This window comes from Stenella coeruleoalba, assembly GCF_951394435.1.
Source record: "Stenella coeruleoalba genome assembly, chromosome: 3".
NCBI lineage: Eukaryota > Metazoa > Chordata > Mammalia > Artiodactyla > Delphinidae > Stenella > Stenella coeruleoalba.
Window position 1 is genome coordinate 162,116,595 of NC_137148.1, and position 139,397 is coordinate 162,255,991.

Genomic DNA, 139,397 nt, shown 5'->3' on the forward strand with positions numbered 1-139,397 from the left:
ACAGGATCCTGGGACAGAAAAAGGACATTAGGGGAAACTGAGGAAATCTGAATAATGTATGTATTTTAGTTAATAATAATGTCTCAATATGGATTCACTCATTGTGAAAAATGTACCATATTAATGTAAGATGTTAATAACAGGGGAAATTGGGTGTAGGACACACAGGAACTCTCTGTATTAGCTTCACAATAATTCTGTAAATCAAAAACTGCTCTAAAATTTAAAGTTTATTAAGAAAAAAACCCTATAGTTGCCATGGGGAACAGGGATTGTCGGGGGAAGAGGTGGAGGCAACAAGAGGCCCAAGTAGAAGCCCAGGCAGCAACCAGGCTGGAGATGACTGGGCCCAGGCCACTGCAGGGTACAGGAAAGTTAGCAAATTGGGGGTGTTTCAGAGACACAGGGCCAGCAGGACCAGTGTGGATGATGAAGGGAAGAGAAGGCTCTCAGGATCTCCCAGGCCTCTGGCCAGCCTCCTGAGCGGCCTTTCTAAGCTGGGGAGGCTGGTGGAGGAGCGGGCCTGTGGGCAGGCAGATCAACCAGGAGTGGAGGTTTGAATGGAGGACTGGCAGCTGCTGTATAAATCTCATTTTATGAGGACTCACTTGAGGGCGACCGGACCCTTTCAGACTTGTGACATGACAACATTCTTAAGGATGGTTCTCCCCACCTCTGGGACCAGATCCTGAGGCTGCCCTTATAAGGCTGTGGACTTGCTCTGTGGCCTGCAGGAGCCTTCTCTGAGCCTCAGTTTCCCCATCTGTAAAATGAGGATCAATAATGTCCCGCTCACAGGCTTGTAGAGGGAATCAAATGAGTCCTTCTCAATGCTTGGCACACATTGGGAGCTCAATAAACTATAGTCACCCTTCCCACCCAATCTCAGGTGAAAGGAGCGGGACCTGTCGCTTTAAATTATGGAGATTTTTAAAAAAAGGAGCCGCTTCTCCGACTCAGCCAATCAGCGCGCTGGGCTGGCGGAGCTGGCCTCCTAAATGGTCCAATGGCTCGCCGCGCGCTCTCAGAGCCCGCCCCTGCCTCCAGGCCGCCGCGGAGGTGGGGACTCTCCAGGCCACGCCCCAAAGGCGGAGCCAGCTGGCGGCCGCGCCGCACCGCGGAGGGAGGGAGGGAGGGAGGGGAGGGGAGGGGAGGGGCGGGGCGGGCTCGCGTGTCAGCGACCGAGCCGCAGGTGGCGGCGGGCGCGGGGCTCGGCCCGAGCTCGGGAGGTAAGTGCTGTCCACCGAGACACCCCCGAAACCCCCTGGCCCACGCAGCCCCCCATGCGCACCGCGCCTGGCAGCCCGGCGGTCCCGGGGGTCAAAGGCGCGGCGGGGTGTGAGGGATGGAGAACAGGGGGTGGGGGGGCTGCGCAGTGGGCTCCCCGTCCTTCCCCCCGCTCCCTCGTGATAACTGGGGATCCGCGGAGGGAGCTAGAGACCCCTCCCAAATCCTCCATCTCCTGGCCTAGAACTGGAGCGTACAGCGGGGCAGCTATGAAGCGAGACCCCTCCCCAGATCCCTTTATTCTAAGCCTGGATCTGGGTCTAGGTTCCGGGGCAGAGATGGGGACGCCACTCTCCCTCCGGCCTGGGACCCAGGACAGCCGAAATGGGTCCCAATTTCCCTTTTCCCAGCTCTGGCCTGTAGACCCCTGGGGACCAATATGAGGAACCCCTTTTCTCTGCTATGAACCCCGATCTAGGCCTGGCCGAGGAGCTGGGGGTCCCCTGGTCCCTCCTCTAGAGTGTCCTTTTCCAGCCCCCCCGAGCACAAGGATGGGCGGTGGAGGGGCCTTTCACTGGCGTCCTCTGCAGGGACCCCAAGTTTGGAATTCTAGCGAGGGGTCAGTGTGGGGTCCCTTGCCTGCCGGGCCAGGCTTAGAGAGACTTGGAGCATGGACTTGGTGGTGGTCCCTGCTTCAGTGGGGTTGGGCAGCGAGCATCTGTTCCCAGGGATTAAAATAAATCGTAAATTAGGATCTTGCTGGAGGCTGGCTGCAAGTGAAGTGCGGAGGAGTGTTGGGGGGTGGGTGGCCCCTCCATCTGCCTCAGATCCCAGAATTTGCCTGCCCCAGCCGCAGTGGGGACCTGGAGGTGGCTTTGGATGGACCTGACTCACTGTTGACCTTGGGCAGGTGACAGACCTCCCTGAGCCTTGATTTTTTTTTTTTTTTTTGAAAGTGGGCTTTGGAACCTGTATTCTACAGATTCTGAAACCCACCCACCCCATCTTTTGCCAAATGTAACTCCACCCTTTTGCTAAAGATGTTGGTGGTTGGAGGAGAGAGAGCAATAGGTTTGGAGATCTCCCCATATGCCTTGCTGGCCTCTGAGCCTCAGTTTACTACACTGCAAAATGGGTTGATGTCACATTCTGGCATTGCTGGAAGGGTTGCTCTGCCAGACAGTAAAACATATTGCCAAGCTGCCATCATCAGAACAGGGGCTCCTCCACTCTGGTCGCACCCACTGGACTGCCCGGGGCACAGCCTGACCCACATACCTTCACCCACACCAGGGGCAAAGCCGGTACCTGGGCAGGATCCTGGGCAGGAGGAGGTGGGAGGCACTGGGCCAGTCTAACCCCTATCCCTTGGGGCTCTTTCCCTGTGGTGGGACTGGGAGTCCAACGCTCCCAGGTTCAAACCCAGCTCTCCTGTGCATGGCTTTGCCCCTCTGCACCTTGATGTGTTCTTCTGTGAAATGGGCTGAATCGCCCTTGGAAGATCAGAGCAGACTGTGAGAATGGGAGTGCTGCAAGTGCAGACATGATCATTATAATACTACAATCATTATCATACAATATTATAATTATTATAATATTGTAATTATAATACTAAATACATAAATGTAATTATAATACTAAATACTAAATACATAAATGGGGTCAACAGCTGACTCGGGTTGGGGCAGGGGTAGGAGAGAGGGAAGTCTGCAAGAGTATTGCCTGCTGTGTCTCCAGAGCTCGGTAGTCAGGTACACAGTTGGTGCTCAATAAGTGTTTTCCAAGTGAAGTGATGGAGAGGGAGGAGACCAGGGCGGGAGGACTGAAAAATTCCTGAGCATAAGCTCAGATGCCGTTCACAGCCCAGTCTGTGTGACATGGGGCCGGTGCCTCAGTTGTCTCATTGGGGTAATGGCTGAGATGAGACACTGCTTCCAAGTGCCATTGTGAGAATCAAGCCAGATTGTGTAAATGGGCACAGCCCTGGTGGTCAGCCTTAGAGGGGAGGAAGCACATGACAGAGCTGGTCCTTGAAACAGCATAGCCAAGCGGCCAATCACAGGAAAGGAAGAGAAAAACCCCAAACTGGCCCTACTGTGAGCAAATTAGAGTCCAAGGGGGAGCAAAATGATATCCTGTTTCGCAGAACCTTAGAGGCCCAGAGAGGTCAGGGGCAGCCCAGGGCCACCAAGTGAGAGGTCAGGAGCTCCAGACAACCCATCAGGAACAGGAGCCCTGCGTTCTTTGCTGACTTGGTTCCTGTCTTGTTTTATCTGCTCCGAGACCTGCTCTAATTCTGAACCGGCAAGAAGCCCCAAGGTTTTGGGAATTGGTGCTGGGGAGGGTAGATCTCTGGGCAGCACCCAGAGCCTGTGTCAGCCACCTCCCGGAAGGACTCTTCCCCAATTCCAGCAGCCAGAGGATGGGGACATCCAGGTCCACTGACAACCTGCTGTGTGACCTTGGGCAAGTCCCTGTCCATCTCTGGACTTTGCCCTGGCTCTCTGGAGGCTGGGAGACCTGGGTTCACGCAGGGCTGACTTCATCAGACACAGTGACCACCGTGTCTCAGGCACAATATTTTAGGGGTCTGTAAAGGTGTTTTAACTTCTTTTAAAATCAGAAGGGGAAAAAAAAACAAGCTTTGGGGTCAAAGCAAACATTTAATATATGGTATTAATATATTCGTCTCTATGCCAAATGTAATTGTAAAATATAGTTTAAATTCTCTTTTTTTATTGGAGGAAGGGGCCCATGAAAGCAAAAGTGCCTCTGGCCTATGAACGTCCTCAGGCGGCCCTAGGTTCGAGTTTTGGTGCTCCCATTCATGGGCTGTGCAACCTTGGGCAGGTGGACTCCCCTCTCTGAGTCTTGGGTCCTCCCCCAGTGAAGCAGGCATCATTGGTCCCCCTCAGAATGGTGAGGTGTGGAATGTTTAGCCCAGGGTTGGTGCTCAATTTGTGGGTACTATTATTTCACAATTGTTGTCAAGATTATTTGCTTGGTAATAATAGCCCCGGCTAGGGGCCTCAGTTTATCCGCCCAGGACCTGCACGGTGCCAGGGAGGTCCCATGGGTGCTGTCTGGAGGGGGAGGGGAGGTGGCTGTTGGGCCGTGGGCGGGGCAGGGTGAGCTTCCTGTCCCCCAGGCACAGGGGCCTCTGCTTGGTGCTAACGGAAGTGGCAGGGGCCACGTGGCTCTCTCCTGGTGCCTGCCCCAGCTGACAGGGGCTCTGGCCCCATTCACTGTCTGGTGAGTTTGAGCCCAGGCCAGGAGGCCCCCACTGCCCCTCCTTGCCCCGCTCAGGAGCAGAAGGGATACCGTTCTACCTGGCCCGGGTTTCAGGAGAAACAGTAGGTGTCACTTCCTGGGCTGGGCTGGGGCCTGCGCAGGGCCACCCTTTGCTCTGCCACCCCGACCCCCATTACGACTCTTGAGTGGCGGGAGGGATGGCAGGGTGGTCGGGGGAAGATGGAGATCCAGAGCCATGTGTGGAAGTTTCGAACAGGAGTTCTTTTGCAGACAGGTCAGGGACAAAATCATAGTGACCTGGGGCCAGTGAGTGACCTCTCTGTGGCTCAATTTCCTCATCTGTAAAGTTGGGATTGAGCCTTGCGGTGTGGTTGTGAAGGCTGAATGAATGTGTGGTACCTGTGAAGAGCTGGGCACAGCGCCACACACACACTCGTGCTCAGTGTATGTTGGGGGAGGGGCAATCTAATGGGAGTTGTGAAAACAGTAGCAAGATGCTTGGTTTCTGGGGAACTTGGGCCCGGTGGCTCCTAGGATCCTCCAGAGCAGCACTGTCTAGCAGAACTTTATCTGCGCTTTCCAGTTGGGTGGCCACCAGCCCCATGTGGCTCCTGAGCCCTGGGAACAAGACTGGCACAACTGAGGAACTAGGGGTTTAACTGTATATAATTTTATTTAGTTTAAAATTAAGTTGCCACATGGGACTAGTGGTTCCCTTATCAGTTAGCATAACTCTAAGGGATTTGGAGATGCTCAGGGTCTAGGTCATGGCCAGGAACTAAGAAATGAGATGGGAATTTAGGGCTTTTCCCCCTTGGGATGTCAGCTTAGCATATCCCCAGCTGGACTGGGTTTCCTCAGGGGCTACACTAGGAGCTAGAGTTTCTCAGGGGCCCCAGCATCACCCAGCACAGGGTGGTGGTCGGGAATGTTTGTTGAATCAAATAATTGTTTGCCTGGTGAACACCTATTCATGCTTTAAAACCCCAACTTCCACGCCCCCTCCTTTAGTCCAGGTCCCCCAGTCCTTGTTCCTCCATTTGGTTCAGCTTTGACCCTGCAGGACTGGGGTATCTGTGTTCAGCTCTGTTTTCCTAGACTGAGGGCTCCTCAGGAAGCAGGCCCAGGGCTGAATCATCTCATGGACCCTGGTATTGTCCTGGCCAGGTAGGCACATGGTGGGTGCTGGGTGACTTACAGAAGTCAAGTGACCAGGGACTAGCTGATAATGGGTCGAATTAATCTCACTTTCAAGATTAGAAAACTGAGGCTCAGAAAGGGGCAGCCTTGTCCAAGGTCCTTGCTCAGTCCTTTCCTGGTGAGGCCCAGGGAGCTTTCCCATCCTGCAGTCACCAGCCCCGTCCCTGCTGCTACTGTGCCTCCTGGGCTCCCAGCTGCTGCTGAGCTGCCTGCGGGGTCATGAATTATGGATGAGGCTTGCGGGCTCCAGTGACAAGCCCAACCTCAAGTACATGCCAAGGACACCAAGTGTCCCTCCCTCTTCTGGTGGCTTGGCCCTGCCCCCTCTGCAGGGAGGCCTGGGGTCCTCCAGCAAGACCCCTTCTAGGCATTCCCTCTTGTTTTGCAGATGGGGAAACTGAGGCACGGAGCTGGACAGTGACTCAGATACCAGGTGAACATATTGGCTTCCAGGGGGTAGGGTTGGGACTCATAGGGGCACCAGTGTCAGCTGGGTCACCATGGCGAGGGATGAGCTGTCCATTACAGGAGTGTGCATGACATGGAGACTGTTGTAGAGGGATTCAGGAGACCCCGAGGGAACCTTAGGGGCACTTCAAGGACCCCGAGTGCCATGTGGCCGATCACAGTCCCAGTGTCCACCTCTCACCAGACCCTCTTCCCACAGGAGCTGCCCAGCGTGGGGCTGAGTGCTCAGGTTGGGACTCAGCTGGCACGAGTGCAAATCCACTGTCATTTCCTGGCTGTGTGACCTTGGCAAGTAGCTTCCCCTCTGGGCAGGGCTCAGTTTTTCCATATGTGAAATGGCCTAGAGCTTTTCTACCCATCCCTGACCATGAACTCCTATTCATGCTTTAAAACCCCAACCCCTATGCCCCTTCCTCTAGTCTAGGCTCCCCTAGCCCGTATCTCTTCATTTAGTCTGACCCAACAGGGCTTGGGCATCTGTATCCAGCTCTGTCCCCCTAGGCTGGGGGCTACTTGAGGACCATGCCCAGAGCTGTATCATTTCAGGGGCCCTGGCATACTCCCAGCCTTGGGGTTTTTGGTTCCTTCTCCATCCTCTTTCTCCCTCCTCCACAAGGAGAGCAGTTGGAATTTCCCTTCCTCAGGCCCGAGCTGGCTATGACTACAGCTCAAACTTGCCTCTCTCTTCAGACAGGCACCAGACGGGAGCCTTCGGGGGTCTCCATAGAGGCCATCAGAATGTCATATTTTGGGGAGTATTTTTGGGTAAGTAAGATCCGCTGTTACTTTGGTGGGGGCTCCTGGAAGGGCTGTGGGGGCTTTTATGGAGATGGAGGGACCTGGGGGCTTGTGGGCAGAGTCTTGGGCAGATGGAGGATCTGCAGGGGATAGAAGTTAAAGTGGGAAAAGTCAGGCTGGGTTTGAATCTATACCCCCAGATGTCATAGGCCTTGTGATCTTGGGCAAGTCACAGGTTGAACAGGGAGACTGAGGCCCAGAGTAGGAATCTCTCACCCGAAGTTGCCCAGTGAGAAAGTGCAGAGTCAGGGCTCAAACCCAGGGCCAGACTGAACTTTCAGGATCCAGGATCATTCCAGCCAGGGAATTTCCACATCTTCCCCATCCTGGAGAGTTGGGGGGTTTTCTTCACTTGACCCCTAGGGACCCGCTCACCTGTCTGCCCTCCAAGCTGGGGACCACATACTGTGACTCAAGGAGCCAAGTGAGACAGACTTGTTTTTATTCATTCACTCCCTCCCTCCCTCCCTGTCACCACCACCCCACACCCAGCCAACTCTGGGAGATGCTGGACCTCCCAAGAGATTCCATCCAAGCCCTGACCCTGAGAAGCCTCCAGTCTGGGGGACACAGAGCCAGTAAGATACACCCAGCCCTGTAGGGTCAGAGGTGAACCCAGTCTTGGGTATGCCCAGAGGAGGAGCAAGGACACAGAGCTGTGTTTGCCATGGGCTTTGAAGGCTGATTTTCCAGGATGTCAGAAAGGCATTCTGGGCAGGGGGAGCAGCCTGGGCAGAAATCCAGAGATGTGACACTGGGTGGCCAGTTGAGGGCACAAGGACTCCTCCCGCAGAGCTAGGCTAATGGGGAGCCACAGAGGATGTGTGAACAGGAGAATCAGGCAAGGACCAGGGCAGAAAGCCCCTTCCTCAGTTGCAAGCCCAGAGCTTGCAGAGGAAGCTCAGTTGCTAGGCAACCCGTTGCCCATGGCAACAGGCCTTTCTCCCTCCCCAGCTGGGGCTCCTCTTACTAGCACTTGCTTTCTTAAAGGGGCTGCATCCCCTTGCCAATTGCGGAGTGGTGGCGGGGGAACGGACCTCCATCTCCTTCCCAAGGGTCAGAGTCCCTGGATTTGCCTCTGAATGGCTGTGTGACCCCATCAAAGTGCTGCCACTCTCAGAGGCCCTGGTGGTGATCTGTGTAAGGGGTGGGGGTTGACCGTTTTGAGGATCGGTGGTCGCCCAAGTATTGGAGCCCTGACAGCGGCACCTACATTTCTTTTAAATTTCTCTTAATGGCATGCGGCACCTACATTTCTTTTAAATTCTTTTTCATTGTATGAGGCATGCAAGTTCGCTGCAGAAAATTCAGACCAGTAAAGAGAAAATAGAAGCCACCCCCAAATCCTCCTTCCAAAGATAGCCTGGTACACAGTGGATAAGAGCTTTGACTTTGGGATTTGAATTGGGCTCTTCTGGGAGCCCTTGGGCAGGTGACTTTGCATCTCAAAGCCTCAGGTTCTGCATCTGGGAAAGAGGGATGAAACTCCTGCTTCCCCAGGCCTAAGGTAGTACCCCTGGAATGTCTGTTTCTTTTAATTAATGTTTCTTTTTTAATCTATTGTTAGTATTGGTGACTCTTTGCTGGGTGACGCTGGGGCCCTGACTGGCCTGAAGGGGGCTCCAGTCAGGGGAAATCAAGCCACACAGGGATGCCCCAGTCTTGTTGGACCAAGTCAGGTCTGGAGGCATGGACGGCACTGGGGAGCCACGGGGGAAGTGTGAGCAGGAGAGGGACATGATCAAGCTGTATTAGAAAGATCTCTCTGGGGCTGGCGTGGGAGCAAGATTGGAGTCCAGAAGTTCTGAAAGAAGACACAGGCCCGAGACAGCCCCTCCCAGGACCCTCGGCTGCCAGCCCAGCCTGGGGGAGCCAGACACTGCTGGGGGCTTTGCCAGGTCTGGGAAACGGGCCAGCAGTTGGCTCTGAGTCAGCTCCAGATGCTGGCCTGGGCGGCGGTGCCTGGTGCAGCCTCACCCGAGGATCCCCTGGGCAGGGTGGGCGGAGGCCTGCTGGGGCTGTTTGCTGAGCCCTCAGCACTGTGCAGGAGGCCCTGTGTCTTGTACCAGCCTCATCTCACCAAGTCCTTTGGGAGGTGAGTGCTGTCATTGTCCCCATTTGTCAGATGAGGAAACTGAGACCCAGAGAGGTGAAGTCACTGGCTCAGAGTGACCCAGTGCATAAGAGGAGGATTTGACACTTGGGCCTTGAAAGTATGTTTCTAGGGAATTCCCAGTGGTGAGGACTGTGTGCTTTCACTGCTGAGGGTGCAGGTTCAATCCCTGGTCAGGGAACTAAGATCCCGTAAGCCGAGGCCAAAGATAAAATTAAATTAAAAAAGAAAAGAAGTATAAGAGAAAATATATTCCTGGGGAGCTGGAGGGATCAACAATGCATGTTGGGAAGTGGGGGTCTGAGGAGGGTCTAAGAATGTTCCTGAAGGAGGAGGGCCTGGCAGTGATCCTTGAGAGGTGGAAGAATTTGGATGGGTTGAGAAAGTTGCAGGCTAGTGAGCCAGGTGACAGTAACAGCCCCAGCAAGGATACCGTGGTGGGAAAGAGCAGCATGTCTGCACCATTTGCTATTTGCTGGCGAGGCCAAGAGGCTGTCCTGGGTCTTCCCCAGTCTTGGCCTCCATTTTTCCATTTGCACAGCAAGAGGGATCATCTGGTGGTGACTTCTGGCTTTATCCTTCAAGCTTCCAGGTAACTGGGAGGGTGAACCCCTCAGGTTGGAGGAGGATGAAGGAAACCATCATTTCCAGAGGGTCTGTGAAGTGCTCCCAAAGGGATCACTTTAGAGATTTGTGTCGGGAATTAAATAACATTGGATCCCTCCATGAGCTTCCTCTTTCAGTCTAATTACAAGGCCCCATTTGGTGCTAAAATATCTCGACTTCCCTCCGACCACAGCTGATCACCCTTTTTAACTGACAGCTCAGTGTTCAGACATGTTGCCTTTCACGTGTGACAGGATCAGGCTGGCATTAAAACATAGTCGTTGCCTTATTTTTTCCCGTCCCCTTCATTATGGCAAGGGGTCCTGGCTTTCCACTTAGAATAGTGGTAGGGACTTCCCTGACAGTCCAGTGGTTAAGACTCCACACTTCCACTGCAGGGGGCATGGATTCGATCCCTGGTCGGGGAGCTAAGATCCCACATGTCGTGTGATGTGGCCTAAACATAAGAAAAAAATTTTTTAAAAAAAGAAAAAAGAGAATAGTGGTAAGCATTGCCCTTTTAAATCAATATATTTGGAGAAGAAACAAGAGCCACCTTAAAGCAATGATAACTAAGTAATACCATGAATCAGCAGAAACTAGGGTTGCCTTTGGGGCTTTAGGGGACCGTGATGTGGATCATCTTGTATTTACTTCATCCCCATATGAGAGGTAGGTGACTCCCTGCCCCCATCTTAATGAGGAGCCACTACAGGTTCAGAGAGAGACAGTGACTGATCTGGATCACACAGCACAGGCCTGGCCTCTCCCACCATGGTGACCCCAGAACTAGGAGGAAAGAGGTTTGGTGCAAGGCATCAGCAGGCACCAGGGTAGAGGCTCTGTTCCCACCAGTCCCAGGTAAGAGCAAAATAGCTTTGTCCATCTGTTCGACAAACTGAAATGCCCTTTCTGTGCCCCACCCTGTACTGGATATTGCTGGGTCCTGAGAGAGGTGTCAGACCTGCATCCTGCTTTGTGGGGTTCTCAGAGAGGGAGTTTTCATGTTGAAGGGAACAGAAAACACAACTACAGTGACTTAAGCAACAGGGGTCATATTAGTTCATAAAATGGAAAAGTTGTGCAGTAGTGTGGCTTTCAGGGTTGGTTTGATCCAGCAACTCTACTCAACACACTTTTTATTCAGACCCTCTCAGGTTCAGCTTCTTTCCAAAGTTCATGGTTTCCACTTGGTTTCCAGTACCTCCTGTGACCACACAATCATTTCTGGAAAGAGAGAGAGAAAAACAGGGGAAGAGACTGTTAGAGAAAGGAACAAACAGAGGCAGAGGTACACACACACACAAAGACAGAAAGATAGTGACAGAGAGAGACAACCAGTGAGTGAGAATGTCTCTCCCTCAACTGTGGGAGAAAAATCCCAGGATTCTTTCTTTTTTTGAATTTTTATTTTATTTATTTTTAAATTTTGTTATTTATGTATTTATTCGTCACGCCTCGTGGCTTGTGGGATCTTAGTTCCTTGACCAGGGTTGGAACCCGGGCCCCCTGACGTGGAAGCGCAGAGTCCTAACCACTGGACCACCAGGGAATTCTCCCAGGCTTCTTTCTGATTGGACCAAATTAAGGCCCATGAACAATCCTTGTGATGAGGGGGAAATGCAACAGGTTGACTGGCTCAGGCCTGAACCAATCCCTACAACCAAGAGGATGGACTTCTTCTGGTTAGCTCCTCAGCCCAGCCCCTGTTGCTAGGTAACCTTGATGTCCTCTCCATCCCCTTTCTCAATCTCCACCCCCATTCCCTGCAGGGAGAGAAGAACCATGGCTTTGAGGTCCTGTACCACAGCGTGAAGCAGGGGCCCATCTCCACCAAGGAGCTGGCTGACTTCATCCGGGAGAGGTGAGGTCCCCAAGCCCCACCCACCCCATGGCCATGTCCCACAGTCCACACAGCCATGCTCATCTTGTGCCCCAACCCTGGTGCCCCCCTTTTCCCTTGCCCATTCCATCCTTCCACCACACCACACCCTGCCAGAAAGGATCCAGGCCCCTGGGGTCTCCAGGAAGCAAATGGGCTTGAAGACCCTCCGAACCAATGGTTCTCAACACTATCAGCCCCATACCCCATCTTAAATGACGATCACCAGGTTCTAACGCCTCCCCCTGAAGAGACGCTAATATGACCTACTTACAAGGAGAATTTTGAAAACTCAGTCTCGGGGCCCTGAGTATGATAAAAGAAAAATCATGTATAATGAAATAATCTGCATCTCAGCATGTCAATGCTCCGACGTCTGAGAAAACATAATAAACTCAAATGGCAAGGCAGCCTCTGCTCCCCAGCTTCTCAGCAGCTGAACGCCCGTTAAATCTGGGCAGAAAGTCCAAAGGATTATTAACCAGGTTTTTCTCTTTGTGGCTGTCACGTGGGACCTGTCGCAGCCATACAGGACAGGGGCCACTCTTTATTTCATGGGCCTTCAGACCCTGGATCCATCCACTGTTGCTTATGCTACCCCACGGGTGCCTCTCTCAGAAAATACCCCAATGGGTAACTGGTTTTAACTGGGCACACTGCTACCCCAAACAAAACTGAGGTTCTATTAGGATGAAAATGTGAGTGGATATTAGGTAGGCATTTAGCAGTGTCTAGAGGGAAAGAGGAAATACGAGTTTGTCTTCTGCAATTAAAGGAGACAAAGCATATAAAACATTTATATTATGTGCTTAAAAATTTGTTTATCTGCTGTTGCTACTGCTGCTACTACTACTGATGTTTTTACTTAAGGATTAAAACCTCTCCCATGAATTTCCAGAACACCTCCCCCTGTCAGGGGACTGTATCATTCTCCTGGAGAGACACTGCTTAGATGCTTGAGATGGGGAAACTGAGGCCCAGGGGTGTGGGGCCTTTCCCAAGTGTGCTCAGAACCTTCCCCATCCTTGCCTTGTCCTCCTACCCAGGGCCACCATCGAAGAGACCTACTCGAAGGCAATGGCAAAACTTTCCAAGCTGGCCAGCAACGGGACCTCGGTGGGGTGAGTGGGCTCTGGGTGGGGCAGGAGTGGCCAAGGGTGTGGTGCGCTGGCGGGGGGCAACAGGAGCCTGCCCTTGGGTGGACATCTCTTCACGCTTGTGATATGTGGAACAGGGAGTCATCCCCCTGCTTATGGGGCTGATTGGACAGAGGAATATAGTTCATTCATTCACTAGTTCATTCATTCATTCACTGGATATTGACTGAGCACCTACTGTGTGCCAGGCATTGTTCAAGGCACCAGGGGGCCCGGGGCAATCAAGACAGATAAAGCCTCCAGTCACCTTCATGCCCTGTTCATAGGTGTACATCTGGGATGTGTGACGAGATGGTTGTTAACCACAAACATGAACAAAGTCCTTTCCCAGGGAGAAAAGTGCTAGGAAGAGAACAGGAGCAGTAGAGGCTGGCCGCTATCTCTGGAGCCGAGACCTCAGTAATGCGAAGGAATCAGCCATGGGGGTGTCTGCAGGACAGAGACCCGGGCAGGTGGCTCAGCTAGTGCAAAGGCCCTGAGGCAGCAACGCACCGTACATGTTCAAGGAAGAGCAAAGAGGCTGGCATGGCTGCAGGGCCTGGACAAAGTGGAGATGAAGTAGGGGAGAAATAGAGGGAAGGGGCCACAGGGCCCCAACGCACAGGTGACTTTTAAACCAGGATGTGATGTGGTTCCATTGGCATTGCAAAGTTCCCTGCGGCTCCCGTGGGGCAAAGGTTCTGTCGGGGGCCGAAATGGCGGCAGCAGAGAGCAAAGGCAGGGGGGAGGCCAGAGGGGTCTTCTGTCGAGGTAGGAAAGCCCCTCAAACTTGATTTGGGCAGGTTGAGTCTCAGCTGCCTGTGAGTATCAGGCGGGGCCTGGAGTCCAGACAGAGGACTGCGGGGCCTCGGCCTGGGTTTAAATTCCAGCTCTGATATTCATTTGCTGAGGGCCCTTGGGTGAGTTATGGAGCCTCCCATGCCTCAGTTTCCCCATCTGCCACAGGCCCACCTCACACAACTGCAGTGGGGATTAAATGAATTCATATGTGTTCATGCTTAGCAGGGCCCGGCACACATTAGATACCTGAGCCAATGCCAGCCATGCTGTATGAGGGGTCCCTGGGGGGCTGGGCCTGCTGGGCCCGGGATGTGTGACCCCACCTGTTTCCAGGACCTTCGCCCCACTCTGGGAGGTCTTCCGAGTCTCCTCAGACAAGCTGGCGCTCTGCCACCTGGAGCTGACACGGAAGCTGCAGGACCTCATCAAGGACGTGCTCCGCTACGGCGAGGAACAGCTTAAGGCACACAAGAAGGTGTGTGCTGTGGGTACCACAAGGCTGGTGGATGCGGGATGCCAGCGGCTCCCAGGATCCCAGGACTTCTGGGGCCTTGGAACCTCCAGCCCCTGGTGTGTGCCTCTGAGAATTCTGTTAATTCCACGACATCAAACTCAGAATCTCACAGACCTGAGCATTGGTGAATTTCAGTCTCAAAATTCAAGAGCAGGGATCTGCAAACTACGGCCCGCGGGCCACAACCAGCCCACCACCTGTTTTGTGCAGCCCTCGAGCTAAGCATAGTTTTTCCATTTTTAAGTGGTTGAAAAAAAAACCAAAAGAAGAATATTTTGTGATGTGTGAAAATGACCCCTGATCTAGAGCATCAGGGGCTACAGATCTTGTTATTTGACGTTTCTAGACTCTGGAAGAGCCAGACCTTAGACTCTCAGGATCCCAAAATATTTGAAGCTTAGAATTCTAGAGTCATAAAGGCTTTGCATTTACAGATCCCTAGAATCTGCAGGGGTTTTTTTTGTTGTTTTGTTTTGTTTCGTTTTCTGGCCGTACCGTGTGGCATTCGGGATCCTAGTTCCCTGACCAGGGATCGAACCTGCGCTCCCTGCAGTGGAAGTGCAGAGTCTTGACCGCTGGACCGCCAGGGAAGTCTTGAGTCTGTGGTTTTTAACCCCCGTTAAAAAAGGGAGTTGGGGGCTTCCCTGGTGGCGCAGTGGTTGAGAGTCCGCCTGCCGATGCACGGGACACGGGTCCGTGCCCCGGTCCGGGATCCCACATGCCACGGAGCGGCTGGGCCCGTGAGCCATGGCCGCTGAGCCTGCGCGTCCGGAGCCTGTGCTCCGCAATGGGAGAGGCCACAACAGGGAGAGGCCTGCGTACCGCAAAAAAAAAAAAAAAAAAGGGAGTTGGTAGTACTTCATACTGTACAGTTAAAAATGGTTAAGATGGCCGCTTTTATTGTATATGTATTTTACCACAGTTTTTAAAAAATTGAGGAACAAGGAAGTTTTCTACAGGCTGATATGGAACAATCTTGGGAATGAATTATTAAGTGGAAAAAACTGAGTTTAACAGTACAGACTGTTGCCATTTGTCATAAAAAATGGGCACATTTGATGGTCCATGTGCCAGTTATTTCTGGAGAAGTATCATGGTAATAATGGGAGTTTTTTACCTGAACTCATCCCTTAAAACTTTCTGAAATGTGAATTATGTGTAAATATTACCTATTTAAAGAGTTAACATTTTTGAAATTCATAGAATACTCAGAAAAAGTATTCTCTAGGACCTGGAATCCCACAGAGTTTGGGAAGCTAGGAATTTCATGGCATACACCTGGGGTCTGCTCAGGTCCTGTACCCCAGCAGGGGCTTCAGGTGGAAGCCCCGCATGCTCTTCTCCGCTCCCACAGTGCAAAGAGGAAGCAGTGGGCACCCTGGACGCTGTGCAGGTCCTTGCAGGCGTCAGCCAGCTCCTGCCCAAGTCCCGCGAGAACTATCTGAACCGTTGCATGGACCAGGAGCGGCTGCGGAGGGAGAGCACCAGCCAGAAGGAGATGGACAAGGTGGGCACACAGCTGCAGGTCCCCAGCCACCGCTGGCCCACACAGGTCAGAGGAATTTGCCGGGGGTGACGGAGCTGCCTGCTGGGAGAGTGAAAACATATCACAGAGCGATGGTCATTGAACCTGCATGAACCACATACATGCTGGGCACCCCAAGGAGTCTACCTGCTGGGGGATGGGGCCGGGGGAAGTGCCCTGAGTGTCACCCTCTCAACTCTGTCCCCTCCCTGTGCCTCCTAGGCAGAGACCAAGACCAAGAAGGCAGCAGAGAGCCTGCGGCGTTCAGTGGAGAAGTACAACTCAGCCCGTGCCGACTTCGAGCAGAAGATGCTGGACTCAGCTCTGGTAAGAACCAGGCATCTGTACCTTAGAGACCTACACATTCCTGGGCCCAGGATGCTCTGGCCCTAGAAGTCCAGAACCTTCCAAACCCTCGACTCCAGAAACCTTAGAATCACAGGCTTAAAGCCGTAGAATTCTAGAGCCACTTAGCTATTGTTACTGTTATTATTATTTCAAAAACCAAGTCAGTTTTGTGCCTTAGTTTCCCCACCTGTAAAATCGGGGCAGTAATAGTACCTGCCTCATAGAATTGTTGTGAAGATTAAATGAGTCACCATATGTGAAGTTTTCAGACAGTACCAGGTGCATAGAAACCACTCTATGAAGTATTAGTATTATTATTTTTATTATCACTGATGAGGTTTTTGAAGAAGACAGTGCAGAGTTTAGAAGCCAAGAGTCTCCTGACATGTCATGGTAGCTGAAAAGCCTGGATTCCTGGTCCAGCCTCCATCTCTCCCCAGCTCTGCCACCTTTGGCAAGGCACTGCACCTCTCTGGGTCTCTGTCTACCCAAATGTTTGAAAAGCAGATTGGGATCTCAGGATTAAGAATCAGATTTTTTTTTCTGATTTTGCAGTGATAGAAAGTTGCAAGTGATAGAAATCTTCATTCAAACTGACAAGGAGACGTATAGGCTCAGGGAACTGAAAAGTTCAGGGGGCAGAGCTTCAGGTACGGCTGGATCCAGGTGCTCCAATGGCATTGACAGGAAGTTGTGCCTCTCTGCTTCTCAAGTCTGTTTTTCTCCCTGAGGGCTTTACTCCCAGGCAGACATACCCTCCCGGATGTGTGTGTGTGTGTGTGTGTGTGTGTGTGTGTGTGTGTGTGTTGCAAAGTAGCCACCAGCAGCCCCCACATGCATCCACCAACACATTGACTTAGGGTATGAAAGTGTTTTCTTCCATGGTTCCAGCAGAAGTCCCAGAGCTCTTCCCCAAACCAGTCACTGAGGCCAGGGGATTGGAACATCCTTATTGGTCAGGCTGGGTCACATAGCCACTCCTTGTGGCCCCACCTTCCCATTTGCCCCTCCTCTCCTGCCTCAGCGCTTCCAAGCCATGGAGGAGACCCACCTGCGGCAAATGAAGGCCCTGCTCGGCTCTTATGCTCACTCAGTGGAGGACACCCATGTGCAGATTGGGCAGGTGAGTGGGGCCAGGGGTGGGGAATGAAGCTGGGGTTCTGGGAAAGAGGGCCTTGGCCCTGCCTGATTACACACTTCTTCCGCCTGGCCCAGGTACATGAGGAGTTTAAGCAGAACATAGAAAACATCAGCGTGGAGATGCTGCTGAGGAAGTTTGCAGAGAGCAAGGGCACAGGCCAGGAGAAGCCTGGTGAGTCTGGGTATCTGTGGGGGTTGGGCTGTGGAGCTGTAGGGAAGGAACAGGACTCAAGAGGGAAGAGAATGAACCTCTCTGGGCTTCGTTTTCCTCATCAGAAAAATGGGCTGATGACAAATCTAACTCAGTAGCCCACAGAGGAAGAGGATCTGCTGCCTGATCTTATGTGTAAATCTCTTACAACTGGATACCAGAGGGACCTTGAATGCCAAGCTCAGCCTTTCAGATTTTTCCCTGAGGGCCCAAGGGAGCCATTGAGGGTTGTTGAGCAAAAGACCAATTTGAAAATGTCCAGATACAGAGTTGAGGAGGAATTGAGAGCAAAAGTTTTGGGGTCACATCTGGATTTGTGTCTTTTCTTTGTTGCTCATTGTGTGACCTTGGACGTCTGTCTTGCCTTCTCTGAGTCTCAGTTTCCTCACCTGTAAAGTGGGGATGATAATAACCGCCACCTAATGGTGTTGTGAATGTTCAGTAATTTGATGCAGATAAAGGGCAAAATGTGTACCTGGCACATAGTAGGCACTCAGTAGATGCTGGTACACAGTTTACGTCCCTAGCTCTAGTCAACCACTAGGGTCTGTCTTTTCTCCCTCCTGTCTCTATAGCCCAGCACCAGCTCAGGTCACCTCTCCTTGTGTGGGCCCCCACTCTTGCCCTTCACTGGCTCCAGGTTTGTCATGCCCTGCTCCTGCTTGCATACCCTCTATGGCTCCCCATCACCCTTGAGAGAGAGTCCCAGGTCATCATCCTGGCACCTGAGGCCCAGCCCATCTCATAGACTTATGGTCCATCCCCTGAACCACCCAACGCAGAAATGCTGGAGGTAGAAGAAGTAACTCAGGCAGTGCCCCCTCCGGTCCATCCCAAGGTGGCAACCATCCAAGGCAGGACCAGAACACTTGGCCCATCCCACTCATGACCATCTCTGGGGCTGATTCAGCATCTTGGCTCAGGCCCTGGACCCTGACTGGTCTTGAGCTCAAATCCAGGTGCCATTGTGTGGCCAGAGGTATACTGCTACCCTTGCCAGGCCCAGTCTCCCCGCCCAGCTGAGTTTCTCAATCTTTTCTGTCTCAGGGCCTTTGGACTTTGAGGCGTACAGTGCGGCTGCCCTGCAGGAAGGCAAGTACGTCTGGGCCTGGATGCCCAGGCTGGACGACAAGGATGAGGGAGACAGAGCTGAATGGGAAGGGAACCCCCCCAGGGCTCAGCTGCATCCCCCTCATCTGTCCTCAGCAATGAAACGTTTGCGGGGAGCCAAGGCCTTTCGTCTCCCAGGACTGAGCCGGCGGGAGCGGGAGCCACCTGCAGCTGTGTGAGGAAGCACCCCAACCCAGCCCTGGCCCAGGCTAACCCAAGATCCCTCCCCCTGCCCAGGGTATCCCAGAAGGCCCCTGCTTAGGGTAGCCCAGGAGAATCGTATTCCAAGCTAGCCCAGGAGTCCCTCTACCCAGGCTAGGCCAGGAGCTCCTCTGTCCCAGACTGGCTCAATATTACCACTGCCCAAGCTAGTCCAGGATCCTCCTTTTGCCAAGACTAGACCAGGGCCTGCCTGTTCCCCCTTCCCGGCTGGCCCAGGATTTCTCCCTCTGTCAAGGCTAGGCTTACTGTTTCCCCACCTAATCTAGCCTGGCAATTCTTGCTCTGTTAAGATGAGCCCAAGAGTCTCCCTGCCCAGATGGGTATCACATTCCTCCCTATGCCCATGGTTTCCCTGGCTAGCCCAGGATTACCCTTGCCCGGGCTAGCCCAGGATTCTTTGCCAAGGCTAGCCCCATTATTTCCCTGCCAAGGTGAGCCCTACATTCAGACTAACTCCAGGGTTCCTCCGCTTCCAAGCTGACTGAGAACACCCCGTGCTCAGCTAACTCCAGATTCACTGCCCCGGCCCCAAGCAAGCCCCAAGTTCCCACCACCTGCAGGGCTAGTTCAGGACAACATAGCAGCCCAGGGGCTGGCCCCAGGTTCCGTGTCTGGTGTTGGGGGCGGAGGGGAGGGCCAGAGGAGGTGGGGGAGCTGACACTGACACCTCCTTCTGCATTCCCAGAGATTCCCTGGAGCCCGATTCAGGGGTGAGTGCCATGGGAGGGGCCAGGCCGGGCTGCAAGTGGGAGGGGTCCATCCCACCTTGGCCCCCCTGCCCAGACCTGGAAGCCAAGCCTGGAGCTCAAGGGGCAAGAGGTAGCACAGCTTAGGGACCAAGTTCAAATTCCACCGTGGCTGCAAACTCCCATGGACCACGTGGGAGGGACCAATGTCCCCTCTTAGCCTCGATTTGCCCCTCAGGACAGGTTGCGGCATGTTCTGTTCCTCCAAGAACCTGCCCACGAACTGCGAGAAGATCGTTATTGCCATTGGGGTTGTTTCTCGGTCTGAGTCAGGGCCCACAGGTGGAGGGGGGCATGGCAGGGTGAGATGGGAGGTTTGGTGCCAGAGAGACTAACTCACCACTTGTCCCCCCAGACATGTCCAGAGGTGGATGAAGAAGGTTTCACTGTCCGGCCTGATGTGACCCAGAACAATATCCTCCTGGCGCCTTCTGGGGGCAGTTGTTGGCACAGCAAGGACAGAGCTCTGTCCACAGTGATCCGCCCACCATTAGCAACCCTCTCTGTGTACATCCTGAGGGGAGCCTCCAGCTGTGAACCAAGCAGATTCAAATGCAGACACTCGCCCCTGTGGGGTCAGGGCTGAACAAGAGGGAGAGAGGGGAGCTTGGTTACCCCAGAGGGGGAGCCAAGGGGACTTCCTGGAGGAGGGGGTCACCGGTGTTGGGGTTTAGCAGCTGAATAGGAGTTTACTAGTTAGGACAGGGCATGCTTGTATGAAGGCTTGTGGGGGGAGGAGAATGGCAAATACATGGTGTCAAGGCAAGGGTGGCAAGTGGTGAGAGATGGAATTGTGCAGTGCCTCGAAGGGATGTGAGCAGGAAGAGATGGATCTGAGGGCTGACTGGAGGGAAACCCCGTGTTAGAATCCGCTTGGCCCCTTGACTGCAGTGCACGCACAGCGGAGCCCTCCCGCTTCTCATCCAGCGACTCCGATTTCGATGATGACGAGCCCCGCAAATTCTACGTGCACATCAAGCCCGCCCCGGCCCGGGCCCCAACCTGCAGCCCCGAGGCAGCCGCAGCACAGCTTAGGGCCACAGCTGGCAGCCTCATCCTCCCTCCTGGCCCAGGGGTGAGGCGTGGGGAGGTGCTGTGTGTGGGGCAGGTGGGGCTGGCTGGATGCCACCGACCTGATGCCACCCCTTTGTCCACAGGGCACCATGAAACGCCATTCTTCACGTGAGTAGCCTGTTAAGCGGTCTTCAGTTTGACGAGGAGCACGTGGAAGGGAGACTGGGCCTGGAGTGTGGGTGTGGGTTTGAATTCCAGCTCTGCTGTGTAACTTGGGGCAGGCTGCTTACCCACTCTGATCTCCTTTTATAAAATGGGGTCATTGTGAGAATTAAATGAGAGCCAAAAGGGATCGCTGGGGCTGGGAAAGAAGCCAGAAACTGGAGACAAGTTGGCTCAGGTTCGAACCCCTCTCTGCCTGATTTGCTGGTCACCTTGGGCCGCTGACTAGACAGCTCCAAACCTTGGTCTCCTTGGTGTGTGGAGTGAGAAGCAGTGCAGGCCTGGCGACAGAAGGGCTCAAGGAGGTGCATCTCTTGCAGGGGACACCGCTGGGAAACTACAGAGGCCTCGATCTGCCCCAAGGGCTGGCAGGTGGGTTCCATGGGAGGTGGGGCACTGGGCCCACGTGAGTGGGCAGGTGAGGGCCATCCCTGCCTCTCTCCTCCTCCCCTGCTGCCTCCCCATGTCTCCGACTCCCCTTCTCTTATCCTGGCAGGGAGTTAAGGGCGTGCCGTCTTTGAGGGACCACTCAGTCATTCACTTGATGAACATTTATTGAGCACCTTATGTGTACTTGTGCTATGCTGGGTTCTGGAGATAAATGACCAAGACAGGTGCTCCTCAGAGTCCCACTCTAGAGGCTCAGATTTTTTAAATACTAAATAAGTTAGGGCATATTCGATGCTTCCAAGTGCTGTGAAGAAACTGAAGCAGGCAATGTGATGGAAAACAGGAGTGGGTGGCTTTAGTTGGGGCCGTGGTGGAGGGGTAGCAGGGGAGGTGCGAGGACTCTGAGCTGAGCCCTGAAAAGGAGCAGGAGGTGGCCGCAGGGAGATCGTGGGGGACAGAGCTCAAGACCAAGAACAGCAAGTACAAAGGTCCCGAAGTGGGAGGAGGCGTGGAAACGCCCCTCTTGTCCATTCCCTGTCCCCAGCTGTGCAGAGAAGCTGCCATCGGACGAGCAGGTTTCCAAGAACCTCTTTGGGCCTCCCCTAGAGTCCGCCTTTGACCATGAAGATTTTACAGGTGATGGGGGTGGGGCTTCGGGGACGCGGGCGGCCAGCAGGAGGAAGGGTGGGGCCACTGCAAGGATAGGAGGCTCAGGACCGTGGGCCAGGCCGGAGGGAGGACTGTGGGGGTCCTTTGTGGGTCAAAGTGAGGGTGGGCGGGGCCATGGCACGAATGGGCGGAGCCGGCGAGAAGGTGTGGCCTTCGTGGGAGTGAGGATGACAGTGAGTGGATAGGCAGGCATCAGTGGAGGTGAAAGTAGCCAGACGGCATGGCCTGGGGTGGAGGGGGGGTGGGGGAGACATCGAATGGGGGCGGACCTTCCTCGACATGGGCGTGGCCTGCGGGAGGATGGACGGGACTCCGTGTGAGTGGGGTCTGGAGCTGGCTGCCCCCTTCCCTCCCCCAGGCTCTAGCAGTCTCGGCTTCACCTCCAGCCCCTCGCCTTTCTCTTCCTCGTCGCCCGAGAACGTGGAGGACTCTGGCCTGGACTCACCGTCCCACGTGGCACCCGGCCCCTCCCCGGATTCCTGGGTTCCCCGTCCAGGCACCCCACAGAGCCCACCTACCTGTAGGGTGCCGCCCCCAGAGTCGAGGGGGACGCAGCCCCTGCTGCCATCAGACTCACCACAGCCCCTCGCACCATCCCCGGGTCCCTGGGGGGTGGAGGCTGTGGCTGGAGGAGGTGAGTTCCTCCACCCCTAGTCTGAGAGTTATCTGAGTCCTGGGGGAGGATTGAGCACCTAATGTGGCCAGGGTCTGAACAGGATGCTGGGGACACAGCCGGGACCCAGGCAGGCAGAAACCCTCACTCTTGCAGGGACAATAGTGATACGGATATTTAACAAGGCAGGAGGTGGCAGGTGCCTGGTGAGGACTCAGAAGGGTAGGGCCTCCCTGAGGAGGGAACATCTGAGCTGGGATTTGATGGAGGTGAGGACGCAGCCATATGGACATGGCGGGGGAAGGGCATTCCCAGCAGAGGGCACAGCCTGTGCAAAGGTCCTGGGGTGGAAGCAGGCAAGACCCTTTGAGGAACAGTTAGGAGGCCAGTGCGGGTGGAGCAGAGTGATGAAGGGAGAAGGAGGGAGTGGAGGGGGAGATGTCGGCAGGGAGATGGGATCAGGTGGGGGCTGGTGGTCCCAGGGAGGAATGTGAGTTTTACCCCTAGCAGGGTCAGAGCCACAGGAGGGAGGGCCGTGAGCAAAGAAGGGGTGGGACCTGCTCGGATTGCAGGCTCTCTCTGACCGCTTGGTAGGCAAGGATGAGAGCCAGAGACGAGGGAGGTGAGTCCAGGTAAGTGGTGATGGGGTAACAGTGGGGAGAAGGCCAGAAGACAGTCACCGGACCCGGAGAACAGAGGAATCAGGGCAGAGGGCCTGAGGGCAGCTGAAAGGAGAGGGAAGGGCAGAAAGAGCAGGGAAGATGGGGCGGAAGAAGCTGGGGTGGGGGCGTGTCAAGGCTGGGCCTTTAGACGGCAGGTGGATGGGGGAGGCCAGGCTGGAGCACCCTGTGGACAGCTGTACGAAGACATCAGCAAGCTGAAGTGGGATGGAAGGCTGCCCAGGGAGAGGGTAGGAGAGCGCCCAGGCTGGAGCAGGGGCAGGGCTAGAGGGGGGGAGGAAGGAGGGGATTGGCTACTGGTTGGCTCCTGGGGGCCTGAGTCAGAGGGACTGTGGGCTGTGACCACATGAGGTCCCCAGCAGTGGTGACGGGGTGGCGGGGGGTGGGGTGGGGGGCTTGGTACCATCCTTGGTTAAAGAAAGAGCCTGGTTGGAGCTGGTTCAAGGGAGGGCTCAGGGGAGTGAGTGTAGACCGTGAGTGTAGACAGATGAAGTTGTCTGCGCTTTACTGTAGAACTAAGGTTCTCAACTGGGCCAGTTATGCCCCTCAGGGGACACTTGGCAATGTCACCACTGTTACTTGATTGTCACCACTTGGGGGCGGGGTATACCTGACGTCTGAGGGGTGGAGGCCAGGGAGGCTGTTCATCACCCTACAGTATGCAGGGCGGCCCCAGCATCATGAAGGATCCAACCCTGTTGAGAACCTTGGCACAGCCTGGGGTGTAGGTAGGAGGGGAGATGGGCGAGTAAGCGTTTGTAGATGGAGCAAAGCAGGGACACTAGTGAAGCAAGTGAGCGAGGGGAACCTAGGTGTTACACCATGATTAGTTAATTTAGAAGGGTGTGACTCAGACGCAAGCCAGGGTGGGAGACTACCCTTGGAACTGCCGAATGTTGGGTAAAATGCCTCTGCCAAATCCTCACCGCCCCCCCCCGTAGAGTGCCTACCTCCTGAGCATCCAGCCCTTGCTTGCATACCCCCAGCAATGGGGAGCTCACCCCTTGTTGAGCCACCAGTGTAGTGTCTGGGAGACTCAGGGTTGCAGATGGTGTCTACAGTCCTGTCCAGCACCTTCTCTGTAGCCCTAGGACTCCCAACCATCAGGGAGTCTCCTCCTATAAGCCCAACTCCCAGTTTGGGGCTGAGTTCCTCCCCTGGGGAGGTTGGAGAGGCCCAGGCAGCAGCTCAGCCATGTCTGTTCTTATGCTCATTCCCCAGACTTGATGCCTGTACCTGCTGACCTTGCAGCCAGGGAGGGCCTGGCAGCCCCACCCCGGAGACCTCGCTCCAGGAAAGCATCCTGTCCCCTCATGCGCAGCAACGGGGACCTGGTAGGGTGAGGGGGGGTGGCAGGAGCCGGGCTGGGGGTCGCCTCCAGGGTCAGCATCGGGGCACTACTGCTAGGGTGTTCACAGGCTGGCCTATCTTCTTCCCTTCCAGTCTCGTTCCCTGAGCCCCTCCCCACTGGGCTCTTCAGCCCCCAGCACCATCCCAGAACGGCCCAGCTTCTCATCCCAGACAGGACATGGTACGTGGGTCCTCTCTGGGCCTCAGTTTCACCTCTGATCCGGGTGTGTGGCTTAGTGATACAATGGAGGCCGTGTCGGCAGAGGGCGGGTTCTGGAGCCTGGGACCTGTGCTCACTCTGCCTGTCCCTCGTTCCCTCCCTGCCACCCCCAGGAGTCTCCCGGGGCCCAAGCCCTGTGGTCCTGGGCTCCCAGGATGCCCTGCCCGTGGCCACTGCCTTCACTGAGTATGTCCACGCCTACTTCCGTGGCCACAACCCCAGGTACACAGTGGTGGGGCACAGTGCAGATGGTGACAGGCAAACATAGGGCTCCCTGGGGGCTGTGCATCTAGGTTCCGGCAGGGACAGCTTTCAAATGGGTTTCATGATCTGCTTTACCGTGGAACACTGAGCTAAACAACCAGACCCATCCTGAGGGCTGTAGGAACCATGGAAGGCATTTGAGCAGGGCTAGGCATTGATGTAGCCACGGTTTAGAGGAACTCCTCTGAGGCTGCTGTGGGCGTCAAACTGAAGGGAGCAAGACCAGAGGCCAGGCCCGTGGAGGGGGCAGGTTAAGGGTGAGTTGAGGGACCAGGGATAATCTGGGGGCGGTGCCCAGCCGAAAAGACCTTAAGATCAAGCCACAAAGAGGAGGAGAGTATTGGACCGGAAACCTAAGCTGAGGACAGTTACAAAACTGAATGTTTTGCTTTGAGCTTCCTGGTGGCCTGGGGAAAAGAGAACTGGAGAAGGGGGTGTTCCTGTCTCCTTCAGCCCAGTGTGGATTCTTCCTGGTGTCTGGATTGCTGTCCAGGCAGGGACACAAGAGGTGGAGGCTGGGGCTGGGAGGCTGGCCATGGTCAGAGCCTTGCTGATTCTGAGGGACCTGGTGAACCACAGGCTACAGTGAAACTAGGAGAGAGGGGAGCGTGAGGTGCCAGGCACAGCCCTGAGCCAACGCCCAGTGCCTTCACCACCCGCCCCCACCAGCTGCCTGGCTCGAGTAACTGGGGAGCTGACCATGACCTTCCCTGCTGGTATCGTGCGCGTGTTCAGCGGAACCCCACCCCCACCGGTCCTCAGCTTCCGCCTCGTGCACACGGCCCCCATTGAGCACTTCCACCCCAATGCTGACCTGCTCTTCAGGTACTGTTGAGGAAAGGGAGAAAAGTTAGGGGGTTCCAGGGACTGGTGGGGGCCAGGAGCACCCCGGCTCTGAATTCCTGTTCTGCCTCCCGGGATTTGCTGTGTGACCCTGGGCAAGCTGCTCTCCCTCTCTGAAACTCACTCTCCTTCTGTCTTTTGCTTCCCACCCTTGCCCTTCCCTGGGAGTTATGCTTTATTGGTCCCAAGGTTAGCCTGGGAATCTGCATCTTTAGGAAGCCCTTGGTGTAGGTTGGATGCTGGAGGCCCTTGGGACGGCATCTCCCGAGGGTTGGGGTGATTATTCCCGGTCTCTGCAGTGACCCCTCCCAGAGCGACCCTGAGACCAAAGACTTCTGGCTCAACATGGCGGCTCTGACTGAGGCCCTGCAGCGTCAGGCAGAACAGAATCCAGCTGCCTCCTACTACAACGTAGTGCTGCTGCGGTACCAGGTGGGCCAGGTGGATGGCGGGGGGCAGAGGGGGCAGGGAGGGGATGGTGGATGGGGACAGGGTGAGCAGGCAGCAGAAATGGAGGCTGATAGCAATGACCGTGGGGCGAGCTGTAGGCGGGGTGGGCAGTGTAGGGGGGCCTGGCCTCCACTAGTGCAGATGGCCCCATCGTGCAGATTAGAAGAGGTCCGATCCCAGGACCTGGCAGCTGGCACCTGTCCCCAAGACTTTGTTAGAATGGGGCACTCGTCTGCCCTCTGCTGGAGACATGTTGTAACACAGCCTCTCATCAACAAAGAGCCCCTGGGGTGTCCTAGGCAGTGCAGTCAGGTCAGTTGAATGGCGGGTGGCATGGCAGGGGCAGTGTGGCTGAATAGTATGCGGTGTGGCAGGACAGGATGGCTCAAGCCGTGTCTTCTCTCCTGTTCTCCCTTCCCCTAGTTCTCCCGCCCCGGTCCCCAGTCCGTGCCTCTGCAGCTGAGCACCCACTGGCAGTGCGGGGCGACCCTCACTCAGGTCTCGGTGGAGTACTGCTACCGGCCTGGTGTCACAGCCGTGTCCACGCCACTCACCAATGTCCAGATCCTGCTGCCCATAGGGGAGCCTGTGACCAACGTCCGCCTGCAGCCGGCTGCCACCTGGTGAGGGCATGTGGGAGGCCTGGGGAAGCTCAGCAGTGCCCCCAGAACCTAGCAGAGCTCCCTTTGATACACCAACTGAAGGGTCCACCCTAGGCCTGACCATTCCCTGTGGGCTCACCTTGCTTGGAGCTAAGGGTGATATTACTAGCAATAATAATGTCTGACACCGAGAGCTTCCTACATGTCAGGCTTGTTCCCTGTTTTCTGCACACACTGACAGGCTTGGGGCTCTTAGCAATCCCTCAAGGGGTTGGCCACCATCATCCCCACTTATGGAGGGGGAGCTGAGGCACACAGAGACTAAGTCACTTACCTAGGTTCCACCAGGATTTCAACCCAGCCACCCACTGGTGGTCCCTGGCTTTCAGTCACTGCACAATGTTGCCTTTGTTTTGTACAAAAGGTAGAACCTGCCACCAAGAAGCCAAACTTATAGGGCCAAACGCATCATCTAAAAGTGCTGCAAGGCTGTAGAGCCTTCAGGAACCAGCTGCTCCACACCCCACCCCCATTTCACACATGGGAAAACTGAGGCCAGGAAGGAGACCCGGCTTTCTCGGGTCATGTAGCCAAGGGGCAACTGAGCTGGGACCCTGGGCTCCCCATGTCCTTTCTGGTGGAGACCGGACCAAGCTTCTCTTGATGCCAGGAACCTGGAGGAGAAGAGGCTCCTATGGAAGCTTCCGGATGTGTCCGAGACAGGGGGTGAGTTATGATTGTGCTTAAGGTCGTGGGGGTCTCAAGTGGGAGAGGCTTATTTCAGCTAGGGGAGAGGGAATTCCCTGGCAATCCAGTGGTTAGGACTCCACTTTCACTGCTGAGGGCGCAGGTTCGATCCCTGGTCGGTTAACTAAGTTCCCGCAAGCTGCGCGACACAGCTAAAAAAATTTTAAAAACGAACTAGGGGAGGATTGGGGATGTGCTAGGAGCAGGGCAGTGTAGCCATCAAGGAAAGCTTGAAAGGGCTTTGACGAAGCTGGAGGAGAGGGCATCCCAAGGGGTGGGCACAAGAGGTGCAAAGGCCCTGAGGCAGGATTCCTTTGCAAACCACACACAGCCCCGTGGGGCCAAAGGAAAAGGGTGCAGGACACAAGAGGAAGTCAAACGGGACAGAGCCACAGATCAAAGGGCTCGGGTGCAGGGCTGAGGAGGAGCCCAGGTCACAGCAGGACTAGGGTCGGGGAACAGGACACAGCTGACCTCAGACCTCCCCAGGCTCTGGCCGCCTGTCTGCCAGCTGGGAGCCACGCTCGGGGCCCAGCACACCCAGCCCTGTGGCTGCTCAGTTCACCAGCGAGGGGGCCACTCTGTCCGGCGTGGACCTGGAGCTGGTGGGGAGTGGCTACCGCATGTCACTGGTAAAGAGAAGGTTCGCCACAGGTACGCCCTCGCCCTGCCGCTGCGCGTCTCCGGAGCCAAGACCAGGCCGGGCTCTGAGCCCCACTCCCTGCTTCTGCCAGGGTGCGGGGGTGGGGGAGGCATTTGGGGTGTTTGGAAAGGATAGGTGGGTGTTGGGGCCTGGAGACCCAAGATGGGGGGCACAGGTGGAGAGGGGTGGTCAGGGCCCCAATGAGAGGGATCAAGAAGTGTCCCCTACAGGACTTCCCTGGCGGTCCAGTGGTTAAGACTCCGAGCTTCCACTGCCGGGGGCACGGGTTCGATCCCTGGTCGGGGAGCTAAGTTCCCATATGCCGCGGGTGCAGCCAATAAAAGAAGAAGTGTCCCCTGGCCGGCATCCTTGCAAGAACCCAAGGCAGGGAGCCAGCAGCCCCTCTGGTGCACCCATCCCCACCCCCATTCTCCCGTCCCCACAAGGGGCTGCTGGGGTCCATGGGGCAGTGGGAACAGTGAGTTACAGGGGGGTGTTTTGAAGAGGATTGGGGGATCCCAGGGTAGGGGCAAGGGCCCCCCCCGCACCCCTCACAACCCTGCCTCCACAGGGATGTACTTGGTGAGCTGCTGAGCCTGCAGAGGCCGACCAGCACCACTGGCCCCAGCTCTGCACTGCGTCCTGGTGCTCACTGACTGCTCCCTGGCCCTCCTGCTAGACCCGAGGGTCCCCCACCCTGGCCTCCCTTGAGGCCCTGACTCCATGGAGAGGATCCCAACACTCACTCTGGCTGAGCCTGAGATCCACTCCTGCTCATGCCAACTCTCATGCAGGTCCTTGGCCTTTTAATGTTCTTTAAATAAACACTCTATTTTCTAATAAAATAAATAACAAGCCTTTTCCTGCTCCAGGAAGTTTCCTTCACATCGCCAGAGAGGAGAGGAAGAAAAGACGGATGGGTGGGAGAAATCTAATCTCCTTAATAATCCTTAGCCCTGCCCCTCCACCCCCACCTAGCCCGTGCGGGGCGATACTGGGGGAGAAAAAGCCAGACGTGAACACCCCCAGCCCCATGGACCCCTCCAGTCCCGTGGGCTGGTGGAAGAGAACAAGGGCCAGAGGAACCTAGAGGGGGATGCCAGAAAGACTTCCTAAGCAGAAGGCATTATAAATGGGGCTTTGAAGTTTGAGTAGGAGTTTGCAGGCTGGATATGGGCATGCCAGGCAGAAGGATGGTGAGTTGTGAGTTCTGTGAGAAAGCAATTAGTCCACAAACACTGATGAGCACCTACTGTATGCCAGGCTGTAGAGACACAGCTGTGAGCAGGAGAAAGCTCTTAGAAGCCGTGAGGCTGCAAAGTCAAAAGGTGTGGGTTTAGAGCCTGCCTGGCCCCCAGTGGCTGCGTGTCTGAATCAGTGACTTGACCTCCCCAGGCCTCATTTGTAACCCACCTCACCGGGTGGTTGTGAAGAGCTCACATACTTTGAAGAGTACCTGGTACAGAATAAGCACCCCAGAAGTGCTGGTATTCTTTTATTTATTGGGGGTCCTGGGGTGGAGGGTGGTCCTAAGCGCAAGTGTGCAAGGGGTAGCCCGAGGTGGGCCCAGGACAGGTGTGGTAATCAGCATGCTGTGGTGGAGAGCAGGTCTGAACTTGATGGAAAGTCCTGGGTCCCAGTGGACATGTGGGTATGCTGGGTGCCTGACCCTGAAGACCATGCAGATTCCAGGGACCAAGCCAGGGCCAGATGGAGCTCAGGAAGCAGAAAGCAGGATTTGGCCTGTGTGCTCTGATCCTCCCACCCTGTCCTCCAAAGTCAGGGTGTGTGTGTGGGGGGGAGGGGCCCGGCTGTACCTCAGTTTCCTCCTCTGTAAAATGGGGGGAAATTCTCTAGTTGGGAGAGGTCTGGGGAGCATCCTCCATTCAGAGCAAGTACACGATCAACACCGTCTGTATGAAGGGCAATTACACTGGTCTCTGCAGCAAATGGGGGCATTTCAGGCAGTGATGTCACCAGCACACACACTTCACTGCCTCCAACAGCTAGGACTTTGGAGCCACTGGAGGTGGGGCCTTTCCCTTTCCGGCCCTCAGCTCCTCAGCTGCAAGTTCATAGTCCACGCTCGCCCTATGGGGCTCTGCGGTTCCCTGAGCTCATGGGCCCCATAAAGGAGCTAGAATCAAACATCTGAGCCTGTGGGGTTGCCCCCTCCATCCAGGTCTTTGCACACACGGGTGCATGAGTGCGTGCACGCTCAGTGGCTTCGAGCCCTCTAAGACGGTCCCTTTGCTGGTCCTGAGGCTGAGTGGCTAGGGTGCCGTATCCATGCGGTGGGCCACTGAGTGAGGAGACACTTTGCCACGCCTCTGAGCATTACCTGGGTTTGGGTTCTGGCCCATCTGATGAGAGACGGGAAAATGGCACCTCCTGGTGGCTTTCATTTGCTTCCTTTGGGTCACCAGCGAGGCCGGGCAACCTTTAAAACACGGAAGGCCTTTCTGGGTGCGGCCTCTTATGTGCCCGGACATGCAGAGCTGGTGTGACATGTGCCTACCTGGGAGGGTGAGTCCCAGGAGGGAAGGTGGTATCCCCATTTAACTGGCCAACCCCAGGCAGGTGGGTTGTCATTTGGTGGTTTACAACGCCCTGGTCTCCTACACCTGGGATGCCCCAAAACTTCGGTTTGGGGCACAAAGCAATTAGGTGACCAGCCAGAGGCCACCCCCAGTAGGTGAATGACCTAATTGAGATAATTTTTTAATTGAGGTGACATTCACATAATAGAAAATTAATTATTTGAAGTAAACAATTCAGTGGCCCAATCACAATGTTGTCAACCATCCCCTCTATCTAGTTCCAGAACATTCCCATCACCCCAAAAGGAAACCCATTCTCATTAGCTGTCACTCCCCATTCCCCACCTCCCTCCAGCCCGCGGGCCTCTCACTGTTGTGGCCTCTCCCGTTGCGGAGCACAGGCTCCGGATGCGCAGGCTCAGCGGCCACGGCTCACGGGTGGCATGTGGGATCTTCCCGGACCGGGGCACGCACCCGCGTCCCCTGCATCGGCAGGCGGACTCTCAGCCACTGAGCCACCAGGGAAGCCCTCCTGACGCTTTTGAAGCCACTCTGGCAGTATAGCAGACTCAAACTTCTAACCGGGCGGATCTCAGTTTCCACGTTGCAAGCAGGGCTGGGTGTGACCCAGCTCCCAGGGCCCTCACGTTCCCCGGGAGATGACACAGGAAGGGGCCCTTGCCTGATGTGGCGGTAGATGGGCGGAGCCACGCCCACCAGATCCGGTGTTTGATTCTGGCCCTTTTATGGGGCTCATGAACGCAGGAAACCCAAGGGGACCCCGTAGGATAGGAGAAGACCTTAAGCCCAGGAAACGTCAATGGGCTCCAAAGTTCAAGGGTTTGCCACCGCAAGAAAGTGTATGAGCCAGAGCCTCTGAGGCCTGAATGCCCCCATTTGATGCAGACATTTAATGTAATCGCCCTTCAACCGCTGTAGTGTACATCATGTAGTTGCTCTGTGCTGACCTTGTCCCCCAGACCTGTCCCAGCTAGAGGAACCGGGGTTTAGTTCCTCCACTTTACAGACGAGGAAACTGAGGCACAGCCAGAACCTGCCCCTTTTCCTCCACGGGAAGAAATCGCGATGGGAGAGGAAACAGGGGATGACTTGAACCATCACCTGGCTCACACCTGTGGACCTGGATCTTCCCCCTCCCCAGAGCTCCCAACTCTAACGTGTCAACACCAGAAACTTCTAGAGACTCACGCAGCACACAGCAGGCTTCGAATCTTCACCAGCCCCCATCCCAAGAATCTTCCAATCTGACTTCTGAAAATGCCAGCTCGCGGCATCCGGACGTCTGGGGTCTCAGGATAGCTCATCGGGTTCTGAAACATTCTAACCTCTTGAAGAGCCACTGGGTTCAACTTGCCTCCCTGCCGCTCTTTTTTTTTTCCTGCCCCTCTTTTAATCATTTCTTCATCGAACACACGTTGGACCAACCCTGCCCGGGGCCCTGTGCCGAAAAAGGCGCTGTTTGCACACCTCCAGCCGCGGGGAGCTCACTTCCTGACTGTGGGCAGGACTCAAGTGGGGTCACGAGCCGGAATAGGCGCGGGGGAGGCTAGAAGCGGCCTGGGTGGTGCCCTGCGGTCAGTGGAGGGGAAGGGGCGGGGCCGGGGAGGGAAGAAGGGAGGGGCCGGCAGGAGAACTTGTACTGGGCCCTGCAGAAACGGCCCAGCTGGGAGTGGGGGCTCCGGCGGAAGGCAGGCAGGAAGCAGCGAAGCCGGGAAGGGCGAGGGCGAGCCAAGAGGAGCAGGGATAGAGGTCGGAGGCTGGACGGCTGTCTGGGGGTGAGTACTGGGGGCCCCAGAGGATCTAACGGAACCCTGGTGGGGGGCGGAGTTGGGGCTCTAGGGAAGCCCCTGCAGGTCCCTGGGGTCGGGTATCTGCCGTGTTTACCCTGAAGAGGCGGGGAGATCCTGGAGCCCCGGGTCTCAATAACCCCGTTGCCTTCACCCATCGGTAATAGTATTCTCCTGCGGCCCAAGGCCGGCTCAGTCTTGGCCGGGAAGGAAGCCTCACCCACGCCTGGGGAATGGGGGGAGACCGAAGCCATGTGGACCTGTGGCATCCCTGATCCTGGACAATGTCCCGTTGCAGTCGTGGACACAGTGAAGCAACCCTGGACCCCCATCTCCCATCCTCCTCCTAGGATAGGGTGGGGTCCGAACCCAGGAGTGGAGGGTACTTTGTATGCGCTGGCCGTTACTGTTACTGTTATCGTTATTGTTGAGGTTGTTAGCATACTGATTGAGAGCGTAGAGGCAGGAGCAGCACCCGGGGTCCCAGGTTGGGTTTATTATTGTTGCTTGAGGGAACCACTGCTGAACCCCAGCGCTGCCAGGCGCCGGACCAGGTTCCAGCCTGGGCACCCCAGTTCACAGTTTCCTCTGGGATCCATTCCGGTCCCTGCTCAGCCAGTGCCTGGCTGTGTTGTTTGCTTTTGGTTGCTCCTGGTCTCTGAATGCACCTCAGTGTCCCCTCTGGGAGGTAGCAAAATGACCTGGCTTCCATGAGGATGCCTGAGGTGTTAGGCAGTGGAAGCTCTTATGGTTGGGGGCGCTTCTGGTCACTGAAAGACCCCAAGTGAGTGATTGTAGGTCTCTGAGCCTCAGTTTTGCTGTGTCCACTGGGGCTCATGATACGGAACTGTGGTGAAGCTGAAATAAGTCAGTAAGTGCAATGGCCACTCAGTGGGGCCCACAGAATGTCCGCCATCACCGTAAGTATATTACAGTTACGTCATTAGCCACCTTTCCAGGTTCTCGACCAACTTTCCCTCTGGGTCAGATTTTTTTATCATGGCCACTTTTCAGATGGGGAAACTGAGGACCCATCCCCCTCCCCCCAAACCCTCTATGCCAGCCCTCCCGTCCCCCCTCTCCCTCCCCTCCCCCCTCCCCCTCCCCCCCTCCCCTCGCCTCCCACCCCCTGGGGCCAGGGCCTCCCTGTTGTCCAGATCTGGAATTCAGGGCCCAGAGGAAGTTTGCTGGATTTGGGGCTGGCCCTGGGGCTACCACTTTCTCCCACTGCCCTTTCAGTTCCCAAGGTGGCCACCATGACAGACAGGGCTGAAGAGTCCAGAGGAAGAGGTGTGGCCCCTGCATCAGGTCACTGGGCCCCCACCTCTTAGCAGCCTAGGTGAGGAGTTCATGTTTGCCCAGCCCAGCCTGGACACGCTCCCTTCCCCTCTCCCTCGCCCCCAGGGTGCAGAGAGTGATTCCTGCCAGGTACTCTGGGTGTGGGGGAACTGAGAAGGGGCCTTAGAGCTTCTCTGCTCCAGGCCAGAGCTTGGGGAATCCAGACAAGCCTGTTGGCCCAGGGACCCTGGGGCTGGGCTGGGTTAGCCCAGGAGGAGGAGATAAGACGTCACTGAGCGTCTTCTCTTCCTGCCAACAGCCTCTGAGGCCCAGAGTGGGGCAATAACTTGCCCCCCACCCCCCATGAGCCAGGGAGGATGCCCATTGTGGTCCCTCCACCTGATGGGAGTCTGGCTCAGCTTGATTGCCCCCCATGATAGGGGAGCTCACTACCAAGATAGCAGACTACAGGAGGTCCCACCGGGTGGTGGTTAAAGGCAGGGATTGGGCTACCACTTGACCTCCCTTGAATGGGTTCCTTGACCTCTCTGTGTCTCAGTTTCCCCATCAATAAAAATAAGGCTAACATAGCCCTACCTCCCAGCACAAGTGTGGAGTGTCGATGAGCTGATGGTGGAAAGGCTGCATGCAGGATATCGCATGTTAACTCTAACCCTGATTATGTGGCTCATTGGTGATATTTATCTTTGCATGAAAGAAATTGTCTGACAAAGCCTGGATGAGGGCCCTGACCAGGTGTGGAGGTCCTCCAGAAGGTTCCCAGAGGTTCAATTTGCACATCAGCCCTGGATCATGGGAAGATTCTGAGGTTGAACTGCGATGCACAGCCTGCCTCCCTAGCCTCAGTTTCCCCATCTAGGAAATGAGCCCAGAGATGCCGTTTGAGGCTCAGCTGGGGGCAGGGCTGGCATTTAATCAGGGGCCTATGTCCAGCCTCAGAATCCTTCCTGGACCCATCCTAGGTACCCCGGGCAGTTCCTGCAGTGGGGGAGGGCAGGCTTATCCAATGAGTCATCCATTAGGAGCCCTGGGACCTGGAAACAGAGGACTCAAGGGTCTAAAGTGTGTGTGTGTCACCCTGCCCCCTCCCACCCTTTCTTCCACGCCCAGGGGTTCACCAGAGTGAATGTTGGACGTATATTTGCATAAAACCCACTTACACACATGGTAAACAGAGTTGGCCCATAATGAGGCTCTCTTACGAATTATCTTTACTGGGCTTTCTCTTCTTTTTTTGTCCTGTTTACAAAAGCAACTCATGGTCCTTGTAAAAAGGGACCAGCCCGTCATTACTGGAAGGCCAAACTGGTATGAACCGGAGAGGGATCGCCCACAGGTCCAGCTCGTCAGTGTTCAAATTCCAGCAACCTGGTCTCTGGTAGGTGGGTGCCTTCTCTGTGCCTACCTTGCCCCCCTTGGGGACTGGAACAGGGGACCTCCACGGGGGCCCATCCACAGGCCAGTGGTTGGCACCCTCTCCTGCAAGCACCCCTGGCTCCCGTCCTTGGGTCTTCATTCCTGGGACTTACCCTTTTCTGGAAAATTGTCTCCTTCGCTGCCTCTGTTCCCCATTAGCCCATTGGCTCCCCACACATGGTGGTTTGTCTCCATCAACTTGGTTGGGTGCCCAGAACCTAGACCAGGGCGTTCAGCTCAGAGCGGTGACCAGCGTGCAAGTGATAGCGGTAGCTGCTGCCGCCGATACTGATAGCGTCCTTGTTGGTACTTCATATATGTGTGACTTGCAGAAAAGGTGACCGCTGAGTCCTCTAGCCTTTCCCAGGGCTCAGGGGGTTATACACACAAATGGGGTTCTCCTGTCACCGCCCCCCACCCCTCACGTCTCCTTGTGGCAGCCCCAGAATGTTCCAGGCCCCCATCCCTATCCAGATCCCAGCGGAGCGTCGGTGGGGAGCGAAGGAGCAACTTAAGCCCCGGTGGAGCTCGTATTTATTTAGCACCTGCGGGGGGTGAACCGTGAGCGGGCAGCTGACGCCAGGCAGCCTCGCAGATGAGGCTGCTGAGGCCTGGAGCGGGCGGGGGGCAGCTACCTCCCTCGAGTCCACAGATGACCAGTAGCCGGGTCGGGCCTTCCTTCCCCGGGGGCCACGGTGGCTGTCTTAGGAGCATCGGCTCTCTTGGTCCTCACGGCTGCTGGGTGAGGGCGGGGAACGAGCCGCCCTCACGTTCCTGCTTCAAGAACTGAGCCCCAGTGACTGGGCTGTTTGGGAGCACCCAGGCCTGGGGGGTCCCCGGAGCTGGGGTAAGGAGGGGGTCGCATGGGTGTGTGTCTGACAGGCCTGGAGAGGGACCCAAGATTCACCCTCTCCAAGCCTCAGTTTCCTCATCTGGAAATTGGGAGCATCGTGTGGGGAATCGCCTTGATGTGATGGAGGCCTCCAAGTCAGTGTCAGGCAAGCCCCCACTGTCCGTGAAATAATGCAGGGTGGGGACGGGGCGGGGGCTGGTCCAGGCCCCCCAAGGGTGCTAACGGGTAGGGCCTCGCCACCTGGATTGTGTGACATTCTCACTTCCCCATGTGTCTCAGCTTCTCTGCCTTCCTGGCCTCCCCAGGGGAGGTGAGGGGGACAGAGGTGCCTGGAGCCATACGTGCCTGGGTCCTTGACAGACCTTGACTGTCGCTTGGGGGTGTAGGCAGAGGCTGGGGGACTAGAGCCCTGTCACCAGCGGGGGTCCCTAATTAATTCTGCCAAGGGGTCAGCCCCTTCCGTACATCTAGTGTCTCATTAATATTCAGCGGGTTATTAATATTTAGTACTGTGTATATATATGCAACGAATCATGACTATTCAGTGACGGTGTCTCTTCAGGGCTGTTTAGTGCCTCATTCATATCGTATTCATTGTGATAATATGCATATTCATTCATGCGTCACAAACGTGCCTTGCCACTATTCATTGTTGCCTTATAAGTATTTCATATATTATAAATGCTGGGTGCCTCCTGCATATTTAACAGGTCATGAATATTCAGCACTTCATTAATATTCAGTGCTTCTTGCTCATTAAATGCATCCTGAATATTTTAGTGCCGTGAATATCTGGCCCTTTGAGCACATTAGGAGTGTTCGGAGTCAGGAATATTCAGTGCCTCTTGGTCCTGCCCCCTTGGCTCCGAGGATGCGCTTGCTGACTCCTCAGGACTGAATCATCTGCATCCCCAAGGTCCCGGGTAGGGGACGGCGGCAGCTGCTGCCTAGAACGGGGTTAGCCTGAAGTGAGGCACAAGGAAATAACCAATATGTGAGTCATCGTTAGCATTTTTCCTGATGCAACAAACAGCAGTGAGCACCAACTGGGGACACAGCTGTGAGGGCCAAGATGCTGGGCCCCACCTCTGGAGCTCCAGGCAGGCTGGGGAGATGGACAGGAGGGAAGTGAGCAGTTTTGTCTAAGGGTGGTGAGAGCAGCAGAGGAAAGCAGAGCCGGGGTGGGGTGTTTTAGCTGGGAGGTTGGGGCGTCTCTAAGGAGATGATGTTGGGCGGAAACCTGAAGATCAAGGAGAACCAGGGGGAAGAGCGGGAGAGAGGGGCGTCCGAGGTGGAAGGAAAGGCAGGTGCAAAGGTCCTGTGGCAGGGCTGAGCCCGGGTGTCTGAAGGAGCTGTGAAGAGGCTGGGGTGGCAAGAGTGGAGGAAAGGGGGCAGTGGACATGGGGCGGGAGGAGAAGGAGATTGAGAGCACCCCGGGGGGAGGCTTTGGGGTTGCAGCCAACGAAAACTAGTGGTTTTGCTGTGTGCGCTGCAGGAAGCAGGCTCTGAGTGATGGTGAAGTTGCAACAGTGCATGGAGGGCAGACAGCCCCGAGCAGGATTGGCCGGTATTGCAGTGGGGGGACTGGGTGATGGGCCCTGAGAGTCAGCCCGGACATCACTGCTGTGACTCTGTACGCCGTGGCACTACTGTCTGTAGGGAGGAGCATGGACGGGGCCCTGCCACATGCAAGCAATATATGGATGTGTTCATCCGTCACATGCCTGATGGATCTTCCTGGTTTACATGGCATCGTGTCCCGAAGGCTCTCGCCCAGACACCACACCTGGGTCACCTGCTGCCCCATAACGGCCCCTTGTGAAAGGCTCAGAGACTTCTCACATTTTGTTCTCCCTGGTCCATCCTTCTCTGTCCCCCACATCCGGGCTCTAAATGTTTTTTCTCTTTTTTTGGCCACGCCACACTGCATATGGGATCTTAGTTCCCCAACCAGGGGTCGAACCCGTGCTGCCTGCAGTGGAAGTGTGGAGTCTTAACCACTGGACCGCCAGGGAAGTCCCAGGCTCTAAATATTGATGACTCCCTTCACCTTATTTGCTGAACTCACCCACGTCCCTGTACCCCGCCAGCCAGCCCCTATCCAGGTCCCCAAATTCTTCTTCTTGGTTGCTGCCCTGGCCTCTAACTCCTGCCCTGATCGCGTTTTCCCCTTCAGTGGCCCCACGGGGGACTTCTTCAAAGCGTAACTCAATCTTGTCCTTCCCCTGCTCACACACCGTCCATGGCTCCCCATTGCGCCTCACCTGCAACATAAGAGCTGCTTTGTGGTCTGCCCCATTTCCTGTTCCTCCCCCACCATCATCTGGCAACCCTGCCTGTATCTCCCTCCTCCTCCACTTCTCCAACCACACCGCCTCCTCTCTCTCCCTTTGATAACCTAAATTTGTGCCCACCTCAGGGCCTTTGCACTTGCTGTGCCCTCTGCCTAGAATGCCTGTCCCCTGGGGCTCTGCCCAGGTGATTTCCCTTCATCCTTCAGGATGTCCCCAGGCTGGTCAGGTCCCTCCCCTGCCAGGGATCCCTCCTTCTTCAACAGCATTTGTCGCAGCTGCGACTAAACAAATCACTTCCTCATGTATTAATATCATAAAAGAAGGGCTGGCTTGGCCATGGCTATGTCCCCTGCACCCTGCATACAGTAGGTGCTTAGTAAATACTCTATGGCCCACAAGTCAGTGCAACAAGTAAAACGGTTGGATTCGTACATGTTCATAGACACTCCTGCTTTATGCTGAGCCTCAATGTCCCCATCTGTAAGTGGGGGCACTTAAAGGAGCCAGGACAATGAACCAAGGTCACTGAGGTTGTCATCGCATAGTCAACGTATGCCAAGCCCTTTAATACTCAATACAGAGTGACCCATTTTGTGTCTGTGGGGCAGGGAGTATTCTCAGCACTTCCATGTGCTAATGAGGAAATAGACTCCCAAGGGGAAGTGACTCACCAAGGTCAACTCAGAGCAAAAAGGTACCATTCAACAAGGAATCTGACCTCTCTGCTCCCTGGTCACACACCTCCATGGCTCGCCCATGCCCCCAGGAAACAGCCCCACTTCTCAGCCTGGCGTTCAAGGTCTTTACAGGGTCTGGCCCCACCTCTTAGCCTCAGAAATCAACCCCTCTCCAAATTCTGCTTTTCAGCAAAATAAACTACACATGATTCCTTCAGTAGGCTTTGTTTTCTTTCCCTTCCTTGCTTTTGCATTTGCTCTCTTTGCTACCTGAACTCCCCTTGGTGAACTCATATGCATCCTTCAAAACCTCAGCTTCAATATCCTGATCCATTCTTCTGGCCCATCCCTGATCCCACAGGTGTCTGGACTTGTCTCCCCCAGATTGAGGGCTTCTGGGGGCCAGGCCCAGGGTTGAGGCTTCTCAATTCCTCCAGAACCTATTTGTTGAACGAATGAATAGTTTTCATATATGTGTTTTGAGATAAGAGCCACTGAGACCCTTCTCAGAGCTGAAGGACTTGGAGATAATGTGGATTTCTGTGGTAATGTGAGTCACCCACTGGGCCACCTTGGGACGACTCTCTGAGCTTCACTTCTCCAGCTATGAAATGGGGGTGGGGATTCCTCCAGAGTTATTCAGACCCCACAAACTTCAGAGTGAGCAGCTATTTGGGCTTCCACAAGCCCAATCCTTCCAGAACTGGAGAGGGTAGACAGGAGAGTCTTGTGTGGGGTCAGGGAATCGAAAGCAGACCTGAGAGGAACTTCTCACCAGCCATACAGCCCCACCAGCAAAGTCCCCAGAGCTGCCGCACAGTCGCTTAGGAGGAAGTAATACCAAGAGGCTTCCCCATCCTTGGCTCAGTGGAGCCCGTAAGCCTCAGCTTTTCCCACGGTAGGTGTGGGGTCCCAGCCCATTTAGAAAGTAAGGCCTGTAAGGAGAGGCTGGGGACTACCTGGGATACAGCCCACTGAGACACCCAGCAAGGTATCCTGGACCAGTAAATCCCCAGCACTTTCAGCCTGGCTGAAAGCGGGGCCTGGAGTTTCTTTTTTATGCCAGTCTGGATGTGGGATGTCGTGAGTTTGGAAACATTTGCTGCTTGAAGTTCTAAGGGGCCATCAGTTAGGGGTGGAGGTAGCCTTGGTGGCTGGAAAAGGGAAGGGGATCTGGGATGCATTAATAGAGGTCTAGTGTAGGGGGAAGGGGACGTGAGCTTCCATCCCCTCCACCCCCAACTTGAGCTCTCAGACCCCAGTCAGGAGCCTTATGGGGGTTGGGAGGGTGAAGTCGCTGTAAGATCCCTCCATTTAAAGAAACCAGAGACCTGGCAAGAAAAAGTTGGGAATGCAGGTAGCCAACAAAGATTAAGTGTTTCATATGCAAAGGACTCTTACAAATAAACAAGAAAGAAAATGCAAGGAAAAGAACAGGCGTTAATGGATTTAATTAAAACCAAATGGCCACCCCCAAGAGCTTCTGTTTCGCCCAGATACCCTGATCCCAGTGATATGACCCATTTAGTCATTTTACCTCTTCTCACACCTTCCTCCTCCCCAATGTCCAGGTTTGGCTGAGTTGTAAATATTCCTATTTGTTGAGGTATCTTTCTTAGTTTTGGAGCTCTTGTTTGGCACTAAACACATTCCCAGCCAACAGATCCTTGGCCATTTAGGTTTGATTTTCTATTTAAATAGTAATAAACACTCCGTCTGATGAACTTAACTAAACCTATATCAGGCTTCTTTGCTCAGTCCCTCATTCTCCTCTCTGGATCCTTCCTCCTTTTGAGTTCTCTGTTCTGGTTTCTGTGTTTATTTAGACCAGGATTTCTCAATCTTGAAAATGCTGGATCATCTTCTGTCATGGGGCCGTCCTGTGCCCTATAGGATGTTAATTTAAGCAGCATCTCTGGCCTCCACCTGCTCGATGCCATTAGCAGTCCCATATCTCCACCCTGCCCCAATCATGATAACCAGAAATGTCTCTAGACATTGCCCGGTAAGTATCCCGTGGGAGCAGAATAACCCCTGATTGAAAACTGATTTAGACTCTAAACTGCAGATGGGGTAGGGGGTGAATCACCCTCTAAATTTTCATGGGATTCTGAATGAGCGTGTCTCTTAGCCAGAAGTTAGGGTCCCAGGCACACCCTTGTCTTCCAGCATCTGTGGGTCTCTGGCCACCAGTGTCACCGAAGAGAATGTTGTGACATCTCTGGTCTTATTTTTGGTGACTTGGGCTTTCTACTGCAGCTCTTGAGGTTTTTCCTGTCCTCGGAGCTCAGGGATCTGCCAGGTTCACCTGGGAACGCTCCTTTCTTGTGGTCCACTCTGGACTCGGGCCCCTCTTCAGCTCAGGAAAATGTCCTTGTAGGATTCTGTTCATTCTTGCATCATTTTTCAGTTCACAGTCTCCTCTCAAGATGATGATTTGCCTTTTTGGGTCTCCAAAAACCCTCCAGATGGTGAACCACCTGCTGAGGCTGGCAGCTAACCCAGGGACGCCATGGAAACAAGACAGGCTCTGTGCCACCCGCAGACAGGGTCCCCAGCTGCTCGGACTCCACCAGCTCATTCCCACCTCAGGGTTTTTGCACCTGCTGTTCCCTCCCTGGGGATCTTTCCCTCAGACCCTCAGCCATGATGGCTCCTCTGTGCCATTCACGTCGCAGCTTAAGTGTCATCCAGACCTCAAAATCCATACCCGCCACCCAACCTCGTTTCCTCCCGTGGCATTCATCCCCTTGTATCTCTTCACCGAGGTTTTTATTTAGTGTTTGTTCCCCCTCAAGCATGTGGGTCCCAGAGTGGCAGAGACATTGAGGTATCCCGTGCCTGTTCACCACTGTGTCCCCGCTCCCGGGAGGTGCCTGGCACACAGGAGAAGCACAGTAAATATTGGCTCGAATGAATGAATGTATAAATTCATTCTGAGAGTCAATATATATATATTTTGGCCACGCCATGCAACTTCCGGGATCTTAGTTCCCCGACCAGGGATCGAACCCGTGCCCCCTGCAATGGAAGCACGGAGTCCTAACCACCAGACCTCCAGGGAAGTCCCAAGAGTCAATATTTTTTCAGATGCTGTGGCATCCCAGCATTCGTTTGTTCATTCATTCATTCAACACACATTTACTGAGCGCCTACTTCGCACCAAGCACAGTTCTAGGGGCTGGGGATAAAATGATGAATAAGACTTACTGCATGGAAGCCTGCATTCTGGTGAGGAAGATAGATGAGAAGCAGTACATTTTTTAAAATTTATTTATTTATTTATTTTTGGCTGCGTTGAGTCTTCGTTGCTGCGCGCGGGCTTTCTCTAGTTGCGGCGAGCGGGGGCTACTCTTTGCTGCGGTGTGCCGGCTTCTCACTGCGGTGGCTTCTCTTATTGTGGAGCACGGGCTCTAGGCGCGCGGGCTTCAGTAGTTGTGGCACACAGGCTCAGTACCTGTGGCTCGTGGGCTCTAGAGCGCAGGCTCAGCGGTTGTGGCACACGGGCTTAGTTGTTCCGCAACATGTGGGATCTCCCCAGACCAAGGCTCGAACTCGTGTCCGCTGCACGGGCAGGTGGGTTCCTAACCACTGTGCCACCAGGGAAGCCCCAGTTTTTAAGTTTTTATTTTAGGAGGTGAAAAGTGCTGTGGAAGAAAGAAGAAGTAGGCTAGGGTGGGGGATCAGGGCTGCCAGTGCGATGGTGTGTCCTGAGGAGGTGTTCCTGAGAAGGGGACATTTGAGCAAAGACAAGAAGGAGGGGGAGGAGGGAGTTGTGTAGAAATCTGGAGAATCAAGCAGAGGAAACAACCTGTGCAAAGGTCCTGAGGCAGGACCGTGCTCAGCATGTTTGAGGTTAAAATCCCAACCACACTTTTACATAGGGTTAATTCCCATTTTACTTTGAAGCTCAGAGAGGTCAAGCTTCTTTCCCAAGGTCACACAGCAGAACCTGTGGAGTGGGATCTGATCCCCATTTTGGGGAGACACCTGGCTGGAGAGACCTTGGCCAGGCAGTGTGCAAAGACAGTGATGGGCACATTGGGGAAATGGCCTCATGGATCAGGGAAGGAGCCTCTGTCCCCAGCACCAGCACCCATTTGTGGATCTAGATAAAATGGGAAACTACTCTCTTCTTGCTCCCAGGCAATTGCTGGGTGGGGTTGCTTGGAGCTCGAGGGGCCTAATAGAATCCACTGACTACCCCACAGTGTTTCAGGTACCAGAGGGGAGAGCGAGGAGACCCCAGACGAGCACAGACATCCTGAGGCAATCTTAGGTAAGTGCTGGGGTTCACATATTCATTCAACAAATACTTGTTGAATACCCACTAGGTACCAGGTGCCGAGAACTCCCTTCACACCTGCACAACCTAGTGAGTTGCTCAGACGCCCCCTTTATAACTGAGGAAACTGAGACGTTAGGTATGGAGGGCACACAGCCAGGGAGTGATGGAGTTGGGATTTAAACCCAGGAGTTGGACTCCAGAGGGCGCCTCTCTGAGGTGAGACAATAAGTGTTTACTGAATTGGTAAATTCTGCCTTGGGTCTAATCTGGCATTTTCATGCTGCGCTGGAAGATAGATCTTCAAATTTAGGGCTGGAACACAGCACAGTTACCACCTTTCCAGACAAAATGACATTGAGGGAGTCCAGGGAAGCCTGGGAAAGGGATCTGGACAGGAGACCAAAGTCTCTGCCTACATATGGGAAAGGAAATCTTCAGGCGGGGTGGGGGGGGGTTGATGGATAAATTAGAGTGTGCCAGGCTGCTCTCACCTTCTGAGATGGCCCACACTCTGTCGAGTGTGTTTCTGTCTAACTAAATCCACTTCTTACCTATCACTTTGTCTCTCACTGAATTCTTTGTGACGAGACATCAAGAACCTGAGCTTTGTTAAATCCTGAGACCAGAACTAAAACCCCCAACAAATGGAAAATGTTAGCATTCTTCACTCCAGGAAAGACCACCTGAGACCAGATTAAAGGAGTGCAGGCCCTGCACACACCCTAATCCTTATCAGCAACCCTGCCCTTGAACCATTGCCAAATCCTCCTGGGTTGGGACACACAGTTTTGAGGGGCACGAGCCTGCTGCTTCCCCCTTTTCCCTGGCAAAGCAATAAAGCTCTTCTTTTCTACTTCACACCCCCCCACACACCCAAAACAAGTGTGCCAGAGAGAAACTTAATGAATTTACTTTTATTCATAAATTCATTCATTCAGGCACTCTCTGCTTCCCCCATGTGTTTGCCTCATGCTGGGCAATGCCAGGACCCTCAAGAAGCCCCCAGTCTTGGGACGAAAAAGTTAGAGATCATGATGAAACCGTACACCTCAGATTGGGACTTGAAACCACGTGCTGGGACTCGAACCCAGCCTAAACACAGACTGACACTTGGACTCGAACCTGGCCAAAACCCACAGTCTTCCTACTGAGATCACACACCATATCAGGTGAGAAAGGCACCAGGGTATGGGGTTATCAGTTTTTATAGGGGTGGGTAATTTTATAGGCTAATGAGTGGGAGGAGTATTCAGCTATTAGAGGAAAGGGCGGAGCTTTCCAAGAATTGGGCCACCGCCCACTTTTTGATCCTTATGGTAGGTCTTGGAACTGTCATGGCGCCTATAGTGTCATTTAGCTTGCTGATGTGTTAACAGTGAGTGTATACTGAGGCTCAAGGTCTAGTGGAAGTTGACTTGTCTGCCATCCTGGATCCATCTGGTTCTAGTCAGTTTATGTCATGTCTGTGGGCTATGTCATTCTTTCAAAGGTTGTGCCCTGCCCCCTTCCCTCCTGTTTCAATGACTTAGCCAGAGAGGGAGACAGGGCTAAATAGGAGACCAGGACTCTTCCTGAGAGGTCCAAGAGGACTACCCAGAGAATGGATCATTTGAGATGGGTTTTAAAGGAGGAAGAGGAGTTTGCCAAGGAAGATAGCTTTGTTTGAGACATGCTGGGCCTGAGGGTTCTGTGAAGAGCCAGGGCCCACGCTCAGCTCACAGGACCATTAAAAATAGTCAAGAAGAATGAGTGACGGTTATATCAGAATCCCAGAAGCTCAGAGCTTCCTGGAGGAGCAAGTGAAAAGGGAAGCAGGAAGGATCCCAGCAGCTCTCAACTGCTAAAAAGGGAGTTCTCTGCCTCTCTCGGGGAGGCTCCTGGGCCATCTCTGAGAGAGGGACATAAAGAGGACCAGCTTGGATGGGGGGGTGGGATTCTGGGCACACTGAATCTGGGAGGCTCACCTTGGCATCTCCATGCCTGTTTTCTCTGTAACTATTGATCCCCGGTGGGACCTGGGCAACAGTCAGAGCCAACATGGGGTGCTGGAGGAGGTGGGAGCCGGGGGAATCTCTGGGGGTGAATTTCAGTATTTTTCCAACTTGAGCAACCGTAGGGCTGCAACCAGGTGTCGAGGTCCACAGGTAGCTCTGGAAAAGTGCTTGGCCCATCTGGCATCTTCAGGCATCTTCAGTGAGTGTTATTGTCTGCAGGAGCTGCCCAGGGGTCTCTTCGGACCAATCCCAAACTCAGGCGGACCAGAATGAGGTGTTCTCGGCACCTGCGGACAGAGTTGGGCCTGGCTGTGGCTCTGGGCACCTTCACCCTCCTCCTTCTCTTCAATCTGCAGGTCACCACCCACCTGCCCAGGCCTGAAGGAGCCACCGGGCACCCCCGTGGCTCTGGTCTGGCCCTCCCGCCCACCGCCCACCGCCCACCCCCCGCCTGGCCAACTCCTCCATGGCCGCCCTGCCGGACTTCACCAGGCAGCCGCCGCACATCCGCAACTTCCTGCTGTACAAACACTGCCGCGACGTCGTGCTGCTCCAGGACGTGCCGCCTGACAAGTGCGTGCAGCCAGTCTTTCTGCTGCTGGTGATCAAGTCCTCGCCCAGCAATTACGAGCACCGGGAGCTGGTGTGGCTCAGGTGGGGCCGTAAGCGCCAGGTGCACGGCGTCTAGCTGCGCCGCCTCTTCCTCGTGGGCACGGACCCCAACCCGCCGGAGACGCGCAAGGTCAACCGGCTGTAAGCCATGGAGGCGCGGATGCACGGTGACATCCTGCAGTGGGATTTCTACGACTCATTCTTCAACCTCACGCTCAAACAGGTGGGCTGGGGGAGGGAGGGTGTCACGTGATTGGGGCCACCTCTCCTTCCTGTCCAAAGTTGCTACCACCTCCTCTGAGGAGCTCTGGGGACCAGAAACTCCCATCAACCTCGCCCCAACCTCGCTCCTGTCCTCACGGTGATCCGAAGTCTTCTTTGGCCAAGGGAGGCAGGGAGAAAGGACTTCCAAGCCTGGCTTTCCAAGCCTTGTTGACCTGGGCTCAAATCCAGACTCTGCTGCTTATCTGCTGTTTGCCATGGACGATCACTCACCTCTCTGGGCGTCAGTTTGCTCATCAGGGAAACGGGATATTAATTGAACTCACCCACCTCTGAGGGCTGCTGTGAGGATTACATGAGATGATATTCATAAGGCATCTGGACCAGTGCCAGGTGCTCAGATAACATTGGCAATGGTCATGGGGAGAGCTGGACAGAACACATCTTATTTCTTTGTTCTGGTTCTGTCTCCCCATGAGGCCCAGGTCTGTGTGGAATATACTCAACAAAGACCTTTCTGATGGAAAAGAAACCATGAGAGGTAGACAGAAACCTGCACATGCTCAGAGGAGGAATTGAAGGCTCCAAGGACCTACCCAGGATGTGGAGGGTGGGGATGGAGTAAGCTGAGTAGAGACACAAGTTGAAAGGGGCCCAGTGCAGGTTCCTGCTCATAGTAAGTACAGACAGGTCTGGGTTCAAGACTTTGAACAACAGACCTTCTCTGTTGTATGACCTTGCTCAAGGCACTTTCTCTGGAGAGCCTCTATTTCCTCATCTGTAAATGGGACTGAAGACCACACCTGCCTCTTAAAACTGTATGAAGGATTCCAGGTAGAGCAGGCACTGAGTACAGTGCCTAGCATGCAGCCAAAGTTATGGAGGTAGCTGAAGCCGAGGTGGGTAGAGGGCCCAGAACCTCTTAACATGCCACGTTCTTTGGGTTTTTTTTTGGTTTTGTTTTGGTTTTTTTTGCCATACGCCTCTCACTGTTGTGGCCTCTCCCGTTGCGGAGCACAGGCTCCAGACGCGCAGGCTCAGCGGCCATGGCTCACGGGCCCAGCCGCTCCACGACATGTGGGATCTTCCCAGACCGGGGCACGAACCCGTGTCCCCTGAATCGGCAGGCGGACTCTCAACCACGGTGCCACCAGGGAAGCCCACATGCCACATTCTTAACGCAGAGCACAAAAGCATGTGATAAACATCGACTTGACAAACATGAATCCAGTGCCTACAAAGTATTGACCCCATAATGGGTGCCGAAGAGATGGCACATAGGAGAGACACAGCTCCCACCCAGGGGGACCCCAGAGTCTGGTGGGGGAGGTAGATGTTATATAACAGTCATACAAGTAATTATTTAATGGTAGTGCTTGGCAAGGCAGAGTCAGAAGGAATAGCAATAAAGGTAAATGTGACAATTTTCAAGCACTTCTTGGTGCTTTACGGAGCATCATCTCTGTAGATCCCCAACACTCCTGGAGGCAGTTCCCATGATGTGTCCTGTCTGGAAAGTTGGAAACTGAGGCACAGAGAGGGGCAGTTGGTTGCAAAGGACCACAGAGTGAGTCCTTTAACCCAGAATAGCCTGACTGGAAAACACATCCTTGCCTGGCCTCACTGGGCTGGGGTGGCCGACAGGGACCCAAAGCTGATGGCCCCAGGCATCAAGCCCGTGTGCCCTGTCCACCCCCCCCTTGCAGGTGCTCTTCCTACAGTGGCAGAAGACAAGGTGCACATGCCAGTTTTATGCTCAACTGGGATGATGACGTCTTTGCCCACCCAGACAACGTGGTCACCTACCTTCAGGGCGACAACCCTGACCACCACCTCTCTGTGGGGCAGTTGACCCACAGTGTGTGCCCCGTCCGCCTTCCCTGGAGCAAGTACTATGTGCCAAAGGTGGTGACAGAGGAGGAACACTACCCGCCCTACTGCAGGGGTGGTGGCTTCCTACTGTCCCGCTTCACCGCCACCGCCCTGTGCCACACACCCCCGCCCTGGACCTCTTCCCCATTGATGATGTCTTCCTGGGCATGTGCCAAAAGCAGGAGGGCCTCACACAGTGGTATCCTCACGGCCGGTGTTCAGGCCCCCTCCAGCCGCCTGTCCTCCTTCGACCCCTGCTTCTACCAAGAGCTGCCGCTGGTGCACCGCTTCCTGCCCTACGAGATGCTGCTCATGTGGGACGTGCTGAACCAGCCCAACCTCACCTGTGACAAGCGGACACAGATCTACTGAGGTGGAGTCAGGGCCCCCAGCCTCGAGGCTACTGTCTCCATCCCCATAGAAAGGGCAGCAGCTTCCTCCCCGGAAGCTGAGACCTTTGTCCTCCTAAGTGGGAAGGACCTAGGAGAGTACCAGGGAGGTTGGATGAGTCTGGCTGGTGAATTCCTACACATCCTTCAAAACTCACCTAGTACTGCCTAGACCGTGTTCCATCATCCTCCCTAGACTCTCAGCTGGAAGGACCATCTCTTTCCATATCAGCTAATGGCAGAAGCACTTCTGCTAGGGCCCCAGCTGCTGCTGCTGCTGCATCCATCCCTTTTCCATGTCCCACTTCCTAGCCCTGACCTTGATCATGGGCTGAAGCCTAAGCAGTGACCAGCCTCTCCTTGGTTGTGAACCTGCGACGGTGGGTGAATTCCTGCAATGGTTCAAGGCCAATTGAGGACACCTGGGTCCACATGCAGCCGAAGCAAGAAGGATTTCTCAGCTGGGAAGAGAGGGTTTCTGTTCTCCACCCCTCCCTGGATCTTGGACCCCTCAGATGGTGGGAGGGGCCAGAGAGCCTGGGAATGGGACCGCCCCCTCCCTGCTCGTGGCTTCAAGCGCTCTAATGGTGGAAACATTGGGCAGAGGAGGGAGGGAGCTATCTGTCTCAGGCTATGGGAGCTCAGAGTTTCTGGAGTCCCTGACAGGACCCAGCCCCACACTGGTGCTCCCCAACAATACAGGAGAGAGTATTGGGGCAAGAGGGGTCTTCCCTGGGCCCAAGGCCAGCACACACACCTTAGTGCCCAGAGAAGGGCGATATTCAGGTCCTTGGGAAACCCTAAGTTCTCAGGACCCAGGACTGGCCCCCGCCCCTGTGTGTCTCTCAGACTGGGGAGATCCAAGTGAACTGGTGGCCCCCCCCAGCCCTGCCACCCTCGGACAGGTGTCTGAGACAGGCTTCACAGGGATTGGGGCAGTGGCAAAGGGGGCTTCACACAGCAGAGTGAGGACTGGAGACCAGGTCCTCAGGGAATAAAATGTTTTGCAAAGACTTAGAGGTCTTTTTTTTTGTTTTTTTAAGTGATTTACAAGTTTTAACTCAGATCAGTCTGCATTCATCCTTAAAATCTCACTTCCAGAAGAAAATATACACCAGTAAAACAGGGCAAGGATGAAGTAGAGGCTATGGAAGCTTCTCTCAGGCAGATCTCACATCATCCTCCCCTGCCCCCCCCACACCCTCCATGGCTCCCTATTGCCCTCAGCTTACATTCCCCCCTGCAGACTGATTCTCACTGCCAGCTTGATGGCAGGCTCCGGAGAGAGAGGCACAGTGGTGATACTGCTCCTAGCTGCATGGGATGCCGGACCCACCTGCTCTGGCAAGGCTCCTTCTGAATCCCGCCCCGCCACCACACAGCCTCCCCTCTCTTCCCCGGGCTCACCTCCTCTCACTGGGACTACAGCTCTACTGTCCTCTGTCCCACTCCTTGTGTCCCCTCTTTAAGTATTTATTGTGCACCTACTGTGTGCTACACACCTTGCCCTGTACTCCTCCTCCCAGCCCCATGGGAAAGGTCAGTGGGCACTCACCCACCTTATAGTGAGGACACAAACCTGTGAACAGTGAAACAGGAAGTTACCAGAAGTGGTAAGAACTTTGAGGAGAATTAAAATGAGGTAATTGGACACACGGTGTTGGGGACGGGGCTAGCCAGGAAGGAAGTCGGGGTTGGGACTGCAGAGATGGGGCCTGAAGGAAGAATTGGGAGGAGGATGTTCCAGGCAGAGGATACAGCATATGCAAAGGCCCTGAGGTGAGCCGATCTGAGAGCATTTAAATTGCAGCCAGGAAGCTGTGACTGGAGGTGGGTAAGGAGGAGATGGAGGGAGAGGGGACAGGAGATCACAGGGACTAGTCACATGGGGCCTTGTGGGTTTGGGTGAGGAGAGAGGGTGTTGTTTTGAGGGTTACGGCATCTTTGGAGCAAGGAAATGACATGATTAATTTTATTTATTTATTTATTTATTTATGGCTGCGTTGGGTCTTCTTTGCTGCACACGGGCTTTCTCTAGTTGCGGTGAGCAGGGGCTACTCTTGGTTGTGGTGCGCGGGCTTCTCATAGTGGTGGCTTCTCTTGCTGCAGAGCATGGGCTCTAGGCTCACGGGCTTCAGTAGTTGTGGCACGCGAGCTCAGTAGGTGTGGTGCACCGGCTTTGTTGCTCCACGGCATGTGGGATCTTCCCGGACCAGGGCTCAAACCCATGTCCCCTGCATTGGCAGGCAGATTCTTAACCGCTGAGCCACCAGGGGAGTCCCGACATGATTGATTTTTAAGTTTTAAGAAGCCCTGCAGCTGCCATGGAGACTGTTGAAAGGGAAGGTGGAGGCTGAGGCAGCCTCCAAGCCAGAGGAGGCAGGCCTGGATGAGGCAGGGGCTGCAGGGGTTTCTACCAGGTAGATGTGATCTCATCCTGCCCCTGCTCTAACACCTTCTGTGTCTCCCCATTGCCCTCAGGAAAGAGTGCTACTCCCCTGCTGCACCGGGTTGAATAGCGTCTCACAAAAGTTCCCATCCACCTGGCACCTCAGAATATGGCCTTATTTGGAAATAGAGTCTTTGCAGATGTAATTAAGGTAAGGATCAAGCTCAGATCATCCTGGATTAGGGTGGGCTCTGAATCCAATGAGAGTGCTTTTAGAAGAGACAGAAATGAACACACAGAAAGACATGGAAAAGGAGACGATGTGAAAATGGGGGCAGAGCTTGGAGTGACGCACCTACAAGCCAAGAATTGCCAGTAGCCCCCCAGAGTTGAGAGAGGCAGGGGGACAGAATCTTCCTCAGAGCCCTTCAAAAAGAATCAACCGTGCCAACACCTTGATTTCTGACTTCTGACCTCTAAAACCGGGAGGGAATAAGTTTCTACTATTTTAAGTCACCCAGTCTGTGGCTGTTCCAGCAGCCTTAGGAAACTAATACACATGTGAACAGATCACATAGTCAAATGCCCGAGCATTTTTTTCAAGAGGGTCAAATCATACAGTTCCTATCTCAGGATGAAAGGAGGATGCAAGTGAAAAGAATGGTGAGAGTTGGATCACTAAATATCCACTGTGAGGGGAATTCCCCGGCAGTCCAGTGGTTAGGACTCCACGCTTCCATTGCAGGTGGCACGGGTTCAATCCCCGGTCAGGGAACCACAAGCCCCACAGCACCACCAAAAAAAAAAAAAAAAAAAAAAATTCCACTGTGACTCATTCAGACATTCATGTGTTGTGTTGGACGTTCAGTGAGGTTAAGGCCCCCCGTGAGCCATGACAGAGACCTGGATTCGAATCCTGAACTTGACCATTCCCTCCCTGTCTGACCTTGGCAAACAGCCAGCTCCCTTGGCCTCAGTTTCCCCACTTTTTATTGTGATGATTCTCCAATTGTTATTAAGTTTCTGGAAGTGTTGTGGGTCCACGGCTGCCAGAGGACAATTCCACACAAAGGCTGACCCAGGCTTGTACCTTTTTCTTGAGAAAATGCAAAAAGTTTCTTCAGATTCTGTAGGCATCTTATTTATTTACTATTGATAACACAGCAAGAGGGGTGTCAAATGCAGGGAGCGGGGTAACTGGGGCTCCTCTGAGGTGAGAACGTTTGAGAACAGGTGTCTGGCATCTCCATGAAACCAAGGATCCTCCAAGCCAGGTTTGGGATCTGGTGTTTTCCTCAGTTGGCCCCCCAGAGGACAGGTGGCCTTGGTGAGGTGGTGAGCGCCTTGTCCTAGGAGGTAATCAACAAAGTCCCCCCCAGACATGGGGCTTCATGGTGCTGTGTGGCATTAGGAGTTCACCAGACCGGACCCCTGTGGGTCTCGGGCTTCCCCAAGGCCACACCCCAGGAGGGTTCAGTGGGGACAGAGGGTCAGCAGGTCTTGCCGGGTGCAGCCACTGAGGCAGCAGTGACGGACAGGGTTGGTGGCAGCTGCCCGGTGGCGGCGGTGGTGGTGATGGCGAGAGGCCTGGGGCAGGGGCTGTGGGGCGAGTACCAGCACGGGGTCCTCACTAGCCATCAGCCCATGGAGAAGATGTTGTCCTTCCAGCCACTGTAGCAGCTCACCTGGGGACAGGGAGGAATTCAGCATAGAGGGGGGACCCCAGAGGACCCCACTCACACTGCACACACAGCCTCCACTCATCATGCACAGAAACAGAAAGTAAACATTTATTGAGTGCCCAGTGTATACCAGGCACAGATTGAATCCCCCATCCGGATGTGTGCAGTCTCGACCCACACCACACTTAAGTCCCCAGCTATGCACACTCCCACGTGTCACCTATGGTAAGAAGGCACAGACACTTCACAGAGCAGATGACAGAAGGGGTGACATACGACGTATACATGTACACACAGATGCAGGCGCACAGCCTCCTAGCCCCTCCCACTTCCCTGCGCACCTCTGCACACCCATCTGTACCCGTGTCACACACACAGGACACACACGCATGTGACAGACGTTGTACACAAAGCTGTTTGATACTCCCTGCACCGGGGCCGGGACTAGGGTGAAGAGAGCCAGACTCGGGCCTGGAGCCCACGATTTTAAGGGGGCGCCAAAAACCCTCAACAACCAAGATCAAACATACTGTCACGGAATATTTTAAAATTAAAATGCATGCAGAAATTCCTGAAGATCAAAATATTGACACTGTAAATAAAGACAGGATCTGATCTGGCTACGCACTTGTTCAGACTCGCTCACGTCGCTCGCCGCGCACTGATTCCCGCTCCTGGCAGGGGGCGCATCCCCCGTGGACTTGCACACACCCGCGCAGCCGGCAGGTGGACCCCAGAACATGCATGCAAACCCGTCTGCATGCACCTGCCCCACGCCCGGCCCCAGAGACCTCACAGCACAGTCCTCGCCCGCCCCTACTCACGGTCGCCGCCGGCCACAGGTCGCCCATCCTCGGAGGACCAGCGCGGGCCCCCGCACAGCCGCACCAGCGCGCGCACGATGTGGTGGCCGCACAGCTTCTCGGGTGATTCCTGGGCGAGGGCAGGGCCTAGGGCGAGCGCCAAGGCCGGGCCCAGCAGCACCAGCGCCCAGGTGAGCCGACGGGGGTCCATGGCTGCGGGAGGCACCGGGCCCCAGCGGGGATCCCCCTTATAGGCGCTGGCCCGCCCCAGCTGGGAGCCTTGGAGGGGGAAAGAGCATTCCTGCAGGATGGTGCAGGGAGAAGGTCAAGGGCAGGGTCAGGGCAAGCATACTGGAACGCCTGATAGTTGGGTTTCCTTTTTTTTAATGATATGAGTGCCTGACAACGTTTAATTGCGGAGGCATTGGCTTCATAGATGGTTCCCCAATAAATGTGACTAGGTAAAGGGCCAGGCCACCTCCTCCCGCTGAGGCACCTTTGTTTTACACATCTCAGCTGACTGCAGTCACTGACCACTTGGGCCACTTGGTTGCTTGTTTTGTTTTCTCTTCTTATGCTTTATATTCCAACCTATGTTAAATTCACCAATAAAGAGTGAGCCCACGAACTCTTAGGCTCCCACCCTTGACCCCAGTGAAAGCAGGACCCCAGACCCACACTGCTCTCTCTACCCAGGACCTTGCTCTGTGGCCCCGGGAGTGCTGTGTAATTTCCGGGTGTGCTGTGTAATTTATAAGTAATAAACCTTTATTTTCTCAAAGTTTCCTGATGGTTGTTGCTGAATGGCATCTTTCAGTCATAATAAGAACTCAAGGGCCGGTCCAGCCACAACATTGATTTTTTTTAATTAATTAATTTTTAAATTTTATTTTATTTTTTGGCTGCATTGGGTCTCCGTTGCTGTGCGCGGGCTTTCTCTAGTTGCGGTGAGCGGCAGCTTTCTCTTCATTGCGGTGCGCGAGCTTCTCACTGCAGTGGCTTCTCTTGTTGCAGAACACGGGCTCTAGGCACGCGGGCTTCAGTAGTTGTGGCGCATGGACTCAGTAGTTGTGGCTCGCGAGCTGTAGAGGGCAGGCTCAGTAGCTGTGGCGCACGGGCTCAGTAGTTGTGGCGTGCGGGCTCTAGAGCACAGGCTCAGTAGTTGTGGCGCACAGGCTTAGTTGCTCCGCGGCATGTGGGATCTTCCCGGACCAGGGCTCGAACCCGTGTCCCCTGCATTGGCAGGCGGATTCTTAACCACTGTGCCACCAGGGAAGCCCAACATTGATTACTGATAGGCCGAGATCCATACAAAACAGCCATGGTCTCTCTCCCTGGGCCAGGGCCTTGGGCGTATCTCTCCCAGGGGGACCACTGGTTGAGGAGTCTTTATTTTTTAACCATTTTAAAGAGGAGAAATAGATAAACTGAGAAATAATAATTCCATGGGATGGTGGCAGTGGGCATCCAACCAACTGAGACCAGGGCCATTCAGAACCTTGTTGTCCTTATTAGTGGACAAATAAGGAAACTGAGGCTCAGAGAGGGGACCCCCACACTTGCCCAAGGTCACAAGAGGATGGGCCCTGGGGCTACGAGTCTTGGTCGGTTCTGCCTCTCCCACACCAGGGTCTCCTTGGGTTGGGCAGGGGATGGAGGGCCTCTACCAGGTGCCAGTCTGGATGCCAGTTTTACCAAGGAGGGAAACTGGCAGAGAGGGAGGTTACTCAACCCAACGCGGGTGAGACCCTGAGCTGAAAACCCTGCCTTGCAGCCCCTCCCCCTTTTCACCAAAGCAGGCTACGACAGTAGGCATAGAGATCTCTGTCTCTGTCTCTCCCCTGCTCCCTCTGTCTCTCTCTTGAGTCTCTCTTGGCCTTTCTCTCTCTGTCTCTGTCACTCTCCAAATCTTTCCAGCAGTGCTGAGCAAACGAGGGACTGGTTTGGCCCCCACTAATGTTGGACCCCTCCCCATAGCCTAACCCTCCCAACCAGGCCTTGCTCTCTGGCCCCCACTAGAGCAGCCTGTTCCCCCCACCCACCAAGAGCCTGTAATCAGTTCCACAGGACAGTGCCAAGGCCAGCAGCTGGGGCTGGGGGGAGGGCTTCTGTCCTCGAGGGCCCCATCCTCCTGTCCCTCCTCCCCCAGCCTGCCCTGAGGCTCCCATTGTGGCCCCCAGGGGTCTCTATCCCCCAGCCCTAAGCACATTCCTCCCCAGCTCACACCCCCACAAGGATCCCCATTGCCCAAGTCCAGCAACAAACCATCCTTTTCACTGAACTTCTTTATTCATTCAACAAACACTCCCAGAGTCCCCTCTGTGCCCAGCCCAGCCCCCAAGGAGCCTCCACGTCAGAAGAGATGGAGCTGGACGCAGACACCACCCCAGCCCTAGGGTCAGAAGTACAGGGCTGACTGGGAGTGGTGGGAGAACGTTCACTAGGGAACGCTGCAAGGAGGTGATAGCTGGGGTTCTGAGAGATGAATACGAGTTTTCCAGGGAGGCAAAAAGTAGCAGTAAAACCTTGCAGACTGGTGTGAAGGAGTGGTGGGGTAAGCTTAACCTGCACAAGATGCCTTCTCACAAGCCTCCAGAAGTTGATTCTGTATAGCCAAAGGGCCAACACTATTGCCCATCATACAGAGGATGGGACTGAGGCCCAGAGAGAGGAAGCAACTCTCCCACCATCACACAGCAAATAAGTGGCAGAACCATCGGCTCCAACACCTGCGCTCTTAACCTCTGTACTCTGAGCCTCCTTCTTTCACCATGCTGTTCCCTCTGCCAAGAATGCCTTTCCTTCCTTCACCCACTGAAAAACTCCTGTTAGGCTCCATTGTCATCAGTTGTGTGATCCTCTGGTCCAGACTGAAAGGGCCCCAGCGTACAGGGAGGAAAACTGAAGCCCTGGGACACTCAGGTTCAGTTAGGGTGGAGTGGGCCATCAGCTTCTCCTGGTCTCTTACACAATTCTAAACAGTCACACAGGCTCCCCCCAAAAAGTGAATTTTCAGCCAGGGCAGCTCTCTTGTCCTTGGCTTCCTCCAGCTAAAGAGGGAGGGGGGAATAGAAGCCTGAGATCACATATTTAAAGCTATATAATGTCTCCTCTGGAAATGAGAGACAGGAAGCTCCAGGCCAGGCCCTGAGAGGTTGGGAAGAACTCTGGTCCCTCAATTCTGGGGGTGGGGGCTCAGTAGACCCCACCCTTGTATCTGTCTTGAATCTTTACAAGTTCCCAATGCTACGAGGCTGCTGTTGCTCTACAAGCCAGGGGTGCTCCCCCAAGTGCAATGTCATTTGCCCCATGAGGGGGTCTCTGAAGCGGGAGGCCCAGAGAGGGGTAGGTCCCTGATCAAGGTCACACAGCCAGTCCATGGAGACCAGAACCCAGAGGTCTGTGTGCAGGAGATATAAAAAAGACAAGAGAATGGGGTTCTCCCTCTAGACAAGCAGGTGAGGGTCTCATGCCTCTGGACACTATCCCTGGCTTCCACTCCACAGTGCATCCAGCTGGGGGCCCAGGGCGCTGAATGGTGGCCGGTCTTGTGGGCTAGGGGCCCAGCACAGCTTCATGAGCTCATGAACCTGAGGGGTGGGAAGAGACAACAGGGTCACATGTGAGTGGTAGGAAGGACATGACTCCTGTTCGCAGTTTTAGAATAGAAATTAGACTCCATCCCTCCCTTGCTCCAAAGCCTCCCATGGCTCCCTATGGATCTTAGAACAAAATTTCATCACCTCCCCTGCCTCCCTCCCTCTACCATCACCTCCATCACCTCCTCTGTTGTTCCATGCAGCCACATCTGCCCCCATCTCATTTTGTAAATACACCAAACTCATTCCCACCTCAGGGCCTGTGCACCTGCTGTGTGCTCCGCTGAGAATGCCCTCTCCCAGCTTTCCCCATGGGTAAGATCCTCTTCCTCCTTCACCCCCTCTAAGAGGCCATCCCTGACCACACCGCCCCATCTCTTTCCAGACATTGATCACCACCAGAATGTTCTTGTTAGCTTCTGCCGGTTACAGGGAGGAGGGGTAGTATCTCTTCTGTCCCCTGCTGGGTCCCCAGCACCCAGCACAGAGCCAGCACACAGTCAGCGCTCAATAAATGTTTGTGGCCTGAACAGATTAATTTGTGAATGACCAACCACACGTCAGACACTTCCACAAAAGCTGTGATGAGAAACTGTAAGAGTCACCATCATTTATTGAGCACCGACTGTATGCCAGGCTCAGAGCTGAGCAATGGAGAGATGTTAGCTAATCTGATCCTCTCCCACCCTATAAGGCATTGTTATTCCCATTTTGGAGACAGGTAAACTGAGGCTCTGAAAGTGTTTGTGACTTGCCATACAGTGAGAGAGCAGCAAAGTAGAGGCCAGAAATCCCCTTCAGCCTCATGCTCTGGTCCCTGCTCTCAATCAAGAGATGTCTGTGGTGGAGAGACCCAGAGGGACAAGCAGGCTTGCCCAGGCCCCCTGGTGAACCTACAAAGTGGGAAACTGAGGCAGGCCCTCCAGTGCTCACCTCACCAGGACAGGCAGGAGGTGCGGGCAGCCTCTGGCCGTCGGCCAGCAGCTCCAGGAGGCGGCAGAGGGCTGGCACATCTCTCTCACATCCCATCATCCGCAGGAACTCCTGGAGCCAAGGGGGAGGGCCCGAGGTGGGGGAGGAGCCATCCATGATGGAAGGGGGAGTGGCCGCCCGTGATGTGGGGGTCAGCCACAGTGAAGGGAAGAAGGGAATCACCCACCCGTGGTGGGGGAAGGGGCCCTCCTTAATGGAGGAGGAGGAATTGTCTGTGATGCATGGGGGAGGGGCTGCCTGTGGTGGTGTGGGAGGTGGGGGTCTGCCATAGTGAAAAGGGGTCTTACTGGAGCCTCTAATGCTGGGACCAGGGGACCCTGAGCAAGAGAGGGACGCGGGTATAAACAGGACGGGTGTTGGCCAGGAAGGGGTTGGTGGGGAGGAGGGTCTTGGGGGTCCAGGGGTGCCGACTCACGGCTGAGGGGCTACAGCTCTTGTCACTGTAGGTGAAGAGCTCGTACAGGACGACCCCGAAGCTCCAGACATCCGACTGGCGCGAGAAGATGTTGTCCGAGAGGGACTCTGGGGCGTACCTGGAGGGGAACAGGGAGGCCTTGGGGGACGACAGTAAGGCATAGGACGGGAAAGGACGCAGCCTCGGACTGGGGTAGCTGGTCACGGCAGGTGGGAGTTATGAGAAAGTCTCCAACCCTGTGGCGCCCCAGGGCGGGGCCTGGGCGGGGTCAGGGCGGAGCCAGAACAAGAAAAGGAGTGTGGTCCGGAAGGGGCCGGGGCCGTGGGGGCGCGGCCAGGGCGGGCCCCAGACCCTGGGGAGGAGGGGCGGGGCCAGGAAGGTGGGAGCAGGGGAGGGGCCTGGGTAGTGGGGAGGAAGGGTGGGGCAGGGGCGAGGTCTCTACCAGAAGATGGGGCTCTGGCCTGGCTCGCGGACCACGTAGTAGTCTTTGTCGAGCGGCAGCAGCTTGGCGAGGCCGAAGTCAGCGATTTTGACATGCGTCTCGCTCTCCACCAGGATGTTACGGGCTGCCAGGTCGCGGTGCACGCAGCGGCGGGAGCCCAGGTACTCCATGCCCTGCGGGAGGGCATGGAATATGGACCCCAGGATGACTCCGCAGGGGCCCCAGTCTGACATGGAATCCAACACCAGCCCCAACCCAGACCCCGAGCCTAACCCTACCTCTGACCCATCCTGCACTCCAGTCCTGACCTTAGCCCTAACTCAACCCCGCTTCCAGCCTGACCTGGATCCCAAACTTCAACCCTCAGCCTTCCTGGCGAATCCACGCAGACCTTGCCCAGGTCGAGCCAGGTCAGTTCCCGCAGGTCTGACGGGCGCCCCGCCCTCTTCCGACCCGCACCTTGCAGATTTGCGAGGCGTAGAGGAGCAGGCGGCCAGCGTCAAGGCGCGCGCGGTGCCGCTGCAGGAAGTCGCGCAGGCAGCCGCTGGGCAGGTACTCCATGACCAGCCGCAGGCTCAGGCGGCCTAGGGGAGGCGGGGGAGGCAGGGAGGAGTCACCACAGGGCCTAACTTTGTCTACTCCCTCTCCCCACTGTCCTTCCCGGTTCAGAGTAGGACCTCGTGTCCCTCCTGGCCTCAATATTGCTTTCTGTAAAATGGGAACGGCAACAGTGACGCTTATCGCTAATGTCTTTTTGAGTACTTTCAACAATATTCATTGATTCTCTTAAACCTCATAATGACCCATTTTTTCCGGTGGGGAAATTGTCGATCCCAAGGCAGTCTAGATCAGTAAACAAGACCAGTCAGGGGGATATATGTATGTGTATAACTGATACACTTTGCTGTACAGTAGAAACTAACACAACATTGTAAAGCAACTCTGCTCCGATAAAAATTAATTAAAAGAAAAAGACCAGTGAGTAGCACCCGCACTGGCATTCTCAGGCCACCCTAAAATGGTACTGCAGAAGGATGAGGATGTGTGATTTGAAGAGCATCCACTTGGGAGGTGGCTCACCTGGGCCATAGCTGACACCCCGGTACTTGACAATGAAGTCACTGTGCAGGGCTTTGAGGATCTGGATCTCCCGCTGGAAGTCCCTCTGCTGTTCTGGCCCGCTGTGCTGCAACTGCTTCACGGCCACCAGGGCGCCTGTGTTGTCGCCCAGCGGGTCATAGCGGCACAGTTCCACGCTGCCAAAGTTGCCCTGGGGGACAGCAGGGCTGGTGTCCACGTGCATGGGTGCTACCCCACCCACCCCAGCCTAACCCTCCTCACCTTGCCCAGCTGTGAGATGTACTTGAGGTGTCTCTCCTCAAAGATGGTAGGGTCCTGGCAGGCATAGAGCTGGGCACCATTCCAAAGCCCATCATGGGGAGCCAGGGCACCAGGTGTGGGGTCTGAGAGGAGCTCATAATCTGGGGGGCACAGGCAGTGAGTGAGCAGTGCATTGGGCCCTAAGCCCCCACTCCTAACTGACTTGCTGTGTGACCTCCATCTGAAGGCTTAGCTTCTCTGTGCATTATGGCAGGGCCTCTGCAAGCCAAGAAGTACTTTGTGGGGCTGGAAAAAGGTGCTCCTGGGCAAAGGCAGCCCTCTTATGCAGTGCACATGCTGTACACAGACCGAAGGGCATTTCTCAGACTCCACTGCCGTGGGGTATGGTCAAATGACTGAGCTCAGGCTGATAGGGGACAGAGACATGCTGAATGCCCCCTTAGGCCCGGCCCATGGAAACCTAGGTGGGACCTTCTACACTCTCTCTCTTTTTTGCAGAGGATCCAGCAGGGGCCTGAGGCCATGGGATGGGGGGAAGCACAAAGGGAGAGTTTCTTGTTGACCTGGACACCCTCATTGAATGAGAACTAAACATCCATCATGTTCAACCTTGAATTGAGGGGCCTGTTTGTTACAGCAGCTGTTGAAACTCGTGCTGACTGTCACAGTCACCAACCATTCCAACATTGCCAGGCACACAGGGAAACTTCTACATGCAAACTTTGCTCTCCTACTGGGCCCAATATGACATGCCGGCCCTGCCCACCCTGCCTGGCCCAGTGGGCACCTGAAGTGATGAGGCTGTTCAGGTCACGGATGACAGCGCGGAAAGAGGGCCTCTGGCCTGGCTCGTAGGCCATGCACTGTTGGATCAGCAGGGCCAGCTCCATCCACTTGGGTGCAGGCAGTTGCTGCCGTTCCTGGTAAAACTGGAGCTTCTGAGGGCAGGAGGAGGGGCTGGTCACCCCCAGTGTACCTCAGAAGGCACCCCCAGACACCCCCATCCTCCCCAAGCTGGACTTCAGTCTACCCTTCTGTCCAATGAGAGCTCTAGAGGCCAATATGCGTGCTCTGACCTTGGCAGGATCCAGGGTGCTGATGGGCATTGTGACACCGCTGAACACCTCCCAGACTGTGGCACCAAATCCCCACTTGTCAGCTTCCAAGCCAAGTGTTCGGGCCTCCTGGAGACACTCAGGGGCCACCCAGGGGATCCTGTCAGTGAGCACTGGTGGAGGGGCAAGGATGGGATCAGGGATCTGCTTCCTTGCCTCACTAGGCCCCTCCCTCCTCCACCCCTCAGCACTCACTCTCCAGGCTTAGCACAGTGGGGCTGACACCGGGGTCACTCAGCTTGATGAAAGGCAGGTTCCCGTCAGCCCCCTCCCGAGCCAGGAGCACCTTCCGGGCTGAGACATTGCCGTGAGGGAGACCTTTGTCTTCCTAAGTGGACCAAGCATAGGAAAATGCCAAGCATGATGAATGAATATTCTGGCTGGCGAACTCCTGCACATCCTTCAAATCCCACCTGGTACTGCTCAGGCCGTACTTCAGCATGCTCCCTAGACTATTGGCAGTCCACCCCCCATGTCCCACCCTCTTCTCAAACACTGCTCCCCCATCCCATGGCTCCCCACTCCCTTCAGGATAAAGTCAAAGGTCCTCAGCCCGGCACTCAAGGCCCTTTGAGATCCAGCTCTTGTTCATTCTTCCCATGAGCTTCTCTCTCCCACATCTCCTGCCAGGCAACCTGCCTGGTGCACCCCAGGACAGACAACACACCTTCTAAGCTGCAGCCTTTGCCCAGGCTGTTCCCTCAGCCTGACATGCCCTCCTTCCTTTCTCCTCTTAATGAACTTCTACTTAATCTTCAAGGTCCCAACTCTAATGTTCTTTCTTCTGGAAAGCCCCCTGCCCTGGGCAGCCTCATTGCTCACTACTCCCCTCAATTTCCATGAATTACAAGCTGTTCCCTTCTGCTCTTACACCTCTGAACCTGTTTATATGCTGTTCCCTCAGTCTAAAATGCCCTCCCCTTGCACCCTTGCCAAACTCCTGTCCACACGACAGAGCCCACTCTCAAAGCCCCGTATACTCTGTGAATGGAGGGTGGAGCAGCAGAGGAGCACTCACCAGATAGTTGAGGGCATAAGCCAGCTGTTTGATCACCTGTAGTTTCCAGCTGGCCGGCACCAGCTGGCCACACTTGCGCAGATATGTGTCCAGCGCTCCCAGGTATACAAATTCCTGCACCATTATGCCTGGTGGCAGTAGGGAGGGGCACGGTTGGGAGGTAGGACTGCACTTGTGTTCAACAGGCTGTGCCCCAGCTCCACCTTCAAGGGTCCCTTGAACTCTCAGCTCTGACTTCTCCCTCCCCTATTCCTCCATCCTTACCCTACTCACCTCTCTTCCTCCCCATCTCCCATCTCAGAACACTTTGTCTGAAATGCCTGGAAGGTGCCAAGCTCTCTCCATGACTCACTTCCAGCCCTTTGCATGTTCTGTGTTTCTGCCTGGAACATCCCTCTTCCTTCACTTCCCTAATGCCTATTTATCCTTGCCTTTCCAGCTTAGAACTTATCCTTGCCTACCCAGAATCATTGCTTGACCTCCAAGCTGGGTTAGCAGCCTCTGATCACCCACAATGCCCTGCGCTGCCCCCATCACACAAAATCATTTATCATCCTGATCAGCTTATCGTGTTCTACGCTAGGCACCCAGCTCCTGGCACATACTCGGCTCCCAATAAATAGCTGATGAGCTGAACTGATGGAACCGAGGCTTGGAGAGGTAGCGTGGACCTTGCAAAGCTGCAACAGAGTGAGAGTGGAACCCAGGTCTGCCTGACTTGAGATAATTTTGGGGGGCTGGTATTGGTGGGAGCCTGGAGTTGCTTGCCCAAGGAGTAATGATTCAGGGAGATGGGTATAGGCTTGGAGATTTGAGGGGGAGGGTGATAGACCCTGGTGGAACAGAGCCCCAGCCAGGGCAGGCTCTGGATGTGTACGGCTATTGCTGCTATAGATGGGCTCAGTGAGGCAGGGCAGGGGTGGGGCGGGGAATGTCTCTCACTGTCTCCAGCCATGCACACGCCATGGAGCAACACGAGATGCTGGTACGACACTTGGCTCATCAAGGACGCTGCTTCCAGGAATGACTGGGGAGGAAAGAAGGGAGAGAAGATGCATGGGTTTCTTCCACTTCAGGGTCAGACCAAGGACCCCAAACTTGCTGCTCTCACACCTGCTTAGGAGACCTGGCCGCCAGCATCCTTTGGCCCTGGAGTCCGCCATTAGTGCACACAGCACTCTGTATCATGATTTTCTGATGGAGGCAGGAAGTCCCCACTGTATTCTACCTTGAATCTCTCACACAAGTGGGAGATCTGGGGTTTGAGAAGGGCTCAAACCTTCCTCTGTGTTGCCCAGCCCCTGCTGATGCCTCCATCCGCATCATTCCTCTCTTCTACTTTGCTCGTTTCTCTCTGACCCACTGGCCTCCTTGCTGTTCCTTAAACATGCCAGGCTTGGCCCTGCCTCAGGACCTTTGCACTGGCTGTTCCCTCTGTCTGGTGTACTCTTTCTGTTTGCATCTAACTTCCCCAACCCTTCTATATTTCATGGAGATGCTGTGGCTACATTTCTGTTGTTTTAAGACCCTGTGTGTCTCAAATTTCTCTGAATCCATGACTCTCTCTCCACCCAGGCCCTAACCCAGGAGGCCTGGTCCCACCCTGCTCACCTCCATGCAGTTCTTGTGCTTGGCATCCATCACTTTGAGCAGCACCTCTGTCTCTCGGGCCTCCCCATCCACAACCTCATGGCGACAGCCCCGGTAAATCTTGGTAAAGGACCCGTGACCCAGGTTCTCATGCTGGAGAGTGAGGGGGCAACATGAGAGGCCAGTAAGGGGGCTCCCATGGATCCAGTCCCCTAGCCCTGGTCCAAGCAAGGCACAGGACTCATTTTACAGATGATGAAACAGAGGCATGAGGAGGTTACATCACATGCCTGAGGCCACACAGAAGAGACGGATGTAGACCTGGTCTCTCTGGATCTCAACTGAGGCATCCCCCCCATTTCCTGGGGCCCCTTACCCACTCCAGGCTGTCAGCAGGGATCTTGTGAAATGTCATCTGACTCAGCTGGCATTGGGATTGGGGCTGAACAGGGGATGATGTGGGTGGGTTGCAATCTCTCCGGACCACAATCAGGTTGGACTTTTCTATGGGGAGTGGATGGAGGAAGAAAACCAGAGGTCAGAGGTGAAAGGTCCTCAAAGGTTTGCTCACTCCCTGTCTCAGTGTGGGGTCTTCTTCAGAAGCCAATACTAAGAGGAGGACTCGAGGGCACATAATTTATTTGAAAGGAGACTCCAGGAAGTCCCAGTGAGGGGTGGGAGAGTGAGACAGAGAGGGAAGGAACCCTGCAGTGGGTGCAAATGAGCAGGTGATGCTGTGGGCAGCCTGGTCTCAGTCCTGCTAGGGATTCTGGGAGACTCTGGAGAACTCACACCTCAAAGCTGTCCCATCGAAGGGGTTTGTCTGAGAGCAAAATTCACCCAGAGGAAGAGGCAAGAGATGGACAGAGGCTAAGTGCTAGTGACATCACTCAGGTCCAGCTGTGCCCGGATCTAACCATGCCTGAAAGCACCCTCTGTCCCACGAGTCCCGAATCACCGTTTTTTCCCTCCTAAACTACCTTGATCTGCAGTCTCTGCCACTTGCCATACAAGAGCTGGAACAGACACAGAAAGGCAGGGACCCAGACTGATCACTCAGCTCAGGGGAGAAAGCAGGCTCACCTTTGGGTCTGGGGGTGCAGCAGAAGGTGAGGTTCAGCTCAACCCCATCCACGTGCAACCCACCACCCCAATAGGCTGCCAGGAGCTCTCGAAGACTGCTGTGGGGCTGGCCAAGGCCAGCCAGGGAGAAGGTTCCTGTGGGGTCGCACCGGATGAGGCAGCCCTTGTAATCAGGGCCCAGGGGGGTCTGCAAAGAGGAGTGGTCCCTGAGTGGGAGTGGGCGGCACCCTCCCCCTCAAATCTCCAAGCCTTTGCCTATGCTGTTCCCTCCACTGGGAATGCCTTTTCCCTCCCCTTCTTCAGGAAGTAATGCTGACTCATCTTTCAGTTCTCAGCTCAAATATCATCTCCTCCAGGAAGCCCTCCTTGCCCTCCTGGCCCCTATGGTAGACTGACCGGGACACAGACAGTTAGGAGGTAGCTGTCGAAATCCTGGGGACTGCGGCGGAGAACGTAGGAGCCGGGAAGTGAACCCCCAGTCTTGAGTTTGTTGATGGCAAAATCCAAGCTGTGGGGAAAGGTGGGAGGGAACTGAGATTCGAAGATGGAGAGAAACAGAGAGATAGAGGCACAGAAACCAAACTAAACCTGAGTTCTAATTCTGATTTCTCTGAAGCCCTGGGAAGGTCACCAGGCAACATTCCCTCACTCTCTCCCATTTATAAATTGAGCCAGAAGTTGGGCTTCTGCCTCAGGGATTAAAGAGGAGGCTGCAGGTGAAGCCGGGCACTGCGAGCATCCCCAGAAAATGGCTCTGGGGCCTCGAGGAGGGAAGCGGCTGCCCTGGCAGCAGAAAGGAGACCCCAGACTCGTTCAGCGCCAACTATGCACCTGGCGCTGTTCAAGCACTTGATCCCTTGTCCAGGGCTCCTGAAAGGCGAGGACACAGAGGCTCCAAGAAGGGGAGTGACCGAGATTCGGTCCCGGTGAGTCTGGCCACATGGGGGCGGGTCCTTACGTGATGGGGCCATGGCACTGCTCAGCCACCTGCTCCAGCAGCCGCGGCGGCGCCACCTCCTTGCAGAAGTAGTGCCCGGAGTCAGTGGTCAGCCGGAAGTAGCCATCCACGAGCGCCACGAAGGACAACGCTGCGGGCAGCCCCGGGAACTCGGCCTCCTGTGAGGATCCGCGTCAGCGCACGCTGCGGCCCGAGGGTGACAGTCCCGCATCCCTGCCCTCGGGTAAGGCAGGAGGGGAACGGGGTCCAGCACCCACCAGGATCTGGTTGTCTGTCCTGGTGATGGTGACCAGGCGGTGCTCCCCGGCGGGGCCAAAGCGTGGGGCCTGCTTGATGCTGATATCCACGATTTCTGGAAAGTCGCAGAAGGGCTGGAGGACCTGGGAAGAAGGGGGAGGACTGAAGCTGAGGATCCCTCCCACTCCGAGCCCCCAGTCCCTTTTGGAAGCCTGGACCCCACCAACCCGTACAACCCATACTCATGAGACCCGCCCCTCTCAGCCTCACCCAGTCACATCCCTCTCCCACCCCACCACTGCCAAACCCCGCCTCCTCTCGGCAGGTCCCCCACCCCACCTCACCCCGAGCCCCTCCCTCACTTAGCTCCACTTTATCTCGCGGTGTCTCTTAGTACAGTCGGGAGCCCCACCCACCCTCAGTCCTGCCTCTTCCCTCGACTTGCAGTTAGCCCCACTCTGAACCCCGCCCACCCAACTAGCCCCTCCTTCTACGCCCCGCCCATTTCATTCCCGCCTCCTCGCTCAGCCCTACACCTCACTCAGCAGGGTGCCCTCCCCCACAAGCCCTCTCACAGTCCCTCCTCTCTTCGGCCCCGCCCCTTGGCCCCGCCCCCGCCGTTGGCCCTGCCCAGAGCCCCAACCCACCCGACCTCGCACCTCGTGTTCTCCCGGGCTCCAGGCGATGCCACTGCCGCCAGCCACGCGGAGCTGCCCCGGCGCATCCTGACCACCAGCAGCTCCGGGGAGGGCCACGCGGAAGGTCTCGGTGGCCCTGTCTGGGTCCAGCCGCTCGAGGTCCATGATGTACTTGGCCATGAGCGAGTGCTTATCAGCCTGGCAGGCGGCCAAGCGGCGCAAGGCCCGGCGCACTGTCCTTCGGATACGCCTCCGCGTCACGAAGTTCAGGCCCTGGATCAGGTCGCGCAGGCCCGGGGGCAGGCAGGCCTTGTAGCTGCGAGCGGAGGGAGTGGGACCCTCAATGTGGAGAGGGGCCTCCGCAGGGAGGGCAGGGACGTACATCAACCCAGACTTTAGTTGAGGGGCTGGAGTGTTGCCTCACTAGGGGGGCACAGAGACACACTCAGGGACAGGCATGGGCGTAGGGCCTCTATAGGAAGGGCCACTGGGGCCCATAAGACAGACAGGGACACACAGTCCTTTTAGCTGCCTGAAGCCCGACAATGGAGTCTCAGCGGGACTGTGTTGAAAGGAGGGGTGTGGGCTGGGTCACATGAACACACTGGTGGCTTGTAGGTGGGCAGCCCCAAGGTGGGCCTGGACTCTGGCAGTGCTCTGGTGGAGCCATGCTGGCTCACTCCCAGGTAGAGGCTGGGCGCCACAGCCTGGAAGCCCTCACCTGATGGTCTTCAGCAGCTCCTCGGGCCGCTGACCCTGCTCGAGGGCCATCTGGGCCAGGTCCAGCACAGCCAAGCTGAGACACTCACCCTGCTCCTTGAGGCTGAGGCCCATCGGGAGGCGGCCGCTGACCAGGTCATTGCGGTGCTGCAGGCCAGTCACAGCCCAACCATGAGCCCTGATGCTGTTCTGTAGACCCCCACACCTGGGCTGACCTCCACCCCTGGACTGCCGCAGGGAGGGTCAGCCGAGGCTGCCCAACCACAAGCCCTGATGTTGCCCCAGGGACCCCACCCCTGGGCTGAGCCCCAGGCAGACCCCTACCTGGGCAAAGAGGTGCTCCAGGACTGGCAGGTCAAGGATGGCACTGGCTACGTCCTTTCGTAGCCCAAAGCGGTGGACCTTCTCTAGCCCAAACCAGTTGGGGAAGTAAAAGCTGTGCGAGAGGGGAGAACGCTGGAGTGGGGATACGATGGAGGGACTGTGCCAGGACCTCAAAGAGCCCAGGTTATGCCACTGACTTGCTGTGTGACCTTGGACAAGTGACCCACCCTCTCTGGCATTAGTTTCCTCACCTGTGAAATGAGCAGTGATCATGCCCTCCCTGGGGCATCCACCAGGAGGTACATGGAGATGATGATTGAGGGGTCACTGTTGTTTTAAACTCCCATTTCCAAAGCCCTCAGCCAAAGGCATGCCCTCTTGGTATCATTTAACCCATACCTGTGGCGGGGGGGGGGGGGCAGGGGATACTTCCTACCGGAGCCTGTAGACAAGGACCTGGGTGCCCGCGTCCTCCACGGAGAAGATGTGGCTCGGGGGGAACCAACAGGACAGGTCCTCCAAGGCCAGAGCAAAGAGGGAGTGGTACACGGGCAGGATGCCTGAGGGGACGCCCCCATCAGTTCCCTCCAAGTCTCCCCATCTGTCCCCTGCAGGGCTGCCATGTTATCCCCATGCAGCCCCACAGGCTTTTTCTCACCTTCAGCTCTGACACCATGTCCCACCCCTGCTCGCACCCATTCTAGGGCTCCCCATTGCCCTTAGGAGAGAAGCCATGTGCTCAATCTGCTTCTCAGGGCTCCCTGCCCCTCTACCCAGAGCATCTCTTTCCATGTACAGTTTACCTCGAGGGATGACTAGCTGTTTCCCCTAGTATACCATCACGCCTCTGAGTCTTTGCCATGCCATTTCCTGTGCACCCTCCTCCCTTACCACACCCCTACTCATCCCTCTAACCCCAGCTCCAATGCTGACTCCACTTGGCAGTTCTTCCAGCTCCCAATCTGTGTTCCGCACAGTCCTACCCCTCCCTCTGGCCAAACATTCTAGGGACCCACTCACCACTGGCCTTAGCAGCCCAAACACATAGCTCTTCAGCTGAGTGGTCCCCAAAGGAGAAGGATAGGCACTGTGGGGGTCCAGGGCCCCGCGGGGGCAGCAGCACGTGCAGGGCACCAGCCTCTGAAGAGGAGAGGCTGCAGGAGCGCTGAGGGATCAGGGGCGTCTCCTCACTTGGAGGTGCCATGAGTGCAGCCTGCCTGGACACAAAAAGAGGCAGCCCCTCAGCTGTGATCAGGGGACAAGGCTACAAAGCTTCTGGGGTGGGGTTGGGGGCAGAGATGCTGATGGATGAGATAGGGATGAAGCCGGAGAAAGAGGGAGGAGACAGGGACAGAGAGAAACTCAGAGATGGAGAGAGACAGAGAGGGGGAGCTGAGTGTGCAAGGTGGGTGAGGAGCCATAACCCCCCAGGTGAGGGCTGTGCTGGGAGGCTGCAAGACGTTCACACAACTTTGTGTGGACTCACACTCCAGACTCTTGGTGCCCAGGACAGACATCTCTAGTCGAACTCCAGCCTCCACACATACCACTTCTCCAACCCTCCTCCAGACAGTCATGACCAATCAATCACAGATATAGGGATTTGCTAACCGGAAAGCAGATAGATACTGGCCTGTGCACATGGGTGGGGATAGAAGTGGCCATCCCTCCCTGTGAAGCTGGAGGATTCAAGCACTTCTGAGGCTGGGGCTAGAAGCTTTTGCAGCTGGTGTGGTGCATGCCTTGGGGGCAGATCCAGACTGATGACTCAGTCAACAGAGATCTCTGTGTCTGTCTCCCCTGCTCCCTGCATCTCAGTTCCTTTCATCACTCCCACCATTAGGTCCCCATAGTAGGAAGCCCTCCCTGGGATAGGCCCAGGAGGAAACCGTCCATCTTATTCTCAGGCGTTCTACACCAGCCAACTTCCAGATCTCTGTCGCCCTGGGGAACCCAGAGCTCAGGACCCCTGGCTGGGTAGAGGGAGGAGTAGGGTTTCAAACCCAATGAGGAAAAGGGGGGAGACAGAGAAGATCCACTTAAATTGACCCAAATGAAGAAGATACAAAAAGAGAATGTTGGATAAAAACTATGTTCCAAAATAATAGCAGGACGGGGGCTGATAGCATTAATTAGAGTTTAACACACCCAGAATATAAGCCTGGGACTGGGGATAGGTAAAAACCCCAGGCTCTGGGTTCAAATCCCAGCCCCACCGTATTCTGGTTTCATGACCCCAGCAGGGCTTCCACTGCTGGGACGCAGCTTTCTCGGCTGTGAAATGTGCTGATTCCCACCTGCTTCAGTGAGGTAGCTTGCTGAGCCCAGCCTGAGCTGTCAACACGTTTAATCCACGCTAAGTGGCACAAATCCTTGGTGACATGCCCAGCAAGCCCTTGACAAATGCCAGATGAACCAGACAGGAAGGTCCCTTAGCACAGTGGTTAAGGGGTTACCATCAGGGAGGCAGGGCGTGGGGGAGAGAGAACTTTCCCCAAGGGACAGTCCATTGTCACCAGCTCCCAGACCAGGAATTGGAACGTTCCCGTCCCGTGAGCTCTGACCCTCCCCGCCACCACCCCATCTTGTCACTCCCCACAGAGGTGCCCACAGTCTTATTTCTAACAGTCGTCCTGATCTTGCCCAAATTTGCACCTTTATGTAAATGGAATCACACAGTGTGTCTTGTGTTTAAAATAAATCTTAAAGAAACATGATTTTTAGGGCTTCCCTGGTGGCGCAGTGGTTAGGAATCCACCTGCCAATGCAGGGGACATGGGTTCAAGCCCTGGTCCAGGAGGATCCCACATGTCGCGGAGCAACTGGGCCCACAAGACGCAACTGCTGAGCCCATGAGCCACAACTGCTGAGTCCACATGCCACAACTACTGAAGCCCATGTGCCTAGAGCCTGTGCCCCGCAGTGAGAGAAGCCACCGCAAGGAGAAGCCCACGCACAGCAACGAAGAGTAGCCCCCACTCGCCACAACCACAGAAAAGCCTCCTCACAGCAATGAAGACCCAACGCAACCAAAAATAAATAAATAAATTTATAAAAAAAAAAACAAAAACATGATTTTTAAAATATCGAAAGTAAAAAAAGAAAGTCTGTCTGGAGCCCAGAAAAATGCCCCTGTTTTAACACCAAAAGTCCCGCATGCCGGGAAGGTTGGCTGGTCCCCCAGTGTTCTGGCCTGGGACCTGGGATTTTAGGGGCATCAAACTGTCCCCTCAGGGACCGGGAGCCCTGGGCGCATGCGTAATGATTCTTTCAGGTCCAGGAAGCTGGGAATTCGAGGCCTCCTATGCAGAACGAAACTGAGGCCCAGAGAAGGGAGCGCTTTGCCAGAGGCCACACACCCAGCTGACATCTGGCAGCTGTCCTCAGAGGCCTGAAAGGCAAACTTGCCTTTGTCCCCAGCTGCGACCATCCACACAGTCTCCTCCCACGCCCATCCCCGACCAGAGCCCTGTGACACCACCAGCTCTTACCTGGAGGTGAGGACCTCTGGGCCAGCTACGGGACGGCAGAGGCGAGCAACAGCGGGAGGAAAGTCCCACTCGCTCCTTCCTGTGTGGGCCCCTCAGCTTCCTGAGCTGCTGTCACTTACCGAAAGTCATGGTCATGTGGGCGACGGGTTGGGGGGGTGCGGGGAGGGGCAGAAAGTTCCGGAAGCCTCTGCAGCAGCAGTCCTGCTCAGACAGGCTGCTGGAGACCCCAGACCTAAGGGAAGGGGTGACAGCACAGAGAAGGGCCCAGGTCACACAGGGGGACCTCAGCAGGCTCCAGGACTCACTCTCTGTGGGGCCCTGACAACACCCTCCGCTTCTCCAGCCTCAGTTTACCCATCTGTGGCATGTGTAGGTTGGGCACCTAGATTAACTAATTTCGCACCTAAGGAAGGGAACTGGGCTGGATCTGTCCAGGAAGGAGGCAGGGAAGTTGCCCCAGACAAAAGTCAAGTTCTCCTTCACGGTATTTCTCCCATGAGACCCTGGGAGGGATAATAGCTCACTATTGTGCTCTGTGCCCTAAGCCCAGCCCTAGAAACTGTGAAAACCAGACAGACCCGGACCTGCCCTCAGGCTCACTTCACTATCTGGTCTGGCAGGGAAGCAATTAATCATTATGGATAACAAAGAAAACCAAGGTGACAGGACAGGCACAGGCTGGGGCTCCAGTGCAGGGGTCGGAGGCTCTGTGTAGAGGCCAGGATGGATCAAGCAGGAATCTGAAGCGGGATGAAGAGGGCTCCTGGCAGAGAACACGACAAGCGCAAAGGCCCAGAGGTGGGAGTGAGTCCTCTGTTGATGAGGTTTTATAAACATGAAAGCTGTTTATAAACATAAACATAAAAGCTGTTTTATGTTTTATAAACATAAAAGCTGTTTATAAACATAAACATAAAAGCTGTTTATGGCCCCAAGGGCGTGGCTGGTGCAGTGAGGAGGGAGGGGGATGGCGGGCAGTCAGCTGGGGTCAGATCACAGCGGAGTCTGATGGATGCTTTTTAACACCCCTGAGGCTGTCATGAGTGGAGGAGTGGGGCAGTGTCCAGGTCAGACCCAGGCCAGTGTCCTTAGTAGGATACACACCCCAGAAGGTAGAGCTTTGGGGATAGATTTAAGAGGACACTTGCATCTCTGTAATCCCGTCACAAGCCCTGGCACAAAAATGGCTTTGGTACGATTTTGTTGACTTTAATTCAGTCACCCACAGACACTTCTTGGGCACTTCCTGTGTGCAGGGCATTGGGGACACAGCAGGGGAGGGAGCAGACCCAGTCTCTGCCTGGTGGAGCCAACAGTCTAGTGGGGGAGATGACAATAAATAAACTATTATCCAATCAGTGTTTCAGTGGCCCTCGGTGCCAGGCTTCTAGGAGAAACGCTGAGTCTGGGAGGGATGCGTGGAGGAAGTGACTTTGACACTGAAATCCAAGGACAAGTAGAATTAACCAGAGAGTGATCTGGAGGCATGGGGAGTTCTGGCAGAGGAACAGCGCAGGCAAAGGCTGAGAAGCTGGGCAAGGTCACAGTGTTCCTGAGAAGGACAGGGTGGCAGGGAAAAGGTGTGCTGAGACGTTTGGAGGCATCAGTGGGGCCTTGTGGGTGGAGGGAAGAGGTATGAGGTATGTCCTCAGCACAGTGGGAGCCAGAGCAGGCTTGTGGCAGGAAGTGCTGCATGGGAGCTTAGCCATAATATTTTTCTTTCATTTCCTGGGTGGCTTCAGCAGAGAAGAATGCAAACGTGTACTCCCATCCCTGGCCCTGAGAGGGAGGTTCCTGCCCTCCAGGAAGAACAGTGAGTCTCTAGGCCCCTGACAACTCTATGGTCACTGTGGTATGTTGAGAATGAGCAGGAGGGGAACAGAGTCAGGACAAAGGTGGCACCACCAGTCCCAGATAGGAGCATGTGACGTCTCCATGAGGAGATTCCAGGAAGCAGAGCCCAGAATTTGCCCAAGAATAAACTGGAGGGCTTCCCTGGTGGCGCAGTGGTTGAGAATCTGCCTGCCAAGGCAGAGGACACGGGTTCGAGCCCTGGTCTGGGAAGATCCCACATGCCGCAGAGCAACTAGGCCCGTGGGCCACAACTACTGAGCCTGCGCGTCTGGAGCCTGTGCTCTGCAACAAAAGAGGCCGCGATAGTGAGAGGCCCGCGCACCGCGATGAAGAGTGGACCCCGCTTGCCGCAACTAGAGAAAGCCCTCGCACAGAAACGAAGACCCAACACAGCCAAAAATAAATAAATAAAATTTAAAAAAAAGAATAAGTTGGAAACTTCAGTGATGCAAATATCCCAAATTTTCTCGAGGCAAAAAGCCATAAATACAAAGGATAAACAAATGGAACTGGAAACAAAGGTAAGCTCATGTCATGGATAAAATATCTTCATAATATAAGCAACTCCTAGAAGACAATAAGAAAATGCCAATGACTTAGCAGGATATGAATCCAGAAATCACAGAAAATGAAATACAAATGGCTGTTAAACCCAGAAAAAGATGCTCAGCCTCACTCATAATAAGAGAAATGCAAATTAAAAGCAGGATTGACCCTTGAATAACATGGGGTTGCACTGTGAGGGTCCACTGATACACAAATTTTTTTCAATAAATATGTACTACAGTACTACACATTCTGCAGTTGGTTAAATCAGTGGGCCCTCAGATAGGGAGGGCTGAATATAAAGTTATGCATGGATTTTTGAATGCATGGGGTCAGCACCCCTCACCCCCCAAGTTGTTCAAGGATCAACTGTATAGTGAAACCATATGATTATTTTAATGGATGCAGGAAATGATAAAATTCAACACCTATTCATGATAAAAAGTCTTAGCAAACCATGTGCAAATGGGAACTTCCTCAATCTGGTAAGGAATACCTACCAAAAAAATCTACAGGTAATATTATACTTAATGTAAAAGACTGAATTGTGTCCTCCTGAGATTGGGAAAAAGACAAGGATGCCCATTCTCACCTCTTCTATTCAACATTGTTCTGGAGGTCATAACCATTGCAATGAGGCAAGAAAAATAAATAAAAGGTTTAAAGGTTGGAAAGGAGGAGGTAAATTTGTCCCTGTTTGCAGATGATATGATTGTTTATATAAAAATCCAAGGGAATCTATGACAACTACTAGAACTAATAAATGAATTTAGCAAGTTCACAAGTTAAAAAATTAATGTGTAAAGTTCAGTTGAATTTTTATATACTAGCAGGAAACAACTGAAAATGAAAACAATCTTAAATGCCATTTGCAGCAACACCAAAAAGATAAAATACCTAGGAATAAATCTAACAAAAGAAGTCTAAGATTGTTATACTAAAAGCTACAGATATTGCTGAGAGAAATTCATGAATACATAAATAAATGGAAAGAAATACCATGTTCATGGGTTGGAAGATTCAATGTTATTAAAACATCAATTGTCCCCAAAATGGTCTACAGAGTCAATGTAATTCCAATCTAAATTCAGCAGAATTATTTTTTTATAGAAACTGGCACTGACTTTAAAATTCATATAGAATTGCAAAGGGCCAAGTTGACTTTTAAAAAGAAGATAAAATCAGAGGACTTATTCTACCTAACTTCTAGGCTTATTATAGAGCTAGAGTAATCAAGACAATTTGGTATTGGTGAAAAGATAGACAGGTAGATCAATAAAACAGAATAGATTACAGTAATGGACTCATATAAATATAACCAGTTGATTGTTGACACAGATACTAAGGCAACTAAATGGAGGAAAGGAAAGTTTTTTCAACAAACAGTACTGGAACAACTAGACATCATATGGGAAACAATTAACATCAACGCTTACCTCACACCATACATAAAATTAACTCAAAATGGATCACAGACCTGAATGTATAACCTAAAGGTATAAGACATCTAGAAAAAAACATAGAAGAAAAATTTTTGCAAACTGTGGTAGGCAAAGTTGTCTCAGCTAGAAAACATTGATAAGTTAGAATTCATCATTTTGCTCTTCAAAAGACACACAGAGGGACTTCCCTGGTGGTCCAGTGGTTAAGACTTCGCCTTCCAATGCAGGGGGTGCGGGTTCAATCCCTGGTCAGGGAGCTAAGATCCCACATGCCTCATGGCCAAAACACCAAAACATAAAACAGAGCAATATTGTAACAAATTTAATAAAGACTTTAAAAATGGCCCACATCAAAAAAAAATCTTAAAAAGAAAAAAAAAATCTTTTTAAAAGACACCACTGAGAAAACAGAACGGCAAGACATAGATCAGGAGAAAATATTTGCAATGCATATATTAAATAAACAAAATACCTGTATCCAGAATATATCAATAACTCTAACAACTCAATAATAAAAGACAAACAACTCAATAAGAAATTGGGCAACAGATTTGAACAGACACTTCACCAAAGAGGACGTATGAATGGCCAACAAGCACATGAAAAGATGCTCAACATTGCTAGCCATCAGGGAAACGCAAATCAAAACCACATGAAGATACCACCTCACACCCACTAGAATGGGAAAAATTTTAAAAGACAGACAATAACAAGTGTTGACAATGCATTGCTGGTGGGAACGCAAAATGATGCAGCCACTGTGGAAAAGAGTTTGGCGGTTTCTTAAAGCTGAACATAGAATTACACTCTGACCCAGTCATTCCACTCCTAGGTATTTAGAGAAAATAAAATGGATGTCCATGCAAGGCCTTGTATTCCACCATTCATCGAAGCTTTATTTGTAATGGTCTTAAACGGAAAACAACCTAAAAGTTCATCAGCAGGTGAGTGAATGAACAAGCTGTGGTCCAGCCATCCAGTGCAATACAACTCAGCGAAAAAAGGGAATGAACTATTGATACAAACAATGACATGGAACAATCTCTGAATCGTGACGCTGTGTGAGAGAAGACAAGCACGAAGCTTCCATATAAAATTTTGGACTGTGCAAACTCATCTTAGTGACAGAAAGTAGATCAGGGTTGCCTGGGGATGAAAGTGGAGAAAAAGCACAGCAAAGGGGTGCAGGACACTGTGGGGGATGGCGTTCATGATTTTTTTTTTTAATAAATTTATTTTGGCTGCATTGGGTCTTCGTTGTTGGGTCTTCGTTGCTGCATGCGGGCTTTCTCTAGTTGCAGCGAGCGGGGGCTACTCTTCGTTGCAGGGTGCGGGCTTCTCATTGCAGTGGCTTCTCGTTGTGGAGCACGGGCTCTAGGCGCGCGGGCTTCAGTAGTTGTGGCACGTGGGTTCAGTAGTTGTGTCTTGCAGGCTCTAGAGCACAGGCTCAGTAGTTGTGGTGCACGGGCTTAGTTGCTCCGCACATGTGGGATCTTCCTGGACCAGGGCTCGAACCCGTGTCCCCTGCATTGGCAGGCCGATTCTCAACCACTGCACCACCTGGGAAGCCCGGTGTTCATGATCTTGATCGAAGTCATGATTTCATAGATTTACACACTTGTCAAAACTATGTAAAGTGTGCATTTTAAATAAGTGCAATTTTGTGGACTCCAATTATACTTCAGTCAAGCCGAAAAGATGGGTGGTAGGGAGGAAGGAATACCAAGGGGCCGTTTCCCACCTGTCAGACCATCACAGATGAAAAGTGTGAGAACTTGGTGTATTCTTGAGGGTCTGCAGGAACAAATTCTCGTTTGCTCTGTCAAGAGTGGAAATGAGGGAATTCCCTGGTGGTCCAGTGGTTAGGACTCCTTGTTTCCACTGCTGTGGGTTTGATCCCTGGTTGGGGAACTAAGATCCTACAAGCCGTGTAGCACAGCCAAAAAAAAAAGTGGAAATGACCCAGCCCAATGGAAGGGACCAGACGAAGCTGAAGAAATCGCCCTGAAACCCAGCAATTCTCCTTCTAGCAAATAAGCCTTCCAGGAATGATACCTATGCAGTGTTATTTATTCATCAAAGCACTCTTATAACAGCAATCAGTTGGAAACAACCTAGATGTCCAGCCACAGGGGATTCACTGAATAGAGTATGGCCATTCTCAGCATGAAATATTATGCAGATATGCAAAAGAATAAGGTAGCCCCAATGCTGACAGTGTGGGAAGACCTCCCAGATATTCTGTGAGGGAAAAAGCAAGGTGCAGGAAGTCTGGGCAGGAAGCTTCAGTTTGTATAGAAAGAGAAGAGACAATGAAGATTTCCTCGTATTGGTGAAGACTCTCTTTGCAGGGAAACATAAACAACTTGTTCCCATGGTGCGCGGGCTTCTCATTGTGGTGGCTTCTCTTGTTGCGGAGCACGGGCTCTAGGCGCGCGTGCTTCAGTAGTTGTCGCGTGCGGGCTTCAGTAGTTGTGGTGCACAGGCTCACTTGCTCCAAGCATGTGGGATCTTCCCAGATCAGGGATCGAACCCACGTCCCCTGCATTGGCAAGCAGATTCTTAACCCCTGTGCCACTAGGGAAGCCCCCCACTGAGGCTTTTGACACATAATTCATTTAATCCTCAAAACAACCTCAGAGGTGTGCACTGTGATTCCCATTTACAGATGGGAAAATTGAAGCTAGGGGAAGTGGAGCCTCCAGCTTGCTTTGCTTCCCCACCTCACAACGCCCTAGGACTCCCCCACCCCAGATTAGGCTGAGAAAGGGAAATGCGGGTTTGGTCCCTGGGCGTGGGTTGGGGGGTGTTAGCTGCACGGAGCCCACATAGAGCACCTTCCTCACTTAATTTTTCTCCCTAGCACACACCATGCTCTGCTGTGGCATGCATTTTTCTTATTTATCTTGTTTTTGTCCATTTCCCGCATTAGTATGTCAGCTCCCCCAGGGCTGGAGTTTTTGGTTAACCTTGTCAGGGCTGTGTCCCAGCTCCCGATACACAGTAAGCACTGATGAATGAATGAATGAATGAATGAATGAATGAATGAATTTGGCGGAGGAGCCTTAGGAAGTTGGGAGCAGGGACAATTGGGGACAGGAGAGGAGGGGGCAGGAGGCTAGGGCCAGGATGGGGTGGCACCTGGGGTACAAGGGAGTGGATGTCTTGGGGACGTTTTGGGGACAAAAAGAAAGGAGCAGAACTCCTGCCAGCCGGGCTCTGGAAGGATGGAGGTGCCAGTAGCCGAGATGGAGAAGGGGGTGGGCAAGATAGGGGAGCTCCGAAGGTGACCGTCAAGATAGGAGGGGCTACTTGGTGATGCAAGCCGCGGTGCACCCCAGAAACCTGGATTAACAAACTGTTCCCAGGTGCTCAGGGGCCGCCTCTCGAACCAGGAACCTGGCTGCACCTAATTTGAATGGTGACAGAAACGGAGGGACGCCTGGCTTGAGATCCCCGGTCCAGCACCAGCTTATCCGGCTCGGGTTCCTGCGTGGCGCGAGGTGGGGGAGCCGGGAGGGGTGCGCAGGCGCAAAAGGGTGGGTCAGGGGCGCGGCGGAGACCATGGCAAAACTTGCCAGGCAGGACCAAAATGCCAAAAAAAAAAAAAAAGCTTTTTAGGCAGAACACACACACACACCCCACACGTTCGTTCCTCCTCCTAGCTGCAGGGGTCACCCTGACCCAGGCTTTGGAGATAGAAGCGCCAGGTCCCAAGGCCAGGGCTCTGCCTGTGACCCTCCCTCTCTACTTCATCCTCCTCCCCTTTCCCTTCTCCTCCCCTGTCCTTCTTACTTCCCTTTCTCTGGACCCTCTCCTGCCCTCCCAGGACTTGATTTGTGCCCCAGGCTCCAGGACCTCTTTCCACCGCTTGTTCCCTCCCCACAGCCTGGGGAAACCGAGGCCTAGAGTTCAGGCACAGTGGGAAGGGCACAGCCAGCAAAGGCAGAGCCCCTGCCACCCCAGTCCAAACAATTATATGCCATTTAAACCTCCTAACAATCCTAAGAGCTGGGGACTATTATTAACCTCACCTTACGGATAGGGAAACTGAGGCCCAGAGCAGTGATGCGCCAGGACACATTCGGTGGGATTCGAACCGGTGCCTATCCCACACAGATGTCCACGGCTATGGGCCTCGACCCGGCAAAGACGGGCAAAGGCTCTGCTGCCACCTGGTGGACACTTGCGGCAGCGCTGTTCGGGTGGAGTCGCCTCTCGCCTGTCGGACGGCCCAAGCAAGGGGCCAGAGCCAGGAGGGTGTAGGACTGATGCCCTGACCGCCGTTCCTCCATCATGTTCTCCGGCCAAGTTTCCCAGTTTTCACAACCTAAGTATCCACCTGGAAGACATGGACTAACTAATCTCCTTCCCATGTTGGGCTCACGATTTCTTCAGCACAGAAAGACCCCAAAATGCAGGGGGGGGGGGAAGCATTAATTGGAATATATACAAAAAAATTAAAGAGCACAGATAAAGGTAATTCTGTAATTATAAAACACAGCATACAGGCATATTTCTTCTCCTTTTCTCTCATCTGATTTTAAAAAGCGGGTGTATAAAAATATATATTAATTTTATTTGTGGGCCTATAACATGTAGAAATGTAATATATTTGTCAATAATAGCGCAAAGGAGATGAGAGGAACAAAGCTGTATTGAAGTCAGGAAATGACACCAGGTAGTAATGTTACTGAAATTGCAGTCTGGCTGCTCGCTGCTCAAAAGCCAATAAAGAGGCAAGCTAGAGCTTCCCTGGTGGCACAGTGGTTAAGAATCCACCTGCCAATGCAGGGGACACGGGTTCGAGCTCAGGTCCTGGAAGATCCCACATGCGCGGAGCAACTAAACCTGTGCGCCACAACTACTGAGCCTGCGCTCTAGAGCCCGCAAGCCACAACTACTGAGCCCGTGTGCCACAACTACTGAAGCCCACGCACCTAGAGCCCGTGCTCTGCAACAAGAGAAGCCACCGCAATGAGAAGCCCAGTCACCTCAACGAAGAGTAGCCCCCGCTCACCGCAACTAGAGAAAGCCCACGCTTAGCAACGAAGACCCAACGCAGCCAAATTAATTAATTATTTTTAAAAAGTGAAATACCACTTCACACCTGTTAAAATGGCTAGCATCAAAAAGACAAGAGTGGGACTTCTCTGGCAGTCTAGCGGTTAAAACTCCGTGCTTCCACTGCAGGGGGTGTGGGTTCGATCCATGGTCAGGGAACTAAGATAGCACATGCCTGCTGTGCGCCCAAAAAAAAAAAAAAAGACAAGAGATAACAATTGGAGGTGATAATATGGAGAAAAAGGAACCCTCTTGCACTGTTGGTAGAAATGTAAATTGATGAAGTCACTATGGAAAACAGTATGGAGGTTCCTAAAAAAAAATTAAAATTAGAACTACCATATGATCCAGCAATTCCACCTCTGTATATTTAACTGACGGAAAACAGTAACACTCACTCAAAAAGATATTTGCACTCCCATTTCATTGCAGCATTATTTACAATAGCTAGGACATGGAAGCAACCTATGTGTTCATCAACAGATGACTGTATAAACAAAATGTGGAATATGTATACAAGGGACTATTAGCCATTGAAAAGAAGGAAATCCTGCTATTTCCAACAACATGGATGGACCTTGAGGGTATTATGCTTAGTGAAATAAGTCACACAGAGAAAAACAAATACTGTATGATCCCCACTTACATGTAGATACCACACATAGGTTCCATTTATAGGTGGAATCTAAAAAAAATGAACTCATAGAAACAGAATAGATTGGTGGTTGCCAGAGGTGGGGGTGGGGTAGGGGAGATGGGTGAAGGGAGTCAAAAGGTACAAACTTCCAGTGACAAGATAAATAAGTTCTGGGGATGTAACGTACAGCATGTTGACTATAGTTAACAATACTGTATTGTATATTTGAAATTTGCTGAGAGAATAGATCTTAAAAGTTCTCAACACAAGGGGAAAAAACTGTAACTATGTCAGGTAATGGATGTGTTAACGAAACTTATTGTAGTGATCATTTCACAATATATACGTATATCAAATCCTTATACTGTACACCTGAAACTAATACAGTGTTATGTGTCAACTATATCTCAATAAAACTGGGGAAAAAAAGAAGGAAAGCAGTAAAGGAAGAATAGAGGAAAGACAAAAAAGACGTAGGACACATAGAAAAACAAAAAGTAAAATGGCAGAGGTACTGTTGTTAAGGTGACAACACTCCCCCAATTGATCTACAGATTCAAAACAATCCCTGTCAAAATCCCAGCTGGCTTCTTTGCAGAAATTGATAAGTTAACCCTAAACTTCATATGAAAATCTAAGGGACCCCAAATAGCTTTTCTGATCTTGAAAAACAAGATCAAAACTGTAGAATTCACACTTCCCAGTTCAAAACTTACTACAAAGCTACAGCAATCAAAACAATGTGGTACCGGCATAAAGGTGGATATATAGATCAATGGAATAAAATTAAGAATCCAGAAATAAACACATTTATCTTTGACAAGACAATTCAAAGGGGAAAGAATAATCTTTTCAACAAATGGTGCTGAAACAACTGAATATCCACATGTGAAAGAATGAAGTTGGACCGTTGTTTCATATCACACATAAAATTAATTCAAGATGGATCAAAAGCCTAAATATAAGAGCTAAAATTATAAAAGTATTAGAAGAAAACATAGACATAAACATAACTCTGTATTAGGCAGTAGTTTCTTAGACATAACATCACAAGCACAAGCAGCAAAAGAAAAAATAGATAAGATGGACTTCAAAATTAAAAACTTTTGTGCTTCAAAGGACTCCATCAAGACAGTGAAACGTTAACCCACAGAATGAAAAAAAATTTGCAAATCATATATCAACTATGAATCTCTAGAATATATGAAGAACCCTTATAACTCAATTATTTTTAAAAAAAACACTCAATTTAAAAATGGGCAAAGAATTTGAATAGACATTTCTCCGAAGAAGATATACATATGGCCAATAAGCACAGGAAAAGATGCCCAATATCATTAGTCATCAGGGAAAAGCAAATAAAAAATACAATGAGATACCACTTCATACCCACTAGGATGGTTATAATAAAAGACAAATAATTAAAAGCGTCAGTGAGGAAGTGAACTTGGAGCCCTCACACATTACTGACGGGAATGTAAAATGATGCAGGAATTTTATAAAATACTCTGGCAGTTAAACATAGAATTACCATGTGACCCAGCAATTCCACCTCTAGCAATACCTAAGAGAAATTAAAACATACATTGACACAAAGATTTGCACGCAACTGTCATTATTTACAATAGCCAAAAAGTGGAAACCACGAAAATGTCCATCAACTGAAGAATGGATGAACAAAATATATCTACACAATAGAATATTATTCAGCCATAAAAAGAAATGAAGTACTGATCCATGGTATAATGTGAATGAACCTTGAAAATATATGCTAAGTGAAAGAAGCCAATCACAAAAGATCTCACTTTGTATGATTCCAATTATGTAAAATGTCTAGAATAGGGAAATCCATAGAGATAGAAAGTAGATTCTTAGTACCCCTGGGCTGGGGAAGGGGGAGAGAATGGAAAGTGACTGCTAAGGGTAAGGGGCTTCTTTGGGGGATTATGGAAATGTTCTAAATTTTACGGTGATGTTGCACAACTGTGTGCGTGTGTGTATATATATATATATATATATATATACATACACACACATATATATATCTGTAAATGCAATTTAAAAAACCATTGAATTGTACAATTTAAATGTGTGAATTGTATGGCACGTGAACTATATCTTAATTAAGCCATTATTAATTTTTTACTTAGTAAAAAAAAATTCTAATTGGGCTCATTTGTCACCTCCTCCAAGAGCCCTCCCTCCTAAAATAAACCCTCCAATTTACCCTCTTTCCTCTTTGCTTTTCTTCACAGCCTGACATCGTGAGTTCTTTCCTTTTCCATTCTCCGTTTCCCCTCCAGGAGAGCCTCTTTTTGCCCCAACAAATTGCTAAGCCCGGAGTCCCTCAAAGGTGGGGCTGCACCTTGATCATTTCTAGCGCCTCCCCCCGCCCCGCCCCACCCCCCCGTCCCCCGCTGCCCCAGGATCTGTACTGGAAGCAAGCAGATGGGGTTTGAATATCTGCTACTATGAAACACAAATCAGACACCCCTCCACAATAATAATAACTACCACTCCATCTCTTAATGAACGTTAGCGATTGTTAATCGCTCTGTCCCTGGCGTTTTACTTTTTTTTTTAGTTTATCTAATTTTTCTTTTTTTTTTTTAGTTTATTTTTGGCTGTGTTGGATCTTCATTGCTGCGCGCGGGCTTTCTCTAGTTGTGGCGAGCAGGGGCTACTCTTCATTGAGGTGCGCAGCCTTCTAATTGCGGTGGCGTCTCTTGTTGCGGAGCACGGGCTCTAGGTACACGGGCTTCAGTAGTTGTGGCACGCGGGTTCAGTAGTCGTGGCTCGCAGGCTCTAGAGCGCTGGCTCAGTAGTTGTGGTGCACGGGCTTAGATGCTCCGCGGCATGTGGGATCTTCCCGGACCAGGGCTTGAACCCGTGTCTCTTGCATTGGCAGGTGTATTCTTAAACACTGCGCCACCAGAGAAGCCCTATTTTATCTAATTATTGTAACATTTCTAGGATGAAAAACACCAGTATTATTCCCATTTAACAGAAGAGAACTCGAGAACTCCGTTAACACATCTCCGGGAGAAAAGAGACCCGGAGTGGGAAGAAGCGCCGCGACCTCATCATGGCCCCTGGACCACCCGAGGTCCGCTTCTACCTACATAAAGCTCCCGGGTAAGTGGAACCCGGAACTGGCCACCGAGACCTCCCGGCGTAGCTACAACGCCCGGCATGCGCGCGCGCCGACGCTCCCTTACGTCGCGTTTGAACAGGAGTGCTAATCTCCCCCGGTCTTGGGAGTTGTAGTCTCGCCGCAAACGGAGGCCGGGCTGCGAGAGTTTGGTGGATCTGGAGCCAATGAAGAAGCAGATCTTATTGAGCTCGGGGCCGACGAGCCAATGGGTTCGCGGCATCGAATGGGAGGGACTTCCGTCCACGAAGTCGAGATGAGCGGCTGCGCGAGGCCGGTCACTTCCTTTTCGAGGGTGGCGGCGAGCGTGTATAGGGCGCTATGAAGGCCTCGGGCACGGTAAGACAATCGCGGTGGGGCAGGGAGTCGGGAAGCGCGAAGCGGACCGAATCGTGGGCCACGGGAGGAGGCATGGGGCACGCGGGAAGTGCTTGTTCCGGCTAGGTCCCGCGCGCCGCCGTCCCCAGTTGCAGCCAACATGGCGGCCACTGCGGGAGCCGCGTGGGGAGGCCGGTGCATGGCCCTGGCCGGCTCGGGGATCGGGGAGGCCGAGTCTCCTTTCCAGGGGAAGGGACAAGTTGCACGGCGTGGAAACACGCGCCGCGGGACCTCATCGAGCTTCCGAGCCTCAGTTTCCTCGTCAGCAAAGTGGACAGGGTGGTGGGAGGGCGGGGTGGGGGGGGGAGGGCAATAGAATTCTGTTTCTCCTGGCATGACTGTGAGAGAAATAGAAAAAATTTATTTTAAGTTCGAGCTGACATGGAGAGTGCGAGCCTTATCGCTGTGGAGAGTACTGGGCAAAATCAGAGGGTGTTAATAGCACAGAGATGGAAGAGTAGGCCCTGAGGAGAAACAGTATGGGTGGGTCATTTTCAGCTTTCCAGCCCCAGTTTCCACACTGGAAAAGGGACCGACCGCATCGGTATCCCTTCCTGAATGGGTGGTCCGGGAGGCCGATGAGTCAGGTTGACAGAAGTAGGCACCGAGTTTGTGAGGTTTGGAGTTATTTTCTATTGATATTAGTAAAATGGTGACGGGTCATCTTATGGAGATGGTTCCTTTCTAATATAGCACAGGATTTGGACCTGGCAGACATCTTCACTTTTTGCATCTGTGTAAACAGGGAGCTTACACGTGGGAGTCCAAACCCCTTGGACAGCAGCTGGGAAAACTGAGGCAGCTGCAAGTCATGACAGCAGAGCAGGGAGCCCAGAGCTGGGCAGGGAACTGGATTCTTGTCCTGGTTCTGCCTGGAGTTGGCTGTGAGATCCCAGGGTGGTTACTGTCTCTGGGGTCTGGAATGAAAGAGGATCTTGGCAAGTTAACTGTGAGCTGCAGAGATGTTCTGGAGGAAGGAGACAGCTTGACTGTTCCAGGCCAGCCCATAGAAAGGGAGAGGAAGGGAGCGGTTGCGACGCTCACCCAGCTTTCCTGAGCCAGGGCCAAGGGCACACAGGCACCTTGGTTAATCCTCCCCACTCTCGCTCCCTTTTATGTGGAAGGTTCAGACAGTGGCATGACCCACAGTCAGCCAGATTTCGCACGGAGGCCCTGGGGTGGGACTTGCCCTTCTCCGTCCCCTCATCCAGTTGTCAACGGGCTTGGGAAGGGGAGCAGAGTGAGTCTCCACAGTTACCTCTGGGCTTTGGGTGCCGGCCCCACCTCACCCCCGTTCTCTTTCAGCTTCGAGAATACAAGGTGGTGGGGCGCTGCCTGCCGACCCCCAAGTGCCGCACGCCACCCCTCTATCGCATGCGGATCTTTGCGCCTAACCATGTTGTTGCCAAGTCCCGCTTCTGGTACTTTGTATCTCAGCTGAAGAAGATGAAGAAGTCTTTAGGGGAAATTGTCTACTGTGGACAGGTATGGGGTGTTTGAGGCTGGGTGGGATCCGGAGAGGATTTACACCCTCCCATGGGGCATCTGTCACCCCACAGAGTTAGCAGACTTTACAAACTCTGGCCTGTTCCCTTGTGCTCTTCAGGCCCTAGGTTGGGATGGAATAGGTGGCTCGGTGCCCTTTTCCTAATGAGAAAGCCCAAGGCCCAGGGAAGGCCTGCTGGGATCCCTTGGTTGAGGCTGGGCCTCATCTGTAAAGGGGGGGGGGGAGATGCTGGACTCTGCACTGTGAGGCTGCGTTGGGCAGCAGATGGTTTTTGGCCAGATGGTCCCAGGAGAGTTGTGTTGAGGGGTGGTCTGGAGCTGTGTCGGTCCCCATGGGGGAAGCATCTCGGCCTGGACTGCTCTCCACCCGTGCTGTTGCCATGGGAATTCCCCTTGCACAGCACATTTCCCCTCAGATGTCTGAAGGTGCGGGGACTGGGAAACAGGCAAGAGAGGCCTGGGGGCTGGGCTGTCCTTTGGAGCGGCAGGGTGGGGCGGGAGCAGAGGTTCAGGGATGGGGGGGGTCTGATTGAAGCTCACTTGCTGCTCTCGCCTCAGCTGGTCTCCTCTGTTTGGCAGGTGTTCGAAAAATCTCCCCTGCGGGTGAAGAACTTCGGCATCTGGCTGCGCTATGACTCCCGCAGTGGCACCCACAACATGTACCGGGAGTACCGGGACCTGACCACAGCCGGCGCTGTCACCCAGTGCTGTAAGCCACCGGGTCCCTCCTTTAGGCTCACAGGGCAGGCACTTGCGGCTCAGTCTGGCATCCTTCCTGCCAGACTGAGGCAGGACAAACGCAAGAGCTTCCTTGGGGGCAGGCGGGAGTCCCAGGGATGGTGACGGGAGGCACAGGAGGTGTTGCTTTGGGGGCAGGAGGAGTGGAGAGGATGCCCCAAGCACACCTTTTTCTGGAACCTTGGCAGCAAGGAGACTTAGGAGATTGGAGGGAGGGTACTCGAGTCGTTCCTGAGCTGGTTCAGTCGCCCACCACCAACTGCATCTGGAACCTCCTTCTTGAGGTTTGAGGTCAGCCCCTTGTGTAGAGGCAACTGCTGCTCAGAACCTAATCCAGCCCCTGTCCAGTGTTGGGACCTGCCATTCGCAGCCCCAGGTGCTCCCAGGGTGGGTCACCTACCAGGACCAGAGCCCAAGCACCTAAACCCAAGAACTGCTGTTTCTTGTAACAGCAGTTTAAACAGAGGTGCTAACAGCAAGTGGATCTTGTCGCCTTTGGGGGCCTGCAGCCATGCCCCTCAAAGTGAATTTGGAGGTTCTACACACTCGGTAGCCAGTACCTGCTGGGACCAGGTGCTGTGGCCACTTGTTCCCCAAGTGCCCCCATTCCTGATCCTTGTAGACCGAGACATGGGCGCCCGGCACCGTGCCCGGGCCCACTCGATCCAGATCATGAAGGTGGAGGAGATCGCAGCCAGCAAGTGCCGCCGGCCAGCAGTCAAGCAGTTCCACGTGAGTGCCCTCGGGGCCCTGCTGGGCAGGCAGCTCCTCCAGACTTGGGAGATGCAGTAAAGCACCGGGTTTGACGCAGGAGCCCAGTGGGGGTGGCCACACCTCAGTGGTCCCTGGGAGACAAGGTTAAGAGCCTCCCCACAACCCCCTTGCCTGCCTTTTCTTATTACAGGACTCCAAGATCAAATTCCCACTGCCCCACCGGGTCCTCCGTCGCCAGCACAAGCCACGCTTCACCACCAAGAGGCCCAACACCTTCTTTTAGATGCAGGACCTCCCTGTCCCCAGGTCTGCCCAAATAAAACTCGCTGGGAAAACCGGGCGCTCAGATACAGTTGTTTTCTTTGCACACCCTGCAGAACTCAAAAGGGTGCAGCCAAGCTGTGAGTGCTCTGGGAGGAGTCCTCTCCTCGAGTAGGACCCTGACATTGGGTTTTCCAGAAGGGGAGCTCTAGGAATGGCCAGCCCCTGCCCCCCTCAGCTCTCTCGGTGCCAGCAGGCAGCTCTGTGCTGTGAGCTTCGGGGTATGCTGTATGGCCACAGGTTTGGCCCCCAGATCTTTCTTACCTGCCTTGTTAGACACAGTTCTCAGCTCTGTGCCTCCCCCCGCCGCCCCCCATTTCTGTGGTGGTGAGATGACAGCTGCACCCTGGGGGAGATCAGGTTGATGGGGTTGGTTTCATTCTGTGTGTGGCCTTCCCCACCCAGCCTACAACCCTGGTCAGGATCCTCACAGCAGGCACAAGGGGGCGTCCAAGAGGGTCATGAGCCTGCTGTGCTAGCTTGTTTCCCCTTCGCCAGCTGGAGGCCCCTTGAATGAAGCTGTCCTAATCCTGCCCAAGGAGGTCAAGGTTTCACAGTGGGCATCTGTCTCCTGGAATTCCAGGCATGAAGCTAATCCTACCCTGGCCTGAGCTCCTCAGCCAGGAGGCTGAGGCACAGCTAAGCGCTCAGATGTTGGGAACATCTGTCCTTGGTGTGTCACCCTGGGCAACCCTGGCCCTTTGAACCTTGAGTGTCCTCTTCAGAAGGTCTGGACACTGACCCGATCTGCTCAGTTGACAGGCCTTAGGGAGTCACTACTCTGCAGGCGGTGGGTACACAGGTCAACGAGGACCTGCCTTGTGTTCCAGAGGGCCGTCGATTGGGAAGAAGCTGAGGCACAGAGAGGTAGTTGAGGGGGCGGGGAGAGCAACCAGTCCTGGAGGGTGGTCCTGGATAGGGGCACAGTCTCCCCTTCCCCACCTGTGGCGGTGGGGCTAGTTGGCAGGATGATCCTGGGTGGTTTCCAGAAAACCAGCTCACTTCAGACCCCACCTGTTCTTGGAGAGGTGCCCGAGGCAGGGCTCAGGCACAGCCAGCCATTCTCATGGGAAAGACAGGCCCTGGGTCCTTGCTGGCTGCTTTTCCTGTTCCGACACCGGTGCTTCTTTCCCACCTCCCGGGCCTTTGCACTTGCTGAGCGCTGTGCCTAGACTACTCTCCACAGATCATCACTGCCTCACTGAAGACTGTAAACCATTGGGTTTCTGTCCCCCACCAGACTGAGTCTGAGAGGGCAGGGGCCATGTGTGTCACTGCGTCACCAGGAGGAGTTAAGTAAGTCTGAGAAGAGTGGTGATGACCTGTATCTGCACCACGTGGGGTAAAGTCCTGGGTCTGGCAATGCTGGGTCAAATTTTTGATGTTAACTCTGCCAAAATGTCTTCCACGGATGTACCAGTTCATTCTCAACAGCACTTAATAAGAAGGGGTCATGTTTTCCTCCAGCCTTGCCCACAACTTGGGTTAGCAAGCCGGTGGCTGGAAAAAACCACATCTTAGGATTTGAATTTGCTTTTCCTTATGCGAAAGCCTTCTGCCCTGATACAAAAGTCGTTTATATGAAAGAAAAAAATCTTACGAAGTTGAACCACTTTTTAAAAGCTCTGGCATCGTTATTCCGTGGCAGTCAGGTGGTTAGGACTCCGCACTTTCACCTCTGGGACCCGGGTTCAGTCCCTGGTCGGGGAACTAAGATCCTGCAAGCCATGTGGTGTGCACCCACCCCACCCCCTGAAAAAAAAGCTCAGGTATGTGGGGCAAAAGCCTGAAAAAAATCTACATATGTTGCAAATACTTTTTTCCTCAGGGTACTTTCCGATGTTTAAGGTGTATTTTGGGCGGCCAGGCCAAGTTTTTCTTTATGTTTCCCTAGTTGATTTCATTAACCCTGTGCTTTCTGGCAGAAATTCCTAAATATTCCTTCTCTCCTTCCTCAGTAAGAAGAATCTCCATATCTAGATGGTACCCAGAAGTTTCGCAGCCTCCTTTTAACCTAGGGATGGGCATGTGACACTAGCAGTAGTGAGGTGTGCCATTTCCAGGAACTACCATCTGGCTAGAATATAGGCACAATGGCTGGTACTCCAGCAGCTGTTTTTACCCTGGGTCTGCATGACTAGAACATGAGAAGTAAACACCTTTGTAGGCTTTCCAAAGCTGGCTGGAGGTGAGGACCGCTGAGCTGAACCCTCAATCTCCAGTGGGAGTTGAGATGCCAGGACCAACCAGCGCAAAGGCCCAGAGCTAGGAGGAAGTGGGCCCATCCATGTGTGGTCTGTGAGGCAGGACTGGCCACTTGGATCACTGACTCCTCTCTGTGGTCAGCTGGGGCCCAGGAACAGGTCCTTGCCCGGACTCACCCGGCCAGCCCAAGGATGGGCAAGAATCTGGAACCCGAGAGGCCTGGTGGACCCCTCCCTCCTCAGGTGCTGAGACACTCCCAGGGCTTGTCAAGGTGCTGGCTGTCACAGACTGGTCAGAGCTGGGAGCCCTGGGGAAGAGCCACCCATCCCTGACCCACCCTGCACCTCACTCCTGTGTCAGGACCAAGGGCAGGTGCCAGGGCAAGACGGTGGGGGTGGGGGTGGCAGGAGACCTGTAGTAGATCCTGACGCCCAGAGACTCTGAGAATCGTAGGATCAGAATCCTTAGGACTTGGAATCAGAGAATCTCACAATGACAATGACCATGACAGCCACCAGTGGTAATAAAGGTTTGCTTTTACTGAGTGCAGGGTTAGATGTTCAAGGACAGATACCCAGCAGGTCAAGCTAGGGCTAGAGTAGCTCGTGACCTCTCGTCTCCGCCCCTTGCCCTGTCACCAGGGAGACGTGGGAACGCTGGAACCCAGGCAGCAGGCAGGAGTGGGGGCAGCAGACACGCACCCAGCACCCCGACATTCCTGCCCCTTTTGCTTAGACTGCTGCTGCTGGGCCTTCAGGGATCGCCCTGCTCCTCTCCCCCCATCGACAGGGGGTCCTGGGGTCCTGCCTGCCCTCCTCCCATTCCATGAGGAATCACACAGTCGGGGAAGGTGTGACTGCTTCCCCTCCCTAATCCCTGCCCTCCTCCATACTTTCTCCTCTACCACGCCCCCTGCAGGGCCTCCAACTCTGGGCCTCCCGTGCAGGAAGTCCAGAACATGTCCTGAACCCACCCATTTCTCCCCACCCCTCAATCGCCGCCTTGGACATGGTGGGCTTTTCAGAACCTAGAACTCTCGTTAGGTCCCTCATTTGCTCCAGACTCTTTAATGGCGGCCCGCCCCCACTGACCAGCGCCCTCAGAATAAAACCCAGAACCCTCGCCAAGGCTCAAGGTCCACTGCGTCCCTCCCTGTCCTGCTCCTTCCCACCTCAGGGCCCTCCCCCCAGCTCTCTCGAAGCCTGGCTCATTCTCTGCCTGCAGGGCCCCTCCCTGAGACCCCACATTAAGTGGCCCCCCAGGCTGTCTCCATCTTTGACCTTGCTTCACTCTTGTCATCTATTAGCTTCTGAAATGGGTATTCATCTGCTGGCTTGGTCAGAGCCATGAGGCCGTGAGCGGGGTGGGTCCACCTGGATCCTGTTGTGTCCCCAGTGTCCTGTTCCTAGAACCTCCCTGGGGAGATACGACAGGTTTTGCCTGAGTTTGCATCAATTTGCATATATTTGCATTCGCTTGCTTGGCCCTGTGGGAATCCTGGATTTCCCCTTTCCCACCAGGTTTTCCAGGAGGATGCAGCGGGGGAGTAGAAGGAGGAGGAATTCGGTGTCCTCCCCATCCTCCTGGCACAGGTGAAAGGTGCACACCAGCAGGCAGCAGATGCAGGGAAGAGCAGGCTGGCTCTGCACCCTTGCGCGGAGAGAGTGAGAAGACGGTCCTGGGCGAAACATGAGGATGCCTGGGGGACGCTGGACCCAGCTTGGGTGACGTGTGTAGGCCAGAAGAGGCCACCAGGGGGCGGCAGAGGCTGGGGAGGGTTCCAGTGCGCTAGCATGAAACCGGGCAAATTCTTAGATCCCTCTCGCTTATGGAGGAGGGAACCCAGCTTTTGGAGGTCGAACTAGGACATGAACCCAGAGGTCAGAGCCTCCAGATGACAGTGTCTGAGTTTCTTGATGACATGACCCTAGACAAGGGACTTCCCCTTCCCCTGTACCTCTGGTCTCCTCATTTGTGCGATAGGGACATGCCAGACACTATTTCCCCAGGTAGTCCTGTCTCCATTTATTCAGGTTCATGGCCACAGACGATCCGTCCCCCGTGACCTCCATTATACACTTAATGTCTGGCACAGCGTAGACACTCAGTGCATGTTTGGTGAAGGAACCAATGAATGGACAAAGAAATGAATGAATGAGGTACTTACTCTGTGCCAGGCTTTTGTTATGCAGGTTCAATTTACTCCTCTGAGGCAAGGGCTATTTTACCCCCATTTACAGATGGGGAAACTGAGGCCCAGAGAGAAGCAAAGACTTCCTCAAATATGTATGCATTCAGGACTTGAATGCCTCCCACTCAACTTAGCCTGAGAGTGGGGTTTGGTTCTAGAGAAAGGGAGTGGGTCACGGTGCCAGTTGGGGGCGGTGTTTCAAGCACAGCAAACTTTCCTTATGGGACCCTGCAACCTTGAAAGTAAACCCCACTCCTGTGGGTGAGTGAGCTCCCCGTAGCTCAAGGTGCAAAAAGCACAGTGGCGATTTGAATGGTGCAGCCACTGCTCCAGGCTGTGTGGCCTTGGGTGAGTGACATGCCATCTCAGAACCTCAGTTTCCCCACCTGTCAAAGGGAGGCATTAATAGCTTATGGTCAGCGGAAAGTGCCACACGAAGCAAGCGGGGGGCATTTGGGAGCCTCCCCAGCTCCGCCACCCCACTCCCCCCAGCAGCCACCTACGTGTCCTGTCCCGGCTTATCCGATCGAATCCAGGGAGGAAAGGGTGCGGGTCCTGCCCGCCCCCACGTCTGGGGGCGGAGTTTTGCTGACCCGGGAGCCCAATAAATCCACAGCCCGCCACCGCGAGCTGCCCCTTTGAGCCCCACCGAGACCTCCTGCAGTCAGCGCTGAGCACAGGTCCCAGGGAGACGGACGGACGTCTGGGTGGTGGACGCACAGCTGCACCGGGCAATCGGACCGAGTGGGAGGCCAGGTGGACGGACAGACAGACGGTGGAGACAGACACGAAGACGAAGAGGAGGGACAGGGAGACAGGCGACCGCAGCAAGGAGCCACAGATTCCTTGCCCAGGGAGCCCCGGCCCGCGGGGGACCAAAGGGGACAGGCTTGCCGTGTAGCTGCCGAGGCCGAGCATCCTCCCACCTCTGCGCAGTCCTGCCTCCTCTGCCACTGCCAACTTCCCTGACCCGAGACACGCGGGGTGGCTGGAAGGGCGGAGGACACGCCTGGTCCCCTCACCCACACCTCATGGCCGCCGTCGAGGCAGGGGCGCGGGCCACGTTCGGAGCCTGGGACTACGGGGTCTTCGCTCTCATGCTGCTGGTGTCCACCGGCATCGGGCTATGGGTCGGGCTAGCCCGGGGCGGGCAGCGCAGCGCCGAGGATTTCTTCACCGGGGGCCGGCGCCTGACTGCCTTGCCCGTTGGCCTCTCGCTGGCCGCCAGCTTCATGTCGGCGGTACAGGTGCTGGGCGTGCCGGCCGAGGCCTACCGCTACGGCCTCAAGTTCCTCTGGATGTGCCTGGGACAGCTGCTCAACTCTCTGCTCACTGCCCTGCTCTTCCTGCCGGTCTTCTACCGCCTGGGCCTCACCAGCACCTACCAGGTACCAGGCAGAGGCCCGGCAGCGTCAGGACCTGCCTGGCTGGGAACGCAGGGTCGCGGCGGGGGAGATCCTGAGGATTTGAACTGCTGTGCAGGGGGCCGCAGGGGGCTGCAGGGGGCCGCAGGCGGGCTCCTTAGTGCTTTAATGTGGGGGCCCCCCGGGCGGACAGGTGGCGAGGGCTCTGGGAAGAAGCCCCAGGCACTGGGGCCAGGGGCAGGAAGGAGGTAGACGAGCCGGCGTCCGGATTCCCTTTGGTGGAAACCCGGTCAGGGCGTGGCCAGGCTCGGCCAGGAGCGCACTCACGTGCGCACAGGCACACACTTGCAACCCACATGCCTGGGCTTGCGTACACCCGAGTGTTCGCCGGGCGGCGGGCTCAGGATTCGAAATCCGACATCCCCGCCTCCTCCTACCTTCGGCAAGGGGTTGCCTATCTGCTCGGGTTTCCCAAACGTCAAACTGGTCTAATTACAGGACCTCGCTCCAGGGCAGTGAGCAAAGTGATTAAAATCTTGACCAGTGTACGGTAGGCAGCCTGCTACAGGCACTGTCTGTATCTTGCCAAAGTTGACTCAGAGAGGCGGCAGCCCCGGGGGACGATCAGACATGAATGGGAGTGGGTGGGGCTGATGTGTACACACTTGATGGCTCAGTCCTCCTGGGCACGCGCCATGTGGACAGGCGCGGGGATGGCGCGTGTGCGCAGGTGTGTGCAGGTAGGTCGGAGTGTGTGCTCCGGGCGGGAGCCCCCGTGGGCAAGAGTGAGGAGAGCGCAGTTGCCCTCCCGAGGGCGGGCAGAAGCCAAGAGGGCGAGTGAAGGACCCCAGACGCGTCGGACCCCTGGGTAAGGCCAGTCCAAGTGACCATGAGCCCTCGGCTCCTCCTTGCAGTATCTGGAGCTGCGCTTCAGCCGCGCTGTGCGGCTCTGCGGGACCCTGCAGTACCTGGTAGCTACAGTGAGTGGCCTCGGCCCCGCCCTCGCCCCCAGGTTCCAGCTCGGGTCAAATCTTGGTCGGTCCCGCCCAGAGCCCTCTTCCTTCCCTCACGACCCCGCCCCAACCCCGCAAAGCCTTGCCTAGGCCCCGCCCACAATCCTTATGGCCCCGCCCCCAAGAGGCTTCGTCTATAATACAAGTTTGGCCCACAGGCCTCTCGCATACGCGCTACCCGAGCCTGCCGCGACCCTACATGGCCCTGCCCATCTGCCCCCAGTCACGTACCCCAACCACCCTTCTCCCCCTATCTCCTAATGCCTTCTTAACCCAGGAGCCCCCCAATCCCCCCGCCCCTACTCACCTGCCCCTGCCCTCTACCTGCAGATGCTGTACACCGGCATCGTGATCTACGCCCCCGCGCTCATCCTGAACCAAGGTTTGACTCGGGGGAGGGTGACGAGGAGGGGACAAAAGCTCAGAGACTGGACCAGGGGAAGGAAGGGGCAGCCCTAGGAGAGACTTGGGAGGGAAGTATCCTCCTGGAGAGAAGAGGGCCCAAGAGAGTGGAGGCCAAGTTTACACCCTGCACAGCGGCCTAATGGGAGGGTCTCCTTGCAGTGACAGGGCTGGACATCTGGGCATCGCTCCTGTCTACCGGAGTCATCTGCACCTTCTACACTACTGTGGTGAATGTCCCCCTACCCCCACCCGACGTGGGGCTCCATGTCCACTGAGTGGGAGAGACTGTGGGCAGGCCCATCCACTCCCTACCTTCCCTTCCTCCGGAGGAAGCCTGTGTCCCAACTGGGCCTACTTCCTCATCTTTATTATGAAAGGTGATTTGAAAGGTTTATTGCTGAAAGTCCAAGGACAATCTAGCTTCAGGCATGGGTGGATCCAGGGGCTACAACAGAGTCCTCTGGGTCCCTCTCCCATCTCTAGGGACCTCATTAGCTCCAGGCTTCCATCCCTTTTGGCTTCCTTCCAGCAGCAAGTGAGTTCCAATTTCAGGATGGGCTGGCTGAAGTCCCTGAAGGGTTCTGTTTGGCTGGCTCTGGTATTCTGTGAAGGATGAGCCATTCACAGATGTTTGGGTAGCTAGGATGTTCTGATTGGCTATTCCTGGAGCTGGGAGCAGGGTTAGCTTCACCCAAGTGACCTGGGTGGGGGAAGGGGCTTCTCCAAAGGAAAATCCAGGGGCTGCCAAGACAAAAACATGAAGAACATGCCAAAGACATGAAGGCTGGATGGGTAAAAACAACAGCTAATAACAACAGTAGTACTAATAATGATAATAATGGTGGCAGCCATCACTCACTGAACACTTGTATGTGCCAGATGCTCTTCCAAATATTTTTCTTATAGTAACTAATTTAGTTCACAATGATACCCTGAGGAAGGTACTGTTATTACCCCCATTTTACAGATAAGGAAACCGAGGCAGAGAGGGGTATTGGTCCCAGCCACTGCTGGAGGCCAGGCCAGGTTGGCCCCAGCCAGGTCCGCCACCTGACTCCTTCTCCCTCCTACCTCTGCCCTGTCCTGTAGGCCCCAGACAGATTCCCATCTGACACCCCGTCTCCCTCTCTGTCACATCTTGCAGGGCGGCATGAAGGCTGTGATCTGGACCGACGTGTTTCAGGTCTTAGTGATGCTGAGTGGTTTCTGGGTTGTCCTGGCTCGCGGAACTATGCTCGTGGGTGGACCTGGGCAAGTACTTGAGCTTGCCAAGAACCACTCCAGGATCAACCTGATGGAGTAAGTGAAAACATAAAGGGGGATACTGCCAAACGATGGAGCTGACATCTGTCTGCCCTGAGAGAAGCCAGCCAACGCCTCCTGCTCCAGGAAGCCCTCCTTGCTCCCCTCCCGAGACTCCCCACGGACAGAACCCTGGCTCCCCCTCTCTGTACTCCCACCGCCCCCATCCCTCCATCTGGCCCAGACTTGTGCACCACCCCACCCCCTAGCCCAGACTGGGGACTGCAGGCTCTCTGAGCTCCCAGCTGAACATAGAAAAAATGTTTTCTGAATGCATACGTGGATGATTCAAACTCCTAGTCACACTTCAGAACCTACCCCAAATATCCCTTTAAGGCCCATAAGGTGCAGAATGGCTATCCGGGGCACTTTGGGAGGGTGAAGTCAGTGTGGCATCCCCACATGGCTGACTGTCCCTGCCCTCATCCAGCTTTGACCTGGACCCAAGGAGCCGCTACACATTCTGGACTTTTGTTGTCGGTGGCACATTGGTATGGCTTTCAATGTATGGTGTGAACCAAGCGCAGGTGCAGCGCTACATGGCCTGTCGCACGGAGGAACAGGCCAAGCTGTGAGTATTTGGGAGGGGCAAAGTGGATATACTTCGGGGACGTGCTGCTCCCCTCCCCTTCTGAGACCACCTCTCCCCCCAGGGCCGTGCTCGTCAACCAACTGGGCCTGTTCCTGATCGTGTCCAGTGCTGCTTTCTGTGGCATCATCATGTTCACGTTCTACCTTGACTGTGACCCTCTCCTGGCAGGGCGTATCTCTGCCCCAGACCAGGTGAGTCTGGTCCAGGCTCCTAGGCCACTTCTATCTACCCACCCCCACTGTGAACCTCTGGATGAGTCTCTGCGGGTGAGAGTGGAAAAGTAGAGACAGCCTGTGCAAAGGTCCAGAGGCAGGAAAGAGCTCAGCTCACAGGAGGATCTGGGAGGTGATGGGAAGCCATGGGAGGGAGTAGGGGAGGGGCATTTCAGACTCCCTGAAGGCTATCAAGGAGGAGATGGGACCATGGTCCATCATGAAATGATGACATTAACCATAATGACCCTCTCTCATGTCCCAAGTGTCTACTCTGTGTCTTATGCTGTTCCCTTCACAAGCAGTTAATTTCCCATCAAATCTTTCAACATGTGATGAGGCCAAGGTTGCCATGGCCCTTGACTTACAGATGAGGAAACTGAGGCAGGAGGTCGTGGGTAGAGCAATTGCCTGAGGTCCACAGGCAAGTCAGGGGCAGCACCAGGGCCAAGACCTAGACCTGCACACCCTGGCGGGATCTCTGACCCTGGGGTTCAGAGCTGGCAGAGGCTGCAAGACCATCCCATCAGATCCTCCTCTGGGGTCAGATCCTGGACTGTCTGACTGTGTAACCTCAAGCAAGGTGTGTACCTCTTTGGTCTCACTGGCTCCATCAGTAAAGTGGGGATGACACAGGACCTTGCCTCACTCAGGTCCCAGGGCTCTTTGCATGGTATCGCAAAGTCGATCAACAAACACACACACGCTAAGTGCCCACTGTGAGCCTGGTCTGTACAGGGTGCTGGGGACGTGCAGTGTAAGGACAGACAGAAGCCCCTGCCCTTGGGGAGCTGCTGTCCTGGAGGTTGACCCCCGACTCCCCCCAGTACATGCCCTTGATGGTGCTGGACATCTTCGTGGACCTGCCTGGAGTCCCTGGGCTCTTTCTGGCCTGTGCCTACAGTGGCACCCTCAGGTGAGTGGTACAGCTTGCTCACTTGGCCACATCTGAGCCTGTGGGTCCTCCTTGTCTCTACCAGCCACTCCCCTGTGAGATGGAATGTTCTGGGCATGTCCATCATTTACTGCTCAGTCCCCATCAGGTGGGCTCTGGCAAAGGGCACACCCTGGGCATCAGGACCCCAGCTCCAGAGTCTTTACCGTCTTAGTCCCCGGCAGGGCCACACGAGACTCCTTTCCCTTCTTTCTGTCCTCCATCCCCCAAACAAATGTTTGATAAGCACCTATGTGGCAGGCACTGCTGTTCTAAATACTGGGGCACAGCCATGGCCAAGCGGTCCCCCACTCTTGCCCTCAGGGGCCTCACACTCTGGTAGTTTCAAATCTTCTACAACTTGTGGCCTGCTCCTGCTGTGACCAGAGTTCCATGAGACTGCTCTCTGCACCCCATTATCGCTCTGTAATGAGAACTTGTGTCATTTGTGTCCTTGGTCATGGGTGTCCTTGCTCCTGCGAGGGTGTCTCAGGTCTATGGGGGAGTGTGGAGATGTGGACATCTCCACTCCTGAGGAATTCTGTCGCCCCTGCCTCTGCCCTCAGGCTGGCTGGGGGTCCTGGCAGGCCAGATAGTGTGGGCAGCTGGGGGCCTCCCCTAGCAGATAGGCCCCAGGGTGTGTGTGGCCAATCCCTTGATGTGGCCTGAGGACACCCCTCTCCCCTCCCGTGTACCCGCCAGCACTGCATCCACCAGCATCAATGCCATGGCTGCTGTCACTGTGGAGGACCTCATCAAACCTCGGCTGCCGAGTCTGACCCCCCGGAGACTTGTCATCATCTCCAAGGGGCTGTGTGAGTTGGGGGGACCCGGGTGGGGGGCCAGGGCAGCCTCTCCCCGCTGACAGTGCCATCCCCATCCACTACAGCGCTCATCTACGGCTCGGCCTGTCTCACTGTGGCAGCTCTGTCCTCCCTGCTGGGGGGCGGCGTTCTCGAGGTGAGCCCCGCTCCCCACCCTGCCCTAATCTCCCCAAGAGGTGAGGCAACATCCACGTTGAAATGAGGCTCCGAGAAGGTTACACATGTCAGCGGCAGAACTGAGTTCTGACTGATGCCACAGGCAGGGTACTTCCTGCAGCCACCTGGCCAAAAGCGGGGGGGGCGGGGGAGCGGGGGCAGCTAGGAGCGGGAATGGTGGCCTGGGGGCAAGAAGGGCCTCCTTCTGGCCTGGAGGTGGAACCAAGTTTGTCAAGAGAGAGAATCAGCATCTTTGGGAGAGAGGCAGGCACAAGGAGTCGCCTCCCCTTTAGGGCACAGAGGAGTCTCAAGGTCCACAGTAGAATTCCCCAGGTCTTCCTTTCCCAGCGGGTAAACTGAGGACAGGAAAGGTGGGAGAGCTCTGCTCTCAGTCTCAACCCCACCCACTCTCCCAGGGCTCCTTCACCATCATGGGAGTCATCAGCGGCCCCCTCCTAGGAGCTTTCATCCTGGGAATGTTCCTCCCCGCCTGCAATACGCTGGTGAGTGGGGGTGAGCGAGGTGAGGGGCTGGGAGTACCCTCCACTGACACTGGGTCCCCCATCAGGGCGTCCTGTCCGGGCTGGCGGTGGGCTTGGCGCTGTCGCTGTGGGTGGCCGTGGGTGCCACTCTGTACCCGCCTAGCGCGCAGTCCATGGGGGTCCTGCCTTCATCGGCCGCCGGCTGTGCTGTGCCCTCGGCCAACGCCTCTGGCATCCTAGACCCGATTCTCGCCGCCAACGCCTCCAGCAGGGCCTCCAGGTGAGCGAGCTGGTGTGAGCGGGAGGCGTGGCCAGGGAGGGATCCTGGCCCGATTGAGAGGAGGAGCGGGGAGCAGGAAGAAGTGAGGGAAGGGCATTTCCAGCAGAGGGGAAAGAAAGTGCAAAGGCTCTGAGACCAGGGTTCAGTTTATTTATTTACTTACTTATTTATTTTGGCTGCGTTGGGTCTTCATTGCTGCGGGCAGGCTTTCTCTAGTTGCGGCGAGCGGGGGCTACTCTTCGTTGTGGTGCGCGGGCTTCTCATCGCGGTGGCTTCTCTTGTTGCGGAGCACGGGCTCTAGGTGCGCGGGCTTCAGCAGTTGTGGCTCGCGGGCTTAGTTGCTCCGCGGCATGTGGGATCTTCCCGGACCAGGCATCGAACCCGTGTCCCCTGCACTGGCAGGCGGATTCTTAACCACTGCGCCACCGGGGAAGTCCCCCAGGGTTCACTTTAGTGCATTCCAACTATGGTGAGGTTGGGGTGGATTTAATGCGAGGAGTAAGGATAGGAGAAGAGGTCCAGCCAGAGGAATCTGATTCTTTGCTTTCTAAATTGAGATATCATTTACAGACCATAAAATTAGCCGTTTAAAAGTGGCTTTTAGTATATTCCCCAGGTTATACAGTCATCACCACTAACTGAAGCATATTTTCATTACCTCAAAAACAAACAAAACAAAAAAGACCAAAAAATAAAACTCTGTACGCTTTAGCAGTCACTCCCCGTTTCCACCTCCCTGTAGCCCCTGGCAACCACTAATCCAGTTTCTGTCACTGTGGATTTGCCCATTCTGTACATTTCATATGAATGAAATTGTACAACACACGGCCCGTTGTCTCTGGCTTCCTTCACTCCGCATGGTGTTTTTAAGGTTCATCCACATCGTAGCATGTATCAGAGCTTCCTTCCTTTCATGGCTGAGTAATATTTCACTGTGTGGATGGATCAATTTTATTTATCCTTCATCAGTTGTTGGACATTTAGTGATTGTGAACAGTGCTGCTGTGAACATTTGTGTACAAGTATTGGTGTAGACATATGTTTTCATTTCTCTGGATATATACCTAGGAGTGGAATTGCCGGATCATATGGTAATTCTATGTTTAACTTTCTGAGGAGCCACCAGACTGTTTTCCACAGTGACTACATCATTTTACATTCCCTCCAGCAACATATGAGTGTTCCAATTTCTCCACATCCTCTCCGATACTTGTTATTTTCCCCTTTTAAAAATTCTAGCCATCCTACTGGGTATGAAGTGATATCTCATTGTGGTTTTGATTTGTGTTTCCCTAATGACTAAGGATGTTGACCATCTTTTCACATGCTTACTGGCCATATTTATATCTTCTTTGGAGAAATGTCTCCTCAGATCCCTTGCTCATTTTTAAACTGGGCCATTTGTCTTTTCATTGTTGAGTTGTAATTTATATATTCTTTATATCTTTATAATGTTGGATATTAGATCCTTATCAGATGTACGATTTGCAAACATTTTCTCTCATTCTGTGTGTTGTCGTTCATTCTGTTGACAGTATCCTTTGATATACAAAAGTTTTCCATTTTGATGAAGTCCTGTTTATCTATGTTTTCTTTGTTTTGTTTCGTTTGGCTGTGCTACGTGGTTTTTAGGATCTTAGTTCCCTGACCAGGGATTGAACCCACCCCCTCGGCAGTGAAAGCAAGGAGTCCTAACCACTGGACCGCCAGGGAATTCCCTCTATGTTTTCTTTGGCTGCTTGTGCTTTTGGTGTCATATCTAAGAAACTATTGCCAAATCCAAGGTCATAAAGGTTCACAGCTGTTTTCTTCTTAGAGCTTACTTTGGTTTGATTCTGAGGGCAATAGGGATCCATGGAGGGTGATGAGAAGTAGCAGGAGGTGGTCTGAGTTACATTTTAGTAATGCTCCCTCTGCTTGTGTGTACAGAATGCCTGACGGTGTTGGTGGGATAGCAGCAGGGAAGGAGAACTGGCACATGGCCAGATGAGCAATAATGGAGGACTGGGCTGGGTCGTGGGAGTGGAGACGTGGGAGTGGAGACAGGAAGAAGCAAATGGGCTGGGAGTGGATTTTAGACTCATGCTCAACTCTCCCTCCCCCAGCCTCGAAATGGACCCTGATCAACCCACCTTAACTGACAGCTTCTACGCCATTTCCTATCTCTATTATGGTGCCCTGGGCACAGTGAGCACCGTGCTATGTGGAGCTCTCGTCAGCTGCCTGACGGGTAAGGAGGGCGTGTGGCATTCTTAGAAGTCATCCTGTCCATCCCTCTACCTCTAGGACCCACCAGACAGGGAGGGAAGGAAGGATCCTTCTGCCAGCCAAGTGGCCACTGTGTGCTAGCCACATCTACACCCTTTGTGCTGTATCACCTTCAGGACAACCCTCCACCTCGTGGGACTCGTCCTATTTTGCAAAGGCAGAAACAGAGGCATCCCCTATCCACCTCTCTATTCCCTCTTCGCCCACCAAAATTAAGTCTTTGCTAGAGGAAGGCCGGTAGGGCCACGAGACGCTGTCCCTGGTGCTGATATATCTTCTCATCAAGACCTTAGCAACTCTGCGCTCCTCCAGGAATTCTGAATCCCATGGAGAAGTGGAAAGAGATCAAAAGAAATCAACAGAGATAATAGTACCTGTTCTTGCTTCCCGAGTCTCAGACTTCACATTCACCAGGCCTTTATTGAGTCTTTCTCTGTTGGGCAATATTCTAGACGATAGGGACATAGGAGTGAACGGAACCATGTGCCGGACCCTCCTGGCCATCCACTGTTGTTCTATTACAACCCCTCACTGTATAGATGAGACAACTGAAACCCAGAGTGGGGGCAGAGACTTGCCAGTGTCCCCAGTGGGTCACTATCAGATCTCGGATTGGAAACCATCAGAGCTCTCCCTTCCCCTCCCCAGGGCCTGGTCTCCAGTCCCCGCCCCCCACCCCTCGCTAAATAATTCCATTTTCTCTCTGCCCCCTCAGGCCCCACCAAGCGCAGTGCCCTGGGTCCTGGTCTGCTGTGGTGGGACCTCACACGGCAGACGGCATCTGTGGCCCCTAAGGAAGAAGTGGCCACCCTGGATGACAGCTTGATGAAGGTCAGTCTAGGGCTCTGCTCCCGGAGTTGGGGGAGGGGCAGTGAAGTGGCTTCGGGTGCTCTGTGTGTGGCCACAACTCAGGGAAGTGACAGGGTGAGTCAGCATGTTTGTCTTTCTCAACTTCTCCTTACCTCCAGTGGAAAGGCTCAGTTGGGAGCTAATGTGTCTTCAACACTTTCCCCTTTAACAAGCACTGAGCAGAATTCATTTTCATCTTATCTGTTTTTACAATTACTTCCAATCTATGGCAAGTGAAACTGGTTTGTCTTTTGGTGTTGATATAAAGTGTCTCCTGAAAAGAAAATGGCTTAATTCAAAAGTGAGTCAACTTAGGAAAACTCTTACATAAGAAACACCACAGGGAGTAGACCAACCTCGGCCAAAGCCGTGTGGCTGCTATTGGAATGTCCTGAGTTTAAGAAACATTGTCCCTGGGGGGTCTGATCCAGGCCTGCTCTTGCTTTGGAATCCCTGTTTCATTCCCTTATTTATTAAGCACTTGCTGTGTACCCAGACCTGTACTGGCAGGAGCAGAAGAAGGCTAAACCGAGAAAGGAATAGGATCTAAGCAGGTGGTGAATATTAGGAAGAAGATAAAGCAGAATGCTATGATGGGGATAGCCTCTTGGAAGAGGGGACATTAATAGAGTCCAGAATGAGAAGGAGACAGCCATAGGGAAATCTGAGGGAAGGGCATTCTTGGTGGAGGGCACAGCAGGTGCAAAGGGTCTGAGGCCAGAGCAGACTCGACGGTGAGGGCTGGGGAGGGAGGGAATTTGGCTTAAGTGTTTTAAAGCTCCCTCCAGCTGCTGTGGGAAAATATTCTCTGGAAGAACAATAGGCAGAGTCAGAGAGAGGAGGTGGGCAGGCATCCATGGAAGCTCTGATGGCCTGGACTGTAGGTGACACGGGCATGGGGGAGAGAAGTGGATGGAGGTTTTGGAGGCAGAAGGGACAGGACTGACCTATGCACTGGACAAGGGGATATTGTGCAACTCTGCCCAGGTTCTGTCCTCCCAGGCCCTCTGTCCCCAACTGGAGGATATCTGAGCTGACACAGCAGAAGTGGTCTTTATGACAGGGTCTTTCTTCTCTCCTCCCCCCAGGGTGCTGAAGAATTGCCCCCAGGAACCAAGAGGCCTCCTGACTTCCTGCCCACTGACGAGGACCATCTGCTCTTCCTGGGTCAGAAGGAGATGAATGGAGCTGGCTCCAGGACCCCAGGCAGTGAACATGACAAAGGTCTTAACCTGCGAGAGACAGACCTCTGAGGCAGTCAGGGACTGACCGCCTGGGATGGAACCCCAGGGGAGCCAATCCCAGGCCATGAGCCGATGGTCTTGGGCTCCTATTGGCTAGACCACATCATATGCAAATAAGCTCGGGACTGCACGTCCCTACCCTATGGGAAGAGGTGAAGCCCCACCTCCAGAAAGTCATTTCATCCTGCCTCCTCCTTCCAGCTGGACCCAAGTCTTAGATGCTGCACCCCTGCCCACTCCCCCAAAACAAGGCCAGATATTTCTCTACCTACAAAAGTAAGATATTGGAGTCCCCTCTGGACAACATGGGAAATCCCCAGGCCCAACACTGGGGTCTGAGAAAGACCCCAGTTCTTCCCTGGGAATTATCTGAACCTTAGCAATGATTTTGGATGTCCTCAGGCCCAACCCCTTGTGCCCACTTCACAGGTAGGGAAACCAAGGCCTGGAAAGGGGCATTGACTTGGCCAAGGTCACAGAACAAACCAGAGACTCATCGAGAGTTGGACACCAGCTCCTTCATCCCTTCCCTATTTTCCTCCCTTTGGAGGGACAGACGTCACATGGCCTCTGATCTTGTGAGGAGGAGGGAAGGAGAAAGGAAGACTAATGTTTTCAGCCTTCCTTCTGGGCCTGGACACTTTACCCATCTCATCCATTAAGGACCATGAGCCCACTTTACAGAGGAAGAAACTGAGGCTCAGCGATGTTGCCTGAGGTCACACAGTGAGTCGGGTCAGGTCAGGGACAGACCCGGGTGCTGCATGATGCTGAGGCTCCGTTGACGATGTGTTGCTGGTATACAGGCGAGCTCACCAGAGACGCGTCTGACCCTTGGTTGGAGACTTCATCCATGCACATCAAATAAATGGACTCTTGATGTTCTGTCTTCTCTGAAAAATCATTTTGGCTGTCACCCTAGATCTCCTCAGTCAGATGTGAGTGCAAATCTCTTTATCACTATCCCCGAGCCTATGATGAATAAACCTGAGTATTTAAAGCATCAGAGCAAGGTGATCACTCCCATGCTAGGGGGCATTACACTGCCTTCCCAGACACACAGCTTCTCTCCCCTCCTGACTCCCTCCCAAAGGATCCCCTCCTCACTGCCCTTTGTACACTGTCCCTGCACCAGCCCCTGGGGTTTCTGTGACACGGAGAGCTGGCTGTACCCACCTCTGCCCACACTGCCATGGCTCCCACGGCCTCCAGAGAAGCGTCCCCTGCTCACCTAGCACTTGGAGCCCTTATACTAGGTTCAATAAGGTAGCCCCAAAATTCACGTCTACCTGGAAATTCAGAATGTAAGCTTTAAAAATAGGGTCTTGGCAGGTGTACTTGGTCAAGTTAAGATTAGGTCATACTGGGACTTCCCTGGTGGCGCAGTGGTTGAGAATCCGCCTGCCAGTGCAGGGGACACGGGTTCAAGCCCTGGTCCAGGAAGATCCCACATGCCACGGAGCACTACTACAAGCCTGTATGCCACAACTACTGAGCCTGCGCTCTAGTACCCGCGAGCCGCAACTACTGAGCCCAGTGCCACAAGTACTGAAGCCGGCACGCCTAGAGCCTGTGCTCCGCAACAAAGAGAAGCCACCGTAATGAGAAGCCCGCGCACCACAACGAAGAGTAGCCCCCGCTCGCCACAACTAGAGAAAGCCTGCATGCAGCAACGAAGACCCAATGCAGCCAAAAATAAACAAATTATTAAAACTAAAAATTAGGTCATACTGATTAGAATGGGCCCTGAATCTAATGACTGTGTCCTTATTAGAAGAGGAGAAAAGACACAGACACACAGGGAGAAAACTATGTGGACAAAGAGGCAGAGATGAGTAATGTACGTACAAGCCAAGGGATGCCAAGGATTGCTGGAGTCACCAGAAGCTGGGAGTGAGGCAGGGGAGGGATTCTATCCTAGGGCCTTCAGAGGAAACACGGCCCTGCCAACATCTTGATTTCGAACTTTGGGCCTCCAGTACTGAGAGAAAATTAATTTCTATTGTGTTAGGCTGTGGCAGCCTCAGGAAATGAATGTACCCCTCCTGATCTGGCCTCTCGTGACCACTCAGAGACCTGGCCCTCTGTGCAGGCTGTTTTATGGAGACCTTTAGATTTGGACTTAAAAATGACCATCACAAATTTTGTTTTTTTTTTCTTTGCGGCACGCAGACCTCTCACTGTTGTGGCCTCTCCCGTTGCAGAGCACAGGCTCCGGACGCGCAGGCTCAGCGGCCATGGCTCACGGGCCCAGCCGCTCCGCGGCATGTGGGATCTTCCCGTACCGGGGCACGAACCCATGTCCTCTGCATCGGCAGGCGGACTCTCAACCACTGCGCCACCAGGGAAGCCCTAAAAATGACCATCACAAATTTTAAATCAATGACTGAGTAAAGTGGGAGCCAGACTTTCAGCTGGTTGATGGTCCTTCCTCAAAGCACTGTTCGGGGTGGGGCAGGGAGCAGGGCTGAGGCTTCCCAGTGCAGGCAGAACAAGCTGGTCTGGCTGCTGTTCTAGAGATCCAGCCATGTTGTCGTGTGTATCGGTAGTTCATCACTTACTATTGCTGAGTAGTACTCCACTGTGTGGATGGACCACCGTCTGTTCATCCATTCACTAACATTTCCAGCTTTGGGCTATTACAAAGAAAGTTGCTAAAAACATTAGTGTACATGTTTTTGTGTGAACTTTCATTTCTCTTGGGTCAATTCTTAGGAATGAAATGGCTGGATCCAACGGGGCAGGTGTATGTTTATTTTAGAAATTGTCAAACTGTTTTCCAAAGTGGTTGACTCATTTTACATTGTCACAAACAATATATGAGTTCCAACTGCTCAACATCCTTGACAGAACTTACGTGGTCCATCCTTTTAATTTTGGCCATTCTCGTGTGTGGGGGGTAGTATCTCAATGTGGTATTGATTTATATTTCTCTGATAACTGAAGATTTTGAACATCTTTTCACATGCTTGTTATCTATCCATATAGTTTTGACCAAGTGTCATTCAAATCTTTTGCCCAATTCTTAATGGGGTTCTTTATTTTCTTATTGTTGCAAGAATTATTTCTGTATTCTGGATACAAGCTCTTCATTGGTTATAAGCATTGCCAATATTTTCTCCCAAATTGTGTCTTGTTTCTTTAGTTGCTTAATACTGCCTTTGAAAGATCAGAATTGTAGTTTTGATTTCCGAAAAATTATAATTTTTTCTTTTCCTCTTTGTGGCAAAAATTACATAAAATAAAAGTCATGATTTTAACCATTTTAAAGTGTATAGTTCAGTGGCATTAAGTACATTCACATTGTTGTACAATCACCACCATCCATCTCCAGAACTTTTTACTCATCTGAGACTGAAATTCTATACCCGTAAATACTAATTCCCAGTTCTCCTCTCCCACCAGCCCCTGGTAGCCGTCATTCTATTTTATTTTTTGGCTGTGCCATGAAGCTTACAGGATCTTAGTTCCCCAACCAGGGATCAATCCCGGGCCCCCTGCAGTGGAAGCTTGGAGTTCTAACCACTGGACAGCCAGGGAATTTCCTCAGCATTCTATATTCTTTGTCTATGAATTTGACTATTCTATGGAGCTCATATAAGTGAATCATACATTATTTGTCTTTTTGTGTCTGGCTTATTTCATTTAGCATAATGTCTTCAAAGTTCATTCATGCTGAAGCAGCTGTCAGAATTTCCTTCCATTTAGAGGCTGACTAATATTCCACTGTATGTATATACCACGTTTTGTTTATCCATTCATCCACCAATAGACTTTTGGATTGTTTCCACCTTTTGGCTATTGTGAATGATACTGCTGCTGTGACTATTGATGTCAAAATATCTGTTCTATATTTGCTTTCAATTCTTTTGGGATTATACCCAGAAGTGGAAAACTGGATCATATGGTAATTCGGTTTAATTTTTAAATATTGTTTTACATTCCTGTTTTAAATACTATTTAATTTTTAAAATACTGTTTTACATTCCCACCAAATATTAACAGACATAAAGAGAGAAATTGGCAGCAACACAATAATAGTAGGGGATTTTAACACCCCACTTACATCACTGGAAAGGTTATCCAGATAGAAAATTAATAAGGAAACACTGGCCTTAAATGACACACTAGATCAAATGTGTGTCACACACTAGGACTCCATATATATATATGGAACTTTCCATCCAAAAGCAGCAGAATACACATTTTTTCCAAGTGTGCAGAAAATTCTCCAGGATAGATTACATGTTAGGCCACAAAACAAGTCCCAGTAAATTTAAGAAAACTGAAATCATGTCAGGCATCTTTTCTGACCACAACACTGTGAGATTAGAAAGCAACTACAAGAAAAAAAAAACTGCAGAAAAACACAAACACATGGAGGCTAAACAATATGTTACTAAACAACCAATGGGTCACTGAGGAAATCAAAGAAGAAATTTTAAAATACCTGACAAATAAAAATGAAAACACAGTGATCCAAATCTACAGGATGCAGGAAAAACAGTTCTAAGAGGGGAGTTTATAGAGATAAAAGCCTATCTCAGGAAACAAGAAAAAGTCAAATAAACAATCTAAATTTACATGTGAAGGAACTAGAAAAAGAAGAACAAACAAAACCCAAAGTTAGAAGACGGAAAGAAATTGTAAAGATCAGAGCAGAAATAAATGAAATAGAGACCAAAAAAGCAATAGAAAAGGTCAATGAAATTAAGAGCTTGATTTTGAAAATATAAGCAAAATCAATAAAACTTTAGCCAGACTCATGAAGAAAAGAAGAGAGAGGGCCCAAATCAATAAAATCAGAGATGAAAAAGAAGCTATAACTGACACCACAGAAATACAAAGGATCATAAGATTACTACAAACAATTATACCTCAATAAAATGGACAACCTAGAAGACATGGGTAAACTCCTAGAAATGTAAAATCTCCCAAAACTGAACAAGGAAGAAACAGAAAACATCAACAGATCAATTACCAGTAATGAAATTGAATCAGTAATAATAATAATAATAATAAAAACTCCAACAAACAAAAGTGTAGGACCAGATGCCTTCACAGGTGAATTCTACCAAACATTTAGAGAAGAGTTAACACCTATCCTTCTCAAAATATTCTGAAAAATTGCAGAGGAAGGAATGCTTCCGAACTCATTCTATGAGGTTGACATCATCCTAATACCCAAACCAGATTAAGATATCACACAAAAAAAGAAAATTACAGGCCAATATCACTGATGAACATAGATGCAAAAATCCTCAACAAAAAAATAGTAAGCCAGGGCTTCCCTGGTGGTGCAGTGGTTGAGAACCTGCTTGTTAATGCAGGGGACACAGGTTCGAGCCCTGGTCTGGGAAGATCACACATGCTGCAGAGCAACTAGGCCCGTGAGCCACAACTACTGAGCCTGCGCGTCTGGAGCCTGTGCTCCGCAGCAAGAGAGACCGCGATAGTGAGAGGCCCATGCACCACGATGAAGAGTGGCCCCCGCTTGCCACAACTAGAGAAAGCCCTCGCACAGAAACGAAGACCCAACACAGCAAAAATAAATAAATTAATTAATAAACTCCTACCCCCAACATCTTCAAATATATATATATAGTAAACCAAATTCAACGATATGTTAAAAGGATCATACACAATGATCAAGTGGGATTTATCCCAGGGATGCAAGTTTGGTTCAATATCTACAAATCAATCAATGTAATACACGATATTAACAAACTGAAGAATAAAAATCATATGATCATCTCAATAGATGAAGAAAAAGCTTTTGACAAAATTCAACATCCATTTATAATAAAAATTCTCCATGAAGTGAGTATAGAGAGAATATACCTCAACATAATAAAAGCCATATATGATAAGCCCACAGCTAACAACATACTCAATGGTAAAAAGCTGAAAGCACTAAGATCAAGAACAAGACAAGGATGTCCATTCTCGCTACTTTTATTCTACATAGTATTGGAAGTCCTAGCCACAGCAACCAGACAAGAAAAAGAAATAAAAGAAATCCAAGTTGGAAAGGAAGAAGCAAAAACTGTCACCGTTTGCAGATGACGTAATACTCTACATAGAAAATCCTAAAGATGCAAACCAAAAAACTGCTGGAGCTAATCAATGAATTAGGTAAAGTTGCAGGATACAAAATTAATATACAGAAATCTGTTGCATTTCTATACACTAATAACAAACTATCCAAAAAATAAATTAAGAAAACAATCCTATTTACCATCACATCAAAAAGAATAAAATAACTAGGAATAAATCTAACTAAGGCTATAAAAGACCTGTACTCAAAAAACTATGACACTGATGAAAGACATTGAAGATGACAAAAACAGATGGAAAGATACACTGTGTTCATGGATTGGAAGAAATTATATTGTTAAAATGACCATACTACCCAAGGCTATCTACAGATTCAATACAATCCCTATCAAAATACCAATAGCATTTTTCATAGAACTAAAACAAATAATTCTAAAATTTGTATAAAAACGCAAAAGACCCTGAATAACCAAAGCAATCTTGAGTAAGACGAACAGAGCTGGAGGTATCACACTTCCTGACTTCAGGCTATACTACAAAGCTGCAGTAATAAAAACTGTATGGTACTGGCCACAAAAACAGATACATAGATCAATGGAACAGAATAAAGAGCCCAGAAAAAACCCACACATTTATGATCAATTAATCTACAACAAAGGAAGCAAGAATATACAATGGGGAAAAGACAGTCTCTTCAATGAGTGGTGCTTGGAATATTGGACAGCTACATGTGAAAGAATGAAATTAGGGGCTTCTCTGGTGGTACAGTGGTTAAGAATTTGCCTGCCAATGCAGGGGACAGGGGTTCGAGCCCTGGTCCAGGAAGATCCCACATGCTGCGGAGCACCACAACAACTGAGCCTGTGCTCTAGAGCCTGCGAGCCACAACTGCTGAGCCCACATGCCACAGCTACAGAAGCCTGCACTCCTAGAGCCCATGCTCCGCAACAAGAGAAGCCACTGTAATGAGAAGCCTGCGCACCGCAATGAAGAGTAGCCCCCGCTCGCTGTAACTAGAGAAAAGTCCGTGTGCAGCTACCAAGACCCAACACAGCCAAAAATAATAATAATAATTAATAAAGAATGAAATTAGAACATTTTCTTATGCCATATACAAAAGTAAACTCAAAATAGATTAAAGACCTAAATTTAAGACTGGAAGCCACAAAATTCCTAGAAGAAAACACAGACAGGACACTCTTTGACTTAAATCATAGCAATACTTTTTTGGATCTGTCTCCTAAGGCAAAAGAAACAAAAGCAAAAATAGACAAATGAGACCTAATTAAACTTAAAAGCTTTTGCACAGCAAAAGAAACCATTGACAAAATGAAATGACAACCTACTGCATGAGAGAAAATATTTGCAAATGATATGACTGATAAGGGGTTAGTATCCAAAATATACAAACAGCTCGTAAAACTCAATATCAAAAAAAAAAGACCCAAGCAAAACATGGGCAGCTGACCTGAATAGACATTTTTCCACAGAAGACATACAGATGGCCCCAACAGGAACACAAAAAGATGCTCAAGATGGCTAATCATCAGAGAAATGCAAAGCCAAGCCCACAATGAGATATCACCTCATACCTGTCAGAATGGCTAACATCAAAAAGAACACAAATAACAAATGTTGGAGAGGATGTGAAGAAAAGGGAACCCTTGTACACCATTGGTGGAATGTAAATTTGTGCAGCCACTATGAAAAACAGTGTGGAGGTTTCTCAAAAAACTAAAAATATAACTACCATATGACCCAGCAATTCCACTGCTGGGTATATATCCAAAGAAGACACAAACACTAATTCAAAAAGATACATGCACCCCAATGTTCATAGTAGCACTATTTACAATAGCTAAGACATGGAAGCAACCTAAATGTCCATCAATAGATGAATGGATAAAGAAGATGTGGTGTATATATACAATGGAATATACTCAGCCATTAAAAAGAATGAAAGTTTGCCATTTGCAATAACATGGATGGACCTGGAGGGTATTATGCTTAGTGAAGTAAGTTAGACAGAGATAGACAAATACTGTATGCTATCACTTATATGTAGAATCTAAAAAATAAAACAAGTGAATGAATATAATGAAACAGAAAGATAGTCACAGATATAGAGAATAAACTAGTGGTTACCACTGGGGGGAGGGAAGGGGGAGGGGCAAGATAGGGGTAGGCAATTAAGAGGCACAAACTAATACGTATAAAATAAAATAAACTACAAGGATATATTGTATCACAGGGAATATAGCAATATTTTATAGTAATTTAAATGGAGTATAATCTGTAAAAATTTTGAATCACTACATTGTACACCTGAAACCAATATAATATCGTAAATCAACTATACCCCAATAAGAAAAAAAGAAATGCAACTGATTTTTGGGTGTTGATTGCGTCCTGCAAAGTTGTGTTCTGAAACTTCGATAAAATGGTTTATTAGTTCTAACAGTTTTTTACGGAATCTTCAGGGTTTTCTACATATGAGATCATGTCATCTGACAAAAAAGATAATTTTATTTCTTCCTTTTCAATTTGGATAACTTTGATTTATTTTTCATGCCTAATTGCTTTGGCTAGAACTTCCAATACTATGTCGATAAAAGTGGCAAAAGCAGACATCCTTGTCTTATTCCTATTAGTAGAGGAAAAGTTTCAGTCTCTCACCATTGAGTATGATGTGAGCTGTGGGTTTTTCATACATGGTCTTTATTATATTAATGTAGTTTCCTTCTATTCTTGGTTTGTTGAGTGTTTTTATAACAAAAGTGTGTTGAATTTCATCAAATGCTTTTTTTTTCTACATCATTTGAGGCAATCATGGTTTTTTTTCGTTCAGTTTGTTAATATGGGGTTTCCCTGGTGGTGCAGTGGTTGAGAATCTGCCTGCCAGTGCAGGGGACATGGGTTCGAGCCCTGGTCCAGGAGGATCCCACATGCCGCAGAGTAGCTGGGCCCATGCACCACAACTGCTGGGCCTGCGCTCCGGGAACTGTGAGCCACAACTCCTGAAACCCAGGTGCCTAGAGCCCGTGCTCTGCAGCAAGAGGGGCCACTGTGATGGGAGGCCCAGGCACCGCAATGAAGAGTGGTCCCCACTCGCTGCAGCTGGAGAGGGCCCGAGCACAGCAACAAAGACCCAATGCAGCCAAAAATAAATAAATAAAATAAATAAATTTTAAAAGAAATTTGTTAATGTGATATATTACATTGATATTTTTGTATGTTGAACTATCCTTGTATTCCAGGAGTAAATCCTGCTTGGTCATGGTGTTTAATCTTTTAATGTGCTGTTGAAATCAATTTGGTAGTATATTGTTGAGAATTTTTGCATCAATGTTCATAAGAGATATTGGTGTGTAGTGTTCTTTTTTTCTATAGTGTCTTTGTCTGGCTTTGGTATCAGGGTAATATAATTTTTTTTTATGTTGATGCCTTTTATGTTCACTCTAAGAAATTTTTGCTCAATTTAAGATCACTAAGGCATTCTCTTTTGTTTCCTTCTAGAAACTACATTGTTTTAAGAGTTAAACTTTTTGTATGAAAAGTTTTCCCATTTCTAATCCCTAGTGAACTACCTTGGCATCTTTTTTTTTTTTTTTTTTGGCCATGCCCTTCAGCATGTGGGATCTTAGTTCCCCCACTGGGGATCAAACCCGCACCCCCTGCAGTGGAAGCACGGAGTCTCATACACTGGACCATCAGGGAAGTCCCATTGGCATCTTTTTCAAAAAAAAAAAAAAAAAAATCAAGGAGCCAAAACATGTGTGGGGTTATTTCTGGACTCTATTTTGGCCAACTGGTCTATTTCTCTATCCCACAGTTTTGCATCCTCAGTGTTACAGGTATTTGGGACTGGATCATTCTTTGTGGCAAGGACTGTCCTGTGCATTGTCAGATATTTAACAGTATCCCTGCCCTTAACTCACCAGATGCCAGGAGCACATCCCCACCCCACCCCCCCTCAGTCTTGACAACCAGAAAAACTGCCCTGGGTGAGAACTTCTGGTGTATGCCTATACCAGTACTACCTGTCTTTTTTTTTTTTTTTTTTTTGGCTGCACCGCGCAGCATGCAAGATCTTAGTTCCCCGACCAGGGATCGAACCCGTGCCTCCTGCAGTGGAAGCGCTGAATCTTAACCACTGGACCGCCAGGGAAGTCTCCCAGTCCCACCTGTCTTGATTACCATAACTTTATATATAGTAAGCCTCAGCAAGGCTCAGGGCCTCTGAGCCTTTGAATGATGCTACTCAACCCTTGTCCAGGGAAATGGGCCAGTGTATGTGGGGAACACAACAGGGTTCAGAAAAGCCATTGAGATTAAAGGAAAAAAAAAAAAAACGTAAGAAAATCCAGGTGGCCATCTTGAGAACCTGGAATCCAGGACATGGTGCTTTCAGGCGACAGAAAACTAGGCAGGTGATTAAAAAGATCAGGGTGGGGCTGCCCAGGACTCCAGGTGACAGGAAGATAAAGCAAGTTGCCCAGCGATACCAATAGTCAGGTCTCACTTAGATTAAAAAATAAAAAGAGAGAGAGTTAGTCTGTGCCAGAATTTCTCAGCCTTGGCACTGTTGACATTTTGGGCTGAATCCTCCTATAGATTGTAGAGTGTTGAGCAGATTCCCTGGCCTCCACTCACTAGAGATCAATAACACCTCCTCCCCCCACCCCCGCTCCCGGCCGCCCAGTTGTGACAACCAAAGATGTCTCCAGATGTTGCCAGTGTCTGGGGGGAGCACAGAATCATCTCTGGTTAAGCATGACTATTCTATGCTCACAAAGAGTCAAGATGATATATGTAAGATTTCCTTTCCCATATTGTATATTAGATTTTTAAAGTGATTAATTTTTATAACCAGAAGAATATTTTGAAATGGTTCACATTTCTTGAGCACACACTATGTGCCAAGCAGTTTACTCATGTTAGAATATTGCTGTTTATTTAGCAATGACTCAGTAGTAAGCACATTTTTTTGGTAATTATTTTATTGATTTTTTTTTAATCAATAGACTATATTTTAGAGCAGCTTTAGGTTTAAGAAAAATTGAGCAGAAAGTTCAGAGAGCTTCCATACATCCCTCTCTCCCCCAGTTTCCCCTATATTTAACTTTTTTTTTTTTTGGCCGTGCCGCACGGCTTGTGGGGTATTACTTCCCCGACCAGTGATTGAACCTGGGCCCTTGGCAGTGACAGTGAGGAATCCTAACCACTGGACCGCCAGGGAATTCCCTATTTAACTTTCATCAGAACAACTGATTGTGCCAATGTTACAATTGCTGAGTGAATATTGATACATTATTATTAACTCTGAAGTCCACAGTTTACATTAGAGTTGACTCTGTGTTTTGCATTTCATGGGTTTGATAAAAGCATCATGTCCTCTCTCCATCATTACAGTATCAGACAGAATAGTTTTACTGCACTAAAAATCCTCTGTGTTCCACCTATATTGGACTTGCCTTTAGTCTCTTCATTAGGTTCTATCCATTTTTGTTTGCTTATTCTTTTTGATTTTCTCTAGACGATCGTATCATCTGGTCTCAGTTCTTTTTCTTCTCTTATTGCATTAATCAGCACTTCTGCATCAGTATTAAATATTAGCCATGACTGTTAGCAGCCATACCTTGTTCTGGAATATGTTACCTCTTCTGTTTCACCATCCAACACAATGCACGTTTCCTTTCTAATGACAACCTTTGATCAGACTAATTTCTTCCTATTCCCCATTTACTAAAAACTTTTTCAAGGATTAGAAGTGGTTGCTGAATGTTACCAAATGTTTTTCCAGCACGGTGAGATGATCATTTGATATTTTTCTCCTTTCATCTCTTCATTGAGTAAATGAGGTTTTCTGAGGCTGAATTTTTCTTGCCTCCTTGGAATAATACCTTGCACGCCCCTGGTATGTTGTCCTTTAAAAAGCAGCTGAACTCAATTTGCTAATATTTTATTTAGCATTTTTGCATGCACCCAGGCTCCTGACCCCTTCCTGGCATCTCCATAGCCTGCAGCTGAGCTGAGTCCCACAGGGTACATGGGAGGAGGTACATTGTACATGCTCGGAACATCTGCATGAGTTCCACCCGATGACTTCAAGCCAGCAGGTCCCTAGCCTCCCTCCCAGCGACCCTGATGCACCCTGGCGCCCTAGGAAGCAACCTAGCCTTCTGCCTCTCCTCACCATCTACACCCCCACTCCTGTTGACTTGTTCTCCTAAATGGGGGAAGGGACAGGCCACACAGCTCCCTGCCCCCCAACACACACCCCAGGGCTGAAGGCGTGTCTCAGTCTCCCCTGCTGATCTTGGCATCTGCAGCTGAGGCCAAGACAGAGGCCCCAAATTCTTATTTGTTCTGGTGCGGTGGGAGAGTTGTCAAGGAGCCAGACTGAGCGGAAGACAGGACCTGGGACAGGAAGCAGGTAAGTTTCCACTGGCGTGGTCACACCTACCTCTTCGTCAGGTCCACTACTTGTGTTACCTTCAGGTTCAGCTGGTTTCAGGTACACCTGGGGCACAACAGTGCAAGGATGGAGGATCCACCCTTAATTCTGTCCTCCCCAGGGCCAGGTTTCAGATTGGGTCTGGGACCTGGGATGCCCGCTAAACCAGAAACTCCTCAGGAGGCAGCTCACCTCACAGGTCACCACCCACCAGTATAGAATCCTGATGAAATTTGCTGTGCAGTCTGCTGCCGCTCTCTGGGTCATCCACATCACTTCCTCCAAATCCTGACCTGACAATGAGTCACTCAAGGAACAGGTCAAACTCACAGTAGCCCAGCAACACAGAGCCCCTACATAATGAAAAAAGAAAAAAGATCTAAAGAGGGAAAGATTTCCTTTTCCTTTTAAAAAAAACTGAATACTGGATCACATTATTCACATTACCATGAAATCTACTTTTTTCCTTTAAGAGTAAATCATAGGGGCTTCCCTGGTGGCACAGCGGTTAAGAATCTGCCTGCCAATGCAGGGGACACAGGATTGAGCTCTGGCCCGGGAAGATCCCACATGCCGCGGAGCAACTAAGTCTGTGCGCCACAACTACTGAGCCTGAGCTCTGGAGCCCGCGAGCCACAACTACTGAAGCCCGCATGCCCTAGAGCCTGTGCTCTGCAACAAGAGAAGCCACTGCAATGAGATGCCAACGCACCACAATGGACAGTAGCCCCCACTCGTCGCAACTAGAGAAAGCCCGTGTGCAGCAACGAAGACCCAATGCAGGCAAAAATAAATAAATAAAAATAATAGGGCTTCCCTGGTGGCGCAGTGGTTGAGAGTCCGCCTGCCAATGCAAGGGACACGGGTTCGTGCCCTGGTCGGGGAGGATCCCACATGCCGCGGAGCGGCTGGGCCCGTGAGCCATGGCCGCTGAGCCTGCGCGTCTGGAGCCTGTGCTCCGCAACGGGAGAGGCCGCAACAGTGAGAGGCCCGCGTACTACAAAATAATAATAATAATAAATTAGTTTTTTTAAAAAAGAGTAAATCAGGCTTCCCTGGTGGCGCAGTGGTTGAGAGTCCGCCTGCCGATGCAGGGGACACGGGTTCGTGCCCCAGTCCGGGAAGATCCCACATGCCACGGAGCGGCTGGGCCCAAGTCATGGCCGCTGAGCCTGCGCGTCCGGAGCCTGTGCTCCGCAACGGGAGAGGCCACAACAGTGAGAGGCCCACGTACCGAAAAAAGAAATAATAATAAAAAATATAAAAAAAGAGTAAATCATAGAAATGTTTCCTGAGCAGTAATTGTAAATCTTATTCATCTTTTGATTTATAAAACTTGGGCTTTTTTGGTTACCTTTTATCACACATATTAGAGAGCCAGATTGTTCTGGAAGCCTTGTTACAACAATTTATAGCCCCTCACAGTTACCATGTTTGATGAAATCAAGAAAAACACAATCAGGGGAGAAATATGAACTTCTCTCTCACCCACTCCCAGCACCCATTGGTCCCCTGATCCCTGTCATTCAGACTCTGAACCAGCCCCTCTGTCTCTCCTCCCAGCACTCTGGCCTTTACCCTGCCCTCCCCCCCACTCCGGAGGGATTTAACACCTACTTCTCTCCCCAACTCACACACCCTCCATAGATCTTTATTGCCTTGGAACAAAATCTGTCCAACACCCTGCTCTCCCTCCTTCCTCCCCTATTCATCCCGGCCCACAGAGAGATGGGGAGGACTCTGAATGTAAGGCCAGGGTAGGGTTCAAATCCTGACTTTGCTGTTCACTAGCTAAAGTGACTGGGCAGCTCAGTTTTCCAGAAGCTTCAGTTTTCTGGTGCATAAAAATGGGCGCATGTTCGAAGGGCAGTGTAAAAGCACTGCCCTTGACCAGAGGCATTGCCAGGGTGACCACAGGGTCTGAGGGGACCCCAGCCCAGGGTTGTTGGTAAGGACCCATGTTTGATGTAGGGAAAGAGGCACCAGATTGGCCATTATCGGGGCAAAGTGAAAACACACCCGAGGTGTGCAAGGACAGCAGGGAGCCCACAGATTACATCTATCAGGGAGAAGGGTCAACCCCAGAAAGCAAACAGTGACTTTGTGTCCTCGAGGGGCCTGGTCACATGTTAACACCTGATCCCCACCCCAGCCCATTCGGTCGTTGAAATCCACACGAAGGTGCAGCATATTTGCTGAATTCAGCCCTTGTTCAAACATTTGTTTTCAAGACAAGACGCCTGCGGAGGCCTCATGCCCTTTAGCCAGGGTCGGAGCCCACAGCCGAGCTGGAGGAGGAGCGAGGCACAGGGCCGGGGCTTCACGAGGCTGCACGTGGCTGGACCCATGGGCTTCTCTCCAGGCCTGAGTCTTAGGGCCAGTAGTCCTGTGGTGGGTGAACACGCACCATTCAGAGCCACAGACTCAGGATCTAGAGCCCTGGCCATAAAAAGGAATGAAGTACTGATAGACACTACAACATGGATGAACCTTTAAACGTCATGCTCAGTGAAAGAGGCCAATCACAAAAAACACAGGGTGTGTGATTCCATTCATAAGAAATGTCCAGAACAGGCAAATCTATACAAACAGAAAGCAGATTGGTGGTTGCCAGGGGCTGCAGAAGTGGGTACAGGGAGAGACTCCTAATGGGGCCTGGGTTTCTTTTGGGGTTGTGAAAATATTCTGGAATTAGATAGAGGTGAGGGTTGCACAACATCATGAATGTATTAAATGTCACTGAATTTTCTAGTGCAATTGGTGAATTTGATGTCATGTGAATTTCACCTCAATAAACAAAAATACACAAAATAATTTGATTAAAAAAAAAGAATCACAGGGACTTCCCTGGTGGTCCAGTGGCTAAGGCTCCATGCTCCCAATGCAAGGGGCCCAGGTTCAACCCCTGGTCAGGGAACTAGATCCCACATGCTGCAACTAAGATCCACCGCAGCCAAATAAAAAGAATCACAGCCAGCATGGAGCACAGTTTGGGTGAGCCTCAAAACATTAGACATAGAACTATCACATGGTCCGGAAACACATTTCTGGGTACATACCCGAAAGAATTAAAAGCAAATATCAAACAGATTCTTGCACATTCTTGTTCATAGCAGCATTATTCAGAAGAGCCAAAAGGGGGAAGCAACCCAGGTGTCCACAGACAGATGAATGGATAAACAAAATGCAGGATATCATACAGTGGAATATTAGTCACCCTTAAAAAGCAAGGAAATTCTAGGGGTTTCCCTGGTGGCGCGGTGGTTGAGAGTCCGCCTGCCGATGCAGGGGACGCGGGTTCGTGCCCCGGTCTGGGAAGATCCCACATGCCACGGAGCGGCTGGGCCTGTGAGCCATGGCCGCTGAGCCTGCGCATCCGGAGCCTGTGCTCTGCAACGGGAGAGGCCACAACAGTGAGAGGCCTGCGTACAGCACACACACAAAAAAAAGAATTATAGAAAAAAAAAAGGAAGGAAATTCTGACACATGCTACAATATGGATGAACCTTGAGGACATTATGCTAAGTATAATAAGCCAATACCAAAAGGACAAATACTCTAAGATTCCACTAATATGAGGTCCCTAGAGTAATCAGATCTATAGAGACAGAAAGTAGAATAGGGGTTGCCAGGGGCTGTAGGGGAGGAAATGGGGAGTTAGCGTTTAACGGGGCGCAGTTGCAGTTTGGGATGCTTCAAAATATCTGTGGATGGATAGCGGTGCTGGTTTTGCACAACAGTGTGAATGTATTTAATGTGCCACTGAACTGTACACTTAAAAATGGTTAAAATGATACATTTTTGTTATGTATATTTTAGCCCAATGTAAGAAAAAAAAGAATCTAGAGTTTTTAAGTGTCAGATTCCTAGAATTTGGGGACTTTAGGGGTAAAAACCTTTCCTTCTAACCACACTCCAGGCTCTGACCATGGCAGGCAGCACCAGCTGTCTGTTGCACCCTCTCCCAGTGGCCTGGGCAGACCTGTCAGGAACTCTGGTTGAACGATGCTAGGTATGTTGTGTTACTGGCTCCTCGTAACCAGGCAGACACATATCACGGGGACCTGTGAGCATCTCAGCCAGAGTTCGAGAAGGGCCTTGTTCTTATATTGGGGTTCAAGGAGGTACAGTTTTGGGATTTCCCTGGTTGTCCAGTGGTTAAGACTCCACGCTTCCAGTGCAGGGGGCATGGGTTTGATCCCTGGTTGGGGAACTAAGATCCCACACTCCGTGTGGCACAATCAAAAAAAAAAAAATTATAACAAGGAGGTGTAGCTTTGCTCTGGATTAGGCACAAACAGAAAGTGGAACAACTCCCTATTTGGGCCTCTTGATTTTTTAAAAAATAAATTTATTTATTTAATTTTATTTTTCGCTGCGTTGGGTCTTCGTTGCTGCGTGCGGGCTTTTCTCTGGTTGAGGAGAGTGGGGCCACATCTCGTTGCGGTGCACAGGCTTCTCTTACTGTGGAGCACAGGCTCTAGGCACGCGGGCTTCAGTAGTTGTGGCTCGCAGGCTCTAGAGCACAGGCTCAGTAGTTGTGGCACACGGGATTAGTTGCTCCGCGGCATGTGGGATCTTCCCAGACCAGGGATCGAACGCCTGTCCCCTGCATTGGCAGGCGGATTCTTAACCACTGCGCCACAAGGGAAGCCCATGGGCCTCTTGAATTTTATCTAGGAGACAGGACAAAGGGCACGAAGCTACTGCTCGAAAGTGTGAGACATGATGGGTGCTCCTGGTAGCCAGGGTGTGTGACTTCTCGTCATAGTTTTGGTTTGCTCAGACATGATGATGAAGAGGTATTTTTTTAATAGATCTTTATTGGAGTATAATTGCTTCACAATACTGTGTTAGTTTCTGTTGTACAACAATGTAAATCAGCCATATGCATACATATGTCCCCATATCCCCTCCCTCCCACCCTCCCTACCCCATCCATCTAGGTGGTCACAGAGCACCGAGCTGATCTCCCTGTGCTACGCTGCTGCTTCCCACTAGCTATCTATTTTACATTTGGTAGTGTATGTATGTCGCTGCTACTCTCACTTTGCCCCAGCTTCCCCCTCCCCGTCGCCCTCCCTTCCCCCCCACCCCCATGTCCTCAAGTCCATTCTCTAAGTCTAGGTCTTTAATATGACTACAGGTCACAACAAGTTGCAAAATAGTACAGAGTTGAGTACCCACCCCCCAGCTACCTCCAATAGTAACATCTCAGGTAACTTGAGTACATTATCCAAACCAGGAAACTGAGGTTGGCACAGCACAATTACCTAGACTTCAGGCGGTGGGACTTGATTTCAGGCCTCTTGTTTCTATCTTGCTGCTCACAGAGTGGCCTCACTTGAGGTTCTGCAACGTTGTTGAATAGCCAAGCTGGTAGAGCCAGATCAACTTCCAGCTAGCAGCAGTCAGGCTGTTTTTTTCTCAGTCCCTCCTTTTGACTAATCCACATGAAGTCAGGGTGTGGGACAGTAATCCATGATATCCAGCACCTCACCCTGCCGAGATCTTGCTGTTCATGAGGTTATCCAGAAAACGTTGTTGGATGGAGTTAACCCTTCCTGCTCTTTTGGTTGCAGTTGTTGGATCATCTGACAAGACAATTAATTGGCTCTGCAGCAGAATTTAAGACTCTGGACGGGCTGCGTTAGCTAATTGCACCATAGCAACACCCAGAAACAAACCCTTTATTAGTCCTTCTTTTTTTAAATTAATTAATTTATTTTTGGCTGCGTTGCATTTTCGTTGCTGCACGCGGGCTTTCTGTAGTTGTGGCGAGCGGGGGCTACTCTTCGTTGCAGTGCGTGGGCTTCTCATTGCGGTGGCTTCTCTTGTTGCGGAACACGGGCTCTAGCCACGTGTGCTTCAGTAGTTGTGGCACACAAGCTTAGTTGCTCTGCGGCATGTGGAATCTTCCTGGACCAGGGCTCGAACCCGTGTCCCCTGCATTGGCAGGTGGATTCCCAACCACGGCGCCACCAGGGAAGTCCTCTTTAATAGTCCTTATATTAGTCCTATTTTAGCTTATCAGGCCCTATATTAGCTATGTACTGATGCGTAACAAATGACCCTAAAACTTAGCAGCAGAAAACAACATTTATCTCACGGTTTCTGTGGGTCAGGAATCTGGGAGTGGCTTAGCTGGCATTGACCTTAAAAATAAAACAGCCGGGGGCTTCCCTGGTGGCGCAGTGGTTGAGAGTCCGCCTGCCGATGCAGGGGACGCGGGTTCGTGCCCCGGTCCGGGAAGATCCCACATGCCGCGGAGCGGCTGGGCCCGTGACCCATGGCCGCTAAGCCTGGGCGTCCGGAGCCTGTGCTCTGCAACGGGAGAGGCCGCAACAGTGAGAGGCCCGCGTACCACAAAAATAAATAAATAAATAAATAAAAATAAAACAGCCAGTTATTTTACCAGCAAAATAGGTTTATGCAGGAATAGCAGAGAATTGCAATTCGGGGCAAGCATGCCATAGCAAAAACTGTGGGCAAGTCCAGCAAACAAAGGAGAGGAATGTTATGTTTAGAGAAAAGGGGGAAGTTGAGAGGGGTTGCTTTGAAGGAAAGTCCATTGGAGGACAGTAAGAGTTCAGGGCAGAGATGGCTTCTGGTTGGCTAAGTTGTAACAGTTCCCACTGGCTGGGCTATTGCTGGGCAAGACGAAAACTCCCTTCTTCCTGCTGGGGCAGTAAAGGACAGACACTTTCCTGCTGGGAACGCAAGGTAGGTCTCTTCCTGTTGGGATGTGTAATTGACATCAAGTGATAGTGCATGAGAGCTCCCCCTTCTGGCCTCCTGACTCCATTTTAAATGAAGTTTCCTTTACTCAGTTTCACACTGGGTACTTGTGGCTTATGGTTTCTTATGAGAGGCTGCAGCCAGGGTTGAGGTCAGTTCAAGGCTCCACTGGGGTTAGAGGATCCACTTCCATGCTCACTCGCTCCACAGGGCTGCCTCATGACACAGAAGCTGGCTTCCACTAGGATAAGTGTTCCAAGAGAGAACACCCAAGATGGAAGGCATGTTCTGGTCTTTTTTTTTCTTTTTTTTCCTAAACACATGGACGTATTTTTATTATGTAACAAGAAGTCCAGAATCCAGAACTAGGTAGCTCCAGGTGCCCTTTCACCTACTCCATGATACCACAGACTTTTTCTTTTTTGGCTGCCCCATCTTTAGTGTGTCCTCTTTATCCCCAGGCTTGTTGCCTTCTGATTGCAAAATGGCTGCTGCACGTCCAGGTATCACATTTACATTCAAGACAAAAATGCATCTCCCTGGGACTTCCCTAGTGGTCCAGTGGTTAAGAATCCACCTTCCAATGCAGAGGATGTGGGTTTGATCCCTGGTCGGGTAACTAAGATCCCACATGCTGTGGAGCAACTAAGCCCACAAGCTGCAACTACTGAGCCTGCATGCTCTGGAGCCCGTGGGCCACAACTAGAGAGAAGCCCAGGCGCCACAACGAAAGATCCCATGTGTCGCAATGAAGATCCCACATGCCACAACTAAGACCCGATGCAGCCAAATATAAATAAATATTTATAAATAAATATATATTTTTAAATGCATCTCCCTTTTATCAGGATAGAAAAAGCTTTCCTAGAAATCCCTACAGCATACTTCCATACATGGCCACCCTTACTGCAAAAGAGGCTAGGAATTTGGGGCATAGGAACCCATAGTCTACGAAACGTAATCTTGGAAGTGACATCTCATTACTTTTGCTGTGTGATATTCATTGACTGCAAGTAAAGGGGCTTCCCTGGTGGCGCAGTGGTTGAGAGTCCGCCTGCCGATGCAGGGGACACGGGTTCATGCCCCGGTCCGGGAAGATCCCACATGTCACGGAGCGGCTAGGCCCGCTGAGCCTGTGCGTCCAGAGCCTGTGCTCCGCAACGGGAGAGGCCACAACAGTGAGAGGCCCGCGTACCGCAAAAAAAAAAAAAAAAATGCAAGTAAGGGAATTCCCTGGTGGTCCAGTGGTTAGGACTCTGCGCTTCCACTGCAGAGGGTCCGGGTTCGATCCCTGGTGAGGGAACTAAGATCCTGCAAACCGTGCAGTATGGCCAAAAAAAAAAAAGCAAGTTAATAAGTCCGACCCGCTCCAAAGGGAGGGATTTACACAAAGGCATAAAATACCAGATGGTGGGGGATCACTGGGGACAATCTTGAAAGCCTCCCCTTTACGGAACCCAAAGCCAGGAGCCTAGATGACCAAATCCAGGCAAAGGAAACATGCCCCCAATTCAACCTGGGGTCTGTTCTAGAGATCCAAGCCGCTTTTTCTTTTTTCTGGTCACAGATGGTTCTGCTTGACCTGCAGTATTATCTTGTGTAGCAGGAAGTGTTTGTAGCAGGAAGTGGTGTAGACTGCCCTGGGCTGGCTACGACGAAGAAATTGACACTGGCGAAGGAATTTAAACGGGTTTGTGGGACTTCTAGCGCAGAAGCTGGACCTCCTAAGAAGCAGTAATACAGAACAGGAGAGGTTGAATGGGAACACATTCTGCTTTTCTGAGCAGAATGGGGTGTCTCTAATAGGAACACATTATTATACGTGAGATAACCCAAATATTTGTCTCTACTCCTGATGGGCTGGGTTTGCTGATACAGTTGTAATGACCTCAGCAGAAGCCTTTTGTTGACCTTAGATCAACATCCAATTTTTACAAAATGCCTTTTGGGATTAAGTAGGTGAGGAAAGTGTACATAGTAGGAGCGGCCTATAGAAGGAAATCTACTATGTTAGTTTCCTGAGCCTGCTGTAACAAAGTTCCACAAATTGGGTGGCTTAAACTGACAGATATTTATTTTGACTTTCTCAGTTTGAAATCAAGGCATCGGCAAGTTGGACCCTTCTGGAGACTGAGAGAGAAAACTGTTCCGTGCCTCTCTCCTGGCTTCTGGTGGCTGCCTGCAGTCCTTGGAGTTCCTTGGCTTCGAGCAGCATCACTCCAGTCTCTGCCTCTGTCCTCACGTGGCCTTCTTCCTCTGTACGTCTGTGTCCAAATTTTCCTCTTCTCATAAGGACACCATCATTGCCTTACAGCCCACCTTAATCAAATATGACCTCATTGTAACTTGATTGTATCTGCAAAGAGCCTATTTCCAAATAAGGTCGCATTCACAGGTACCAGGGGCTAGGATTTGAATAGGTAGTTTGGGGAGACACAAGTCAACCCTCAACATCTATCTTCTGAATTGTTTAGAGGCATAGCTATTACGTTTTTGTCAGCAGGATCAGGTGGGGAATGAAGACGCAGCAATCAGCTATTATCCAGAAGAGTAGCTGCAGTCTGTGAAACACACACACGAGAGATTTTTTCTTGTTTAAGCGGCAGAAGGAAACCATAGGAGGTCTCTAGTCCAGGATGAAGATGAGAAAGAGCATACTGAGAAAACTTTCAGCCATTTAATAGAGGGTGCCAACATACGATAATACGCAAGATGAACAGGGGGAAAGCAAAGTTAAAAGATGACTGTGGAATCAGAAAATTAATCTTGGGAGGAAGTCGTCCACAGCTGATGCTTTATGTGGGGGGGGGGGTAGGGGGTGTCAACCTTTAAAATAGCCAGTTATTTTACTAGTGAAATGAGTTTACTAGGGAATGGCAGAGGAATTGCAATTCAGCCCATGCAAGCTACGGCAAATCATGTGCAAGTCCAGAGAACAAAGGAGAACATTTCTTTACAGAGGAAAGTGGGAAGTGGGGCGGGGGGGCGCTGCTATGAAGGAAAGTCCACCGGAGGAAAGCAAGAATTCAGGGTGGTGACAGTGGTGAGTTGTGGTAGTTTCTCATTGGCTGGGCTGTTGCTGGGCAAAGAAAAAACCTTTCTCCTGTAGGGGTAGCAGTCTTCTTCCTGCCCAGGAGTGTAAAGTAAGCTGCAACAGAAGGTATATCTGTGAGAGGGAGAGCTCCCCCTTCAGGGCTTCCTGACTCCATTTTAAATGAGATTTCCCTCTGTTAATTTTCACAGGGACTTGTCTATCTACTGCAGCTGTAGGTTTCTAGAGCGTGCCAAGAATCCTCAGTTTAAGGTCTCCCAATGGAAGGGATATCCAGGGGTCAGGATAAGATGAACTAACTGTTTTTAATTGGGAAACACAGATCACAGAGCCTGATGAAACTCTTTCCATCAATACTCAATGGCAGGGACTTCCCTGGCAGTCCAGTGGTTAAGACTCCGTGCTCCCAGTGCAGGGGGCACGGGTTCGATCCCTGGTTGGGGAACTAAGATCCTGCATGCCGCGCTGCACGGCCAGAAAATAAATTAAAAAAAAAAAAAAGATTCGGGATTCCCTGGTGGCGCTGTGGTTGAGAGTCCTCCTGCCAATGCAGGGGACACGGGTTCGTGCCCCGGTCCGGGAAGACCCCACATGCCATGTGAGTGGCTGGGCCCGTGAGCCATGGCCACTGAGCCTGCACGTCCGGAGCCTGCGCTCCGCAGCAGGAGAGGCCACAACAGTGAGAGGCCCGCATACCGCAAAAAAAAAAGATTCAAGGGCAGATTTCCTCTGATGACTTTTTCAGAACACTGTCTCTTGAGGTTTCAGGTGATGCTGGGATTGCTTACGTGGACAATGTGGAAAAGCAGCTTGCACGTGTCAGTGATACTGTGTGGGCAACCTCCGAGTCTCCTGCAGTATTTAGTCACGTCAGCCTGTGATAGACTTCAGGATTGGGAGTGGAACCATCAAATGCATGTCAGACTACTATTTACTCACAATGAGATAACTTGAGGTGTTTGATTTTTAGTGCCAACAAGGCTATCGGCAAGTTTAGACCTTGGAAGATGGGAGATTTCTGAGATCTTTGCTATGTCTTGTTTTAGAATTCTATTAGTTGTTGAAGTCACAATATCCTGGCTCCATTGGGCTAAGTGAAATTTATCAGGAAATGAATTCCATCTGTTTCTTTTCCTTTTTAATGTGGTGCCTAGGAAGTATTAAACCCAATCAGTGGCCCACCTTACCTTTATTTCTAATGGACAGCACAGCTCTATAAGATCACCCCTGAGTCAGGATAATTCTTTTATTTTTTATTTTTTGGTTGCATCAGGTCTTTGTTGTGGCACGCGGGATCTTCATTGTGGAGCATGGGCTTCTCTCTAGTTGTGGCATGCGTGTTTTCTCTCTCTAGTTGAGGCGCTCAGGCTCAGTAGTTGTGGCGCACGGGCTTAATTGCCCCACAGCATGTGGGATCTTAGTTCCCCGCCCAGGGATCGAACCCACGTCCCCTGCCCTGAAAGGTGGATTCTGTACCACTGGACCACCAGGGGTGTCCTGAGTTGGGATAATTCTTTAACATGGGGAGGCAACTGTGGATTCCCCTTCTTTGAGGAGGAAAGGAGGGTGGCAGGGTTTAGAGTGTTACAGTGATGGAGAGTGACACGTGAAAGGGAAAACAGGAATATCTCGCAGGAGCTGAGAATGCTGAGTGTTTTCTATCTGAAGCGCAGTCTGCAGGCAGGCATGGGGTCCAATTAGTTGAGCAGAGACCCCAGAACCCAGTCACTGAAGCTTCCACAAATTCTGCTGCTGCTGCCCTAGTTCTTACACAAGGTTACTGAATCCTGGCTACTGAATCCAATGAAAGATTGAAATAAACAATGGTGCTGGACGACTCCCATGTGACTGAGTCAAGATTCCTACTGCCTCTCCATCCCTTTCACTGAACAAAAAGAAAAGAATTTGTGGATCTAGAATCCAAGAAACAAATACTTTTGCAGTTGCTTTTCGTAGCAATCTTTGTGCTTCTGCATGGCCATGCTTCTAGTAACCTGAAAAGTATACAATCATTGAAAGATACTTATCTTAGCAAATTTTACATCAGTACAACCAACGGAGGAATATGGCTCTCTTTTTGTCACTTTAAAAAAAAAAATCCTAAATTTGGTAAATGAAAAAGCTCTCCTAACAGTTTGGAGTTAATTAAAATTTGGAGAATTCTAGACAAACTTTTTTTTTAATATTTATTTATTTATTTATGGCTGCGTCGGGTCCTAGTTTTGGCATGTGGGATCTTTCGTTGCAGCGCACAGGCTTCTCTCTAATTGTGGGGGGCTTCTCTGTAGTTCTGGTGCACAGGCTCAGTAGTTGCAGCACAGGCTCAGTTGCCCTGCATGGGCTCCTCTCTAGCTGTGGTGCACAGGCTTAGCTGCCCTGCGGCCTGTGGGATCTTAGCTCCCCAACCAGGGATCGTACCTGCGTCCCCTGCATTGGAAGACGGATTCTTAACCACCGGGCCACCAAGTCCCCAAGAATTCTAGACAAACTTGATGATACTTTTGTCCTTGCTTCTATAGGTGAAGGAACAAATATCTGTGTTAACCAATGGCAATCTCAGGATGCCCAACGAGAGTTGAGGCATAAAAGACATCTTCAGAGTTGTCTTATTCTGAATTTGGAGACTGAATTTGGGAAAGGTAAAATCATGATGGTTGCTGGAGAAAAGATTTAAGTCATAAAGACAAGAAATATTTTCCCGGCAATAAACAATGGTTATGAGGGACTTAATTTTTTTCAAAAGTAAGGGATCTTTTCAAAAAACAAGTTGGGAACATTTCAAAAAGCATAAGAGTTAACAATATTTGGGGGACAAAAGGCAATGTCTGTACATCTTAACATGAAGTAACAGCCACTTTACAGGGAAAAAAAGACCCAAATTTGAATTTTCCTCATTGTGTACATTATTCATGTAACAATTTGCAGTGCAGTATGTTAATATAGCTCTCTATGTGTGTATTTAGGCATACAGGGGTATATGAATATACAAATATATAATAGAGAAATAAAATTTATCATTGTATCAGATAAAACCGTGTGTGTCACATAAAATCTCCTGCAGGCTTCTATAGCCCACTCTCAATACGGCGCACATCTTCCGGCCAAGGTTAGGATCATAATTTTTTGTATGATTTCCTGACTGTGAGCCCCAGGAGACCAGGGACTGTGTCTGTCTCATTCACTGCTGCGCTCCTAGCACAGGCACAGAGTAGACCCTCGATACTTACTAGAGAATGTGAGCCTCTAAGAGCTATAGAATGTCACAGCAATAGAAGTCAAGAGTTCTCAGGAATGCGAGCTGTGCCCTGTGGCCTGGGAGGTGGCAGAAATCTCCTTGTAGAAGACTTAACTTGTTCTGGAACGATTCACTTGACCTGCATCCCTCAGATATGTCAACAGACACAAGAGGCTCCCGCCCTCAGGAAGATGTGACAAGCCTGGCTCGTTTCTTAAATTTAAAAAAAAAAAATTTTTTTTTTCTTTTTAAAACCTGGATCTTTACCAGTAGAAGCTTAACTAGGTGTTGCCTTTGGCACTTTCACCCCCAACCCCATACTGAACAATAAATGTTTATGCTGAGCCCCTTCTTCTTGGTGACAAATATTCCAGGTGAAGGGGTTCCATCCTCCAGACATCACAGCCATAGGGGAGACTGAAAATAAACAGGTAAACCAACAAAGCAAGTTGATGCTATGAAGCCAATAAAGAGGGCTGGGGACGGGGCACCAACTATTGGTCCTTGGGGAGGTCAGGGAGGTCTTTCTCAGGAAGGGATATTTGAGCCAAGGCCTGAAAGGAGTGAAGGAGTCGTCCGTGCATAAAGCTGCGGGCTGAAGGAACAGCACAGGCAAATTCCCTGAGGCAGGACTGTGTCTGGCAATTGGGAGAAAGGAGGCTGGTGTGGCTGGAGCTGAGAGAGAGTGGGGAAGAGGAAGGAGATGAGATGGGAAGGTGGGGTGAGTCCTGCAGGGCAGTGGGGACCCACTCGAAGCTTGAGAGCAGGGGAGGTAAACAATCCGACTCAGCTGCCAGCAGTGTCACTGGGATTGCCTTTTGGAGTATGGACTCCGTGGTCAACCCGTCCTGCCTAAACTGCTCCTAAATCCACGCCCTGCTTCTCTCCGTACAGCCAGGCCCAGTATAATCATTCTCAGCCCCCTTGTACTACCATTTTTACAGATGAGGACACTGAGGCTTCGGAAGTGCAGAAAATCTAAAGCATAGGTGCCTAGGACAAACTGGGCCCCAAAACCTAATTGTTGAATAAAATAAAAGAGCAAGGTGTGTGCGCGGGTGGATAGCAATCCAGGAGGAGGGATTCTGAGTCCTTCGACTGCACTTTGGTCAAATTCAATTCCTCTCTGAGCCTGTTTCCCCACCTGGACAGCGCGGAGTGTTTTAACTTCTCTGTTCCTTTCTCCTGCTCCCTCCCACTTCAACTTCGCAGGAGGGAGGCAGAGAATGTGTACTAGGAGAGCGTCTTCAAAGCACAAAGCGATGGCGAAGGGCCTGAGTCTTCCTCAGGCGAAGTGCGTCTACTCACCACTCGCGGACCGCGGGTTCTGGCGCGCTCTGGCGGCCAAGCAACTCCTGACTGACGCCGCCAGACCCACATGTGAAACCGAGGACTCCATTTTTCATCTGGGCAACGGCCATCTTTGTAGAGACAATGGTCCAGATTGTAGTTTCTGCTCTCCTCTCCTGACTAGCTAACATATGAAGTGAGCGCAAGGGATGAGGGTTTATAAAATATTCTCTTCTTGAAGACAAAAAGAAACGGCTAACGCCCTTGGCTTGGAGACCAAAGCAGCATCTCCTCTACCAAGATGGCGAAGGAGCCGAGACGTAATCAGCACGCGCCCCCCTGGGGCCCAGCGCGCAAGCCCTGCGGTGACGTCACGGAGGTGCGACCGGGCCGGCGCCGGGGGAAGGAGGTAGGAGCGGCAGCGGCGCGGGCGGAGCCGGGGGGCGGGGTGCGGGTGGGCCCAGCGGGGCTGCTGGGCCTGGGACCACCTCCCCGGGAGGGCTGGAGATGGGGTGCTCGGAGACGGAGGCGTTTTTGACCACCGTCTCCAGGGCTCCCGCAGGGGCTATGCCCATTTCCCGGAGCGGACGATTGAGACCCGGAGGGACAGCGTCGTGCTCGAGGCCACCTGTCTCCGGTCCTGCTCCTGGGCAGCTTACAGGCCTGGGGGTGACAGAGCTGGGTACGGACGTCCCTGGCCTCTTGCAATGGGATCAGGGCTGGGGAGAGGGACGACGGGCTGGGGGAGCCTAGAAGGGGTAGCGGGAGGACTTCTTGGAGGAGGCAGCGTTGAGTTTCATCTTTTATTCTCTTTCTTACTTTCACATCCAATCAACCACGAAGGTCTTGATTCCCCCCTAAGTGTACCCACTGCTTAGCCAAAGCCACTCCTTAGACCCCCTGTTTGAGCTCCATGCTTCTGTCTCAATTCTCCTTACCAACCCCAGAGGGCTCTGACGCCCTGTGCACCTTCCCATACCCTGGAATACAAATCCCCTTCCCAGCCTGCCTCCCCCACACCCCTGGGGGCTTGGATCTCCCCACTCCCTTTGATGTCTTTCCTTTGATGTCTCCTCCAGGAAGCCCTTTGACACCCCCTCCCCATCCCTCCCCAGGCTGGGTCAGAAGCCCCTCTCCCGACTTCCTCAGCGTCCATATAGCCCCATTACAGCTCTGATCTGGAGTTACCACTCTTATTGTCTATCTCCCAACAAGCCTGGGAGTCCCATTCTGTCAGGAAGCCCATGAGCACTGCCTCTTTCCCCAGCATCCCACACATACTAGGTGTACAGTGCGTGTTTACTGAATGACAAAGTGTATGTGTGTGAGTGTTTATCAAACAGAGGAGAAAAGCTGTCTGTATTAGCTCTGGCTGCCATAACAAAATACCACTGACTGGGTGGCTTAAACAACAGATTTATTTGCTCACAATTGTGGAGGCTGGGAAGTCTAAGATCAGGGTACCAGCCAGTTTGGTTCCAGATGCAGGCTTTCCTCCGGACTTGCAGATGCGCACCTTCTCACTGTGTCCTCACATGGTGGAGAGAGCAAGCTCTGGTGACTTTTTCTCTTCTTATAGGGACAGCATCTCTACTAGATTAGGGCCCCATTCTTAAGACCTCATTTAACCTTTATCACCTCCTCACCGGCCCTGTCTCTCTCTTTTTTTTTTAAAGTATAAGGTACCATTTTTTTTAATTAGTTAATTTATATTTTGGCTGCATTGGGTCTTCGTTGCTGTGCGTGAGCTTTCTCTAGTTGTGGCGAGCGGGGACTACTGTTCGTTGCAGTGTGCGGGCTTCTCATTGTGGTGGCCTCTCGTTGTGGAGCACAGGCACTAGGCGCACAGGCTTCAGTAGTTGTGGTGCGCGGGCTCAGTAGTTGTGGCTCGCGGGCTCTAGAGCACAGGCTCAGTAGCTGTGGTGCACAGGCTTAGTTGCTCTGCAGCATCTAAGAGGGATCTTCCCGGACCAGGGATCGAACCCGTGTCCCCGCATTGGCAGGCGGATTCTTAACCACTGCGCCACCAGGGAAGTCCCAGCCCTGTCTCTAAATACAGTCATATTGAGGGTTAGGGCTTCGACATATAAATTTTGGAGGGACATAAATATTCAGTCCTGGCCTGAAGAGGGGGTCAGAAAAGCCCTGTCAGGCTTTGGGATGGAATTGGGGGTCTTAAGCAACACGAGGAGGAGGAGATGCTGGGGCTGAGTCTCTGTGAGTGGGCAGGTTTTCACAGGAAGAAGGGACAGAGGAGGGTGTGTCGGGTGAAGGCATAGCAAGAGCAAAGGCTCAGAGGCTGGAGAGGGAAGTGAGTGGGAAGAGAAGTGAGAAGCTGAGTTTGGACACAACACAGAGTGTGAAGTAAATACTGAGGGAACCCTGGAAATAGATGCTTGTTCATTCATTTGCGCAAAACATTTTTTGAGCCCCTACTCTGCAGGGCACTGACTGAAGCAGTCCCAGCCCTGCCCTCATAGAGCTCCCAGCCTGGTGGGGAAGATGGACATTTGTCGAATAATCCTGTAAATGAACATAGATAGCAACCTAAACAAATACCTCAGAGAGAAGTTTATGGTCTGAGAGTCAGGGGGTGTGTCAGGGAAGGCTTCCTGGAGGTGGCAACACCTGAGCTGAGCCCTGAAGTTTAAATAGGAATTAACTGGGTAAAAAGAGGAGCAAAAGTGGTGGGCAGGGCAAGTGCAAAGGCCCTGAGGTGGGAACATGTAGGCTTGAACAGGTAGGCTTGAAAAAAGGCAAGGAGGTTGGTGTGGCTGCTGCTGAGAGAGTGAGGGGGAGATGGAGGGAGAGGTGGCATGTGGGGAGTTTCCTCACCTGACACTTAGACTGTGACCCCCACCCACTTCTTAGTGCTCTTCTGGGGAATCCAGGTGAGGTTTTCTGTTGGGTACATTGTAGATGCTCAGTAATGACTGCTTGATTCAGGGGGCCCAGGAGCAGCTGGGAGAAGTACAGGATCAGGCTGGCATATCCAGCCCTGCCATGGCAGCTCTTGCATCCTGTGCAGGGAGGGACTGGAATCAACCCTACTTCTCAGATGATGGGAGCCCCCTCCCCCATAAGCCACACAGCTAGGAGGTTGGTGGTGGGGGGTTGCCTGGTGGTCCTGAGTCAGGATGGCCCCCACATTCCTTCCCCATCATTCTCGATGCTGGGCCTACTTCTCCAAGGTTCAGCAAGGGACTGAGCTGGAGATTCTCAGTGGGGAGAGGACAACCAGGAGTGATGGACATCAGCCCATTTCCCAGATGAGGAAAACTGAGGCCTGGAGAGCTGAAGGCTTGCCCTGACCACACAGTGCTTGTGTCCTCAGTCAGCACTCTGGAGGTGGGGTGATCTTAATTTCTTGTCTTCCCTTCCTCACCTGAAAGGCAGGCTTTAGAGGTGAGACTCCAGGCTCAGCCCTGTGCAACTTAGCCAGGTACCTTGACTTCCCCACCTTCGAAAGGGAATAAGGACAGTCCCTGTGTTTAAGGCTTTGAGAGCTTTCAATGTAGTTGGGCCATATAAAATGCTTAGTAGGGGACTGGGTGTGGGGAGGGTGGCACCTCCCATTTGGTGTCATCATTTCCCCAGCACCCAGTATGGGACTCACACAGACCAGCTGGACAACAGCTTTACGATTGTTCTAAAATCTCCTGGCTGTGTGAGCCTGGGCTGGATCACTGGGAACAGTTCATGGCAGCTGCTTACCCAGGGCGAGGGGGATTCGGCCTCAGGGCTGTGGGGCCGGGACACTGAGGCCTCACAGCCGGCAGAGTGGGAGGGTCCACACACAGACTGGCCCGCAGGGATCTAGAGCAACATGACTTGTAAGAGCTGAAAAGTAGAAACAACCCATGTGTCCATCATGGACAGATGGATAAACAAAATGTGGCCCATCCGTACAATGGAATATTATTCAGACATAAAAAGGAATGAAGCTCTGACAGATGATCAAACATGGATGAACCTCGAAAACATGATGCTGAGCGAAAGAAGTCCAGAATAGGGAAATCAATAGAGACAGAAATTAGATGAGTGGTTGCTGGGGGAGGGAGGTGGGGAGGGACTGCTCATGGGGACGGGTCTCCTCTGGGGGTGATGGAAATGTTCTGGAGCTAGACAGAGGGGACGGTTACACAACATTGTGAATGTGCTAAATACCACTGAACTGTGCACTTTAAGATGGTTCATTTTGTATTATGTAAAATTCACCTCAGTAGATTTTTTTTTTAAAGAGAGATTAATAAATAAAGCCCTTGTTTTATAGACAGAGCTCCCGAGGCCCCAAGGGGGGCGTGAGTCTGGGGCTGCCAAGGGTGGATGCCCCAGAGTCACTGGTCCCTGCCCTCCACTCACAGCGTTCTGAGGGATGCCCAAGAAGTTCCAGGGCGAGAACACTAAATCGGCAGCGGCCCGGGCACGGAGGGCTGAGGCCAAGGCAGCAGCTGATGCCAAGAAGCAGAAGGAGTTGGAGGATGCCTACTGGAAGGATGAGGACAAACACGTCATGAGGAAGGAGCAGCGCAAGGTGGGTGGGCCCTGGGCTCCCACGCCCCACCCATGGGCAAGGTGGGCGGTCAACACAGTAGAAGGCGGTGAGAGGCCCCTGGGTCTTTGGCCTGAAGGGTGAGGAGTCATTGGACATGGAGCAAGGGCAAGAAGGGAGACAGAAACAGAGGCAAAGTCTCGTGCAAAAGCCCTGGGGTGGCCAGGACTTGGCACGTTTAGGAAATGGCAAGCCCTCCACGAGCTTGTCTCTCTCCTTCGTGTGATGCCAGGGCTGGTCTAGACTGGCACAACCTCACTCTGGAGCGATTCCGCACCCAGGGGACACTTGGCAACATCTGGAGACATTTTTGGTTGTCACAACTGGCAGCTGGAGGGTGCTACTGGCATCTGGTGGGCAGAGGCCCAGGATACTGCTCAACACCTGGCAGCGCACAGGATGGCCCCACAGCAGAGTGAGCCAGCCTGACGTCAGCAGTGCCGAGGCTGACACATGCTGATAGATCCTGTTTCAGACCTGCTGACCTGGGGCCTGGAGGCATTTCCAGGTGTTTATAAGAACACAAAAGAGGGCCAGGATGGTTGGCCGTCTCCTGCGGGGGGCCCGCAGTGCCACACACACAGTGAGCGGGTGCTTAATTGGTGTCTGGAGTGGTTCAGGGCTGATGCTGACCCTCTTGGCCCAGTAGGTGGCACCAGAAACCATTCTTAGCCTCTTCTAGCCCCCTGGGCTGGTGATAGGCTCCAGCTGGGACTGTTAAAGGTTCTGGAATAGCAGTGGTGACACACCATCCCTGCATGCCCAGTTCAGGGGGCGCCTGGGCACTTTTGTGAGTTTTTCCCATTGTCTTTCTGTGCAGGGCTGGATCCTGCCTTGTTTTTAGTCGGAATTGAATATCACTGGTTCCCTCCCCTCAGCGCCCTCAATGTTGCACTGGGTCCATGGAGGTCTTTAAATTTCCTTTTTGACTGTCAACATTTTGACAATATAGGAAAGTTGAAAACCCAAAAGGAAAACTAATGTCTGCCAGGGATCCATTATCTAGACAGAAAAGCCGGAGACCTTTCCACAGTCTGGGAGTGGCAGCAGCCCAGCCCAGGGCCCCAGGAGCCCTCCCCAGGCCTGCATCTTGGGCCTCGGTGTCATCCCCATCCTCTAAATGAGGAAACTGAGGCACAGACAAGACAGGAAGTCCAGGTCACAGGGCTGTGAGGAGGGGCTGGAGCTGGGCTGGAGCCGGGCTGGAGCCAGGCTGTCTGGTTTGTGATGAGGTTTGACTAATAGCCTTGCAAGCGTCCATGCCCCAGGGGTGTGGCCCAGGGAGCATTTGCCTGTCCACTCCCCTGTGTAGCACACACCTGGAAGAACGCACAGGGCAGAGGTCCGACAGGCAATAGGGGCCAGACAGGCTCTCAAAGCTACTCGACCCTGTCGCTGTAGCACAAAGCCACTGTATGCAAATAGGCTAAAACTTTACCAAAACAGGTGGAGGGCCAGAGTTTGCCAACCCCTGCTCTCTAGAACATTCCCAGCCCCCATGCCCCTCCCAGGCAGTCCCCCCGCCTGAGTGTTTTCCTTTTTATTTTTTCGGCTGTGCTGCAGGGATTGAACCTGGGCCACAGCAGTGAAAGCGCCAAATCCTAACCACTAGACCACCAGGGACCCCCCCCCCCCCGCCGAGTGTCTTACCTGGAGCTGTTGATGGTTCTCCCTCCCCATGGGGTGGTTTTCTGGGTTTTGTTTATCCCTCTTCCTGCTGATGAGTGAGGGGGGCCCACAGTCTACACAGCACACCCGGTCCCTCTTTCTTTCCTTACGTGACAGCTGCTTTAAAAAGATACTGTTTTTATGAAAAAGAAACAAATCCACGTTTGTTCCAAAACACTAAAAGAAAACGAGCATCTCCCGCCCATGTGACACCAAAGGCTCTTCTCACCCAATGCCATACCCTAAAGGCCATGCCCTCCGTTAAATGGGGTCACACAGCCAGATTTCTGCCAGCCGCCAGCCATCAGCCTTGGGCTGGGCCGTAATTCATCGGCCCGCCCAGAGGTTGGCATTTCGTTTCCATTTGTTCCATATTAAGCAACTTGGCAGTGAGCACCTGACTCTCTGGGTTCCATCTCAGTTACTTATGAGGCTCATTCTTGATGGCTGCAGAATATTCTGCCGCAGCCTCATCCTTCACCCATCACCAGATGCTGCCAATTGCTAACTGGCCTTTATAAAAAACTGCGAGCGTCTTTTTCAAAAAAGTCTGCCGAACGTCAAAGTATAACCGCTCATGTTCCCGCCTCAGTCCCATGTCCCTAGAGACTAATGGCCCCATTCTGCATGTCCTTCCTGAGATTGGAGCCTTCTGGAATTCATTCACTCATTCATCCAGCACACTACTTAAGCACCTACTGTGTGCTGGGCCAGGGCCTGCCTCCTGCCTCAGGGACTAACCAGATAACCGGAAGACTAGAAAACAGGGCTTTGTGGAACACAGGAAAGAGCCATGTGGTAGAGCAGAAGGACAGAGAGCCAGGAGCTCAGGATGAGCCAGAGTTAATCAGGAAAGGAAGCTGGCAGTGGTGCTCCAGCAGGGCAGAACAGCTAGTGCAAAGGCCCTGAGGCAAGGCCGTGCTGTGGACAGGGTGAATGTGGGCTGTACACGCACTATGCAGTGGTCGGGGAGCCTCAGGAGGACATTACCTCTGACCGATGGGGAAACTGAGACTCAGAGCACGATGGCCCTACCCCAGGTGTCTGACCACAGACATGGGATCCTCGCAGCTGTGCCCAAACAGCCTTGATCTTTAACCACCACCCTCCCCGTCCCCCCAACCCCCCCCAGCTTTTTTCCTATCAGGCAGGCAGGTTGGAGGTCAGAGGCCCAGTACGTGTCCTCAGGAACCTCTTTTTCTGGGGCAGTTAGCCCTGTCATGGGGGACACTGCAGCTGTAGGGACTGTCCCTGAGGCCTGGCGGACAGATGGCAGAGTTGCAGGCAGTGAGTGGGCAGGTGGGAGTGCCTGCAGTGCAGGGCCCTTTGGGAGTGCTGGGCGGGAGGCGGCAGAATATTCCAAGCCTACGGCCACACAGCCACACTGCACTACAAAGGAACCAGAACCTCGCTCTGTCCCTGTAGTAGTGGAGGGGCAGCGACCAAGGACAAGTCCTACAGGCCACATGTCCCCTCGACCAGCTGGCATCCAGGCCTCCCTGGGGAGTCAAGGTGGGATCAGTCCCAGCCCCTGTGACGCTCATCTGGGAACACTTCGATGGTGCCTCCCAAGGGCTCCTGGCTATAAAGCCAGAAGCGCTGTCCCAGCTGGCAAATGGGTCCAGACCCCAGTGGCTCCTGTCACCTTTGGAATCCAGTACAAACCCCTCCCCATGCCCTTGAGGCTCCCCATGGTACCACCTCTGCCCTCCCCACGTCTTCGTCCTCCACACTTCCCCTCCTCCCTCCAGCCACACCAGCCTCTGTGCTGTTCCTCTGTCATGCTAGGTGGTTCCTGCCTCAGGACCTTTGCACCCACCATTCCCACCACTAAGGACTCTCCTCTTCCCCAGCTCTTTTCCTGGCTGGCTCCTCCTCCAGCCCAGGTGTCATTTTTTCTTCAGGAGCCACCCACCCACTGCCTTGGCCAAGGTTCCCTGTTGTTCCCTAGTCATATAGGATGGGAGCCCCCAGGTAGGCTCATCGTGCTCCCATCCGTGTCCCCTACGCCCATCATGGGATCTAGCACACAGCAAGGCCTCCATCCACACTGGTTGAGATGGAAACTGGACCCCATGCCAGTGGGACGGGGTCCACTCCTGACTCCCAATCCCCCAGGAGGAGAAGGAGAAGCGGCGCCTGGAGCAGCTGGAGCGCAAGAAGGAGGCACAGCGGCTGCTGGAGGAGGAGGACTCAAGGCTTAAGGGCATCAAGGCCCCGCGAGTGGCCACCTCCAGCAAGGTCACCCGCGCCCAGATTGAGGAGACGCTCCGCCGAGACTATCAGCACAAGGAAGCCCCGGACCCAGGTGAGGGCCTCGGCCCACTCTGGAGCTGCCCTTTTACCTGATAAACAGTAGGCAGTGGGCCTACCCCCTGGACTGAGTCCAGACCCCACTCCCCACCTCCAGAGAAGCTGCCTGGGCTCTGCAAGGTGAAGGGTGGGTGGGCGGTGTCTCGTCAGGCCTGGCTCTGAGCACGGACGCCATAGGCACACAGGTGTGTAATTACTCTGCACCTGACCCTGGCCTGTGCTCCCCGGGGTCCCCACAGCTGATGTGGTGCCCCG

General features: G+C 52.4%; 7 protein-coding genes across 9 annotated transcripts in view; 5 read left to right on the forward strand and 2 right to left on the reverse strand.

Moving 5' to 3' along the window:
• Positions 1–1,201: 1,201 nt before the first annotated feature.
• Positions 1,202–28,893, forward strand: FCHO1 (FCH and mu domain containing endocytic adaptor 1). The gene is made up of 29 exons (XM_079917039.1): positions 1,202–1,229; positions 6,068–6,112; positions 6,347–6,439; positions 6,842–6,912; positions 11,437–11,528; positions 12,593–12,667; positions 13,817–13,958; positions 15,352–15,504; positions 15,745–15,849; positions 16,895–16,993; positions 17,086–17,182; positions 18,269–18,313; positions 18,428–18,506; positions 19,239–19,263; positions 19,655–19,742; positions 20,202–20,374; positions 20,457–20,481; positions 20,856–20,907; positions 21,470–21,561; positions 21,953–22,228; positions 24,109–24,221; positions 24,331–24,418; positions 24,571–24,679; positions 25,391–25,546; positions 25,864–25,996; positions 26,438–26,637; positions 27,287–27,342; positions 27,853–28,017; positions 28,578–28,893. The coding sequence occupies exons 4-29, from the start codon at positions 6,886–6,888 to the stop codon at positions 28,598–28,600; spliced, it is 2,688 nt and encodes an 895-aa protein (XP_079773165.1). The 5' UTR covers positions 1,202–1,229; positions 6,068–6,112; positions 6,347–6,439; positions 6,842–6,885; the 3' UTR covers positions 28,601–28,893.
• Positions 28,894–32,247: 3,354 nt separating this feature from the next.
• Positions 32,248–48,253, forward strand: B3GNT3 (UDP-GlcNAc:betaGal beta-1,3-N-acetylglucosaminyltransferase 3; the record flags this gene model as incomplete). Its single annotated transcript, XM_079917927.1, is given in 12 exon segments — positions 32,248–32,342; positions 43,105–43,172; positions 44,168–44,350; positions 45,395–45,530; positions 45,532–45,603; positions 45,605–45,860; positions 45,864–45,929; positions 45,933–46,010; positions 47,716–47,750; positions 47,752–47,999; positions 48,002–48,068; positions 48,070–48,253. Coding segments are annotated over 9 exon segments (1,092 nt in total). The 5' UTR covers positions 32,248–32,342; positions 43,105–43,172; positions 44,168–44,350; positions 45,395–45,444.
• Positions 48,254–50,241: 1,988 nt separating this feature from the next.
• INSL3 (insulin like 3) lies at positions 50,242–53,685 on the reverse strand. The gene is made up of 2 exons (XM_079916326.1): positions 53,166–53,685; positions 50,242–52,344 (listed from the first exon to the last, which is right to left on the reverse strand). The coding sequence occupies exons 1-2, from the start codon at positions 53,353–53,355 to the stop codon at positions 52,133–52,135; spliced, it is 402 nt and encodes a 133-aa protein (XP_079772452.1). The 5' UTR covers positions 53,356–53,685; the 3' UTR covers positions 50,242–52,132.
• Positions 53,686–55,426: 1,741 nt separating this feature from the next.
• JAK3 (Janus kinase 3) lies at positions 55,427–71,146 on the reverse strand. Its single transcript, XM_079917868.1, has 24 exons — positions 71,109–71,146; positions 68,638–68,834; positions 68,054–68,177; positions 67,618–67,729; positions 67,295–67,440; positions 66,595–66,889; positions 65,956–66,078; positions 65,699–65,856; positions 65,137–65,248; positions 64,741–64,927; positions 64,034–64,161; positions 63,679–63,810; positions 63,010–63,094; positions 62,068–62,195; positions 61,245–61,377; positions 61,011–61,162; positions 60,722–60,872; positions 59,935–60,074; positions 59,674–59,863; positions 59,053–59,177; positions 58,594–58,766; positions 58,152–58,269; positions 57,677–57,787; positions 55,427–56,734 (listed from the first exon to the last, which is right to left on the reverse strand). Exons 2-24 carry the CDS (start codon positions 68,819–68,821, stop codon positions 56,627–56,629), a joined length of 3,315 nt encoding a protein of 1,104 aa, XP_079773994.1. The 5' UTR covers positions 68,822–68,834; positions 71,109–71,146; the 3' UTR covers positions 55,427–56,626.
• Positions 71,147–84,045: 12,899 nt separating this feature from the next.
• On the forward strand, positions 84,046–87,486 carry RPL18A (ribosomal protein L18a). Its single transcript, XM_079917544.1, has 5 exons — positions 84,046–84,141; positions 85,486–85,665; positions 86,266–86,395; positions 87,047–87,156; positions 87,329–87,486. Exons 1-5 carry the CDS (start codon positions 84,124–84,126, stop codon positions 87,419–87,421), a joined length of 531 nt encoding a protein of 176 aa, XP_079773670.1. The 5' UTR covers positions 84,046–84,123; the 3' UTR covers positions 87,422–87,486.
• Positions 87,487–92,886: 5,400 nt separating this feature from the next.
• Positions 92,887–103,789, forward strand: SLC5A5 (solute carrier family 5 member 5; the record flags this gene model as incomplete). The annotated part of the gene is made up of 15 exons (XM_079917869.1): positions 92,887–93,243; positions 94,134–94,199; positions 94,563–94,614; positions 94,797–94,864; positions 95,782–95,936; positions 96,370–96,510; positions 96,593–96,722; positions 97,571–97,659; positions 98,380–98,492; positions 98,567–98,637; positions 99,074–99,160; positions 99,226–99,419; positions 101,525–101,649; positions 102,403–102,518; positions 103,625–103,789. The coding sequence occupies 15 exons, from the start codon at positions 92,887–92,889 to the stop codon at positions 103,787–103,789; spliced, it is 1,929 nt and encodes a 642-aa protein (XP_079773995.1).
• A 27,166-nt stretch (positions 103,790–130,955) lies between these two features.
• CCDC124 (coiled-coil domain containing 124) overlaps positions 130,956–139,397 on the forward strand; it is a 9,409-nt gene continuing 967 nt past the window's right edge. The window contains exons 1-3 of one of the 3 annotated variants that reach the window (XM_079918300.1): positions 130,956–131,018; positions 134,974–135,143; positions 138,948–139,137. In XM_079918300.1, the coding sequence (XP_079774426.1) occupies positions 134,985–135,143; positions 138,948–139,137 (349 nt within the window). In that variant the 5' untranslated portion in view covers positions 130,956–131,018; positions 134,974–134,984. Of the gene's footprint in view, positions 131,019–131,270; positions 131,292–133,819; positions 133,958–134,973; positions 135,144–138,947; positions 139,138–139,397 lie in introns of those variants that run through there. The other 2 variants (XM_079918302.1, XM_079918301.1) reach the window with 2 other exon arrangements.

Coding starts and splice junctions, on each gene's coding strand:
- JAK3 (XM_079917868.1), bottom strand. CDS start 68,821: ATGGCACCTCCAAGTGAGGAGACGCCCCTGATCCCTCAGCGCTCCTGC. Junction 66,079..66,594: donor GGAGCCCGGGAGAACACGAG/GTGCGAGGTCGG, acceptor CCTTCTTCCCAG/GTCCTCCAGCCCTTCTGCGA. Junction 56,735..57,676: donor CTCCTGCCTGTCCTGGTGAG/GTGAGCACTGGA, acceptor CCCACCCCTCAG/GTTCATGAGCTCATGAAGCT.
- RPL18A (XM_079917544.1), top strand. Junction 85,666..86,265: donor AAATTGTCTACTGTGGACAG/GTATGGGGTGTT, acceptor TCTGTTTGGCAG/GTGTTCGAAAAATCTCCCCT. Junction 86,396..87,046: donor CGGCGCTGTCACCCAGTGCT/GTAAGCCACCGG, acceptor TGATCCTTGTAG/ACCGAGACATGGGCGCCCGG.
- INSL3 (XM_079916326.1), bottom strand. CDS start 53,355: ATGGACCCCCGTCGGCTCACCTGGGCGCTGGTGCTGCTGGGCCCGGCC. Junction 52,345..53,165: donor ACCTGTGGCCGGCGGCGACC/GTGAGTAGGGGC, acceptor CCCTGTCCCCAG/GTGAGCTGCTACAGTGGCTG.
- FCHO1 (XM_079917039.1), top strand. CDS start 6,886: ATGTCATATTTTGGGGAGTATTTTTGG. Junction 15,505..15,744: donor GCCAGAAGGAGATGGACAAG/GTGGGCACACAG, acceptor TGTGCCTCCTAG/GCAGAGACCAAGACCAAGAA. Junction 19,264..19,654: donor CCCTGGAGCCCGATTCAGGG/GTGAGTGCCATG, acceptor TTGTCCCCCCAG/ACATGTCCAGAGGTGGATGA.